The 144179-nt window shown below is 34.0% G+C and overlaps 2 protein-coding genes and 1 non-coding gene across 5 annotated transcripts in view; 2 read left to right on the top strand and 1 right to left on the bottom strand.

Annotated features, from left to right (window-relative positions):
- Window positions 1-21522, top strand: part of LOC124364963 (breast cancer anti-estrogen resistance protein 3 homolog) — a 209257-nt gene extending 187735 nt beyond the window's left edge. The window contains 7 exon segments of the mRNA XM_046820816.1: window positions 4527-4772; window positions 4941-6355; window positions 6463-6631; window positions 10531-10602; window positions 10604-10728; window positions 12507-12672; window positions 16587-21522. Of these exon segments, the coding sequence (XP_046676772.1) occupies window positions 4527-4772; window positions 4941-6355; window positions 6463-6631; window positions 10531-10602; window positions 10604-10728; window positions 12507-12672; window positions 16587-16796 (2403 nt within the window). The 3' untranslated portion in view covers window positions 16797-21522.
- Window positions 21523-26443: 4921 nt separating this feature from the next.
- On the bottom strand, window positions 26444-132430 carry LOC124364961 (proteoglycan 4). 3 transcript variants are annotated; one of them, XM_046820813.1, is made up of 8 exons: window positions 132246-132430; window positions 66534-69038; window positions 64919-65054; window positions 60298-60413; window positions 31025-31162; window positions 29485-29686; window positions 29141-29347; window positions 26444-26619 (listed from the first exon to the last, which is right to left on the bottom strand). In XM_046820813.1, the coding sequence occupies exons 1-8, from the start codon at window positions 132372-132374 to the stop codon at window positions 26531-26533; spliced, it is 3522 nt and encodes a 1173-aa protein (XP_046676769.1). In that variant the 5' UTR covers window positions 132375-132430; the 3' UTR covers window positions 26444-26530. The 3 variants fall into 3 exon arrangements, with proteins under 3 accessions (XP_046676769.1, XP_046676770.1, XP_046676771.1); XM_046820814.1 differs by having other exon boundaries at window positions 66537-69038; XM_046820815.1 differs by lacking the exons at window positions 26444-26619; window positions 29141-29347; window positions 29485-29686 and having other exon boundaries at window positions 31031-31162; window positions 60298-60414.
- On the top strand, window positions 62021-62093 carry Trnam-cau. Its single transcript has one exon. It is a non-coding gene; the product is annotated as a tRNA-Met (tRNA).
- Window positions 132431-144179: the final 11749 nt, after the last annotated feature.

Raw genomic sequence — 144179 nt, 5'->3', positions numbered from 1 at the left:
TATATTTGTGAATATTTAATAAGTTTTAAGTTCATACAGTGGGGTATAATACGATTATGGGACGGTTACTAAAAAATTATACAATTGCAATGTGGAGGCTTCCTCTGTTGATGCCAAGTAGAAATGTTGGCTAATTTCGAGGAAAGCGATGACGGTGAAAGTCAGTGAATTTCAGACAAAGGCCATCGTGAGTGGAGGAAGACTTGGAGCACGAATCGAGCACATGATGCAGCAGCACAGAAATTAGTAGAGAAAATTATGAAATCACCTTAGCTGATGTAAATTTTGGCTGGTGTGGAGTGTTCATTAACACGTGACGAAAGATATTAGAAGCTCTATCAGTGAATAAAAAGCTGTCTATATTCTGATAATTGAAAAAGAGTACCAGGATAGAGTAAGACAAGCAAAATCGACTTAGTATTAAGAATGTTGCCATAAGGTGGTGGAACTTTTACAAAGCACGAATTTTTTAGAAAGGTTTGGAGATATATTTTCTCTGGGGATACACAGCTCTATATATTCTGGTCTAATTGAAAAAGAGTCAGAATAGGCTAAAGCAAATCAAAACAACTCAGATTAAGGATCTTGTTATAGGGTGGTGGAACCCTCTAAGCGTAAAATCGAGTTTATTATCAGAAATAATGTGATCTGCTAGTCATCACTAGAGGAATTCTATTGGACACTTATTCATCTATTCATTTTAAATGTATTCCAAGACAAGAAGTAAGATGCATTTATAATTTTGGATCTAGCATCTTCTTTGTAATTTACAGCTTACGCAGTCATATAATTTAACTTGGAATTACACCTTATTCATATAACTATTAAGTATAATAACCAGAAATGCAGGAATTACGCTAATATACATTTTGCAAGTTAATGTGGTGAGCACGGTGCTTAGCCTTTCCTCTTCCTGTACTATTTTATCATCTTATCTTCTTCTGTCTTCCTAGAAACATATTACCTCAAAATTAACTATCAGTTACCCGCGACTTCGCACGCAAATTCATAGGGTTTTGCACCTGTAATGAGCACTTCTCGTTCGAGTGAATTAGATTTCCAACGGCAATGTTCAGTTTGGCTTCTTGCCACGATCATGAAAATACGTTACAAATCGTATATTTACGGCTAATGTAATTTACTCCGATATTAGTATCTTTTGTTCCATAGTCCATTTTGATTTTTCCCAATCAAGAAAATATACATACATAAACAGCTCTGAGAAGCCTACTTCTGTCAAAACACAACTAAGATCGGTTTGTAACAGTCCTTAAATGTATAGTATTACTAGGATGTTATAACTTGACACCATTTAATTTATTTATAAAATCGAAGTAATGAACTGTCTTATATCTAGGGAACAGTAGGAAGCAATATCAAGAACAAAATAACTGAAGTGAAGTCAGAGCGGGTACAGTAACTGTTCTTGGACACGTCATTAATTTTCGAATCGCATTTTTTAGTTGAATTATGATCAGTAATACGGCTGCGTCGTTACCGATGTTTATAGTTATACTTCTCGTTTTACAACAGAGCTTGACCATTTAACACGAAGTGAACATTAAAATAATTTTATTACAGGACACCATTTAGTACAAACTTTCCTAAACTGGTTCTGGGTACACCGTGTGACCTTTGCTTAGAGACCTCCTTCTTCCATCTAATACGCAGATCAATTTTGGGAGAGGCAGACCAATCAATGCTGCACGACCTGTGATTTCGTGCGCTAAGAAATGTTCACGCCACATTATGAGGATTGTTAGTCTCCACTATCCTATTTTCTAGTTGACCTTTAGAACTCCGTTATTCACTGCAATGGGTGAACATTAAATTAAAATAAATTATGAACCTATAATATGGGGGTTTTCGCATTTTATAATGTTTTTGCAGGCACAATTTATTCTTGTACCTGTTTTTATTGTTTTAATACTTAATGAATTAAACATCGTCTACTGTAACTAACTAATTAACTTGCTTTATATTTACGTGAATATGGATTAAAAATTAGGTTATAATATTTCCTTTGATTCGAGTAAAACAGTTTTATCGGTATTTTAAAATTTATGGAAAGGAATCATGATTTCATCTTTTTGAAGACAATATTATTAGTTTAAAGCTCTTCATAAGTAAATTTTTCCAATTTTATACACACAATTTATTTATTTATTTTTTTTACTTTTTTCAGTGATTATGTAAACCCGATTTCCGAGACTGTGGATGATGAACAGTGATATAAAAACCACGTGCAACTAACGCATTTAGATAGTTAGTAAACAAAGTTAGTTATAAAGCATAGTATAAGTATAAAGTATTATAAAGTCACCCACTTACAGCAACATTAAGTATAGAGATTTAACAGTTTGTGCGTACAAATTCTTTTTACTTTTTTCACTGATGATGTAAACCAGATCTCCGAGACTGTGGATGATGAACTGCGATTCACAACCACGTGCAACTAACGCATTTAGTTAGTTAGTAAACAAAGTTAGTTATAAAGCATAGTACAAGTATAAAGTATTATAAAGTCACCCACTTACAGCAACATGAAGTATAGAGATTTAACAGTTTGTGCGTACAAATTCTTTTTACTTTTTTCACTGATGATGTAAACCAGATCTCCAAGACTGTGGATGATGAACTGCGATTCACAACCACGTGCAACTAACGCATTTAGATAGTTAGTAAACAAAGTTAGTTATAAAGCATAGTATAAGTATAAAGTATTATAAAGTCACCCACTTACAGCAACATGAAGTATAGAGATTTAACAGTTTGTGCGTACAAATTCTTTTTACTTTTTTCACTGATGATGTAAACCAGATCTCCAAGACTGTGGATGATGAACTGCGATTCACAACCACGTGCAACTAACGCATTTAGATAGTTAGTAAACGGTTACTTATAAAGTATTTATGCTAAAGAGTCGTTACCATGAATAAAAATCTATTCTGTCAAATTATATCAATTACTTCCGAAAGAGCCGCTTACAGCTACATTAAGTAGCAAGGGTTTCAACTCTGTCGAGCAGAACCCCTTATCTGTTGCCAATAAGGGTGCATGAGGGTATCTACATGATCCTCCCTATCGTCTGCAAGAAGTGCTTGTTCGGCTTGGTCGGATATTTTGAATATTCAGGTACAGGGTTGAATAAAGCCGGAAGTCAAGGGCCATTATACATCCCCCCTTCACAAGTTTCGCTTCCCATAATTTCTCGTGTGGTGATGTTCAACACGACCTCTGCCTTGCCGCCTCCGCCACCGCCCTGTACAAGTTTGTCGGTTCTGTCTCTTACTGCAACTCTAGACCCTACAATGCCGTTACTCTCATACGATGTTAAAACATCAGTCCTCTTGTTGTCGTGCTTGTTTTGTTTGCGCTGATGTACAATAATTTAAATGCTCGGATCTAAATTTGTAAGGTCCTCGCCACCTTCTTAGTAAACTGCACTAAATTATGTGTCTGCGATGGGTTACATTCCCTGTTATTCATACCTTTCCTGAATTTGCACATATTTAGGGTAGTGTAGAACATTTTAAAATTTAGCATTGTTGCAAGTTGTTGATGGAATACATCGATGTTCTTAAGGTTAGTTGTTTTTCAAAATAAATAAATAAAATTCGAGGCTAAAAATTGTCAATTTATAGATTTTAATGTTCGAATATCCACAAAGATTAAGCGCGTCTCTGTGATGCAGGCGGTGATTCAAATAACTAGTGTCCATGGGAACATCTCCTGCACCATTTGACTAAATGTGTTTCTTCTTCGTTGTCATCCGTTTTATATCAACAATTAAAAACAGTTTTTGAAGATAAATAAATTTCAATCAAGCATCTGTTTGAAAAGTTCTCAAGTATTTTTAATTGATATATGTTTCAAATAACATATGTTTCAAAGAATAACTAAATAATGTTTAAATGTTGCATTAGCGTCTTACTGGATTGTTTTGATATACGATACTAAACTGCTTATTAAAATTAGAAGAAATGCAAATATATAAAATGTACGCGTATGTTTGTTATGTGCAACATTTGAAGAAAACCATTAAATGGATCGTTGTACAAACTAGTTCTATAATATCGATAAGGTACCAAAACCTACTTTCTCCCCCGCTACTTCAAATATCAACCTTAATAATGCCGCAACAACAAAGTTTTTGAACTGTTCATTAAAATTATTATTGAAACCTAACTTAATCCCAAGAATCTTCATTAATTTACAAATCCTAATAATCTAAGTGGTATAAGTCACCTACGGTGTAATATGGGACACATTTTAAATTAACATTTAAGATATACTTAACCATCAGGTACTTAACTGATAACATATTTTGAAGAATTGGTGTAGATTGTCCGAGGAGTTTTAATTTGGGGTTGCATTTTAAAGCACGTTCAGAGAACATTGAGTAGGATTTCAATGGTTTGCTTGCCTGCTTTGAAAATTTTCCCAGTAGTTAAACAGAAATAGTCCAAAATGTTCTATCTTTTAGACTGTTCAGTATTTTCAAGACTGGTGTTGTGTGTCCGCAGGAGGCGACGCCCGACCCCACGGCAGACCCGGCTCAGCTGCGGAAAGCCTTGGAGTGGGAGTTGAGCTTGGACACGCGGGACCTGAGGTCGCATGCCTGGTATCATGGTGCCATACCGAGGTCTCGGGCCGAGGAGATCCTTCAGGACAATGGAGACTTCTTGGTAAGGGACTGTGCCTCCCAGCCGGGCAACTATGTCCTCAGCTGCCGCAGCAAGACTCAGGGTCTTCACTTTGTCATCAACAAGGTAAACTGAATATATAGGAGTTTCCTAAATCCAGCAATTAAAACAACCACATTAATAAAATAGTGTTCTTTCCATATATTAGATAGGATTGTTCACATAAAATAAAATTCCCATTCATATAATCATAATGTGTAAACTATGGAATAGTCAACAGTTCTTTCTTTTCAGGTTGTCATTCAGCCGGATACGGTGTACGAGCGGGTGCAGTACCAGTTTGAGGACGATGCCTATGACACTGTGCCGGACCTTATTACCTTCTACGTGGGCAGTGGCAAGCCCATATCCACGGCTTCTGGAGCCAGGATAACGACCCCTCGTAACCGCCTCTACCCTCTCACTTTTTACGCATCCAAGTACGGGCTTCAGCAACAGATGGGTGGGGGAACACCTGCGATATCCCCCATCGCCTCGTCCCCCCTGGCGGCCGGAGGGACCCTGAGGTTCAATACTTATAACAGTTACCGGAGTCCGGTGCACTCGCCACCTCGCACAAAACGAGAAATTCCTCCGAGATTACCGAGCAAGAAGCAACGAAGTCACTCACTGACTCCATCAGAGATGAACGGAAAAGGGTTGTCTTTGAGCACCCACGGGTCCATTGACGAGAGGAGTAACAGTGCTGATGGAGTAATTTTAGATTCCCCGATGACGAGGTCTTGCCAAGAACCTTCTACAAATGGTAATAAGTTTTCAACACACTCTTTACCTAGAAGTGCAGGAGTAAATTCGCCAAAAGGTCCTTTAGTTGCCCACTCAGGTACATCGACCGTGCCGAGAAATTCTAAAATCGTTAGAGTTACCAGTGACCCGGCTCTCAGCCCTTGTCTGGAGAGGAGAAGGTTTGAATGTTCTACTGACGCAAAGCATGAAGAATGTGAAACAGAAACGCTCGAACAACCTCCTCCAAAACCAAGCAGGCTTCCTTCGCTGTTACGAACCGATAGTAATGTTCCCGACAACGATATCATAGACGACACGAGGCCGGGCAGTGCCTCTCTTACAGATATACCTTATCCCAACCACGGGACTTTCCAGAGGGTCGTCTCTTACCACGCTTCTGGAAGCGATTCTGGGAACGGCTCTGGAGATTCTGCTCAAAGCTCGGCAGCTGGAGATGCTTCAGAATCGACAACCCCTTGCTCAACTCTTCCACAGAGACCTAGTGGTGTGATCATAAAGAATCCCCGGTACATTCACACTCAGTGTCTCTCGTCATCCTGTTCCTCGACCACGTTGAAAGCTTATGACTACGATTCTGCCCTGGAAGACTCGATGTTGATGGACGCTGCACTTAGTGTCGAATTCCCGACGTTCTTCGACTTAGAAAACTTCCAAACTCTTCTTCTACCCACCTCAGAAAATAAACCTCTTGATGCCACAGCTCTAAAAGGTATTCAAATGATGCTACAAGAGACTGGTTCTCGGATCCTTGCCAATCATCTGACTAGAATAGACCTGGAACTGACTGTCGGCACCGACTCTTGCAGACCCTGGGAAAATGAACCTGGAGTGGGGGTAAAGTCTGGGATAGAGATGGCTGCTTTGCCGATGGGAAGTCAAATCAGGATGGATCTAATTGAAAGGTACATTATACAGTAATTTAACTTAGTAGAGAACTGTAATTTGTTGGAAATTCATTAAAACGCTCTGTAACTTTCAACTCTGCCATTTCACACATCATTGTTTGCAGAACGCAATGCCTGAAACTGCTGGTGGCTGTCACCATCCTGACTTGTGCCACTGAAGGGGAAAGAGCTGAGACACTCAACAAGTGGATCCAAGTTGCCATCGACACCAAAACAGCCCTTGGAAACCTGTTTGGTTTTGCAAGCATAATGTTGGGACTGTGCATGCCGCAGGTAGAGTCAATATTCAAAGCCTTTCTATATTCTCGAATATATGATCTCAACATTAGTTCGTAGTTAAACTTTTTAGTGAGAAACCGTTAAAAATTGTATTGGAATTTTTACATAAGAGTATTAACACCAAATCACATTTACAATGGTTGTTTGATTTACACTTTGATATCTTCCTACTTTTTCAGACCTATTGTTACAGAAAATACACCAAATATTTAACAATAACCTACTTGGTGTAAAATAATCACCTTTAATTTGGGACGAATATGAATAATATTACCATTTAAAGGTATATATAGTAACCCATACCATCCGTCCCTTTAAAAGCCTTATGAAAGACTAATTTATTAAATTTAAAATGGTTCATTCCATATCATTCCCCAAAAACTCTGTTAAATTTGTATTTGTCTACAAGGTGTTCCAAAAATATAGTGTAATGACTTTGATTTTAAAACATTTTTTTAATAGAAAAATAGTCATGTCGAACAGACATATCCAGGTTTATAAGAAAATATTTTAAAAAGACAAAATTTGGCTTTCTTTATCTGTTCCAAAATGACAGTTAAAAATGTCCGGATGTAAGGTCTTAAGTTTTTGTTTACGCAAAAATATTCTGGCATGTTGATTAAATACGATATACTGATCCATTAATTTTGATTCATTAAGACACAAGTCACCCAGTTACAAATATGCCAACATGAGGCAGATTGTAACATATGAGTTAGTTATAACTATGGTCTATGTTTGATACTGTACAGTTAATTAAATTCATTGTTATTTTGTAACTTATTGTTGGCATTCCTTTCTATGTATTTATTTCCAAGGGTGCGAATAACCACTACGGTACTTCAACAGGTTTAGAACAATTTACCACTCAACCATTTTTTATTTACAAACAGTAGATTCTATTCCTTTTTATCACAAAGGGTTTTATTCCTATTGGGATCACAATAAACTCTAATCACTAAACATTTATAAATTTGAGATAAGGTATGCTGGACATCAAATGATAGTTATTAAGAAATTAACAATTTTTGTGTGTTTATATCGCAACTTTTATGTTTGTTGCAATTTTTGGCCGCTGTTTCAAAACAGGTGAATAAAACTCAATATTATCCTTTCTAATATTTGTATAAAGATAGATGTATTAATATTTTCAAAATTAAGTATAGAAAGAAATTCATACTTACAAGTATAACCTGACATATGTTCTGTAAGGGATCTGGTAGCTTATGTAGGTTACATGATAGCTTGTGTAGGTTAAGTGAAAGGTCAGAATAAATGATCTTGTATAATACTGGATCATTCATTTATATGCAGAATATAAAGTTTCTAACTGTAATGAAGCTTCAACTTTTTATGAAGAAGATTCAGGTCAATTAAAACTCAATTATTGCAAAGCAGTAAACTTAGTAAACGCCATCTTCTTCACTTGAGTCTGTCAACACAACTAGAGCAGGTGATTTAAACATTTGCTCTCGAGTCTGAAGAGGTGTTGCTATGGAAACGGTCAATTTTTATTGAGGTCAATTACGATCTCTTGGCAACGAATAGTAGTGTATTGGCAAGAAGTGTATTTGTTAGACAATGTTATGCAGACTACTGTCCAACCAATGACAGTAGAGGGGTATTTAATTGGGCTTTATTAAACCAACTGGAGTTGCTTGTCATCTTGACATTGACTTTGTGACTCTGTATGAGTGGCACATTCTCTTGATATTGACTTAGAGTGTATCTTACTGATAAGGATTATAGCATTAATTTCTTTTGGAAGTAAGATTTAAGCTTAACAATATTCTGCAAACACAAATGAACGAGCGGTAAATACACAGTGTTCCTTAAATTATCCTTGCAAACTTTTGGATATACTCAAGTGGAAAGAAGAAGGAAAAAAATACAACTGGGGCCAACTAGATATCCTGATTGTCTGTATATCCATCTGTGTTTTACATATTCTAATTCATAATTTATTAATGGTTAAGTTATAGTATTACAAATTTGTATGGATGTTTTAATGTCTTATTACAGTCTGACTGAGTATGAGCGTAAAACGCACTAATCATTTGTTATGGTCTACAAATGGTGACCTTTGTAAAACTGTTCAAATTTCCAAGATAGTGATTTTTTTACTTTTTTAAGAAACAATTCAAGGATCATACAATATGCCTAAAATAAGACAAACCATTTGGTGAATTATAAACATTTTAACAAAAGTAACTAATATATACAATTAATCACATTTATTCACCTTTGAGTTGTAAAAATATTATATTTATATTGCAGCAGTAAAAATACACTACCTAAGTCACTTTATGTATGGGTTCAATAAATGAGTCGCTATGTTGTCTTATTTTGGTTAATACTTTGTTTTTCAGAATACTTTCCTGTTTTAAGTTTTTATGACATTATTTGGTTATGCAGATTCTGAATTGTACATAGTTCATAGATCCTGAAATAAGACATATGTACAAAATTACTATTCACCAAATGCAGCAACTTGTGTTATGAATTTTGAAATGAACAAAATATGACTTCACTAATATAAAACCCAGTTACGTATTTACCCTAATTGTATTAAGTTTTTGTACTATTTTTATCTGAAGGAAAGTACTTAAAAAGTTACCAAGGAAAATTCTGAAGCATCATGTACAAGTGAATAGCTATGAATTGTACTCTCTGCCCTTTTCAACAATTCTTAAAAATTCAAACCCACCTTTACTATACTAGTAGTTTCAAGACAATTTAGTAACATTTAAATGTGATATGTATAAAAATATCAACATGTCAGTTTTTCTCTTTTTATAAACTTTCAAGAATTAACTGCTCCCCAGAGTATTATCTGGATATTGAATCGTCTTTTGTCCAGTATCCTACAAGAAAACATATAATCTGAGAGCTGAGGTTCGGGGAGTCACTAGGACCGGTGAGATATGTGAAGTGGAACATATTTGATGTGATGGGCCCTGTAAGCGGCCCTTTTTGGCTGAGTTCCACCCTTTACTGCCTGTCTGGGGCTCCCTTGTGTAACTAATGCTCTTCCTTCCTCCAACTCAGTTTTATTGTTCTTCTGATTTCTAATATTATTTTGTTCCGTAGAGTGTATATATACTTGCAACAAAATAATTGTAAATTTTAGAATAGTGACTAACAGTAAAAAGTTACAGTAGTCGATTATACAGGGTGTAACAAAATGGTTGGCTGGTTATGCATTTTCAGATTCTATGTGTGATTCTAATCTAAAAATGAAAAATAATTTTTTCCAATTACCATTATGTTTAGCAGCTAAGATACGCCTTTTTTAATAAAACAAATTTTATCTTTATTGTTAACTATACAATTGTTACAAAACTTGGTAAAAGGGTCCATTTTAGAAATTATTAAATAAAAACGTATTTAAAAACATTTTCAAGATGATGGCCATTTAATTTTTTGTTTTATCAAAATATTTAATAATCCACTGTTTTTATCAAAATTTTGACACAAAAAAGTTTTTAAATACCTTTTCCTTTCCAAGGATACCTCATTTGTAAAAACCAGTTTAGAAATAACTGTTTTATTGAAAGTTTCGTATTACACGTGGAAACCTAATGACCCATAATTTGACAGTATTTCAACAGTTGTTATTTCAATCAGCTTTTAATGCAATCAAAATGCAACACTGAAACTGACTATTGAATGTTTAACATCTAATAAATAGTTATTTTTTCATAATTCTACCAATTGCAAACTAATCTTACAAACATGTAAATTTGGTTATGTTTACATATCTTAGACGTTAAAGGTTCAATAATCAGTTTCAGAGTTGCATTTTAATTGCAGTATATATGATAGAGAATAAAACATGAATATTATAAATGTGTACAGTTTCTATAATAAAGCTTGAACTCGCTTTTTCGCAGATCCAGAGGTTGACTGTGACATGGCATGTGTTGAGGCAGAAGTTTACGGACTCGGCATTCAACTTTGAGGCGAAAACTGCGACCCACGCTGAAGAGCATGAACGAGTGCACGAACCCTCAGGCTCCCAATACCACCATCCCCCACTTACTACCCTGTGTGCTGCTCCAGGAGAGGACCATAGAGGAGATCATGGGTAAGCTCGTAGGAAATGCTATTATTGTTTACGGTCAACAGTAAATAAAAAAGGACAGTAGAGAAAAGATTAGTCTAATAATTATTTAGTTGATCAATTTATATATTTTTCTACATCTACAAAATAATAATTGCAATAATGGCAGGCCATTGGCAGCTTTTGCAATAACATCCACATGTGTATCCATTTTGACAGGGTCATATGTAAACTTGGGCTGTGGTGATCATTTAACATCATTTAAATCGTCTCAAATTTACAGGGATCCTATTACCTTTCAAAGTCAATATCAATTATGGGTAATTATATAGAAAGCTAGAAAAATTGTTCAGAAATAGTGGCGAGAAAAGATGGATCAAACAGGACTCGAAGCTTTGAAATATTAGAAAACATGATTCATGAACTTAAAATCTAATTGTACTGACTGCTATCTTGATTCTTCTTCCATAAGGATAATCCTCTATGTTTAGCAAGATGTCTTGATTGAAAGACTTATTTTATGTACCACACTTCATTTTAAGGTATCTTGATATTATTATTAGTTATTCGACAAAAACACTCACTAGTTTTTTTAGCAAAACATTGTGTTATGAAAAGCTGTATATTATACTCACAACATACTCTATGAATGATGAGACATAACATATCTACGAATTACTTTTTTGAAATATATTGACACACAAAGGAATAATTATTTTTACTATTTTAATAATTATTGTAAACTTACAAATTTTTTTTCTGATTTTTTGTATTTGAAATTCTTTTTTACTAAGGTAATTTTTTAAAGGGCACATTTTTCTTACATATAGTGCACTTATTTTGTAGTTACTGTTTTTCAAAAAAACTAAATTTCAAGTTTGAACCCCAATCTGTTCATCCATTAGTGAATAGACTCATAGACACACAGACAGATGTCGACTTTTCTGAACAACCTATGAGGGAGCAATTATGGTGGGAAGGGTTTGATTCAATTTGAGTGTTGAGTTTAGCTCCAATTCACCTTCCGCTTAGGTAAATCTGACACTGTCACAGCTTAACTCTTGGACCTGGAGTCATGTACATATGAAGAGATCCAGAAAAAGTCAGTTTCAAAGAAGCTCAAAGTAAACTCTGCATGCATTGTTTTGACATCAGAGACACCTAGACTGCTACAAAGTCAGGTGAAATCTAGGTGAAGAGGTGTTCTCAATGTCTCATCAAGGTGTGCAATTCGAATTCACTACAGTGTTTCAGACACGATCTCAAAGCATGGTGGAGCAACCAAGTTTTCAGGAGTCAAGTGCAGATTCCAGGGATAAAGTCTGTGACAGCATCAGATTTACCTAAGCGGAAGGTGAACTGGAGCAAAACTCCAACACCCAACCTGTACAAATTCACAGGCTTACACTCAGCCAGCAAAATTGATAAGGGTGGGCTGAAATTGGCCATACCTGTCATGTCCTCATCCTATACTGGCTTTTCCTTATGTGGTTTGATACGTTTCCAATGCAGATCTACAGCTTTTGAAGATTGGGTTGTTAAGGCTTAAACAGGAACGAACAGCTTTTTGTTTAAAAAAAGTTTACCAACAACTTATGACAAAATGTGTTTGTGATGCTTCACAATGGTTCTTGTGATATATAAATAATGGTCAACATGTCTAAAATACCAGTGGTAATGGAAGGAATGTACTTATTCTAGTGATCAGCAACCATTATTAACTCTTTAAGTGGAAATAATTGATATTTTTGTGTGATTACTTTATACATTTTAAGAGTACGCTTTCTTGTTGTTAGGTCAAAACAGCAGGCCTCTCTCAAGTCTGGAAGTGAGTTGCCTCAGTTCCTGGGAGTCATCCACCTCTGACTTTGGCCTTGGTACTCTCTTTGCTCATCTAGAGGCCTCGCGGAAGTTTGGCGAGTCGTTGACATCACTTAGGCGCAACGCAGAAATTGTTTTGAGTGACTCAAAGGTTTGTGCTAAATTATTGTTATAATTTAGAAATCCATAGGGTAGAGAAGGTGATGAAATTCTTTAAAGAAAGTTGCAATAACTGGACATAATTTAATACTACATAGTCTGAATTTTATAGCAATTATTATCAACAATATTCTTTGGCTGTTTCTTTTGCTCGATGGTCTTTCACAAAGCAGAATTTGGAGGATCTCAAATTGATCTCTTACAAGTAATCACTTTTATCTCGTGTTAATTCTTGTGGTGTTTAAAGCGGCTGCTTGAATCTCCAACTACCAGAACCATTAGGTCTCTTAGAACCTAATCTCTCTCAGCCCATACTAAATCTTTGAAGCCCTGATTAACTGGAGCATATAATATTTTGAATACAGTAAAATACCTCTGGGACACTTAATTACCTCTTGATTATATTATATCAAAATAAATTTCATACTGACACATTAGAATCTGTAATGAGCATCTTCGATACAACCCATACATGACTAGTGCAGTTATGTTTAACATTATTTATACCTAAAACTCCACCTCTTAGGCGTCTTAGTAATTAACAAATTTCAGGAGGATTCAAATTTGTAGGTAGAATTGTTAACATGCAGAGTTGTTACGAACTATTGTTAACATGCATTAGGCGCTTCTGTAAGATGTTCATGTCATCTATGATCAAAATTTACTTGCCTAAAGTAAAGTAAGCATTTGTCTACGCCAATTTTGGTTAAAACCCATGGATACCTAAGATATTCATGGTAATTATACAGATAACAGTTTTAGTCATTTGGGCCTCACCTATTGGTTTCAATGTACTTAAAAAATATGGTAATTTACAATGATATATGCTATAGAATGTTCTCCTTAATCTTTGCCCAAATCTATATCTTTGCAGTATAAATCATCTGGGATAGTACTAATAGATCTGTTGTTCTATAATATGTTCATGCCAATTTCAGTTAAGAACTATTTGGATATCCATAAGACATACATAGTAACTACCATTGTGCAGCATAGATTTTTGGCTTTGAAATTTTGCTTCCTTATCTAAAATTATGTTCAGTAACTGCCTGAGTTAGGTTAACCTTTGTTCTCTAGAACGCCCATGTCAATTTTAAATTGCTTAAAATCCATGTATCCATTCAAAAAGGTGCAAGTTAATTCTGTAGAAAACTGTTTTTGCTTTAGTATTCTGTTCTGGCTCAGATTGGCCTCAGCAAGGAACCTAAACTTGTAATTTTCTTGAAGAATGTTCATGCCAGTATTCATAGACATTCAGGAGTATTTTTAACATTAATAGTTATTAATTGATAGATAATAAAGGTTGGCTCCTTCCCAATTGTCTTTGAGGTAAAAATGCCTGCAATATATCTGTGTGCCCGAACCAACTTATCTAGTAAACTGAAGGGTGCTAAAATAAATCCTATCTAACACTCATGCTGCGCTGATCTCTCTTAGCAGCTGCACCTTTATGCCCAGAGTGGTCTGGGACTGTCTATTATTATTAAAAGCTCTCGCTTCCGGCAACAAAGTCACTCTGATGTGGTACCGGGACATGAGAGGGATTGCAGGAAATGAGATGGTGAACAGGTTGGCAATAGTTGGAGCAATATCTCGACTTGTACGTCCAGAACAAAATTGTGGCTTGGCTAAGTGTTAAGTGAGGAATGTCACCACAAAATGGGTGGCTGAGGAGACTTTCTCCACTGAGTAACTCTTCCAGGCCTGAGACAAGCAAAAGCTGTCACCCCCAAATCGATAGACAGCAAAGCTATTCTTGAACTCAACAAATCAGAATAGTGCTTTAGTCTGATGACTGGATATTATCCAATTAACACATTCGCTGCGGCAAAAAGCATAATTAGGGTTACCGGATGCTGAAAAATTTTTAGGTAGAAAAAAATTTACTTTGTACGGTGGAAAGGCAGGATTGAAGGTCTAAATTTACGTTTCCGGCCGAGTTTCCTGGAACTATGGCGGCACAAGTTTCGGCCCCTACTGGGGCCGGCTGCATATTATGCTGGTTTCGTACTGTCGAAAGTTGTTGTTACGAGCGCTCTGCTGCTGATATCACTTACTTGTTTCATTGAAAGTCCAGGATGATTGTCCAAATGATATTTTCCGTTGGTTTTTCTTTAACCATTGACGTTACAAGCTCGGCCCCAATTTCGGCCTGCCGCATATTATAGCCTTATCACTATTCTTATTAGTTATAAACACTATATATACACCACCTCCACCTGTCCAGTCTTTTACTGCAGAGAGTCATGGTAAGCTTCAAAGCACTGACCCATGCACATGCCAGGCTTTTCAGGGCAAGTTACACAATGATAAGCAGTTTTGTCATTTCGTTTGCCATGTTTCGTGCACTGCCTGCACTTCTCATTTTGTCGTTGAAGTAACCTACAATTAACTCAATTTTTTCTATGGAGTTTGCAGTACCGGGGTCAAGAGCATTGTCGTTTGTTTTGCAAAAATGCAAACAACGCATAATGGACAAGAACCTGTCCCTTGACATAAAATTACTAAAACACTTGAAATTAAATAAATAATCTGTTTTCCAATAGTCTTGGATTCGATTCATTTTTATTGTGCCTGTGTGCAATGAAACACCTAAAATTTCTTCAGATCGAGTACAGTGATGTCTTTCCACGCATTGATTCTTGATTCTTTCAGAACAAGCAGATGAATTGTATAAGGAAGAGTCGTCAACAACTCTTTGTATGAAATCCACAGAACCATCACTGTCGTAGTATTGTTCATTGCTAGAGTGAAAGTTAGTCTCACCAGAGGTACCTGGCACTGCAGGACCATTTTTATAAAAAAAAAACACAAATAATGTAGAGAAAAAATTACAGAGTTGATATACACAGAAACAACAAACTAAACACTCATAGATTACAACGGCCTCCTATTGAAAAAGAACCGTAACGGGTAAACGTGAACGAAACCGATCACAATAAAGAGTTGGTCATAAACTAAAATGCGGCAGAGAATCAACAGTCTACAACAAATATCTAAATTACACAAAGGCTTTGTGTGTAGAGCGGCAAGGCGGCCCCATTTGGGGACGTCTGTAGTGCGCGCGCAGGTCTGCCGCCCCCATGTGGGGCCAGCCGCACTGAATGTGTTAACAACCTCATGGGTATTCCTGAGTCTGAGACTTGTCGTTTCTGCAGGGAGTCCAGGGGGACTGTTATAAACATCATTTAGCGATTTGCCATGATCGGGTGGAGACACCTGCATAGGACTGAAGCTCAGCTAAAACTCGCTGAGATGGGAATTTTAGCTCCTAGGTTTTAGTCTTGAGGTCTATAAAGATCCTAAAGATGACTACTTGTTGTGTAGACTTCAGGGTTAATAGATCCTGAGGGTCTTGGTGATGGAGGTATTATTTTTCCCTTTACAACACTTCAGTATCATATTTTATTAACTGATAATACATCCATATGTATTTGTGTAAATGAAAAAAGTGCCTTTTTGCAGACTTTGAATCTTTTTTTTTTCCCTTGGGGCGGCCTAATACCATGCACTTAAGCCTCAAGGGCTGTTTGCGTACCCCGGAAACACACCATGAGGCCCACCAGTCTACAACTTCAGCAGTTCAACAAACCGCCGAAAACAACCTATCAAGTCCTCCTGGGAAAATTCACCACCCCCTGTCCAAACTACCAAAGATGGCATACCGCTCTCTTGCTATTGCAGGGCAATCAAAGAGCAGGTGCTCAGCTTCCTAAAATATTATTTCAATCATAGAAAGAGAGATTGAGTTATATGTTTAGATGATACAAAATTGGAACATTTTTATAATACCATTTGTTTATTGACAAAGGGAGCTATTTTATGAAAACAATTGTCCAGATAACTACTATTTCTGAAAGTAGAACCAACTCCTCAACAATATTCTGACCTTTGATTTTTCCACAGGTTGATGATCTTCTACTGGACATGTTTCGGACAGAGTTTCACCTCAAGTTCCTGTGGGGCTCACGCGGGGCTACTGTCTCAGCAGCAGATCGGCACTCCAAGTTTGAGCAGGTGCTGACTGTGATGAGTGACAAGTGCGAGCCCCCTGAGCCTCCTGCCCCCACACAGCCTTCTCAAGCATACAGCCCTGCCATTGGCACCAGTGTATAAGTTTTGAATGAACAACCATAATGAAGTCATTCTTCTTTTTCTTTATTTCTTCAAAAAACAATATTCAAACATTGTTATAACAAACTATGAAATACGCTTACACCAGTGGCAGATCCAGGGAGGGACCATGGGGGCCATGGCCCCCCCATCAGAGATTTTGAAAAGAGAAATTTTTATAAATCAAATTTAATTACTCCTGTATTGTAACCATAACAAATAATTTAACTTATTGAAGTAATCTTCAAATGATTAAATTTCTATCTCAATATTTTACTTTTTGTTGTATCTAAATGTAAAATCACCGGTTACAGTAAAGATAATTGTAAACTAAAACCAAGATGGCTTCCTCCGAAAATCCTTGTTGGATCCGCCCTTGGCTTACACAACATTAAATACATAAGTAATTAGCGTATATGTCAAATATTAATATGTCCTAAACTAAAATAAGATCAAAAAATAAGATAAAATTCTAAGATGTTATTTGGATTTTTATTTATTATATTTGGATTATTAGTGTTGTAATACGAATTCTCTATGAGAATAAGGAGAATGATTTTCATCCTGGTGTTTGAATGGAAACAATATAAAATGAAGCCAACGTAATTTAAGCAATGTAAATTAACGTCTTTAAAAAAATTAATTATTTAATAATATGTTGTACCAAATATTTCATTGTTAAAAAATGCCATTGTAATGTTAAAAGTTTAAAATTGAATAAGCACTATTTAAATTAAATTACTTGTTTGTAATGTTTCCATTCACTGATTAAAAAATGTTACCCAGAAAGGTGCAATTCGAATACAGTCTTAAGCATATGGTTGACTTTTTATTTGATGATTTAGTTTTATTTGATTTATTTGTGATATTTTAGTTTTAGTCTGCAGTATTAATTATATTAAATTTTAACCATTACTGAAATGAAATTTGTGTAAAATAAAATGATACGTGACGTTTTGTTGACTATTTTTAGTTGTACATTTTAAAGTTTTGTTTGTTTTGTTTTTAATTAAACCTTGGTTTCTAATCTTGTAGATTACTTTGATACTGAAGCTATTTAAAAAGTGGCTCATGTTGTTGAAAAAGACGAACGATTCCCTAGATATATATTGTAAAGATATTAATAAGACTGACCACGAACTATGTACGTTACATTATTAACCGTGATGTGTAGATTAGTATGTACATTCCTTATGGTTGTAAATTACCTGTGTACAAATAGGATACGGCATTGTATATAGATCGGTGAAGCCGACAAGACGTACTTAACTGTTGTGAGATGGCAGCTGTCTTATTTATTTATTAAATATTTGTAACATTTCTGAATGTTGATTCTTAGTTCAGTAAGTGGAAGGTAAGATTACACCGAGTTAAACTGTGAAGTTGTAGAGGAAGTACCCGTGAGTATAAGTTGTTGTTGTTGTTCTCGTTTTTGTAATGTTTTACATGGAACTATTTTGCTAAATTTACATTGATACTTTGTATATGTATGAGGGAAAATGTTCAAGATGTATAGGTGGTCTACATTAATCGTCGCGGCACAAAAATATGCTTTATCAATTTTGTTAAAATTTTGTGTTACCATTTTTACGGAAGCTAGGTCATAATTTCACAGTATCTGTTACATTTAAAAAAATTAAAACTAGACATTTTTATTAAAATTACCTTACAACTTTATTTTTGTGTCTTCACTAAAATTGAAGTGAACAACTTCCACTTGAGTATTTTCATTAAAATATTGCACATGTGCTTGATCACTTTTTTCCTATCAGTGTCACTATCCTTTTCTTTCAGTCCAAAACTCGTACTGCATTTAACGTAAAAAATAAATCTGTAAATCTCTCAACTAATGGATTGAAAATGTTCCGAATTCCCCCTCCTCCATTTTACACTGCACAGCTGATTCGCATAGGATGAGTGCTGTAAAATTCATTTTACAGTTTATATGCCCTGATCTGGTTATTTAAATACATTGTGAAACCAACGATGCATGCTGTTTATTGATTCCATTTTATTGATTCGTTTAAAAATATTGGTCTCCATCGGTAGATTCACCTACCAAAATATGAGGAGCCTGAATTACATCATCATATTGATTCTTACCAATACCTCTTTTTATGAGCTAGTTGCACTGGTGCCATCTTGATTTTACCCCAATAAGAGCAATGTTAAACTCCTTAGACCCTTTAAAGTCCTTATTTTTTGTCATAGAATAATTGGAATGTTTAATTTTAAGCATGTGCTTAATATGCATCTAGACCCTTATTAGGGCTTTTAAAATGTTCTTTTTCAGAAAAAAATATAAAAGTTCCCTGTACTTTATATTGTGTGAACACTCAAAAAACTATACTCTTTCAAGGAAAACTAAAAAGCGTTGGGTTGTGCATCAATGACATCTTTAACCCTGAAAGCGTCAACTGACCTATTTGGTATCAATCGCGTAACTTCCAAAGTGTGACTGATACCGAAAGTGTTGATTCGTATTTTAGCATTAAAAGCACTATTAACAATCAAAGATCTTTAAATTATACATCAATCAAAAGTCTAAGAGTTATTTTTAATGTTTAGATGTCTTTGATTTTCTTTTATCCTGTTTCTAGATCACAATCTGTGTGGTTTTGATGTTAATCTCAGTGAATTTTTATCTCTGTGAAATTTTTGTTTTTTTAAGCAAACCATTTTGTTTTTTGTTCAGATATTTTTTTATTCAAATTGATCAAAGCTTTATCATACACTGTTGATCATAATACTTAAAATGGGTGATCCTTGTAGATCAAGTGATGATATTCATGGCATTCTAATGGAATGTGATGTGACTGAGTTTGTTGAGTCTGAAGTAGAAGTGTTGTATATTTTTTATGTTTTTGTTAATTTTTAAATAATATACTGGACTTATTCACTGTTCTAAATCAGGTAACTTCATAAGAATAAAAATAAACATATTAATTTGCATAATTTTATTATGGTTATTTCATTGTGTTGCTTAGTAACTGAAAATGGCTAAACATTGACCACTTAGCTCTTTTCTCTGTAAATATAAAAATTATTTCCATTTTTATTTCTGAACCCCATAACACTCTTGAGTTCAAACTATATTTCTTACAATTTGGCTATTTCAGATTTTTGAAACATCTTATATTTTATTATAATGTGGATACTTTTATTTAATATATTTTTTCACATGTCAAATATTAAATATAATATATGCTTTAAAAATATTTATTTTTGTATTTTTACCTAAAAATTGTGTAGCTTTATTCTCAGATTCTTACTAAAAATAAAGTTTTTTAATGAAATTTACAAAGGAACCCTGCAAACCTACAAACGTCAGTGCACACTTTAGAATTTCTGATCAACGTTTCCAGAGTTAAATTGAGACCCTGCAATATCCTCCTGTCCAAAAATAAGGATGTAAAACTGTTTAAAGTTTAAGCCTGTTCTTACGGGGTAAAACTCAAAATTGTTTCACTACAGCTTGCTCTTAACTTAACAGTATCGGTTGTTTGTCAAAACTATCATATCCCAAAATCTGTGAAGAGCCGATCTTTCATCTGTTCCCTCATATTTTATGAGTCCAGTAGTTATAATCAAATCCCTCATAATACATGCTTTGATAATATTGAAGAAAAACATTCAAATCAAGTAATGTAGCTGAATTTTTCAGTTTCGTGATCTTTCAATGCTTTTGTTTAACAGCAGTATTTTAATGAGTAGTGGAGGAGTGGTCTAACTATGTTTATTAAATCTTGCCAAAAGAATGTAAAACCCTTCTTCCATAAACGTAAGGCCAAACCGCACTGGCAAGGCTATGGGATCAAGTTGCATATTTTTGTGCCAGGTAGTTGGTAGCGTAGCATCGCACTCTAGTTTACTACATTCCAATGTCTATTGGTGTATTATATCGTGTATGCCTATTTATTACCTAAGCTATGCTATCTATTCATACTTAGACAAATACAGTGCAATAGACTCATACTCATGGTGGTTTCTTATACGTCAGTATTTTCCTAGTAAAGAGTAATGTAACGTTTTATAATCACTGCCAAATTTGTATGAGCTCATTTTTGGCTTGGCTTCATTTCGATTTGGAGCGTTAACTACTTTAAAACGTACGTCGTATCCAAGTAATGGTTTTTAACATGTTTTTCTTTTAAACACTGATACAACTAGAACTGTTAAAATTATGGTAGTGTAAACTTTTTTTGGTACTTGGTATCGTAACGCTTTTACTGCAAGATATTTACTGAGAACATTTTTGTAATACGGCAGCTTTTAAGAACGTTTTTCTAAAACATTTCAAAAGTGACCAATTAGTTTATAATATTCAACTATTTTTATTTATAATATTTTAAAATTAACAATATAAACTGTAATAAATTAAATTACTTTGCACGTATAACCTGGTCATTTTAATAACATAATTTTGCTTCAATGATTGAATTTGCAAAGTTCTACTCTTAAAACTTGAATTTCCTATTTTATTTGTATAGGTACTTACATTTTTTCTTAAAGCTGTTTTGAGTGCATAAGTGACTAAAATTGTTTAATTTCTACAGAAATTTACAAATTAATGTTAAATTAGTACAGAGTAGACATTACTTCCATGGTAATAGAATTGTCATTAATTAACACAAGAAATGTAACACATTAACGCAAGTCCACTGCCGCTGCTAGTGACTTAACACAGCCTCTACAGTTCAATGAAATAAACGGAAATGTTCAAATTAAATTGTTGTTATTTATCTATCCCTTGAATAAAACTCCCCTAAATATATACTCTAGAGGTTGACTTAGGTCCTTCTCGAATCATGAAGAAGTGACAGCTCTCTTGGCATATAGTACATAAGCATATTGAGTTCCAGCAGCATACTCTTCGTACACACCGAATTCTCAAGAGATGTCAATGCTCATCTGTACAGCAAAAATAAAACTACTGTAGAACGCATTGTCGATTCAAACTGCTGTGGGTATTTATATGTGTTGGAAATGTAAAACTAGTTAACCCTTTACTTTATATATGATATGATAAATCAAATAAAAGCCCTCAGTAACACTGACACAGCTAGATTCGCCTATTTCTCCTTTTTTGATTGAAACCCATGTAAGATATGGCCTTGGGTTGGTACAACAGGAACAAATCTAAAAAGGGTTCTGATCACCCAGAAAAAATGTATCAAAATCCTAGCAGGTCTACATTACATGGAACATTGCAGAGATGCTTCAAAATCCTTGAAAATTATGACAGTAGTTGCTCTAGACATTATAGAAGTTATGATGTATGCTGGTGAAAAATATCTGCTGAGAGGGAAACTGGATTTTTCCGGACATTTGCCATCGTTCAGTGAAACAATAAATCAGTAACACTACCTTTCAAGATCTGCAATCTGATCTCTTCTTCAGGTAATAACTAACCTAATACACAATTACAAACTAGGTTAAAATAAACAAATCATACCAAAGCATTGTGGCACACCTGTCAGGAATCACAACCACCATGTTGTTTGTCAACTTCGCTAACTTTAAAAACATGCACTTAATAAAAACACTGTACACAATACTAATCATTAAAACTGAACTACAGAATACAGGTCACAGTACCTCTGCATTCGTCTACCATCAACCTATGACTGACCAGAGGCCACTAGCCTATGATTTACCAAAATAACCTTCAAACAAAGAATCTGCTAAGAAACAGAAATATCCACCATTACAATACTAGAAGTGGTGAATTGTGCAACCTTCCAGTACACCATCTGAAAGTGTATGAATTTAAACAATCCTAAATTGGCAGGAAATTTACAATACACTACCACAAGTACAGCAACACAAGAGAGAGTACTCACTAAAAGCATCACTAAAAGAATGGCTCCTGGATCGACCTTTTAACTTTCTTAATGAATTTCTCCAAGGACTTTCAAAAACTCCATAGATATATGCATTATATCTGATTAAAGAAACAAAGTAACCATGGTATACCATCAGGGCAGTTTTTTGTCAGTTACCTCTGCAACGGTTTTAATAGCAAAAATGAATTCAATTTTTGTTTTACAAAAGAAAGTGATTAGATACATGTTTAAATTAAACTATAGAGAATCATGTAAAGAAGTATTTAAAAAAAATAACATTTTGACAATTCCTGCTTTTTATATTTTGGAAGTTCTAAAATTTGTAAAAAAGAATCTACTAATACGGTATTTACATTATCAATCATAAATCATAATTATAACACGAGATATAGAACTAATTATAAATACCCAATCCATAAACTTACTATGTTAGAAAAGAGTCCCTATTACATGGGAATTAAAATGTTTAATATTATACCTGATGGGATGAAAAAAGAAAATAACTTATTACGTTTTGTTTCTTCTCTGACTGCAATATTAATAACAGCATGTCCATATAAGATTGAAGATTTTAATTCAGAACTGTTTAAAAAAGCATGAATAAGGCATGATGAAAAGATTTTTTTATTTCCTATTGCATGTAATTATATCATATATTTTATTAATAGTAGACTAAGTAGCTTTTAGAAAAATTGACATGTCATACATTACAGGAGCTATGCTCCAACATTATGTAATAATTATATGACAAATAAATGATTGATTGATTGAAACTGACCTGGGTCCACCATAAAAATTAAAACTTAATACTATTTGTAATCTTGTCACATACTGTCAATAAAAGAGTTTATACTTGTCTTATAACTAGATTAAAAAATATGAGTTATTAAACATACCTAGGCTTAAACATACCATCATCGCTTTTTGAAGAAATGTCCGTCTCTGAACCCTTTCTTGATCTTCTCATTTTACAGTATTGGTTCGGAGACTTATCTATCAAATGAGACCTTCATCTGAAATGAAACTGGATGAGTCCCCACATAACCGAGTATTAGTAAAATAAATTCTCTATGTCCAAATCCTAAATTTTCTCACTCTTATGACTAATTAATCTCACAGCATCAGATTACCATTATATTAAATAAGAACTTCATCAGAAATTATATAACCTTGACAGCGAGATAACCCTGATCTCCGTGAAGCTCTTGAGAAGAAATTGTATAAATACATAACTTAAGACCAAGAAATGGAAATTAAACCTACAAAGTCTTGAAAATAAATGTGAATATCAAAGTCATATAGTGCTTCTTTAGGAAACAACTGTACTAAGATTCCCAAACTACTATATTCTTGTGTCCTACACCTCGCATAAAGTTATTATAATAAAAACTGCTAATTTTGTGAAAAAAAAAAACTGTACTGAGATATAATGAACTCAACAATTCAATCTATCAGAATATTCTGTTTATGATCCAACTTACCTTAACAAACATTATCACAAATCTTGTATAACGGTTTGTGGCTAGACAGAGAATGACATGTACTTATGTAGACAACAGGCACATGAGTAAAGATATTTAATTCTCTGTCCCTCATTTTGTTTGTTGGTTCACTGAAATGTTTTGTTCCTAAAGAGGGTGAAAAGAAACTAATTCTAAGGAAATTTTAAACCACTTATAAAGAAATTTTAATTTATCATTTCCTGTGACATTCTTAATGTTTAATGTGGGACAACAATAAAAATTCTTGATTCTTGGGGATATGTATACCTTATAACATCTTTGCTATTTTACATTAAATATAAGTTTTTTTTTTTTATTAAAAAAAAACTTTTATAAAGCTGTGGTGTTGTACCAGGTGTTTGAATCAATACCCAATTTTGTGTAAGCTGTATACAATCAGTCAAAATTGAACTGACAACGTATAAGTTCTGAACTGACTCCATGCTAATTTTCTTTTTCTTGTGGGGTTGGGCCAAAGAAGTGTAAAAAACTAAGCCAAAAGTTTACCAAATTTCTAAAACAGAGCCGAATTATTAACTACTGAAATATGTGTTGAACAATTTGAGTAGTAGTTGAATAATTTATAGCAAAGGAACCTCATGAATTGAGCTTTCCTCTTATGCCAATCACAATATTTTTACCATAGAAAATAAAATATTTTAAATAAAATTTGTTTTAAACAAGATGGGTATTGATTTATCAAACATCCTGTAATTTACCACTTAAAGAAATAATTTACTTGACTTTCTAATTTCAATTTGCACAGTTTTTAAGGAATTATATTATCTGTCCCTGAACAGAACTGACACCTGTTGGCGTCTGCTTGAATTACCGCCCTGAGTTCCCGCTGAAAGAGGTCTGAATGGTAAACTATTCTACCACTGCTCCAATTGAACTGTATGGGTTGTGTGAACAGATTTAAATGATATCAACCTCTAGATGGGAATCTGAATTCTTAGGCTTATGCACCAGTGTCAGGACTATGGTCCTGGCTTTCCGGTTCACAGCCCGTTAAAAAATATCTTACACAATTTAAATATTGTAGTATTTTGGATTGACCCTGAATTATGGAATACAGAGTCTGACTGAGGGAAGCAAGCTTCAGCCAATAAGTTAGGACAAAACTCTTTCTCTATAGACTCGATAGCCATATTGTGTTGGAGCCTGGCTGCTTGCTGCGTGGATGGGTGACCATTGAGCGATCCTATCCTGGCAAACAGCCCAACTGCCTGGCCATTGGTGTTGGTTCGGAAAGTCACCTTTAAGCCGTTGGTTTCTCAGGTTAAGTGTTAGAGTGGGCTTCTTAGCCCTAACTTTGACTGGTAAAATAAGTAATCTTTACTGGTAATCTTAGCTTTCTCTTTTTTCATCTCTCAATAAGATGGCTTATCCAGGCTGCCTAGAGATGCAGGGCTTTGATGGCTTAAGTAAGAAAGTATGATAATCTAGGCAATTTACCAATTGCAATGTGGTCTAGAATCTATAAAAAATTATTTTATGCGAGATTCAGTTATTCAAGTAATATAAGTATTAATTAGCAATTCCTTATAGGAATTGGTTGTTTTATATATCATTACACACTATGTAAAACACACTCGTTTTACACCTCTTGTAGAAAATGCTTAGGAAAAATCTATCCTAATAACAATTATTTAGCATAAAGACAACATAACATATATTAAACAGAAATGAGATTTAAATTTGGTATGTTGAATTTGTATAATTTTTTAGTTACAGTATATTTCAATGTCCAATTTTGTCATTCTATTTATGTAAAAATGGAGGTTTGTCTGTATGCCCTTTATTGAATCGTAAAGTATTTGACTGATCATTATGACAATCTTTTTATGTATTTTTCTACGGAGAAGATTGATATGCTATGCCCATTGATGTAACTCGCCACCAGGCAACGCTGCAAAAGGTACAATTTTTCTAAGTGCCTGCACATTATATACTGCAATTACAAGACAGTTACGTTTATGCAGTAGCCAAACACTATTTGAAGGCGCTAAGTTATTATGTATATTTGTCTTTAATATAAATTTCTGGTTCAACTTAAATCTTGAGTGTTAATCCACTTTATAATGAAGTACATGTATGTGTACAATGGCTATAAATGTACAGAGATTTTCTTGATCGTGGCAACAAGGCAAACTCTACATCGGCGTTGGAAATATAATTCACTTGAACCAGAAATGCATATATATGAGCTGGTGTACTTATAAATAATAATAAATTTACAAGGCAAATATATTTACTACTTATCTTAAGAATAGTGGAAACGGTGAAATGAGGACACTAATATTAAAAAATTATTTATTAACTAACAGAAATAACATTAGGTATTTACACATGTACAGGAGAAGGGTAGGTTAGGTGGTATGACGTGTTACAGGAGCGAGTCTATGGCATGGATGACACCGTTTGTAGCTGGGATGTTCCTAGATAAAACGTTTGCAGAATTCACCTTTATTCGTCCTGAAACAAATAAAATACAACTTGAAAAATATGATCCTGCAAAATTCGAATATGATAATCTATTAGAAGATAACCTATGATTTTAAATACATGTGATCACATGAGAAATCTTAAAACCAATTTTAAGGTAGAGGTAAGTAATTATTACTTTATTCTTTTATCGAGTATATTTAAGTTCTGTGGTTCATTTACAAATCTATTAGTTATTATCTTGCGAAAGTTCAAAATAGGTATGGATGAATGAGATGCTCTATAACTCCAACTCACTACTACATGCTAATAAACACTTATACACAACATGAAAATCCACAGTCACTATAGGTTAGTTGGAAGTGTACCTAGGAAAAGATAAGTTTAAGTGTTATGGAACAAGTAATGGGAAAAGCACTTTTATGAGAAACAAACAGAATGAATCAAGTGTCTATATTCAAAAAGATTTAAATTAGAAATATGGTTTCCAATGGCTACAAGTGTGATATGACGTTTTTAGTAAGCACTGAAGAATTAGAAAAATATAATCAGTTAGAGCTGGTATTGATGTCAGCCACAAAGGTATCAAGGTAAACAAGGTGATGGATTTTCTTGACAGATCTGTAATCTCGAGTTGATGCCTCTTAGTTTCAGGAAGATAATTGTGAAGAAGTGAAGAGGTAATCTGAAGCCTCATTGAGACAGAACTCAAAGAAACTGATACAAATTAGACTTTTGAAGAGAATCTTCACAGGACCAGAGCCTTTTCGAAAACACAGGAGAACAGAACTTAGTGTCAGGTATTTAGAAGGGCAGTGTCTAAAAATTTGTAGATGTAGATTTGAATTAGATAATGGATAGGGAGATTTAGGGGAGTTCTTGATTATGAAACCTTGCTTAGTCAAGGATGGAATTCTCCAGCTAGCTCAAGTGTGCAGAAGTGTATTGGAAATATTTTCCTGAGCTTTCAGATGTGACAGAGACAGCCCACAGAAAGTTACTCATCTTTTATAGTCTACATCTTAATGGGCACTTTTATTTATGGAAGCACAAAATCCTCCTGGTCTTTCTAGGAGCTACAAACCCTCCTCTGGAAGAGAAGTCAAGATGTCTCGAAAATCACCCTATTTAATAATTAACATTAACATATTTTCAGCTCATTATTCCTCAATCTACTTCCTACTACAGCTAACCTGTAGTAGGAAGTAAAAACCTACTTCCTAATAGTTCATTTAACTATTTTTAACGGTTTTCTATTTTTCATGTAATATTTTTTATGATTATATGAAAAGGCCTCTTCTGCCTAAATATAGGTCTTCCTCCAATCTCATTCCTACTATAATCTTCTTATATACATTTTCTTTCTAACCTATAATTCCACACAGTCATCTTTCGTTATCCAGGTATTCTTTCAATTATGTCATCTGTAATTGTTTGTAATGTCTGCAACTAAACTTCTTGGATAATCTATGATTGGCACCAGAAAATTGAATTTTAGATTTTTTGGCAACAAATTTATCATCAAAATCTGCTTCCAGATTCTGCTACAGTATTCTATTGGCTATTCTTGAACCATATTTACTCGATTATTAAATGTTCTAAATATGGCTGGCATTTTAAAAATTTTCACATAGATCCATTCACGTCAACTTCTTTCAGCACCTATTTTACAGCCATGGGCCTACTGCATCATAATTTGATGTCATCAGCAACCTGTTACAAATCTACCCATTATAAGGAAAAGAATTAATTGGAAGAAAGCTACCTTTATACTCCACAGTCTAACCATGTTTACCAATGTACAACTGTTAGTACTTTTCCAGCACTTTCACTTTAAATATTGCAAACAGCCTGTCTCATATGTCGACAGTGATCTTCTTTTTCAAATTCTTCAAACAATATACTCTATTACATAAGTTTCTCTAATCCACCTCATTGTTATCCATGTCTTAGTTCTTCAACCAGCTAATATCAGCTATCCGGAGAGTAAGTGTCTTGACAGCTGTCTCACTCTACATCTGCGAGACCATCTGTTTCACAATAGCTCAGAAACCTGACCAGCTAGGTGACACACACAGCTATGACACCAGAAACGCCTGTGACTATGCCCTCCCCACACACCACCTGACCCTATTTGAAAAGAAACCTACATACATGGGGAGAAAACTTTTCAATCATCTTCCAGAGGACCTCAAGAGATGCAGAGATGAGAAGTACTTCAAGACAGCACTCAAGGCCTGGCTGCTGCAGAAACCATATTACACCCTAGAAGAATTTTTAAATACCTGATTGTACAACTAAATTATATTGACACAATTCTGTACTCCATGTATACGAATAAAGATTTCTGTATTCTGTATTCTTTCCTTTGACTTGTATGTATTTCATTTCTGTTTAAAAATTTTTCTGATATGAATCCTAAATATCACTGTTTGATCCCTGACTCTTCATATCTACATCTTTAACTGTTCCCAATGTATACTATGTGAACCGTTTCCCTACACAGTATATAATTTATAATTAGAGTTATCTATGTATGCTACCCACGTACCCGCCTCCTTGAGTATAGTCAGCTGCCGCGTCTTGTCGAGACTCTCCCGCTGCTGGTAGTACTGCAGCCCTGCGCTGTAGAGAGTCCCCATTGTTATATGCCTCAGTACGAGGCTTCTTGCTTGAGCCCTGTTCTCGTCCAGCCGTTTCACATCTGCCTCCGTAAACGCACTATCCACTGGTGCAAACACCGTTAGGATTTTGGATCCTGTTAGATAAAAAACAAACAAGGATAATGAAATGTATGATTTTAGTTTTTGGAGAGATTTGAGCTTGAACAGTGTGGAAGGCTGATTAATTGATCTAAGATGAAATTGATCATGTTGGTCTGACACAACGATTTACCTGATAGCATGGAGGTCAGGCCTGAATCCTGCACCAAGTGAAGGAAGTGGGTGAAGCGATTTTCTCTATCCGACTGGAGTGTTTGCACAATGTCGCCAACAGGTAAGGGGAACATTACTCTGTCTATAGCATGAGCCACTCCCTGGGGAATGACCATGTCCTTCTTGTCAGGCAGGACTACGGCACCATTAATCGTCAGAACCTGCAAGTAAATATGGGCAGTGTAAATAAATTCAATGCAAGTAAATTACATTCAATGGTCAGAGCAATATTTACTACAAGAGTCAGGTTTGAGTTTCAGTCAGGATCAATTTAATTTCACCAAGACAAAATTTTCTTCAGCCGAGATTAATAGCTTTGAATTTAGATAGTAATTGTGTTACTAGTCAATTAAGAAACATTAATACCAAAGACGAGTATATCAAATCATTGCATTGTTAACAACTAAACTAGATTTTGAGAATGATTCATGATGCATTTAAAAATTACAAGAGAGGTCTAAGTGGTAATCATTTATAATAGGTAGTGCTCTTATATTCAAAATGGACACAACTATGAGTAGATAGAATATAGTGTCTGAACTTATTGGAGACCATAGTTTAGTGTTCAGCAGCTGTGACAAAGTCAAGCATTTTTAATTATCCTGAAGTCGAGAGCCAATTTTCGTTATAAAGCACACAACATAGTTTTTCTTAAAATCAATAGAGAAATATTTGAAAGGATAACAAGATTTTGGACATTTGCCATTGTTATAGGTTACAAAAGGTATAACTCAACATTTCGAGGATTGGAATCTATCCTCTTCATCAGGTGGGGGTGGTATTAATATATACAAAAATAAAGAACAGGAAGAAGTAAAGAAGAGAAAGAAAAGTGTTGAAACATACTCAAAAACTGCTCGGAGTCCAGTCCAGGTGTTGTCATTACACAGGATGCAAGTCTCGAGCACAAATTATAAGTACAAGGATCTCAATCGCACATCACACTAGCACAGGCTAATACCTCCCCCACCTGATGAAGAGGATAGATTCCAATCATCGAAACATTGTGTTTTACCTTTTATAATGTATAACAATGGCAAATGTCTGAAATCCTGTTATCCTTTCAAAACTTCCATTGTCAATAACAACCTTTAATAAAAAAATATAAATATTTCATAAGGAGAAAATTCAATCGTAAGCCACACCATTTTTGTAGGGGTCAAAATGGAAGGACATTGAAAAGTTTGAAATTATCAATCAATATTTTTTTCACATATCATATTTTTTAGCTGACACGCTTAAGAAACTGTCAGGCATGTAAATAAATATTAGTGATAATTGATTTCATTTTTGGGAGACAGTTTATACACACTGTTGCACTCTAAATCTGTAAGTAATTCTTGGACAACTGAGTTTCTTAATACCAGTCAACCTTCTCTAACAAGTGTGTACAGCAAACTTTCTATGGTTCCAAGGATATCGTATTGGGTCTGGATTCAATAAATCAACCGATTGCGAAGTGATGAACTGCATCTAAAGATCTGTGTGGAGGAACTCACCTTGATGTCGTTCCATTGCTCATCCTGGGTAGTGTAAGAGTTGACCCTGAGCTGAGTGCCAGCCAGACTGACTCCGGTCATCTCATCCTGGAGCGTGCCGAGTGGGAAGGCGCCAGGGATCACATGGTGTAGAAGCAACTGAAACATATGACCATCACTTGAGTTAAAAAGGAAGACAGTAATCGAAACAATAAAGGAACTAAGGTTAAAAATAAAGAGAACTGGCAAAAGTCTGCTCAACAAAAACTATGAAACTGTAGCAGAAACAGTTTTATGGTTCTGATAGCTAAGTGCAGAGCGTCTCAGAAGAACTCGGGTCGGGTTCAATTCCTGGTTTGGGTTAGCTGATTTTCGCTCGCTAACAAATAATCGTGTGAGCCTGAAGTGATGTGATGAAAAATGTCCCTTGCTTTGATTTGATTTGATTTGATTTGCTAAAACTTAAGATCATTCATAAAAAAAAATATATCAGTATTACAAATAAACAAAAGGAAAATAAAATTGAAGGATTTAAAGTAATTACTGTTTGCTGATTATCCACAGGTTTTTATAAAAACTCCTAGGTTAATGGAAGAAATTGACGAATAGTGAATTAATCACTCATTAAATTAGTTGGCCAAGCTTTAGCGAAGTCTATCACTCATGGGGCTGGAACAATTTGATTTCTGTCCACACTATATCTTGAAAATGAACTGACCTATAGACTCGTGCATAATGCTTTATTTATATATGAGGAACACTGAGTTAGATGATGGTGCATGCCATTCAATGGGATTCAGCTGAGCGAATAATTTTACGTTAGATTTATGGGTAACCATGATGCCAATGAGAAAATAGGATAATAAATAAATTGGTAAATAAACTCAATAAGAGATTCAAACATGTGACTTATAAACATATGTATCTTAACTATCCCAAAGTACAACATGACTTGGAGGGTAACATAAAGTAAAAGATAATAATGTAGACTTTTATTATTTAAACACTGCTATGAAACCTAACTTAATCTATTGTATGGCAAGATAACTCAGGAAATATTTCATCTGTAGGTGTTTGCATGAAACCTCATTTCTATGTGGACAAGAATGACTTATATAATGGTTAAAAGCCAACTATGGAATTTAGTTGGGTGTCTAACCAAAGAGCCAACTATTCCCCTTAGTAAACCTATCACACAATAGGCTGACTCAGTTTATTTTTGTCTGCCCTTGTCAACTTTGTTTATTGTATGTGTGATATCTGTGGTATATTATATGGTGCAGGACTATATCTATTCTTACAGTGTATGTAATATGTTGGCAATAGATATCGTATGAATAAATCCTATTGGCCAAGGGATGACGCTCCCCCCTCCTTGTCCTACCACCACCTCTAAATACCTCAGTCATGTATGAACCGTAACCTCGAGACTCCGGTCCAGTGTGTTATTCCCACGGCCGTTATTATATACTAAAAGTAGTTTCATTCACCCAGTTCCCGTTGAGTAGTACAAGATAGTACAGTATGATTGACTGTATGTCATCTACAGAATAAAGTAAGCTATACACCTGAAGTTTTTCATGCAACCTAGCAAAGCTTGTTAGCAACTGTTGATGTGGCGTATTCATGCCTTGTCAATTTTACGACAGATATAATTAAGGTCACCCACGCTGCACGAAGCAAGTTAAGTAGCTATATTTTATAACATCATTTCCGGTGCTTATCTCTGCTTGTTCTATAAGTGTAAGAAACGACTATGCAGCCATAACTTCATCTGAGAATAAAGTTAATTTTCACTTAATTTTATTGTGGCTAATATTCGCCTATTGAACGATCTTTTTGAAGCATGGTGCACAATTTTTAGCCCACATACTCTAGACCACACTTGTTTTGATTTGCATATGGCTGTAAGAATTTATTTTTCTCTTGATTGGATGTACCTACTCTTGAATATACACGAAGACCAATTCGTAATCAGTGCTACCGCCGCTGTTAGAGTCAGCCAATTGTTGATATCCTCACGGAAACCCAGATTCAAACTTCGAGACCGGAAGAGTTATCAGTCTTTCCTAGTACTAACAATAAACGAGGCACTTATAGCATTGCAACAGTCTCGGCTGTTTGGATTGGGTGATGTACATACATCAAGACATACACCAGGTTCAGTTTGGAACTGTTTCTTCTCTGTAGGAGTTATTTTGTAAGAAGATGACAAACAAAGACGATTAGAAAGACTATTATTATCACAAATTCAACACTCGTAGTGAATTTGCTTATTTTTATACTAAAACGAGTAACATAGTCTGCTATGAGTTCAATACTATTTTCAAATTTGGAAATCTCAGCAGTGAACCTGAAACATGGCTGACGTTATTGCAATCATGTAAACCTGATTTCAATTACATTATATTGCAAAAACTCAAAGTTATAACTATATTATTTTCCTATGCAATATACCTATTACAATTCCCTTCCAAAAAAAGACGAGACTATTACCTTACTGTCACTTAGAATTGTTCAAAACATTGTCTCTATATCACACCTTCAATGTCGGAGCATTGCCATTCTGTATACTCGTAGAAACTACTTTTTTTCTAGTTCTTTTTCTGCCTTTTTATGATCTACACTCACAATGTAGGCTATCTTTAACCAATCGCCAGATCTATAGTCATCTAAAATCGTAGTTAAATCAAAGATTAAGGCGTTCCACTACAGCAGAGCTCTAAACGAACACCTCCCTTCCACCAACACCACCACATTAACATTTACTACACCATTAATGTGAGCAGTAGACATTAACGACTTGCTGTAAACCCACCGCCCGTATGTTGCTATACTGCTACAGTCCGACAGGAGAGAGGAGGTTATACAACTGTTTTACAGCACCAATAAACCATTAGCTATCCTTTCCTTCGACTTGTTGGAGTTATTCGAAGATTAAATTGTCCATAACCTACGCTGCGGTTAGAATGCATAGTGTTTTGTACTTCAGCGGAAGCTATTTAAACACAAGTAGGCCTAGTCGGTTAAAAAAGAATCATTCAAGTTTCTTGTCGCGAAAGATAAATCAGTTTTTTTTTGTTTTTTTTTTATTTATTTTTTTTATAATTTTTTTTAAGCCTCAGCTTCTGCTATGTAGGCTGCGATGTTCACTGGTTTATTATTATTTTTCAAAGTACACTGTTTCGTGTCTATACATGATTGGCCCTCCCCGGGATTTGAACCCGTGATCTCTCGGTTAGAGAGCCGAGACTATAACCATTAGTCTACGGAGGAGGACAAATCAGTTTTATGTAAGTGTAGAAGGTCTAAAATCCAATAAATTTACTGATAAAATTACATCCTCTTAGGTTCACAGCAAAGACAGCACATTTAACTTATCCAAACAAAGTAGTACTAAAGTGATTCTTCTTAGCAAGTTCGTTCTCTAGCCTCTGTGGTCTAACCAGAGTTTTTGGTTGATAACTCTTTACTGCGCAGATGCAGTAAAGTATTGCTTTATGCTCAGTATGTTTTGAGTGTGTCACACGACAGACCATAGCCAGAGTCAGAGTCAATTGCGCTAGCTAGTTTAAGAACAAAGTTACTGCATGCGTAAGATAACTCATACTGCAATAATTGCTACAAAAACTTCATCACAGAAGTTGAGTTTCAAAATGGTCTTCACCATAGCTCAAAGGTAAGGCTGTAGCGCTTTAATCGGAAGTCACAAGTCCAAGATCCGGGAAAGTCAATAAACATTTCAAGTTCGTTTGGAATGTTCTTAAAATTCTTATAATTATAATGTTTTAAATGGTCTTGATAGATCCCTCTCTCGAAATTGCTGAGATGTCACAGCACAAACTATGTCGTCGCTCCGGCTTGATACTCGATTTGATAAATACAACTTTTAAGAGTAAAATTAACAATCCGCTTCAAAACACAAGGAACACCAACAATATTGAAAATGCATTCACGCGTACAGCAAACATAAACAGCAGGCCGACCAGTGAAAGTACACATTATCCAGTTTACATAATATCTTGCACCACCAGTTGTTTTTCTTAACGGGTTGTACAGGAAGATGCAAGCATCATCACGCATGTGTTCCCATTGCAGTAATTGGCATGGCATTAGCAGAATTGCAGACGATCTTGGTGCTGCAGACAAAACGGTGTGGAATTTTCGCTCATACCCCATATATTGTAAAGCTATTGTTAAGAAGGGTTGAAGATGAGAGGATGATTTCTTAATAAGATCTCGTCTTTCTGTGAGCCTTTCTTTGCCACCTATCAAATTGAATACGGCTGTCTCACAGACCCTACAGTCCTTCCGATACTTCATTAGTCTTAATCATAATAGGTAATACTGTTTAGCTCAATTTATTTAGCTTATCAGGACAGTAGGAACTAATAATGGCGTGTGTGACGAGTTTCGGTGTTACAAAATGACAAGTTACGAGTAGCTATGTTTACTGAATTATATCTTAAAGCTTTATTACTTTCTGAATTCTATTTAAATTGAGCAAAATCTTTTCTTGAACTCCATCGTAAGGAGACCACTTTTTCCTGTACCTGAAAATGTTAAGCTATGAACTTTTTTGTCCGAAACTATATAAGATTTCATAATAATTGTATAATACTGGTATTTTAAACTGACATTTTTAGTTAATTTTTTGTAAAAAATGCGAGCTTTTCGATACAAATAAATATATAGATGTAAATATGTGTTTGTGTAAGTCAATTTTTTAAAATTAGGTTTTTACTTTTATTTTTAAATTTATATATTTTATTTTATAAATCATAAACCAGTAACAATAATTTGTATATTTATTTACCGTACATGTTTGTAGGCTATTGATATAAGTATGTACAACAAATGTTTTATATTTCACTCTTTTATACTTTTAGAGAAAAAGAAACATAAGTATTAAAAAAAGTAACTTTTGGTAAAGAAGAAAGTCTACAAACTATCTAACTTTATCTTTTTACGTTTTCAACATGTACCAGAAGAATATGAGGGTTATTGACTCTTTTCCATTTTAAGATCGTTTTCTAGTCTTCTTTTTAAAGATTTGTAAGTTTCCTAATGTTTGCCCTAATTTTAATTCAGGCTTATCATCTTCTTTCATGAGCCTTTGATCAAGTTCTTTCAATCCATTTATTAAACATCATCCAGGTCTTAACCCAGTTTCCTTGAACATCACACACTGTCCATCATGTACATCAACGTATCCATCATATAAAGATGTTACAACGGCACCATACGGTTCAAATTTCGATGTATTTAGCTCAACAAAGCTTTTCTTTGGTACGTAGCTCCTAACCATGTTGTTCAGGAATTCATTTTTATTCAGAGTTTGGTTGAATACATTTCTTAAACAGTTCTAGCTTTGGTTAGTTCCTAAAATATCGGTTTTATAAAATACATTATATTTTAATGTAGATGAAAATGTAATAACCTATTAGTAATAAAAACTTGAGTGCGCTATTTGACCAATTTTGATTTGCAGGTCATAAATGTTCTGGTGACTTGATAAAGAAATATTTTATTTATTACTCTTCCCGTTTTAGGATTACGGTAAAAAATTATAATTTAAATATACATTGTATAGTATAATAAACGACATTAAAACAATTTTGATAATTTTTCGGATTATCACTAAACGGGTTCACTTAAGTGAGAGCCATTGCGTCCTAGATTACTTAAAGTGGGAACCATTATTTCTTGAATTCCATCTGAAAGAGAGTGCCATTATTTCTTTAATTCCACTGACATTGTTTCCCAAATTCTATTATTGTTCTTGTCTCATTATTTCATGACGGTTTAGTGATTCCTGTTTTTTTTCTTTTCAATTATGTTGTATTTAAGATAACTGAAAGTGTTTTTAGTGCTTAATCACCTCTTTAAAATGTGTTTAAAATTCGTTTTATTTAGCCTCTAATTCTAATTGAAATATTTTCAAGCATTATGCTACTGATGAGTTGCAACATAAATCACTGGTTTTAATTACCTACTTTACCATTATGCATTTATGGCATTTTTTACAAGAATGCACGGAATATGATTTCGACTTTTGACTAGGCAGAATTTAGTAATTCTCAAGCAAAAATAATAAATCAAAGTAGATTTGAAATAAAATTAAAAGATAATAACATTAGAATAAACAAACTATGATAAAATAAGTCACAAGTCAGTAAGTTAATATCGTTTCATTAACAGGGATGTATATACTGCATTTTTAAGAAAACAAGTATAAGTCACTGTTTTATTTATATTGAACTAAAAATATTTATAATACAATAAGAAAAAATGCCTATTTCTAATACAAACGCATGTATTTGAAATTCATCTTTGTAATCCGTTGTCTTATTACATAATATTTTACTGATTGTGTGTACTTTACTATAGATGGTCGTTAGCGCTGCCAAGCAGACATTACTACAACTAGCTCATGTTGTTAGCATCACTAGCGCAGCACTGCGAGTAAAGATAAAACTATGATCGTAGCCACGATAAACACAGATCGCTTGTATCAGTTTTATTGATTTTTTGTTAGTGTTTAAAAACAGTATAATATGTATGTGTATTATTTGATTTACCAAGAAACAATAGTTGCTTGGTTATTAGCTCGGTTAACAATTGACCAATTAAGATAAAACAATTTTTAAATAAGAAATAAATGAAGTTACATAAAACTGGAGGATCGCAACGGGAATTTTACCTAAATCAATTGCAGAAACTTTCATTTCCAAATATAGATTTAGATTATTAAAAAAATTTCTACTGTATCAAAGTTTGTTCAACGGTTAAAAATAAGACTATACCTTCACTCCTACCCCCACAGTTTTCAAAGGTCTAGTACATTCTGCAATATCATTGCCTGAGCGTTAGCGAAGTGTATCACTAGAGGGATTGTAAAATCTGTATTTCTGTATGTCTGTACGCTCGATATCTCTGAAAGCGAAATTACCTATAGACTTGAAATTTTGCATGACACTTCATTTCGATATAGGCAACACAGCATTCGATAATGGTTCATATCACTCTTTGAGATTTCGCTAAGCGTTAGTGAACATTTTTACATTGGTTTAATTTTAACTATAATGGCAACGAGAAAATTGCAGAACAAGTACATTTGTAAACAAACTGCGTACATTCATATAACATTATGTACGCATTATTCATATAACATATAGTAACACATGTTTTATGTACTTAAAACTCTGCATGCAACCTCCAGCGAAGCCTTTCACCTGTTACGTGGAGTGGTTTACTCCTACCTTGTTTATTAAGAAAGTCTATAAGGAATGTCAAGCAATTCACTGAATGAAATTCACAGAACTATCCTATCACTAGACTGACTACCATTAACTTCATACTGCGCATCACAAATAAATTCTATTCACTAGTTGTAGTACTAGGCTCACTGAGACGTCTAGATCTGGATTGTCTTTGTTGCGGTCCTTCTTGATAGTTCGTTCCATAGCCTCCAGGATTAAACCTCCATAGTTTTCGATACTTAGATCATCCCAATATCTTCCATCGTCTGGCGATTAACCCTTGTACCGTCTGGGCCCTTCGGGGCTTTCTGTTGCATAGTACCTTGCGTCCGAGTGCCCAGCTTCTGACACACGACCCTCATATAACAGGCGTCTGAACCTGTTGGGTTTTCCACGCAACTCAATGAAAGCCCTTGTAGTAATATTTTGATAATATGTTTTTTAAGTCGATAGGCTTGTGTAACATTTGCCTAATTTATATACTATCGAAAATAAATTCATTGGTCACCAGCATTCCATTGTGTTCGAAATCTTTCCTGTTATTAGTTCCAAAACCTAAATGGATTTATGACATCCGTGACAAAATTTTATCGGCATTTCAATTCGTTAAATATTCTTTCAATTTAGTTTTCAATTTTAGCTCGTGTTGGTTTAAAAATGAATTTATGTTAATGGTTCACCTCCATTAAGGTAAAGTGTTTTGAAAATCGATAGCAGCATTTTTGGGTTATCAGATTTTGAAGTCACAAGGATGTTTGTAGACCAATCAACTAAAAACATGGGAGATAAATAAATAAGGAATGATTTAGGAAATATTAGGTCTTGTATATTTGAATTTCCACTTTTCATTATTCCTATGGTTGAGAGGTGGAATCTAATTGGAGGGTAAATCTAAAATGTTGATCTTAGTATGAAATCAATATAAGTTACAACGAGAATATAGGGGTGATTGAGGATCTTGATTTTGGAAAACAATTTGAATGAGTTTTAAATGTAAAATATCAGAAAAATTATAAGCTTCTAAGAGAATTACCTTCAGAAAGAATAATATTGATGAAAACCGCTTTAGTGACTAAATGTCGATGTGTGACTTACTCACTTTTCACTAGAATAATGCGATAGCTTTTTTACAAAAATAACACAATTTGGATATTAAATTTTATTTTAAACAGCAATTTGTTGAGGAGTTTTGTCTTTTTAAGATTGCAAGACATTTATCAGTTGTTCGTTGAAACTCAAATTTTTACAACCTATGGCCACATTATCACATAGGATAGTGATTTAATGCCTGATTGAAAACTCGTAATTACTTGGCAGTCCGTAGATCACGCCATTTTATAGTCTGCTTGTGTTGACTTATCTCTCACGCCAACTAGAATATCCGACGTTTATTTACGTAACTGGACGTAATACGAGTTAGACATAACGTAAAGACTCGCCTTGTGCAATAGCAGGAGAACTTTTCTATAGACAAACTCATTACTCCATACAAAGACCACCGAGGAGAGATAGCATCACCATCGCCAGCGGTGTGCGAGCATGGGAACACCCACGGGTGAAAGTACCACATCCACGTGGGTCTGGTCAGACGACTGACCTCTGAACTTACTGGACGACTGATAATGAGAGAGTATCAGCTTGTTTGTGGTAGAGTATCCACAATGTGGAAATTACTATAAACAACTCTCAGTAAGTGCAGTCGTCCTCAACTTTGTTGTCCTGAAACTGTGAGGTTTTTGACATTTTGGGATAAGTTGATTTAGAAAACAATCCTTTGAACTTACTGGACGACTGATAATGAGAGAGTATCAGCTTGTTTGTGGTAGAGTATCCACAATGTGGAAATTACGATAAACAACTCTCAGTAAGTGCAGTCGTCCTCAACTTTGTTGTCCTGAAACTGTGAGGTTTTTGACATTTTGGGATAAGTTGATTTAGAAAACAATCCATTTGAACTTACTGGACGACTGATAATGAGAGAGTATCAGCTTGTTTGTGGTAGAGTATCCACAATGTGGAAATTACTATAAACAACTCTCAGTAAGTGCAGTCGTCCTCAACTTTGTTGTCCTGAAACTGTGAGGTTTTTGACATTTTGGGATAAGTTGATTTAGAAAACAATCCTTTGAACTTACTGGACGACTGATAATGAGAGAGTATCAGCTTGTTTGTGGTAGAGTATCCACAATGTGGAAATTACTATAAACAACTCTCAGTAAGTGCAGTCGTCCTCAACTTTGTTGTCCTGAAACTGTGAGGTTTTTGACATTTTGGGATAAGTTGATTTAGAAAACAATCCATTGAACTTACTGGACGACTGATAATGAGAGAGTATCAGCTTGTTTGTGGTAGAGTATCCACAATGTGGAAATTACTATAAACAACTCTCAGTAAGTGCAGTCGTCCTCAACTTTGTTGTCCTGAAACTGTGAGGTTTTTGACATTTTGGGATAAGTTGATTTAGAAAACAATCCTTTGAACTTACTGGACGACTGATGATGAGAGAGTATCAGCTTGTTTGTGGTAGAGTATCCACAATGTGGAAATTACTATAAACAACTCTCAGTAAGTGCAGTCGTCCTCAACTTTGTTGTCCTGAAACTGTGAGGTTTTTGACAATTTTGGGATAAGTTGATTTAGAAAACAATCCTTTGAACTTACTGGACGACTGATAATGAGAGAGTATCAGCTTGTTTGTGGTAGAGTATCCACAATCTGGAAATTACGATAAACAACTCTCAGTAAGTGCAGTCGTCCTCAACTTTGTTGTCCTGAAACTGTGAGGTTTTTGACATTTTGGGATAAGTTGATTTAGAAAACAATCCTTTGAACTTACTGGACGACTGATAATGAGAGAGTATCAGCTTGTTTGTGGTAGAGTATCCACAATGTGGAAATTACGATAAACAACTCTCAGTAAGTGCAGTCGTCCTCAACTTTGTTGTCCTGAAACTGTGAGGTTTTTGACATTTTGGGATAAGTTGATTTAGAAAACAATCCTTTGAACTTACTGGACGACTGATAATGAGAGAGTATCAGCTTGTTTGTGGTAGAGTATCCACAATGTGGAAATTACTATAAACAACTCTCAGTAAGTGCAGTCGTCCTCAACTTTGTTGTCCTGAAACTGTGAGGTTTTTGACATTTTGGGATAAGTTGATTTAGAAAACAATCCTTTGAACTTACTGGACGACTGATAATGAGAGAGTATCAGCTTGTTTGTGGTAGAGTATCCACAATGTGGAAATTACTATAAACAACTCTCAGTAAGTGCAGTCGTCCTCAACTTTGTTGTCCTGAAACTGTGAGGTTTTTGACATTTTGGGATAAGTTGATTTAGAAAACAATCCTTTGAACTTACTGGACGACTGATAATGAGAGAGTATCAGCTTGTTTGTGGTAGAGTATCCACAATGTGGAAATTACGATAAACAACTCTCAGTAAGTGCAGTCGTCCTCAACTTTGTTGTCCTGAAAAACTGTGAGGTTTTTGACATTTTGGGATAAGTTGATTTAGAAAACAATCCATTGAACGATAGCCACACAGGTGGAAATTACGATAAACAACTCTCAGGACGGGTTTTTGACATAATGAGAGAGTATCAGCTTGTTTGTGGTAGAGTATCCACAATGTGGAAATTACTATAAACAAACTCTCAGTAAGTGCAGGTCGTCCTCAACTTTGTTGTCCTGAAACTGTGAGGTTTTTGACATTTTGGGATAAATTGATTTAGAAAACAATCCTTTGAACTTACTGGACGACTGATGATGAGAAAGTTTCAGCTTGTTTGTGGTAGAGTATCCACAATGTGGAAAATTACTATAAACAACTCTCAGTAAGTGCAGTCGTCCTCAACTTTGTTGTCCTGAAACTGTGAGGTTTTTGACATTTTGGGATAAGTTGATTTAGAAAACAATCCTTTGAACTTACTGGACGAACTGATAATGAGAGAGTATCAGCTTGTTTGTGGTTAGAGTATCCCACAATGTGGAAATTACGATAAACATCTCTCAGTAAGTGCAGTCGTCCTCAACTTTTGTTGTCCTGAAACTGTGATGTTTTTGACATTTTGGGATAAGTTGATTTAGAAAACAATCCTTTGAACTTACTGGACGGCTGATAATGAGAGAGTATCAGCTCGTTTGTGGTAGAGTACCCACAATCTGGAAATTACGATAAACAACTCTCAGTAAGTGCAGTCGTCCTCAATTTTGTTGTCCTGAAACTGTGAAGTTTTTGACATTTTGGGATAAGTTGATTTAGGAAAACAATCCATTGAACTTACTGGGACGGCTGATAATGAGAGAGTATCAGCTTGTTTGTGGTAGAGTACCCACAATCTGGAAATTTACGATAAACAACTCTCAGTAAGTTGCAGTCGTCCTCAACTTTGTTGTCCTGAAACTGTGAGGTTTTTTGACATTTTGGGATAAGTTTGATTTAGAAAACAATCCTTTGAACTTTACTGGACGACTGATAATGAGAGAGTATCAGCTTGTTTGTGGTAGAGAGTATCCACAATGTGGAAATTACTATAAAACAACTCTCAGTAAGTGCAGTCGTCCTCAACTTTGTTGTCCTGAAACTGTGAGGTTTTTGACATTTTGGGATAAGTTGATTTAGAAAACAATCCATTTGAACTTACTGGACGACTCTGATAATGAGGAGAGTTTTCAGCTTGTTTGTGGTAGAGTATCCACAATGGTGGGGAAATTACTATAAACAACTCTCAGTAAGTGGCAGTCGTCCTCAACTTTGTTGTCCTGAAACTGTGAGGTTTTTGACATTTTGGGATAAATTGATTTAGAAAACAATCCTTTGAACTTACTGGACGACTGATGATGAGAAAGTTTCAGCTTGTTTGTGGTAGAGTATCCACAATGTGGAAATTACGATAAACAACTCTCAGTAAGTGCAGTCGTCCTCAACTTTGTTGTCCTGAAACTGTGAGGTTTTTGACATTTTGGGATAAGTTGATTTAGAAAACAATCCATTGAAACTTACTGGACGGACTGATAATGAGAGAGTATCAGCTTGTTTGTGGTAGAGTATCCACAATGTGGAAATTACGATAAAACAACTCTCAGTAAGTTGCAGTCGTCCTCAACTTTGTTGTCCTGAAACTGTGAGGTTTTTGACATTTGGGATAAGTTGATTTAGAAAACAATCCATTTGAACTTACTGGACGACTGATAATGTGAGGAGTATCAGCTTGTTTGTGGTAGGAGTATCCACAATGTGGAAATTACTATAAAACAACTCTCAGTAAGTGCAGTCGTCCTCAACTTTGTTGTCCTGAAACTGTGAGGTTTTTGACATTTGGGATAAATTGATTTAGAAAACAATCCTTTGAACTTACTGGACGACTGATGATGAGAGAGTTTCAGCTTGTTTGTGGTAGAGTATCCACAATGTGGAAATTACGATAAACAACTCTCAGTAAGTGCAGTCGTCCTCAACTTTGTTGTCCTGAAATTATGAGGTTTTTGACATTTTGGGACAGTTGATTTAGAAAACAATCCTTTGAACTTACTGGACGACTGATGATGAGAGAGTATCAAGCTTGTTTGTGGTTAGAGTATCCACAATGTGGAAATTACGATAAACAACTCTCAGTAAGTGCAGTCGTCCTCAACTTTGTTGTCCCTGAAACTGTGAGGTTTTTGACATTTTGGGATAAGTTGATTTAGAAAAAAATCCTTTGAACTTACTGGACGACTGATAATGAGAGAGTATCAGCTTGTTTGTGGTTAGAGTATCCCACAATGTGGAAATTACGATAAACATCTCTCAGTAAGTGCAGTCGTCCTCAACTTTTGTTGTCCTGAAACTGTGATGTTTTTGACATTTTGGGATAAGTTGATTTAGAAAAAAATCCTTTGAACTTACTGGGACGACTGATAATGAGAGAGTATCAGCTTGTTTGTGGTAGAGTACCCTACAATCTGGAAAATTACGATAAACAACTCTCAGTAAGTGCAGTCGTCCTCAATTTTGTTGTCCTGAAAACTGTGAAGTTTTTGACATTTTGGGATAAGTTGATTTAGAAAAACAATCCTTTGAACTTACTGGACGACTGATAATGAGAGAGTATCAGCTTGTTTGTGGTTAGAGTATCTACAATCTGTAAAATTTACGATAAACAACTCTTAGTAAGTGCAGTCGTCCTCAACTTTGTTGTCCTGAAACTGTGATGTTTTTGACATTTTGGGATAAGTTTGATTTAGAAAACAATCCTTTGAACTTACTGGACGACTGATAATGAGAGAGTATCAGCTTCGTTTGTGGTAGAGTACCCACAATCTGGAAATTACGATAAACAACTCTCAGTAAGTGCAGTCGTCCTCAATTTTGTTGTCCTGAAACTGTGAAGTTTTTGACATTTTTGGGATAAGTTGATTTAGAAAACAATCCATTGAACTTACTGGACGACTGATAATGAGAGAGTATCAGCTTGTTTGTGGTAGAGTACCCACAATCTGGAAATTACCGATAAACAACTCTCAGTAAGTGCAGTCGTCCTCAACTTTGTTGTCCTGAAACTGTGAGGTTTTTTGACATTTTGGGACAAGTTGATTTAGAAAACAATCCTTTGAACTTACTGGACGACTGATAATGAGAGAGTATCAGCTTGTTTGTGGTAGAGTACCCCACAATCTGGAAATTACGATAAACAACTCTCAGTAAGTGCAGTCGTCCTCAATTTTGTTGTCCTGAAACTGTGTAGTTTTTGACATTTTGGGATAAGTTGATTTAGAAAACAATCCATTGAACTTACTGGACGACTGATAATGAGAGAGTATCAGCTTGTTTGTGGTAGAGTACCCACAATCTGGAAAATTACTATAAACAACTCTCAGTAAGTGCAGTCGTCCTCAACTTTGTTGTCCTGAAACTGTGAGGTTTTTGACATTTTGGGATAAGTTGATTTAGAAAACAATCCTTTGAACTTACTGGACGACTGATAATGAGAGAGTATCAGCTTGTTTGTGGTAGAGTATCCACAATGTGGAAATTACTATAAACAACTCTCAGTAAGTGCAGTCGTCCTCAACTTTGTTGTCCTGAAACTGTGAGGTTTTTGACATTTTGGGATAAATTGATTTAGAAAACAATCCTTTGAACTTACTGGACGACTGATGATGAGAAAGTTTCAGCTTGTTTGTGGTAGAGTATCCACAATGTGGAAATTACGATAAACAACTCTCAGTTAAGTGCAGTCGTCCTCAACTTTGTTGTCCTGAAATTATGAGGTTTTTGACATTTTGGGACAAGTTGATTTAGAAAACAATCCTTTGAACTTACTGGACGACTGATGATGAGAGAGTATCAGCTTGTTTGTGGTAGAGTATCCACAATGTGGAAATTACTATAAACAACTCTCAGTAAGTGCAGTCGTCCTCAACTTTGTTGTCCTGAAACTGTGAGGTTTTTGACATTTTGGGATAAGTTGATTTAGGGAAACAATCCATTGAACTTACTGGACGACTGATAATGAGAGAGTATCAGCTTGTTTGTGGTAGAGTATCCACAATGTGGAAATTACTATAAACAACTCTCAGTAAAGTGCAGTCGTCCTCAACTTTGTTGTCCTGAAACTGTGAGGTTTTTGACATTTTGGGATAAATTGATTTAGAAAACAATCCTTTGAACTTACTGGACGACTGATGATGAGAAAGTTTCAGCTTGTTTGTGGTAGAGTATCCACAATGTGGAAATTACGATAAACAACTCTCAGTAAGTGCAGTCGTCCTCAACTTTGTTGTCCTGAAATTATGAGGTTTTTGACATTTTGGGGACAAGTTGATTTAGAAAACAATCCTTTGAACTTACTGGACGACTGATGATGAGAGAGTATCAGCTTGTTTGTGGTAGAGTATCCACAATGTGGAAATTACTATAAACAACTCTCAGTAAGTGCAGTCGTCCTCAACTTTGTTGTCCTGAAACTGTGAGGTTTTTGACATTTTGGGATAAGTTGATTTAGAAAACAATCCTTTGAACTTACTGGACGAACTGATAATGAGAGAGTATCAGCTTGTTTGTGGTAGAGTATCTACAATCTGTAAAATATACTAAAAAACAACTCTTAGTAAGTGCAGTCATTCTCAACTTTGTTTACCTGGAACTGTGAGGTTTTTGACATTTTGGGATAAGTTGATTTAGAAAACAATCCTTTGAACTTACTGGACGACTGATAATGAGAGAGTATCAGCTTGTTTGTGGTAGAGTATCCACAATCTGGAAATTACGATAAACAACTCTCAGTAAGTGCAGTCGTCCTCAACTTTGTTGTCCTGAAACTGTGAGGTTTTTGACATTTTGGGATAAGTTGATTTAGAAAACAATCCTTTGAACTTACTGGACGACTGATGATGAGAGAGTATCAGCTTGTTTGTGGTAGAGTATCCACAATGTGGAAATTACTATAAACAACTCTCAGTAAGTGCAGTCGTCCTCAACTTTGTTGTCCTGAAACTGTGAGGTTTTTGACATTTTGGGATAAGTTGTTTTTGAAAACAATCATTTGGACAAAAAATAAAGAGTGGAAGGGAGTTAAACTTTTCGTTTTTAGTAGGGTAGAGTATTGAAAGTCTGGAAAAATATATTAAACGTCTCTTGGTAAATACATCAATAATACTCAACGGTTACCTTGTTTCTCTAGAATTATGATGGTTTTAAGACAAGAGGATTTGGAAATCATAAAGAGATAACTGCGTCTAATCATCAGATTACCAAGATATTGTGATGGTCCTGTTTGAGTATTTGTTGACCTTATTACACTGTATCAATAAAACAATACATGACGGGTAATGTACGGAACTACCACATACGTGACTTGTGTGAATAGACTATTCCAGTCTAATATTAATTTTGTAGCACCTAAAACAATACGCACAGTTGCCTTAGAGGATCCTAATGTCGATATTGGATAAGAGAGAACACTAGCGTTAATATTGGAGCTCAAGAATGAGTTTACCTTAAAGACAGGTTATTCCGAAACTTTGATACCATCGCTGTAGTGCAAACTCAGAAACGCTTGGACTATACTCACTATATCAGAGTCAATGGGTATGATATATATTACAGCCATTGCCTTTCAGTGCACCATATCTGATAATGTCGTTCCTCATCAGGCTTAAGAACTGATCTTATGCCACAATTCAGCTTAGGTTGATGACCTTCTCCGTAGCGAAGTGGTAAGGCTGAGGTTTTCCAACCGAGAGATCGCGGGTTCGATTCCCGGAGAGTTCAATAACAAATTTGTAAGTTGGTTTACACGGCTTTCTCATGAAAAATTCAGTGTGATCAATTAAAATGCTATTGGCGTAGAAAGAAAATAAAAAGTCTTAGAAAAAGTCATCACTACAACCGTGCCGCTTATAACACTGTGCCAGGGTTCTTTTGCAACTTGTATTTGTAAAAACAATCTCCAATACATGGAAACCTCCTTGGAATTAAACCTGTGCTAAATTAACTTTTATTTTATATTTATATAGGAATAAAACTTGTTTTCAACTACCACGTGCATAAACATAGTGGATAATCACGTACAAACTTTCTACTGACGCTGTACTATGCTTGTTTAGTCATAGTCGTTTCATCGAGAATGCTAGTCTAAACAATACGGTCTCTATATAGTTTGTGGGTGTTTTCTATATCTTAATCCAAATTTTTTCTGAAAGATGCGCGCCCATCATCAATTCGCAGGCGGAAGACACGTTCTTTCACCATGAGGATCCATCCATCCTCTCTAGGTTGCGCTCTTGAATGGCTATTTTAACGGTCTAGCCTTCCAAGCCCACAGCACCCTATGTTTCATTGTACTCAATATTACCTAGAAAAAGAGTTAGGGAATCCTTTGTCATATACCTTGCGGGGAAGTCGACATCACAAATCAATTTAAATGTAATTTTTTTGTCCAACCAACTAATCCTACAAAATTAATTCACATCAAATGTATCCTTAATTGCCTGGGAGATTTCACCTGATTATGTTGAGTACTATATAAACAATAGTATTTTAAGTTTGTTTGCTATCTTGCTCAATCAGATAGTAAATGTGATGTTGTGATTTCTCGCCCAAAACTGAGTAATAAGAATTTTCTGGGATTTCCGAGGTTCAAAAACCCTATTTTAAAAATTTAGGCCACCTCCTTTTTCTGGATTTTCAACTCCGTTTTGTAGCTCATGTACTACGTGTGTTCGGACAATCCAACCAATCCCACGTTCCTCAGTTCAAAGCAGAATCCAATACTCCTGTAGATATGAGTTTCTCTAAGAAATCCTAGGTTTCGATCCGACCTCAGATTTTCCCGCTGGTATCGGGCCCTCAATTTGTTCTATCAATCCCGTATCCCCAAATTGGTTTTTTAGTCTTGCCCAATTAATCCTCCGAACGGATCTTAGATTCTGCAAGCGGTTTTGAGTACCCAAACAGTACTAAAACCACTCCGGAAGCACGGACTGTATTCTGAAAGTCCCAACAGATCTCACGCATCTGAACCGACTTCTGAGTATACACGCAATATCTCCTCTGAACTCTCAAAACAGACATTTGGGAAAAACAGTGAATCTTTTGCATTCATGAAGCAATTGTTTAAAAATTGATCTTTATCACCGTCACGACGAAGGGAAAGTACAAACATTAGTGAGGCGAAGTAGCAGTCTATTCGCGCTCACGCTCGGGATCCTACAGATACTAAACTCGTCCGTTACGAATTAATTACTCTGTGCGTGCCAGGATTTTCAAGCCTTGCAGATAAGTGTAGTGTTCTCGCATTTTAACTGGAAATCAAGTCTCTTTCGGTAATTATAGAATACATATTGTATTCCCGAAGAAGTCCTTTACACCCGAATTAACATAGTTACACCCTAAAATGGTATTTTCAATAACTAAAAATTAATAAAACTGCTCTCTGAATTCATATTCAATATTCAGAATCCTAAAACTCATCAGGATTATTTCAGGAGTGTTTTGTATGCAATTTAAAAAATATATACCTTTCGTGTTTTAGTTGTTCAGCTGGAAATTGCTTGCTGCTTCACTAATTCTAACTATAATTTTGTTTAAATACAGGGTGGCGCATATGTCAGTTTCCCCATAAATTGGGATATTTTGTTTCGATAGGTTGGTAACAATGTTAAGTTGGCAGCAACACGGAGTAAGTTTATTGTTGTCTGTTTCAGTGGCTAGTGTAAAGTGACGCTCTTTGCATCTTTTATTTGTCTGTGTGTGTTTTTAAAATGTTTAAAACCCAACAACGAGTTTATATCCTTCAGTTGAGGTGGAAGCATAATAAAAATACTGCTATAATAATTGAAGAATTTAGTGGTAAATATCCAGGTGTCGCGATACCCGCTCTACAGTATATGCGGAAATTAAATAAGAAATTTGAAAACACAGGAAGCGATTTAAATGCCCGGAAGTGTGGTCGTCCACAATCAATTTGCAACGAAGAAAACCTGCAGACAATTGTTCAAGCTTTTGTAGGCAGTCCCGGTAAATAGACTCGTAAGTTATCTGCTGAACTAGAAATATAAAAAAAGAAGCGTGCAAAGAGTTAAAGCAATTAAAATTCAAGCCGTACCACCCATCTTTACTCCAAGGGCTTCACGAGGATGATTCCGATAGACGATTGAAATTCTGTGAGACAATAATTAACCGCTCACAGGCTAATCCGAATTTCTTGCGATCAATTTTGTGGTATGATGAGGCTAAATGGACTTGTTAATCGACATAACCGTGTACTGGTCGGATGTAAATACTCATAGCGTAATCCATGGAGAACTCAATGTGTCTGGTATTATGGTGGATGTATTTCGAGTACTGCACTGATTGGTCATTATTTTTTTTTCTTCAAGGAAATGTTGACTCAGAAAGGTTACTTACGGTTGCTGCAAGAAGTAGTAGTTCCCGCGTCAGAAAGAATCCTGTTTTGAATATTAAATACAATAAACACACTAAATGCAGTCATATGACATTTTAGTATGTAAAATAGTAACATAATATGCTGTCCTAATGAAATGAGCAATAGTCTTGAAAGTGTACATACAAACTCAGTGAAGCCTGTTCCGAGACACGTGGTGGTGTGGCGTACTCCTACCTTGTATTATAGTATTCAGTGAAGATAAACTGCGAATACATTTTTATGGGATGTGCAACAAGTACGTATGTATATAATAATGATATGTCCCTTGCACAGCAGTGTGTAGCCAACCTGTCATGACTTGACACTTGAATTGTGTCAAATGCAGATGTTACGAGAGGAACGGTCAACACAAACAAGACAAGTCCTTGATGATGAGTCAGCATCACTGCACGACGCGACGCCGAGAACATAGTCATTCCAAAGACATCAAGTTCTTCCCATTCATCAGGAACATCAAGTATCTTTGTTTATCTAATCATATATCTTGGAAGATGAACAATAAATGCCAATCAGAAACTCTTAGCAACACGATCAGCATTACTTTCGAAATCTTCATAGCACTGATTACTTCTTCTGTTGGGATGTTGGATTTTAATTTTGTACAAAATTAAGTAGTATTTTTGTATTTAGCTACTTTTGTATTAATTACGTAATGAACACAACATTATCATCAAATTCAATATATTTCGATGAAGACTTTAAAATTGTATTCGAATAGGTTATATGGATATTCTGAATCTGACGGCTAAGCTTTAAGTCCTGACGAAAAACCTTTACTGGACTTAGTTAAGAAACAACTGTGGTATAGATTTTTTTTTTTTAATTTTATCTGTTCTACATGATTTTAATATGAATAATGGATATAGCATCAAATACACAAACAAATTCTTTCCGATCTGGCTCCAGTTTTATTTTAGTTACACTTAAACGATCTCCAATCCCTTTGCTGACCACACTACATTAACAGTTTTAAATTCAAAAATTAGACCAACTCAAAAACGTATTGGCTCTAACTTCAGATGAAGAAAACGTTTGGTTTTATTAAAGTGGGAGATTCATGCAACAGTTTGTGAAATATAATATTAGACATAAGCAGACATTATATCCATTCCTGATGGAAAAGATATTATGTTGGAATTTTAAGAATATGACATACGTCTGTTTGAAAAGTTAACAACACCAAATTTAATAAAATGCATCTCTTACTTTCATCAACGGTGTTGAGAGTGAAGGAGGCTCTTTGTCTGTATTTCTGTTAGCCGATCGGATAAGAGCTCACCAAATACAGTAAATTTTTGATCCCTAATTGGTTAAAAAAACTATTTTCATGTTAATCATTGGGTAAATGCAACATTTCTTTTCTTGTTTCTTGTTGGTATTTTAAAAGTGGTCATAGCGAACTTCCATTTTCTTTATCCCTTTCAAACGGAGTCCACAAACATGATTTCCGACTGTCATTTATAGAAAAATCTTTCCTTCCATTTATTATCCGATCGTCGTTGTTGTAGAAATGTTGTAATTAATTACATACTTTACAATCAATACACTTGCAGCTGTAACTAATTGTAGTCAAAGTTGGTTTAATAACTAAAATCAGCGTCTTATTATCATCCTTTTTAGAAGTTTTGAATTTTCTCTGGGTTATCTTTTGGATTAATCATTTCAGAGGGCGTGGGAAGAGGAATTATTATGATGTCACAACGAAACTTCCTGAATGACCGGTCCGTACAGCTGAAGGCGGCCGATGGACACGGACATGTACCACTGAGGTCAAATGTCACCTGATAATCTTAGTGCCCAATATCTCTCCACTTTCTCTAGAAGCGACCTCTGTCACCACCCAAAGTGAGAGGCCCGTGTGAATAAACTAGCCGTAGTTGGTTTAAATTGTGTGAGAATTACTTATTTTAGTAATTATTGATTGTTTCATGTTGATAAACAATTTAAAAGATTGGTCTTTCGTTATGACCATCGCCATAAACGTCAAACTAGAATTTATATCGCATGTTGGGTAATTATGGAACTTCATGTACAATAAAAAGAGAAACTGATCCCCTTTCAAGTCTTATTTTGCCCGTCCTCACGGGTCACTAGCCTGTGCGAGAATCAAGCAGAATAAGGAGGAGCGTCGATACAGTACAAGGTCGATGGTACTGATAAAAAGTGCAAAGGTCACAGACAGGATTTGAACCTGCTCTATCTCTAGCTCAGATCCAAAGTCCTACATCAGACCGCTTGGCCATCGGCAATCCCTTTTAAGGCAATGTTCGGGAGGGGAGGGGTGTTAATTTCAGTCGCAATGAAGGGTTTACTAAGCAATTCGGCACTAAACAAAGGAATTTCACTGTACAACACTACAGAATAATTTCCTGCCGGTCTTCAATTTCCTAAAGAGGTAAAGCGAGACCATGTAAGTGTAACACCAGAGCAAATCAACGTTGCGCAACTCCACAGCACCCAATGGCCCGAAACACGCTATCTAGGAATCCAATCAGCTTCCAATCTCGATCCAGTTTTCTAACAATACACTTTTCCCATCATAAGTGTCATGAGCAGGAAATAATCGGGTGGTGAATGGGTTCCACAGTTGTTTGCGCATTACGGGCCTCACGTCCGCGACGTGCGATGGCTGGCCGGGGAAAGCCGTCAGGGCCTCCCACAATCAGATGTGATGTAGCGGCAGTAGGATAAGCAGCGCTCTCAATATCTAGACTGGCACTTGCTAATACAGGGGAAATGGGGGCGAAAATACTAGATTCCAGATGAAAGTTGAATTTCCTGTTGACTTTCTTCTTTTTGCCTACACTTCGAAGTGAAATGATGCAATCGTTACCATCGCTTGGGGTATAACGGTATTAACATGGAGGATGGAGGTGTATTTGAAATTAAAGTTCTAGCGCTTTCTTCCAGAGGAAAGGCTGAAACCAACTACTCATAACCTGTTACTTACCGCAAAGAGGTTTTCCTCCTACTAGATGTTGTATAATAATGTAAATGATGAGGTTGACAATCTTCCTTCACGCTGACAACCCTGGGTCCTTTAGAGAGAAAAAGTTTCATTGGTTTCAATGTTGAACTGTGGTTAGCTTTTAATATAAGAAGTGCTAATCATAAAATGCCTGAGCTAACGGTCGTCATACAATCCCTCCCACAGCGTCCTGATGTGTTATGTTTCAAGAGACATGGACTGATAGTGACAGTGCGCTATTTTTAATACTTTCACGGGTTATAAGCCTGTATCTATATATTTACGCATACAACAACGTGCGGGTGGCACTATAATATTGATAAGAAACGAACTTCAATGTAAAAGTATTCCTTTACCGAGTCATGTGAGCTGTTCAGAAGGCAGTTTCGAGTTCTCTGCAATTGAAGTAAGTCATATTGGTGACTTATACTATATCGTGTCTCTTCACTGAAATTCAAGTAGTTCAATAGACGATTTGTTTACTTGAAGAAATGCTTACATTTTTTCAGCCAAAACTAATAAATAAAGATTCTATTGAGTTTAAGAATTGAATTATATATATTGGGCTAAGTATGAGTTTTACTGAAGCCAATAGAGTAAAGAAACAATCTTCAACTGGAATTGATAACATAGTAACTAATTTGCTCCAGCCCAGACATATACCCTTGAACCCAGTTTATCAGATCGCAAAATGACATTTCTTTCATGTACCGTTTCAGGATTGAGGCAAACCCTTCTGTAACAAAACTCATTACAAGAGACTTTTTAACAAAGAACATGTTAGAATATTTATATCTCAACTTAATTTCAAATTAAATAGTTATGCTGGTTCCCTCAATAACTTTAATTTGTTTATACTTTGCTTGAGTCTTTTCCCTCTGAAACCGCTACGAAAGAAAAATAAGCTAAACACAGTCTCTTGGATGACTGTGGGAATTTAAGTATCAGTGAACGAATCAGGCTTTTATTTAAAACCCAGAGAGCAGTCGACTTCCGGGGTACAAGTCTGTCCACTCAGTATAAGAAATATTGTAAGATATTAAAAAAAGTAATCACTACCGATAAAAGGACGGTTAACGACAGGCACATCTCCGGTGAGATAAATAAATCTAAGAGTGTGTCGGTAGTGGTTCAACATGAAACAGACAAACTTGTCAGTAAACACCAGGAAAATTTAAAACGGGGAAAATATAGTTTAATCTAGTGAAACTACAAACTTCTTCAACACATTTTTTGTATGTGTTGCCAAAAATTAAAAAGAATTTTAAAGATGATTTAATCCCTGCAATAAACCTTTAGAGACAAACTAAAAGTCGTATCCAACAATGTTTTCCCAACTCTCCTGGAGGAATCTCATCGAATTATAATGAGACTTAAAAGTATAAAATCGGTTGGGTGGGGTACCATCCCAACCTCTGTCATTGAACAGTCTGCCATGGAGATTTCTGCTCCATTGGCAGGCGTAATGCATCTTTTCAGACAGAGGTTTTTCCAGAAGAACTAAAACTTTCTATAGAAAACCTACTCTTTAAAAAGAAAGGGTTAAAAGAGAGATATGTCCAACTATAGACAATATCGCTTTATCGATTTTTTCAAACCCTCCAAAAATCCTATGTTTGTATCTTTGAAAAAGTAATGATGAATCGTATTTTTAAACATTTAGAAAAATATAAAATTTGGTTTCATTAAAAAATTTCCACAGTGATTGCTGTTTGCATTTTATTGGAGTCAGTCTTAAATTCCATTGACAAAAAGCATTAAAACGCTTCTATTGTATGTGACTTGACTAAAAGCATTCGATTGCGATGAACATAATTTGCTCTTACTAAAACTTGGTTGTTATAGCTTACGTGTAAAATGTTTACGACAGGATAAGTACGATAGCTCTTATTTGTCTAAAAGAAAACAGAGTCTCATACAAAGCTCAATCAACGAAAACACACATTTCAACAGGGGAAACCATTACACGTGGAGTTCCCCAAGGGTCAGTATTGGGCTATATATACTGTTTTTAATTTGTATTAATGACCTTCCACATAACCTTGTCCGTCCATTACATTATTTGCAGATGACACAACTGAAACAGTAACAGTAGATAATTTGGCGGAGTGTGAAAATGCCTTGTAAACGTCCTTATGTGAAACAAGTAATTGGTTTAACGTTAACGGTCAGATGCTCAACAAGAAAAAATCCAAATAATTCAGCTCATGTCTTTTTAAACCAGCTTCCAGAAGTAAATTTTCATTATTGAAGTTGTTCACTCTCAAAAACTCGTTGAGGTAGTAGTAGTAGACATACACCTTAAACGAAATGAACACGTAGAGCAAATAATAATATATTTAAATACAGCTTGTTTTGCTTAGAGAAAACGTAACTTTGTAACAAATCTTGATATTATTAAGTCTGTCGACTACGCATATGTTTTATCGCACCTGAGATATGGGATGGTATTTTAGGGAAATTCGTTAAACTTAAAAAATGTGTTTCAAATTGCAAAAACGCATTATAAAAATTATGTTTAAGCTCCGATCTCGATAGTCATTTAATGTAAACCATTTGTCATAAATACAAAAATTTTGACCCTACCATTTCTGTATATTTTTGGAGTTTTAGTTTTTACAAATCTAATGTGTAAACAGTTCCATATAAAACAAGTATTAAACCCTTACAATACAAGGAATGAGATACTACATATCCTGATCTTCAGGTACAACTTTAAAGTAGAGAGTGTATTATTCTGCATTGAAACTTTTAGTATAAATTGCCCGATTCTTTAAAAAATTAATATTTAATTCAATTTAAAAAATTCTACAAAATGCTATCTCATAAACCGGACGTATCAGTTTATTGAAGAGTACTTAAGTTTTTAATTTATCTATTTATATTTGTTACACGCCTTAGATAATTGTGTTGAGCCTTTTATTTATACTTTTAATTACTCATTTTATTTATTTGTTGGTTTGACTCTGACAATTCACATGTCTGTATTAGCTCTGCTAAAGAATGTAAACGCGATGTAAAAACCTTTATTGAATTGAATAAATGAATGAACAAATTTTTAATGAATAAATAAATGATTCTGTTTAATTTTATCTAGAAGTTTTTTAGTTTATTTGATCAGAACTTATATTTTGATTTAGTATTTATTGATTTATGTTGTTATACAAATTTTGACTATAATTTATTTCATAATGAAATAATTTATTTTTGAGTGAAGCAGACTTGTGATTATAAAACTTTATTTGTGACAAACCCGAACATAGTTTTTTAGTACTTGGTTGTGTAGTAAATTTTGCAACAAAATAACAAAAATTGTTAAATCATTAATAACTGATATTTGCTATTTCATTAAAAAAATGTATGTATCTTTTATTTAATTTTTATCAACATTTCTTTTCCAAACAGTTCGAATGATGAAAGGTCCTAAATTACTTGTTGAGGGCAAACCACCCAAAAATAAAAGTTAAATGGGGTAGATAAGGCCAAAATATGCTGACTGCCTTTAAGACTTTAAAAGAACAACATTTTGCTAAGTTACGAAAGGCATGTGCATACGATTTTGTAACATATGATGTCTACTTGGTCTACTTGCCATCAAGATGTATTCCAAGGAGTTTTGTGAAATCAAGGTCATTAACCATCATAACATTGTTGCAGCATACTGTTTCTACCCAGAAGTAAAATGTTATTGCTATAGTTTTAAAACTATTTGCTTTAAAATTGCAATGTGTTGAATACTGCACATAAGTTTAGCTCAAATAAATTCTTCTCATTAATTGCTAATTAATTAATACGGAGAGTTGTTTCGTTCCCATATTGAATAAAATAGCTATATTTTGCTATCTGTACATTTAGATTTTTGATATACCCAGAAATTATACGAAACCCTGTGTAACACTGTAAGTAAATTTGTTTTGTAATTAAAGGAATGTTTCCAGTCTAAACACTCTGTACCCTACTCTGTGTTTAGATTTGAAGATATGGCAGACCTCACTATATTCCTTTAAATGATGCAGTAGAGTCTAATAATGTCAATAATCAAAGCCCGTAGAGAGGTATAAAGATATGTAGAGCCTCTTCAGTCTATCGATAATGACATGATGATTTGGGCAACTGCATCAAAAGTTGGTTTTGCTTCCTGAGACCTCTCTGTTCCGGACTTAGAACTATGAAGCTTTAGAAATAGTCCATTAGTCTTTGCAAGAAGTTGCTTAAAGAAGATTTTGCTTATTACGGCATGTTATGTTGAAATACGTGAGTAATTATTTGAAACTATCTACTTACCTGACCGTAAACAATTACACTATAGTTTTATGTTTAAACCCAGAATTAGTTTATTGTTAATAGATTACAGAATAATAACACTACAGTCGATATAAAATAAATCAGCCATTTGATTATACAATACAATATTTGTCAAGGTAAGATATGCTGATATGTTGATATGCTGAATGTATTCACAGTGTCAATAGGAAATAATTGTATTACAGTCAACTGTTTGTATTGATGGGTTATTAAAATAACAAATTATTTAATAACTTTTTAGGGATTGCAAGCAAAAAATGTAAATCAACTTAGCAGTAAATTTCATCACGAAAGACTTAGTTTCATGACTGTATAAATGTTTACACAGCGATAACGAAACCCTTTACTTGTATCGTGTAATTGGGACTCTTTGTTAGCCATTCTATGAGCCGACTGTCCTGAATAAAGTCATTATAAACCGCCTAACAATGCCACTTTACGTTGTTGTTCACATTATAAAAGATGATACAGACACGTTATTCAGTTCAGAGCTGTTACCCAACTCTGGGCACAAATTGGCTCACGTCTAGTGACCCAGGGTCATTGCTGACCAAGGGACCGTGGGTTTTACACATATAATCTCCTCCACCCTTAAAATTTCTATTTCTTCAACACTCCCAACAATAATTCTTAAAGCCCCTATCCATACCCACAACTCTCTTCCATGTCTTATCTACCCTACCAAACTAACTTTTAGCCTTTCAAAATTTCTTTGATTGAATCTCTTCAACAAGTAACTATTAGGCTTATGAAGCCGATGCTACGACTGTCTTTTCTGTTGTCTGGTTTGCGTTGCGTCAAAACATTTCTTCTAAGACAAGGAGTTAGATATATGTATTGCACTCAGATTAAGAAATCTTAGGCGCAGCTCCATAGTGACATGATACTCAGGATGGATAGTGGTTGAGGATTACTATTACTACTAGTAGGGCCACGTCATGCTGAGATTCTCATACTACGTGCACGATAAGGGGAATGGATAGTAGTAAGCAGTAGAAGGTCTCAGCCATGCCCCTTTGGAAGAACAAAGGGATGTTATCTCTCTTCCAGCCCTTAACGTCGGTAGCCTATTCCCTTTCTCGTTTCGGCTTGCTTCAGCCTTTTAAAACCAGATCCACTCCATCCGAGGTTCTTCGCAGTAATTTTTCAGCACATGGACAATTTCTGGTATGGATGCGCCACTCGTAGACAATCATTAGGTTGTCAAGTTTTAAGTGTCAACTTAAGGGTTTGCTGTACCAAAATAGTGGACCCTCCTGGTGAACGTCGAAACATTGCTAACTTAGTTAAAATCTCTAGATTTGTCGATCTCGCTGTAGAGAGGTCCCATCAATCGAGAGGTGTTTAACAAACGTATCTGAAGTTTAGCAGTGATGATATTAACCTTAGTCAAAAATATCTCAATATATTATTGTATTAGCAATATTTTGAGGAGATCCTCTTAAAATCTTTAAAATTCTTCTCTGAACCCTAATCCAATCCACATTACAAAATTTCTCAAATGAAAACATTGAAGGGAGTTTTGGCTCTGGAAGTTACATATTTTTGAACAATCATACACCAAATTTCCGTTTTCTTCCAAAACTATTCATTTTTAACGTCCACACACCTATAATTTTGATATCCATTCCATAAGAAGTATCAGTTATCGATTGAAAAAATGGTCCTTACTTTCCGAATGAATGAATTAGGAGCAGACAGATATTCAGAAAAATTTATACTCTCCATACGGTATGCGGTTTTTAGGAGTAGGCAGAATGAATACTCATTTTCAGTTTACTCCTCTCCTCACCAAACAATGTCTGATTTGGGTTTCCACTGTTGCATCATCAGCAATTAACATCCTGCTACTCCAGACATGTTACATCACGCTTTTATAGCGGTCAGCGGTTCAAGTTATGGTCGCGGTTTACACGTAATACCGGTTTGCTTTAATCTAAATCTGCGGCATTATGTTTAATATCGTGGATGGACCGCTTACATCTGCAATAAGCGGTTTACTGTGTGTGAGTCCAGTGCTGTAGTGTTTCGTAAAGTCTATTAGCTGCTACAAGCAATTAAGTTAATTGCGCTATTAAGCGTATGAAACAATTGGGTGAATCTACGTAAAGTAATTAGACCGCCTTTCTTGATCGGCACGTTATTACATCGTGTTAAAACGAAAACCAACAAGAGAGGTCACGGGTTCGATTGTCGGGTCAGTAACAATTATTAGTTTAGAACTTTTTCACTTCATTACGTTTAGAGTAATGAATTAAAATTCCGTTGGCATGACAACTCTCCGTAATACAAGAAAACACCTAATAAAAGTGTATAGACAATAGGCATTTTCCGAAAGTTTGAGAAAACTAATATTACTTGATTGCTCTGTACATTTTCCTGTGCAATGGATGCCAGATGATAGCTTATAGACTTTTCCCACGCTATTGTACGTGAAGTAAGTTTCCTCTCCCTAGCTTTCATCATCCTTGGTCTAATCTCTGATAGGCTGAAAAACTTGAATGTATAACTAAGTTAACAAACCCGGTGGTAGTATAAGTACAGTAGTGTCCCTTTCTGAGACAATCGAGAAGCGTATTGCGAATATCTTTATCTCTCAACTTTAAGACGTCAAATCAATTATAAAAAATAAAATCAATTGTAAAAAAAAACAAATTACATAAACTATTCAACATAGGTTTATATGAAATACTTAAAATCAACAAAATAATTTGTTTAAATGATGTATGTATTAAACTGAATAGTTTCTCAGTTTTTTTTCTGTAGCCGTTTTAATTACATGAACCTGCTCTAATGTGTATCAGAAGTTCTGAAGTTGGTACTTACACCACTCAGAAGGCGCGGGTTTTCCTGGAACTTCTCCTCAGCCTTGTCGGGTCCCCCCAACTGCACCAGAAGGGCGCGGAAGGCTCGGTCCGTCGGCACGAATACGGTGTACGGACCCTGTAACGGAGTTATGGAATATATAAGTAATACATGAATAATTTAAAGTATATGTATAAAGTACATTGTCTTTACCCAAAAATGCCATCCCTACCCCCTGCCCAAATATATTTTAAAGAAGCAAAGAAATAGAGCTGCTACGAAACTCAAAATCCAGTCGTGGTTTAACGATGCGTGAACTTAAGTCTGTCTGGTAATAGGCTGTCAAACTATTTCAATACATTTCTATATTATCACGATCAAATCTGCATTCATCACACAAAATTACAGTATTATCCACTGTAAAAGTAGTCTATCTATAAAAATACTAAGAAAAGAAATATGGCTAACTGTGACATTTTTTTCCGTATTCCATTACATTCTCCTACGTAATACAAATTTAATTATATTAAAAAGTATCTGTTAATTCATTCTAAAATAATTGAATTCACATTCTAAAGCCTGAGTAATAACCATTTAAAAATCAAATTTCTCTTTTTGGTCATGGTACGATATTTTATGTTCACAGTAGAGCAGTAAAATTATTTCATACTTCCTACTCTTACGCAAGCGATATATCAATAACTTCTCGCACAGCTATTAAAATAAAACATGATCACTTAATGTTTCTTCTAGAGTCGAAGAAATGCATTGTAGCAAACACATGTGTTAGTTTAAAGAATCTGTCGAAATGTAGTCAACTATTCATTGTAAATATTATAATATGATAACACAATAATATATTTAATTAATTAAAGTGCTATATTAAATTTCTTTATATATGTAGCCTAAAAGCATAGAGTAAGCGTAAAAGTAACATCACTTCTTATTTAAACATTTTCTGTAGTCACTGTGGTGTAGAGAGGTTTTTCCAGGTAGTAAAATTGGAAGTTTTAGTAAAAATACTCTTTTAACTGAAAGTTTTAGTACATACTAAAAGAATTTCGTACCTATGTACGGAGATTGTAGGTATCTAAAACTACTAAGTTATTTTATATCCATATTTGGTATCAATCGTAAGCTCTTGCAATCTAGATTACTGATCGCGAGAGAAAAGAAGAGACCTGGATTCTGGCCTATCTGAAATTTGCAGGCGCTACTACTAGTATGTTGCCGCGCCTTGTTTCGTAATTCCATTATTGTTTCACTGTTCCATTGCTATGATAAACAATTCGCAGGGTTGGCTGTGGGGCGAAGCGCCTGAAATTACCGCGCGGCAACACACTAGTACACAGCTGTGCGCCGGCACGGGCCAGGTCTCTTCTTTTCTCTCGCCATCAGTACTTTTGTGGATTTCAATATTACTAACGACTATAGTGCTACAGTAGGCCTAAACAGCTGGTTACTGAAATAAACGTGTTGCTACAGCGAACACAAACAATTTAGGCCAGTCGACACAAAAAGCTAAGTAGGCCTAGTGAAAAACGATAAGTGAACAGATGTTTTAAAAACGGAAACCTGACATTGACCGAGTACATATTGTGTAATACTATGATGAATGATAGGCTGAAAAGTTTCTAAGCTTGACCTTGACCCCAGTTCTATTTGGGTATACAGTACTGTTACATAATGATGTAATATGACATTGTACTACTCTAATATAATTTATTTGGCCGAGAGTTCTCAAGCCTCCGTAGCGCAGTAGGCAGCGCGTAAGTCTCATAATCTTAAGGTCGTGAGTTCGATCCTCACCGGGGGCATTACCTTTTGCAACTTCCTACACTATATTTGTACATGGACTTTATGTACTATATGAGTATTATGATTAAATATACACTTTTTACCATATTTAATTATCCCTCCATTAGAAATTGAGCAAATTTTCTTAACCTGTATCACAAATTGTTAAGATACATTAATTAAAGGTACCGTATGCATACTTCGATATATCTCAAGTTCGTAAAGTAAAACAGCTGTTTAATGTTATTATAATCAGAACGTTGCAAAAAGTCTATTTCTATTATACGGCCTCAAATAATTAATTTTAATACTTAAGTTTGTATAAGTGTTTGTTTTTCGTTACCTTAAACAAGGATATGAAAAATCAGCTGGAGCACAATTTATAGTGCTATTTATTTACACTATACTTATAACTACAGTATACTTATAACCTCTAGATGCTGATTTTACCATTTATAAATATTATCATTCTTATAATTGATTAAAGTTTACTTGCTGTTACTGTCATACACTTCTGTTTCAACCAAACATTTTTTTTGTAAGACGCATACAAAATTAGATGCTTACTAAAACGTGCATTATAATTGACCTAACTAGCCTATAAAATAAAGTAATGAACCCTTCGTTGGTGAACTTCTTTGGATATGAAATAACATATTTAATTTATTTTATGACATATTTTAATCAAATGTTGACAAAAACTGTAAGTCCATAATCAAAGTAAAGAAATATCGTGGTCATTTAAATAATATCTGGTTTGAAGTTTTAAATTTTTTGATGTTTTATATTACACACTAAAACATGTTTTGTTTGCAACAATTTCAGGAAAAATAAAAATAAATAAAAATAATAAAATAAAAATTGGTCATAATTTTCTAGGTTTCCAACAGCAACATTGAAGCCTCTGGTATGGTCAAACTGTACTCCAGCAATAAGTGTTATGTTCAAAACTTCTTTAACTTATAAACTATTAATTGCGGTGGACCTTTGATATGTAAAATATAAGAAACCTGAAGTTCTCGTCTGTTAATTTCTAATTTTCTGATTAAAAAACGTTGGCTATAAAAATGAATGATTTGTCTTTCAACATCTCTTTCATTGAACATTTTATTCCAGTTTTCATGTTGCAACGTATCTCGATACGTTTCGTACTAAAAATTATTAGTTTCAATTGTTCAGCTTCAACGTACATGCTTCTAAGAAACTGCTAAATAAAAGCCAAATTTGTTTCGTTAAAGATTAACAAAAATATTGTCTATGCCGTGCCTCCCCTGTCAGATCTCAGGTTGATGTCGGTAATAGATTTTCTAAAACTGTAACTCAACAGAATTTCTATATGGCAATAGATTCCTTGTTATCACTAGTATGATGACATTAAAATGACCAAAAAAACGAAATAGATTTATCTTTCGGTCGATTTATATTCGTGTACGTTCATTGACTATGGCGATAGTTACTAATCGATCGCTATAATCGCATGCACAAAGTGTGTGTTTCTGTCACACTTTGTGCATGAAAACCCAAAATTACACAACCAAAGTAACGAAATATCGTCCTTTGTAAATGATATTCAACTTGAAGTTCATATTTTGTATGTCTATATTTCTTCATCGCCGAGCGTTTGCTGAGTCTGTGCGCAATGCACGTAGTGAATGACAACCGCTCAGCCGCGGTAATAATGCGGTAAAACACACATTTAATAATTTAATGTCTCAAAATTTGTGTATTTGTATACAAAGTAAATAAATGATCTATAAAAATACATGTCAATTTATATCCCAATAGTTTGTATTAGGGATGACATAGTATGAAATAAAAAAAAACATTTAAATTTTAAATATGTATTATTTAAGTAATACAAATACACTCCCATGTTATCAAGTAAAATATATGTAATATATATGTAAAAGAATAATAATATGCTCTCGGACAGCTGTCAAACTTACAATTTTTAATATTATAGCATGCAACATATTTCGGGTGGAGGGGGGCTCCCGTGCCCCACCTTGCCTGGCAGGTACGGAACATTTCCGGTGGTAACTTAACCCCCTTTAGGACAATCCTAGATACGCGTATGCTAAAAAGAATTATAAATAAACCCAAGTACTCTACAACAAACATGGAAATATATCTCAGCTTCCAAAAACTAAATTTGAAACTTGTTTTAGTATTGAAATACTTTGGTTACTCTACGATAAAAAGTACAGATCCCGAGTTTGAACGTTAACCACAAACTAAAGAGTATACAATAACAGAAGTTACGTTAAAATATCTCTATTTGGACATGTAAAAGTAATTAAAGAGTAAGTAGTATAAATATAAAAAAAGAAAGAATTGAAATTTATTTTTCTTAGTTATTGTCTATCTGGTCGTAACAAAAAAATTATAAGTCCATTTTGTTATTTGAACAATTTTTTATCAATAATTTTGTTTACTTGTAATACATTACATTTTTATAGAAGTGTTGGATTACTGCTTCAAAAAGGTTCGTCTGTTTATAAGAGATGAATTTTTATGTCAAAGCAGAAACTTACAGACAGGTGTTAAAAGGAGTATGATAGGACATAACTTTACTTTAAGTTCATAAATTCTTTTGTAAATTTTCGAATCTTACTTAACAGATCTTTAGTTGGACTCTCGGTTTTTCAGTTGACTTGTTGTACCAGCACTGCCTCATCCAATTCTGGCAGTGGATCTATCTGCGCTCCTGGTATTTACGGAACAAATGGACCAAACAAGTTCTCATAATCGTTTACTATTTTTCGTTTACAAATGTTGAATGAAAATCCTAAATCGTTTCAGAATGGAGAATGACAATGAGTGTTACAGGAAGCACCACACTTACCGGTAGCATTCAAGATGGTGTCCAACCCGGATTGTCTGAGGAACTTGGACATGGCGTACAACCCTTGACTCCGCAGCACGTCCACCAAGGCCGGCTGTCCGGTAGCAGCGGGAGATGGAGCGGCCTCGTGGTTCACCTGGGCACGAAAATACACATCACAGTCGGAAACGTTACAAGATACTTCGAGGAAACAAAAGTAAATAATTTAATCCTTATGTAAACATTAGTCTGGGACTAAATAACCGGTTAAGGGTTTTTTTTCTTTTTCTTTGTTTAATCTCATTTAAACCTCAGCGTCAGCTATGCCGGCTTCGAAGTGCACTGGTTTTTTTTTTTTTTTTTTTATTATTATTACATGATTGGACCTCCCCGGGATTTGAACCCGTGATCTCTCGGTTAGAGAGCCGAGACTATAACCACTAGTCTACGGAGGAGGACTAAGGTTAAGGGGTTGATTACTAAATGTGTTCCTTCTGATAATCGAAAGTCGAAATGACACAAATTTTAATTCAACTTACGGTTTTAGACGTACTGAGAATGTACTGAACCATTCAGAATGTTGTTTGGTTGAGCGCATTTTACGTAACTAACTCATTAATGGGTGCAGTAAAAAGGTACATTTTTCACTAAATGGTCACTAGAATACAGTATCGAAAGGTACACGAGTTAAAACACAGTCACTTTACATAAACGAAACGTTTTCCCCTATTTTAAAACTAAATAACATCAATTAGTTTGAAATGGTCTGAACGGAATTATAAAAAAAGAACTCTTACAACTACTTTTTTTTTCATTCCAAGTTTTGCACATCTTATGTACGCGTGTGTGCGGGTACGGTTCACAATCTTGCCATATTCAAGTTTTCAATTATCATTCCCCTCAAGGTATTCCAAACCAAATGACACATTTGCTTTGAATAGGATAGTTAATTTTACTTCGGCTCTTTTAGCTATGAATTTCCAGAAAATTTCACTGTAATAGACATAACTTAAGTATGTCAACAACTTTGGCCCGTAAAATACCAATCATTTTGTTATTTTAATAAAAGTAATCATGAGTACTGTATAAGGAGGATAAAATAGAGAGACTTTGTTAAAGAAAATCCACGAGTTTTATGGCCTTTTTACAAATGGCTCGTATACCAATGAGGCAGACACTGGTTAAAATGTAAATAGTCAGCAGCGATCGTCCGTCAAAAACGTCATTTCGATTGGTAATTTGATGTTAATAATCTATAGACAACTTTTATGCCTACGTTATGAGTACACTTATAACGAATAAAATGTGGAAGCAAAGATTAATGATTTAGCATTACAATAGAATGAAGAGAAAATCCTAATTAATATTTGTCATTACAAGATTAATGTAATTTATTAACAAGGGAATACAGAATTGCTTGAACTCTCATTGAAATAAAGGCCTATATACAGATCACGTTGTTTATTAGTGAATGAATAGTAAATTGGTCATAATTAATTATCTATCTAAAATTGTACATTAACAGCTAATGCCCCACAGTTTATCGGTATCCACAGAATATTCTGGTTGTAATCGTCAACTTTGGTCCATTATTAATAAATACTTATTTATTACGTTTTAAAGTACAATTCACCACTACCTGCTGGATAGGCAGAGGCTCCGACGTGGTGTAGGCAACGTCAGCCTGTTGATTGACAGATTCAGGTTGGTACTCCTGCTCATCATTACTGAAGGGAATCTCGGGAAGGTCCTGATTGAACTGTTTGTTCGATTGGTAAACGTTGTTTAGTTGAGCGTTCGAGTTTTGTTGGTAGATCTGCTTGTACAGCTGGTCGTCGTAAGAGTTCTGAGGGGAGATGTTCACTTGACTGTATTGAGAAGTTGTCGACACAGAAGGAGGAGGGGGGAAGGTCGTTGTGTCATGGGTTGGCACTACAGTATTTGTTGAGTACGATCCATCTCCGAAGTCTGATGGCACTGTTGGGAGGAATGAAGCGGATTTTGATGGGGCTCTTGGAGTAGTCGCATGATATTCAGGACTGATTGAGTTTCCAGGAGAGGATGGGTAAGAGAAGACAGGCCCGGCATGGGTGTTAGGTGATGTATTGAAGGTCGGTAGAGTTGGATCTGGTGTTCTGGCCGATTGGAAGAATGGTGCGCTGGTGGTTGTTTTCGTTGATCTGAAATTGAAGTTGTAATTCGGCTTCGTTGAAGATTCAAAGAAATTCGGAGATGGAGTTGGTTGGAACGTGTTGAATTTTGTAACTGGTTTTCCCGAGTGCTTTACGTATGACGGAGATTCAACGGATTCCTCTGGTGTGGCATTAGCTAGAGAGTTAGAATACGTCGGTTGGTCTGGGTCCACTTTGGTTGACTTTGGTAACTTTATTTCTCCCTTTTCAATTTTCTTTATGATGGAGTCTACGTCTCCGTTACCTTCTTTTGGGTTGTTCTCATTCCCTCTGACCCCTTGCACTTTTAGGGTGCCATCCGCCTGTTCCTCCAAAATCACAAAAGTAACTTTCTTCTGTGGCAGTTCCTGTGGGACATTACCCAGCTCTTCCAGTCCACCATCCTGTGTCTGTCTGATTATCTCAAAATCCCCTGGCAAACCCCTTGTCAACTCTTTCAACAACAATTCAGGAGGTTTTACTGTTGTAGTCGTTGTTGTAGAGGTCGGCTGGTTTATCACGATAGTTTTAATTTGTGGAGTTGGTTTCTTTGACGAAGGGTCTATTTTACTTGGAACTTGTATAATTTTAATATTTTGGCCATTAGGTAAGTAGATGGGAGAAGAGGAGTTTGCGCTTGATAAGAAATCTAGATTTGGTAGAGCATCAATCTGATCTGATGTGGCGGGTATTGTTCCTTTGATTTCATCTAGGAGTCCTTGTTTTTGGAGTTGCTGTCGTATGTGTTTCTGTAACTCATCTTCACTTTCAAACTCCAAGACTTTATGCCTAGGTGTCACATTTGGCGGTGACGGAGGCGTTGACGCTTGCTTTTGCTGAGCCTCAATCAGTTGTTGGAAAAGCTTCTGTCTATCAGGTTTGATAAACAACTGTGTCGGTCTTATCGATACTTGCGGCTTTGGGCTCTCAGTAGTGGTTTTATATTTGTATCTTAACCTATACGGTATATTAAAAGTTGTTGTTGCTGGAGTAGTAGTTGTTGTCAAAGCTGCTTTCTTCTTTTTCAGATAATTATACGTAGTTCTCCTAGTAGTCGGTTGTGTAGGCAAGAAAGTTGGATCATTCTCAAACTTGTATGGAGGTTTGGTCGGTGCTGGTTCAAACTTGTAGTTTGGTTTAGATGAAGAGGTTTCAAATTTATAAGTAGGTTTTGGAGGAGCGGATTCAAATTTGTAAGTTGGCTTTGAAGGCACAGGTTCGAATTTATAGGTAGGTTTCGGTGGAGCTGGTTCGAACTTGTAAGTCGGTTTGGGTGGGTCTGGTTCAAATTTATAGGTTGGTTTAGCCGGAGCTGGTTCAAATTTAAAGTTAATTTTAGTAGGATTCGTTGGCGGCGCCGGTTCGAATTCGTATGTCTGCTGATGTTGTGGAGCGTTTTGAGGTGGGAAGAAGACAGGAATTTCTTCATTTAAGTTTTGATTGTAAAGCTGGTTCGCAAACTGCTGGGAAGACAGCAACCTGTTGTATTCCTGTTGAAATTGATTTCTTAGGTTCACGTTGGTCTGCGTGTGACTCCCTGGTTGTTGGAACACAGGGTTGCTCTGCTGACCTTGCTGTTGGAAGGCGACAGGCGGACTGCTGGCAGCAGAAAGTGTGCTAGAAGGCGGCCTCTGCTGGGGTACTGATTGCTGGTTGAACTGTTGTTGCCGTTGCTGTTGCTGCTGCTGTTGCTGGTGTTGCTGTTGTTGTTGCTGCTGTTGCCTGATCTGCGCTAGGTACTGAGCGTTCGTCAGAAATGGCTGCTGCCCGAGACCTAATGACTGCTCGATGGCTGGAGGATGACTCTCCTGAGGTGGTTGATTGAAAGAAGCAACATTCTGCTGCAGATTTTGCAGATGCCTCTGCGCCGATGTCAGTTGAAACCTGTGCTGTTGAACATCATTCAGGATCTGGCTCTGTTGCTGAGGTGATAAACTCTGTCTCGTCAATTGTTGATTGTAAGGTTGGAACTGAAACAAAATTGGAATGTATAAATATTATGCAATTTGAATGAAATAACATGATACATCAAACCTTAAGAAAATACTAAGTACAATCAAAATATAAGAAATAGTTTTCTTCAATGCGACAATCATTTAAACAAGAAGTAGAAATATTGATCTTTTTAAGTGAGAAATTCACTTCGGAATCTCGTTGGAATGTTTGAGGTGTAAAGCGGTCACGAGATACTCAAGGGCATTTCCTCAGAAACGGCGAATTTCCTCTCTCTACTTTCCCTGCATTGTTGGTTTCTCCCACAGAGTCGTCTGCTGACCTTCCCGCGCTTTCCCCTCCCTCTCCCGCCAACGTGCGCTAACACCCGTGTTAGCGAACTTATCAGCTGGTCGATTTAGTCCTTAAAAGCTCTCGATAATGGTCAGATTTAGCGGTAGTTTGGCAGAAATCGACGTTATCATCTACAGAACGACTATGGGTTTAATATCATATTAGGTCACTCTGTTTTTAAACGATTCAATCTGGGAACGTATAAATACTTATATAGGCCTACACACATTTTACGCAAAAATACAAATGCATATTTTTTACAAAGATCTAAAGTATAATTTGATAGGACGCATTGAGTATTTAGTTTCAGTACTAAAGGATTTTCAGGAAGCTTGAGCATGCTTTTTGGATATTCTGTTATTTTTAAAAAAAAAATAGACTGTGGTGACTTGATGGGGATTGGGTTGTTTGTAAACGTTCAGAGAGACTATATAGTTTTTAAAATTTAAGTTCTAATCGTAGACACCCCATAGCAAGGAAGTATACGGTTATATTCCGGTATCTAGTTTTTGATTAAGAGTTGAATTTATTAAATAGTGCGACATTTCTTTATTCTCTGTAATGTACTTTTTGAAAATTCATTATTTTTGTAGTAATGTTGTAAGTTTTAGATAAAAGCTAAAGCTGATCACACTTTTTATAAAATTTGTAATTATTTTATTCTTAACCTTTTTAGCAACACCAATACTAAACAAAACTTCCAAATTTTCAAGATCCTACAGTTTTTTATTCCAATACAATTTTAAATGGATTAGTTAATTACCAATTATAATGTAAGTACTATGACATTACTACACAAAATATCGGATTATAACAAGTAATTACGTTATATTAAATTAACATTTTTTGACAAAACAATCAAAAGAAAACAACCATTTATATCTCTGGAAAAACGATGTGAACGGGGAATGCTCACATCTCTAAATGGGAAGAAAGTATGAAATTCCTGGTTAGTAGAGCCAAGGCTCCCAACAATGCTATCAGGTGATCTGTTGTCACTGCCACGTCTTGCGCAATTATTGCCCATTGTGCAACCGTCACTGGAGAGTACACGGTACAATACTCTGGAGGCGACACTTCACCGATAGTGGAGCTTTCCCTACAATTTGTTGCCAACGGCCGCCTTCCGGCTGAAGACGATCCGATCTGTTGTGCAACAGGACTACCCGCCTCTGGCCGGAGGATGTGGTGATGGTTAGGCAGGAAGAATCAACAACAATTAGACCACCAGGAGAGATCCTCAAAAAATCTATTCTTTCAGGAATTAATACCATCGTTCTTAAAGAACTGTTCAAAAACACAAGTTCAACCAAGTGATGATATTATTTAGAACATCGCTCTTGCACAGGCTTCAAGACCTTCGAGAGTGAAAAATTCGTAACCATTGAAAATAAACAAGAGGTTTCAAGATATTTAATATAAATAGCATTCACCTGGCCCATTATAAGTCCCCAATATCCTAGAATACGAGTTTTTTTTCAGAATATCACCGTACTAAGAGTGAAAGTGAGAATGGTACTTAATTCGTTTAAGTACTATTATAAACTACCAATGTTTTCCTATGAAGTAAATTGTAAAGTGTTATTGAATTGCTTCTTAAAAGGCCTAGAAATTATTTAGTAAACTACAATGTATTTAACAAATTTATTTTAAAATAAACGTACCTATTTTTTCAACGAATGGTAAATCGATAAATATTTATAAAATTATCAGCGAGTTCACTGAAGAACGCCAAAGCTTAAAACTGATTAGGACCAACCTTAAAAAATAACAAAAGTAAACCCAACTATGAAAATATTTTAAAAGAATATCGGCCCCTCTCTTGTATTATGCAGTGTTTTCAGGTATTATCTTATCAATCCATATTAAAAGAAAAGGTGAGAAGTATATTGTAAACAGTACTGTTAATTGTCAAAAGTGGTTATGCTAAATAGATTTTCAATTTCGTCTCACCAACTCAAGTTATTATTTTTTTAATGAGAAGCTTGTCCCATTGTGCCTTTTTTACCCCTCCGCCGTTTTACCTGTGCCAGGATCTTATCAAATAGAATAAGGCTGAGAGTCGTTATATTACAGCCACTCGCTATCTTTAACTACTGATCAAAGTCCAATGCTTATGGCTGTGCAGCAACTGTATCTCCAAGAATTCCTGTATTCCTAATAATTCATCTCATATATGACCTTCAAATCATTGACTCAGCTGGATGTTGTAAGGTTTTAAGGATTTGTTGGAAGGATAATTCTAAATAGTGTCATATATATCTGCTAGAATATTTGGGGTTTGATGAAGAGAATTTAAAGTTTATCCCTCTATACTAATACCTAACAGTATTTGCAAGTTTAAACTTTTCGAGGGTAACTGTAATTTGAACTGCTCTTTTAAAAGTTCAGTAAAATCAAAACAAAAACTACTCAAAATAAAAAATTATTTTAAAGCCACCGAATCCAGTGTAATTTAAATTATATATTTACGTCATAGCGTGGTCGAGTTCTGTAACATGTAAAATAAAACAGACCCTTCCCGGAAGTAAGCCGAAAAACAGACTTCGTGGGAAAAGAGATGTGCTGCAAATTATCAGTCATCACCCGTCACCATAGTGTAATCAGAAAGATTGTGGTTGCATCACTCCACACAACATGTCTTCACTTTCGTCCACTGCCGTGACCTTGACCTCCCTCCCGACCTTCCGGTTCACAGGTCAAGGCTCGCTCTCTCTCGGCCGGCCCATCCTTGCGTTCCTCGATCGAGGAAAGCCGTCCTGCAGCTTTTACCGACCAAGGTGTGGTAGCGTAACTTTTGCGGAGCAAGTCCCATATTTGAACGTGCCCATCCTGAAATTGGTTCTTCACGGTGGAAACTCTTCAGCACGTTCAAACATCACGTCTCAACAGCTTCGAGGACTATCAATGAGTTGTTAGAAAAGGCTTATTCAAATATGGGCCCCACCTGAGTGAGCCTCCAAGAGAAACCAGCTCCTCTCAGAAGAGATGGAGTGTGCAGGGATGTGGCTGAAGTTTGGAGAATAACTGAAGATAGGGGTTCCAGAAAATTTTGACTGTTATTAGAAGATCGATTAAAATTTTAGTAAAAAAAACTCACATTCTTTTATGGCAATATGTACTAAATAAGTATACATTTCCTCACACACTGTGCCCCTATTACTACATCGATATTTTTCTAAGAAATCGTTTATTCTTGGGTGAGATTATATAAAAGTTAACATGTTCCGAGTTTAAAAAATATTAATAATTAAAATACTGCTAAAGACCGAATGTATGACATATTGTTTTGATTCTTTAGTTTATTAGGTTCAAGTTTACAACTATCCTATAGATAGTTTTAAAGTCACGTTTTAGAAAAGTCTATTATATATTTTTATGAATTGTTAAATTCAAAGAATTGTATCCTCTTATCAAAATGTTAAGTGGCCTAAAGTTAGCTTGCTAATAAGAAAAACTTTCTTGTTTTGTTAAATTGCTATATCGTGGAATTAATTAATTATTGCAGAAATTCAATCTTATATCGTAAAAATTTATCAATTACGGTCGGTATTTAACTATGGGAAAATAATAAATTAGTTTAAACTATTTCCATTAAATACTTAAACCTACTCGTAAGTGTGGTGTTTGCAATACACTTTTTGTTAATTGTCAAAATAAGAGATGTATTATAATTATTCTATATACAAAGCGGTGGGCCACACAGAAAAATTATTCCAGTTCAGAGCTAAAAATAAAAAAAACATTCCTATAAAAGCAGTTACAATTTAATGTATATGTTTATAGTTCTTTTAGATTAAAGTTAAATTTTTGTGAAAAAATTATTTGGTCCATTTTTTTTGTACTAAACACTCTCTAGTAATCAGTTCCTCACTCTTTACTGCGCAGACCAATTTGTTAAAAAGGTTACAGAACATTAATACCCGATTAAAACATATGAAAACCACTTAAATAAACCAATATTTATTATTACCAACAATACTTTTAAATTTGTTTAGTTGTAGTGAATTAACAGAATGTTTGATATATTTTTGGATATATATTTTTTCATGGCTCATCAACATGAAACTGAATGATAGAGGGTATACATACATTCTTGCATAATACTAGATTGCTACTTATTAATGATAGTTAAAACGTTTTTTACTTATAAAAAGAATAAACAAAACAGTGAAATGCATTTATAAAACAGATTAGAATATATAGACCATTCATAAAGAGTGAATATGTAACCAAGTAATGCGGTATGTTACTGATTGTAAAATTGAGATATAAATTAAAAGTAACTCATAGGCTATACAGTAAAAAAAGACAATGACTTGAGCTGACCCTCCAAACGTCTATAATTACGATTGAGCTGTGGCTCTAATGACTATTATTATTACCTCCAATAATTGCGGTAAGCAAGATACTCGTACCTTTTGTTTTATGACCTATTCTTAATTTCAAATTGAACTCATTCACCAGCCGTGCACAATTTTTCTATTGTGTTCTGTTGTAGCAGTCGTCGTTAGTCTTCCTTTATAGTATGTCTTTCAGCCATTGTTTCATATTTTTTAATTATTTTTTGTATAGTTTTAAAGCAAAGTTTTCTTAAGTCTGAACTTGCACCACATTTTTGTTTATTTTTCTGTTATTTACGGTTGCCTATTCTTAATGTTACTTATTTATTAATGCTTTACTTTAATTGTATTTTATTGCTATTACAATTATTAATTGATATTTGTTACTAAATCAGTTATTTATGTATATATTTAATATTGTTATTTAATGTATTCTTTATTTATCTCACATTCTTAACTATTTATATGGCACTACTTATAAATATAAATGTAAGTGATGTTGCCATCATGTATATGAGTTATTGTAAATTGGATTTTTACTATTGGAATGTAAATAAATTAAAGGCAAGTAGCAGTGTTTCAAGGTTGCAGATAAATTGACAGAGTTGTTATAACCGATTGAGTTGTTAAAATACCGATTGGGTTTTAAATTTTAAAATACCAAGACACTCGTAATAAATTTATTGATGGCACCAACTACTTTATATTATTTTATGCAGTATCCACGGTACTAGTTTTTTCAATATAAATTTTATATATATATATATATATATAGGTTAATTTTTTCATCTCAATTTTTCAGATATAGGTACTTATGAAGTTGATTACTGTTTTGTATTTTGTGTTAATAATTCCATAAATTAACATTTTTTATGTAGAGTGTTATATGTTTCTGTAAAATAAAGTGACCATTCCTATTCTATAAACTCGCGAAATTAGTTACAGTTAGATTTACTACACTTATCGTTTACGTAACAGAAAGTAATTCTAATTTTAGAAATACGTAAGTGCCTTTTTGTTTATTTTACGTATAAACTATTCTACTGATTATACTGAAATTTTACATGAACATTCTTAGGGTACCTAGATGGATAGAGGCCTATTATTAAGTTGAAAATTTCTTCTGGATACACCCCACTGGTCTCTAAAGCAGTTAAAAATCCAAGCCTCTAAAGTTGCGAAATATTAATTGAAGGAGCCTGTTTAATCTAATCAACTGTTCTGTGTAAACATTGTAATATAACAGCACGACCATATGTTTAATTAATTAAACCACTATTTTCAATTTGTTTATATTGTTTAAATTCTCTACGGGGTAACCATTAACTTTCAAACCGTTTTTAGAGCTCAGCGATTAGGTAAGTACTCATCTTCCGTAAAAAATGTCCTAAAACATAAGATGGCAACAATTTGACTCCTTTTGAAGCAGTCGGCAAAAACTATGCTAGATGAAAGTTAGCTTGACCGTGTTTTTGAATTAATATACCAATTACAATTCTAAACGTTCTAAAATATTAAAAATGTTTTTCAATTTATAAAGTAACAACACGTAAATAGTGTCATTGTTAACGAACTTTTAACTGTATATGTTTAGCAGATATTAATATTAGATACGAGTAAAGAAGACAAACTTACTATCTCAATTTTACTCGCATAAATTTAAAGGATGTTATTATACCACCCTAGTCGTCTTTTAACAAAAGTAGTCTTCTCTGATCTGCGTATGTATATACATTTTCTTGATAGGGAAACAAGGAAAAATTAACTATGGACAAAAATTATAGACCGGAGTTAACTACAGTGGCTATAAATATATTTTTTTAACATATTTTCCTGATTGTGGCAAGAAAGCAAACTCAGTGGCGACAGAAATATAATTCACTCGAACCAAGAGAGACTTGAACAGGTGAAAATCTACGAAATTGCGTGCGTAATCGCGGTTAACTACCAGTAGTTATAAATAACATCTAAATAATCAAATAAAATACTTTAATTTATGAAAAAAACATGATTTTCAAGAAGGACGATTTTCAAAACTTATGCTTGAACTGAAAGAACAGAGGAAATTATCATGTTGCATACCAAAATGAACTTATTGAGTTTATCGTGAAAGTAAATATGAAAATTAAAACTTATTATCTTTACAACTGCATTTATTATAATGTAATATAATCTTGCATTTTACCGATTTTTGGCTGTCATTTTAAAATGAAAAAAATATTAAGTTTTATTTCCACTTTTGGCTTACTAAGATGTACAGCATTATATGTTTTTACATTTGAAAAACGCGAGAACCATATGATTTTTGCAAATTTAGTACTTAAAAATTCACGAAAACACTTTTACTTTAAGGATTAATTTTGAGGAGAAACTGTTTCAGTTACTCTTCTACAATAATCCATTCTTTCAAGTGACTTGAGACATCTTACATAAAACATCCTATATTTGTAAGTCTATAAATTATGGCTGATATTATATAGATGTATATCATCTATAAAGACATTTGGAGTCGATTCGGTTGTTGATTTCAAGTTAGACACATCTGTCGAGTTGTTGTTGCTAAGTTGAATTCTAAATCTATATTTAGACTGTTGAAAACAGTCTTACCTGAAAATGCTAAATTAGATACAGTCCTACAATAAATCAGTAACACTACGTTTCGAGATCTGCGATCTGATCTCTTCTTCAGGTAAAGAACTAACCTAATACATAATATTACAAACTAGGTTAAAATAAACAAATCTTACCAAAGCGTTGTGGCACGCCTAAGTCGTAGGTTAGTAGACGAATGAAGACGTATTGTGACCTGTATTCCGTAGTTCTGTTTTAATGATTAGTGTTTTGCATAGTTTTTTTATTAAGTGCATGTTTATAGAGTTAGTTGACAAACAACATGTAGGTTGTGATTCCTGACTTAGGCGTGCCACAACGCTTTGGTAAGATTTGTTTATTTTAACCTAGTTTGTAATATTATGTATTAGGTTAGTTCTTTACCTGAAGAAGAGATCAGATCGCAGATCTCGAAACGTAGTGTTACTGATTTATTGTTTCACTGAACGATGGCAAATGTCCGGAAAAATCCTGTTTCCTTCACAATCCTCCATCGTCAAAAATAACCTTCAAACAAAGAAGGAGATACAGTCCGATCTAAAATTTCTCCATTAATTCATTACGCTTTACCTATTTTTGGTGAAAGTTTGATTGTGAAAAATACACTCTTACAAGGATCCAGAACAGTCGTATAAGATTCGTTTATAACCTCGAAATATATGACCGCTTTAGCGAATATCGTACAATTGCTCAAAGTTCGGTTCAGTAAGGATTATTGTCTTAATATTTCTCGACTTTAAGTTATAGTTAGTTAATTATAAATACTATACTCTTGACACAAATTCTACATTAATCGTAAGCTAATTCATAGAAGTCACAAGAGTGAGCGCGGTGCACGACAAAATGAAGGGAAATGGCTTCAAAACATCTAAGACCAAAATAAAAGTTTGGTTACTTCATAAACCTAAATGCATTTTAAAATGTTCTTATTTCTTGTAAGTGTGTATGTAACTCTTATAAATATATGTATGGATAAGTTATAAGTAAAATTGACCTAAGTTGTTTTGTAAACCATAGTTTATACTTTGAAAAACACTTGGAAATAAAGGCATTAATATTATTATTATATATACCAATTGAACGATGCTCTTGACGAATTTCAGAGTTTATGAACTATTATTCCCTATTGATAAAGTTCCTGTTTTATAATTTTTATATAGCATAGTCTTAACATTAAACGATGTTTACCATTATTTATTTAGTTTAAAATATAATATAGATAACATTGGCATCGTTACCCACGGTTATTAAGTTTTATAGATGTTCTCAATTCTACATTCTTCGTTTTGGAACAATAAACGTTTCTTTAATGTTGTGTAATGCTTTTTTCTATTACCATGAGATATAAAACACAAATAAAGAGATTAAAACACTATCTAAACATTTCCGTCAGTTCAGCATAAAATAAAAATTAATAGAAATGATTTTTACTTAACCCTATGTATTGCGTTTTTGCACTTGAAAAAGAGCATAGATAACAATCCTCGAAACGGTGTTCTATTCTTGTAACACGTAACGATGGCAAAATCCGTAAGTCCTGTTTTCTTTCCAAATCAACAGTTATAAATATTTTTTTAAATATATCAATAATTAATAAATATCATGTTAATAAATAATGCAGTAAATAAAAAATTAATCCAAATGGTACTTCTAACCTTCTAGGGATTGCAATGTCCAATGTGAAACGCGAGTAGGAATATAATGGATTTCCAAATGCTGCTCAAAAGTATTAAGAAATTCCTCTGAAACCGATCTTTTCTCACGCATTTTAAACGATTTCAAAATAGAAATTCCAAACAAGAACCAGGCACCATGTCTAAAACATGTCACCTGCATGTCACTGACTATTGACGTCACGGTGTGGTGTGAGCATTTATGGCAGGTCATTACCATATCTGGCACCGTGCCACGTTTTGGTACGCTCGTGCCATTCTACTACGGGGTCAGGCTTTGTCCTTCCTATCTGTTGTGAAAACTGTGTGCAACATTCTCTAGCAGCTTGTTTCCTGAGTAAACACACTCGGCACATTATACGAGTGCATATACAATCCGGTTAAAACGCCTTGCGCGTGATATTTTTAGCGGTTAGATTTCCGAGAAACTCCATACTTGCACATACTGAAAACTATATTTTTATGTAATCAGCAACTATTTATCACTTCAAATGGTTTAGAGAACGATTCAAACGATATGTTTAAAGAACATACAACAATAAATGAATATCAGTTAACCAGTGGTAATGCAATATGTACAAGAGGTACAATATTCATTGGGTAGGGTACGATAAGCGGACCCGGTTTTTTATATCGAAACTGGCAAACGATATTACTTAATCATAACCATCGATATAATAAATCGATACTGATTAATTATTTTGAACAATTAACATCATCTACATCAACAGCTGTAAACACTTTCAAATAATACTCGTAATGTAATATTTCAATTATTTATAAGTAACATTTGATTATTAAAAATGACAGTAAATTTTAGAAAACTAAACGACACTGCTTTGAAAGATGATAAAAGACATGTTTTTTGTGACTTCAACATGTTGGACTCGTACCGAAAAAACCCATTGTGTGAAATTTGTGGGTAAGAAACAACTGTAACTGTGAGAGGAGCAAATATGGTCGTCTTCAGTTTTCCTAATTTTGGTTATAATAATTTGTTTGATCACTGTAAATATTAAATTCATATTTTAATTTAAAACATATTATTGTTATTGAGGACTATAGATACTTTTATATCGATTGATAGTCTAGGATTTGAGATGCGAATATTAGGTATCGATGATTACATTCTTCGATATAAAAAACCGGGTCCGCTTATCGTGCCCTACCCTATCCATTTTCGTTTCCATTCTAATGACATGCTATTTTAGTTTCCAAGCTTTTGACTGTGATATCCAAAGAGTCGTTGGTCAGTCATCCGCTGGGCCTACCTCAGGTACTTTCCCTCGCCTAATAGACTCGTAATTGACTAATGTTGTTAGGACAAACGAAGTGAAAGTTGGAAAAAAAACAATGAAAAACACTGATTTCCACTGTGATCAAATCAATACTTGTAGCCCACTAAAGTCAATCACAAATCATCCCCCCCCCCCCTCTTTTAAGCCTTATTCTTTCCGTCCTCATGGACGGCTTGAGCGAGGATCCTTTCAAACGTAATAAGGGAATCGTTACAGTAGTACATTGTTGATGGTACCGATAAAATTGTTATGGTCAATGATAGTATTTGAAACTGCATTATCTCTAGCTTAGATCCAAAGCTAACGTGTTAGACCGCTCGGTCATCGGCACTCCCATCGGCATTCGTGGCGTATTCCTGTAAAGAGCCTCGTGGAATACAGGGATTTGGAATTTTTATAAGAATAAGTATGACGAGTCATTCTCGCGTTGTCTGTATTGTCTGCATGCCGTTCTCAATCAACGTGTAGACTAGAGAAGTCTGGTACATCCAAGTTGACTAATATAAGGGACTTCTAGCCAACTTGGAGATTGAGTGTTGGCTTCGTTCATGAGCCAATATAACCAGATCAACTAAATAACCAAGTATCTACTTAAATACTGGTTTTGAGTCCACTGCAGGACTTTTAACTATTACACAATGATCCTTTCTAATGATCTGTTAACCTCAGTTATTACATACATCAATCATCTTATATATCTAGTGCGACATGTAATAAGCAAAAAATAATCAAAAGCTTTTAAATTAACAAGCAATTAAACTGTCAAGATTATCCGGTTTAATGGTAAACTATGTTGATGTATAATTAGTAATAAATACAAACGTAACGTACATTTACACCTTACCACTAAAATAAAGATACAATTCCTAGCCTGGTATAGGGATGGGAAATAGGAAACTCTTCCAAACCCTTGCTCTTTATGTATATTAGTGGAGACCACATGCTAATGATATTATAAATGGGATCAGGACTTTGTTTGTTTGATTTGCGTTCACGCGTTAACTATTCAACCGATTATACTAAAATTTTATATGTACCTTAAGAACCCTGGTATAAATTTAGGCTTATTTCGAAAAATCACTCTGGGCAACACCTCACTGGTGTCTAAAGAAACAAAAAATCCCATCTTGGTCTCGAAAGTTGTGAAATAATAAGTAAAGAGCTTGCCAAATGTAATGACTGTTCTGTGTAAACTTTGTTTTCCAAGAAACCATAGAGTAAGATTGATAGTAAGAACACTTTTTATTTCCACCTTTTCTGCACAGTCGTTCAGCATAGGGTAATAAGATATCAGGATAAGAAAATTAAAAGCATTAGTAAAAATATACATTTTTAGCTGTACATTTTTAGCAAATATTAAGTATTACATATAAAATACAAAGTTACCACCTAACTTTTACTATAAATTAAAAGAATGTTATAAAACTCATCTTAGTTGCCTTTTGCCAGAAGTAGGCTTCTCATATCTGTGTATGTATATACGTTTTTTTGATCGGGAAATTGTAAGAAAATATGAAACGGTATGTTATTATGAAACGGTTTTGGAAGAATATAGCTCTCTATAAGTTACAATTATAGTATAGTCTGTTGAACGTTTCTCTTTTACAACTAAGGGAATGAATAAGTTTTGACTAAATTTTCAAACAACGAGTTAATTTTTTTCCAAGGCTTCAAAAAAGAAATTAAAAAAAAAACTTTTAATGTGTTTTTATAATATATAGTTATGTGAATGTATCACAATATTTTTTTCAAGTATAACAGACTAGAGTGTAATTAGCGATTGACCATTTTTTATTGTGACAAATATCATAAGAGATATACAATATGTTGCTAGTCACCATCAGTGTCAAAACACAGCAGTAAATGAGACAGCGAAAGCGCTAAGGATCTAATGAATATATGCAACAATATGCAAACAACCAGCTGGGAACAATTAAGTCAACTCAGTTAATAACGATCTCCTAATAGTCTTGTAGTGGTTCTGGTTCTGGTTCTGGTCCCACCAATCGTAAAGAAAGTGTTGGCAGTTCTGGTTGTGGTTGTGTTTGGTGTCGTTAGCTGACTTGTTTCTACAATATATATTCCACTTAGAAACATAGTGTGTCATTTCAAACTCTTTCAATGCTAGACTACTTTATTAAGTATTTTATTCAATGTGTCCAATATATGTTTTGAGAAGTTGTCCAAAAATATCATACCATTTATAGCTATTCTGCTATAACTATGAAAAAATATATAACTTTTTTATTCATTGCCCAATGTTTGTACAACTGTTATGCAACAATGTTTATATTAACATTATACATACTTAAAAATTTCTTAAAATATAAGAAAAATAAAATAGTAACAAAATTAAAATCTTACCTAGAATTTGTGTTTGACATTAAAAAAATAACGCTCAAAGAACTGATAAAAAATTTTCTCACTCAATGACACAGAAACTAAAAAATATCATTTTCAACATGTTTTCCCAATTTTTATTAATAATTTTTCCATGTATAAAAATATAGACGTTTATTGACCCAAGGCCATATTGATTTCGGGTTGTAGAGACCTCTAATGATTGGTTAGCTGTGTATGTACGGACATATCACGTTAAATTAAACCCTTATTTTTATTGCAAATTGATATAAAATGCTCGCAAAAAAGAAAATGTTGTACTTTTTGGAAATTTTGTCAAGACGTCCGAGAAGAAACAATGTTATTTACGCATGTTTTAGCTGAAAGGGTTAAAAGAATGTTTTACTTCAGTCTTAAATAAAGTCGGTTTAAAAAATTAGAAACCTTGAGGGGAAGTTTAGTTCGTATACTTATATCTCACGCTACTGCCATTTTGCTTGACATTTTCATTATAAATTGTATTTAAGGCACAGTTTTGATGGGTTTTAGGAAGATAATATTTAGCATTCTGATAGAATTAGCCTTTGGATCAGTCTTGACAATTTTTTTTTTTTTTTCAGAAAAAAAATATTAAGAAAACTTTTTAACGACGAAAAACCAAAAAAAAGCTACAGGCCATATGAAAGTCAGGTTAAATATAATTATAAATAGTTAATTTTGTAAGAAAATGTAATACAATACTATTATATAGGAAACGGAATTTGTGGCATATAGCTCTGTAAAAGGTACAAGTATGGTATATTTGATGTATAATAATCATTCTTTACAATTGCTGTAACTAGGTAACTAGGTAAGGTACTAAGAAAGATATTAGCTAAGATTTTTGTAAGCTAGTAGGCTTATCTTTTATTAAATTAAATCAAATACAGTCATAGGCGTACCCAGCGAGTTAAGTAACTTTCGAAAGAATCGAAATTAGTTAGGGACACGGCGAATAACTAGTTGTTTTCCAAACTCAATTGGTGTTATTATTATATAACCTTTTCTTAAATTGTTGGTTTCATTACTCTTTTAATTTACAAAATGTTACAACCTGAACGATCGTAGCTTCTCTCCGCTGTAGTTTTGATTCTGTACGACTATTCGTGAAGAATGCCACTGCATTTTGTTAATACAAAGGGATTATCACTCGATGTTTGGAATGGAATTTGTACGACTCTACATTGTACACGATGCTTTGCATGCCTTTTATTGTTGAAACGTGTATTAATGTTTTGGCAACAATCAGCATACTCGTACAATCTGTGAGGCATTGTTCGGTCTGTTTCAATCTTCTCCAAAATCGAGATGTAAGGTGGTTCTAAATCTCCTTTGAAATGTATATAATCTTTTGCCTTATTTAGAATAGGCTCTTACACACTTTTACCATTTCCAAAAATAAACACTGTATCATTCTCCATTCACCCTACACATTTCAAAGGTCAGCTGAGTAAAATGCCCGAATATTGCATCATCAGCTAAAATGGCTTTCTGGACCAGCAAACTGTAACAAAAACTTTACTGTCCTTCTCGGTGTAGAATCGCTTGAAGCGAGAAAGTAACCCAGTTGTCTTCCCACAAAAAAGATAAGAAGACATACAGACCTTATGCAACACGACTCCACAGGCCACAAAGGGTTGACAAACACAGGCTGTTGTAAAAGCGTGGAGGATGGCTAGGAGCATGACAAAGGGAGGTCGGGGCCCGATGTTTTGTAGCGATGCCCCCTGTAATGGAGGGGTCACGGTTCGTTGGCGGCGGCACGCGTCTGGACTACTACAGGACACGTGAGGAGCACGGAGCATCCTGTCTGCTCCTGGGAGTCATCCTTCTCTGCCAGATACCACTCTAAACCTCTCTTAAGGGGGTTCGGTACAGCTTATCCTTTAAATGCTAATTTATGAAAATTCGTGTATCTTTTTCTCAGCAACCTCTTGGCTTATCATAATTAAACTTTAGGGCAATATTATAATATGTGCATTCCTTGACAGTTAGAACGGAAAAAAACTAAATATGTTTTTTTATTATTTATACTTATATTTTAAATTTATAATATATTTTTTACAAAATCATCTAATATTTTAGTTGTTTACAAAAATGTGTTATATTTTAAAGGCTTACGCTCAAAATGTGTGAACTATTTACTAATTTAAAGTAAAAATGTAATTTTCCATCTTAAAATGAAGAGTAGTTCCAGAGAAAAAGGTGAATGTGTGGGAAAAAAATTAAATTTCGGGAAATCGCAGTTAAAGACCATGCACAGGCTTATAAGTGAGTTCACTAACCTGTAACATAACTTAAATTAAAATGTTCCCGACATCGGATTTTAATAACTTTTGCAACAAACTCTTCAGAAAATACCCAGGAATATTCAAATGTAAAAAAGTAAATTGAAATTTTTTATATTTTGCAGTACTGAACCCCCTTAAAGAACTACTGGATACATGCTAACATTTCCTACTCATACATATTGCAAATTACTACAAAAACCTACTCTCACCATTAAGATTTTTGAAAAGCAATTCCAGACTGCTAATTTAAAATAATCTAATATAACGTTTACAAATAGTATCCATAGTTGATATCCCCCTGTCAAGAGAGAGGGGTATAAACAATCTAAAACAAATTGTATATACATGATCTAATCTACAGGAAAAAGTTAAGTATTACCATATATTTGTAAAAACCACAAATAACATTTATTGCACTTACACATTTTTGTCAATTAAACTTTAAACTACATTCTTTTTGCTCATTACGATAGAATTAATTTATATTGACCAAGTTTTATGCATTCACAGACAGACACACGATCAATCGGTTAGTTTAAGGTGATGTGATCAATATTCGGTTTTGTTAATTTTCTAAAATTGTTTGGTCACAATTTTTTAAAAACATTTTTGTTATTATTCCATCAGAAACTGTACGCATCTATACTAGTATGTGGGGATATCTTGTTATTAGGCCTACAGTGAAATAAGAATATCCAATTTCTCACCATTTATATGAAAGATGACTAAAATATATTTCATTTTCAAGTGAGCGCCGTAGGAAAAGTTCTAATATTGGTAAATTTTAGTAACAATACATAAGCATATACATCGCTTTAAGTTACATTAAGAATGTTAACATTTTATGTGCGAGAATATTTAAGCGCTATGTGTTATAATAAGAAATCCTTTTATTGCATTACATCCATAATATACATTGTATCGCAATCATCGTAAAATTCCATAATTCATTAGTAGGCCCTCGTCGAGATGTTCACACACATTCAGACTTCCAATTAAACCACCACAGTCATACCGACTTCATGAATTCATCAACAGAGTAGAACGCATCGGACACCAAAAGGCGTTTGAGACGAGTATAAAATTGAATTCGGTTTTCATAATGATGTACACTTTCGGGAAGTTTATCGATTAGTCTGAAACCAACTTGTTGCGTTTGGTGTCCAGATAACGTTGGTGAGTTTTAAAATTGTCCCAGCCTCTGGTTCCATATTGACGAACGTCAACGGCGTGAATCAAAGCGCATCTAAATCTGCAATGCATAATCCACCTCAAGAATATAGAAGCCAAGGCTTCTATATTCTTGAGGTGGAATATATTTCCCATATATTTCCCATATATTTCCCAACTCCCTGAAAGCTTCGCTCTACGACTATCTGTAATTTATTTTGCCATTTATCCAAACAGCCTTTACAATCTAAAGACTCGCTCCATTTTGTTTTTAGCACTTTGTCAACTATAAATACCTATTAGAGGAACTGAGTCAATACATTATTGTAATAACTTGCATTTATTTCGTAGCAGTCTGTTTTGGATGTGTAATATAGGCTACTAAACAGGAAAACATATATTTATTCTCTTTGTAAATATTAGTATATTAAAGTGTTAAAAACCAATAAATAAATTGACAGAAATAGAAGAAGCCCTTCCTTCGAAGTTTAAACTTTAATTAATTTTTGTGATTTTAAATTTAGCGATATGTACATGATCAAAGCCATGCATGTCACGTAAAATAGTTCTAGATATTTTATGAAGATTTAGTTGTGTTTATCGTAAAATGATACTTTTTCAAAGCAAACATCTGCGTTATTATCACTTGTACAGCTTTATACTGATTCCAATTATAAATAATTTGAATTTCAGGCATTTTGGAGTGACCTATAATTCCGACACCAAACACAAGGTATATTGAATTTTTAGTTTTTATGTGTTTTGAAATAGTATAATATAACGTGGAATGTATGTGAAATTTAATGAAATTGCTAATTTTAAAGAAAACTTACATAATTAGATAGCTTTTTACAAACTCTAGACACCTTGCCGAACTTTGAATACTAAGACTTACATTTCAAGAATTAGAGCCATTTTATTATTACGTATAATAAAGGATAATCAATTATTTTTTAATTAAATATAATAACTGTTTCTTCAAAAACTTTCATGTCTTGAAAGGAGTTTCACGACGAAACAAATCTTTGTTGCAACACTGGCGTTGTGAAGAACTGCAGGCTATTGTAACTCTTATAAATGATATATTCAATTACTAATACATATTTTGTGCTATATTATAATATTAAAACTGATAAAATGTTTTAAATAATTGTATAAATAATTCGTTACCTTCCAAAGACTAAAACGACGTCACAAAAATGTCTTCGCTGCAAATGCTTGTAAATTTTGCATACTAATAGTATTGTCTTGGATCCTTGTAACATTTTCTTGTACTATTCCATCGGAAATATAAATTGAATAACATTAAAGCCCATGTGATAACGTCTATAATTTATATAAATAACGAATATTCAGTTTCAGCTTCGAGGAAATTACCTACTTGCTAATAATTTATTTTATATGCGATTACCTGGTAAACTGTTTCATTTTTAGAAGAAAGTCGTAATGCTGAAATTTTACTGTTCATTATCAATTTTATTTCAACAGTAAAATATGAAATTACTTACAAAATATACAATGAAAATTATAATGCTATTTCAAAAAACTTTCCTATCAAAGGGATGTCCTTCAATTCCTAGACCAACCTATATCTAGACCAATTCCTAGATATTACAAGTTTTCGTTCATTGATTCAGTAATTGCGAATTGGTAATGCAAATGTGTCACAAACATTGAAACAGAAAACATTATATACGAAGTAAGGCACACAACATTTGGAAATTACAAGTTATCGTAAACGTACAACTATACGAAACATCTGTTTTCTCATTCTGATCTCAAATTAGTGTCTATGCTTAAAACTTTGCAAGCAATCAATATTGTTGATGAAGAATGAAAGAAATTTAAATAGCTTCTATAAAAATTTATAAATGTTTGTTCACGGTGCTTGTAAAATTACAAGGCTAAATAATCACCTGAGACTGTACATGTAAAATGTCCCCTGTAGAACCCCAATCACTGCAAGTTCTAAGCAAGTTGGTTAGTATGGAATAACGTGGAGTTTAGGGATAAATAAATATTTTGATTGTATATCAGGCCAAGCTGCTATAAATGTAGAGAACTTATGACTTGCCTTTGATATCCGTCTGTCAGAATTTCATAGACCAGCAATTCACAAACATAGAAAACATTAAATTAAATAATCTCATTATGATTTTCAAATAACACTGAATTTATAATTGTATGCATTTAATATGTAATGGCCATTTTCTAACGTGGAAACAGGTGAAGTTTAAATAAAATGAATCCGTTTAACACGATCGTCATGTTTAAAACTCGATAAGTTTATTTAAAGCCCTATAGATTAATATAACTATCGCTAACGCGTTGATATCTAAGATAAGATGGTTTCACGTCGAGGGTTGATGTTTATGGCATAAAACGTAACAATTTAAGAAAGTTAAGTAACAGTATGTCACTGAAAAGCAATCTACTCCCTGCGGTGTCGCAGTCAGATGCAAGACGACAGGTCAGGGGCTAATGTCGAGTATGCAAGGAAGCTATGAGTTCATAGATTGCTTCGTGAGTGAAATTGATTTGAAGCATGATCAGATGCTGATTTCGTCATACGTTTCCGTCTAGAGAGACTGAAAGGAACATATCATTATATACGAGCAGATTATACGTATAGTTACATGAGCAAAGTCCAGAACCATGGGGATTAAAATAAATTAATCACCGCTTGATTGAACAAGACTTATATACAATTCAAGGAAAAGCATGATATAAAGATTTTACTTTTTGTATGCTTAATACGACTTTTGAAACCATTTCGTGTTCTCTTTTTGGTATTTTTATCTTCTGACTTAGATCAGTTTGACTTCGTTAATTAATCTTTAAAATGTCTGTACTAGACAGTGCAGATCTACGCTAACATGTTCTAAAAAAACACACAAAAACCAGATAAAAAATACGCAACATATTTTGATTTAAAACTTTTTCAGCATACAATTAAAAACATTCTGCAGTATTGCAATAACACAATCTGCCTTCTATTTATTAACATACCGGTAATCTACCTTTACAATACTGATATGACTGCAAATGCTCAAATTTCTCTGGGAGGGTTCACTCACTTCTGGCTCGTTTATATCTGCCAGTAGAATCTGTACTGGGTACTGCAAAAGCTTATATGCACTATGGGATGTTCAGGTGGGGCACGTTACTAAGTTGATGTTAAATTACAGATGTTGATATATTGTCGTAAAATCGTGAATGGGTAGGTCTGGTTTACTAAGATAATGCCTGTTGGAGTGAACGCGCTCCCTTAACTTTAAACGTTTTTTTAAGCCTAAACGTAAAGGAGAATTGACTCTTCTTTGTCTGACTGGAAGGGGCTCCTTTATCCATGGTGACGTGACTGAAATAGAGCCCTTTACCCTTCCTCGTAGAAATCGACAAGAGGTGGCCCCTACCCTCAAACTTACCCCCATCCTGAAAACCTGGTCACTCCGGAAGTAATGCAAAGATCCTTTTAGGTCTAAGTGTATAAGGGATTTCCTCACCTTATCGTAAGTAAAAAGAACTGAACAGAAATACTCACTGCGATCCCTTTTGTTAAGAAAGATATATTAGTAATAAAAAAAGACTTTATACTTACTTTAAGGATGTCTGTAAAACAAATGCAACCTATCACAGATCGCGATTATTAAGCAATAAATTATTTCGAATTTAGATTAATTAAATACAATAATCAAAAATGCGTATCTCAGTTCTTGGACGAAATTAAACTCTTTTCTTCATAACTCTGCCAAGATCTTCTGGATAATATTCAGAAGCAGGAAAACAGGAACAGGGCAGAGAAAAGTTCAGAGTTCACTTTCAAATCGGCAAGGGCAAAAGGAATAAAATAAAATTGTCGGAGGAACCGGTTTGTGAGTGAACTTTCACAAGTTTGACCCGGGCAATCACCGAAACATAGGAGCATTGGGTGCTAATAGGGTACCTGCGCCCGAGAGTACGGACTCAGGGATTTATTAGCTTCTGGAGGCTTTCTGGCTTTCTCCAAGGTTATTTGATCAAAGATCACCTGGAGAGAGTTTTGTAAGTAAGTTGTTCAAAAGCAGAAACGTTTTGCCAAAACGGTGGTTAACGAGATAACATGGTACTAAGTATTACACACAAATATGGTAAACTACTAACTTCAAATAATATTTAATATTCAAATAATCGTACAATATAGTATATCAACGTCATCAACAAACCAAAATAATATTTAATATTCTGAAATACCTCGTATTAGTGACACATATAATGTTTATTACAACATTAAGTTTTATTAAAGAAACTATTACACAAAACTCTTTAATCACGATGGAATCCATCAGGTTTGGACACTAATAAAGGTTCATAACCAAAGGAGGCCTACTTTGTATTTGGCCAGGAAGCTTCGACGATTACTGTAATTTACTTTCAACACTTCAAAATAAATTCATAGTTACATCACGGCCTCCTCGAGAGCATCTACATAACCCCCGTGGAATGGGAGTAAGCATTTCTCAGCTGAAAGCGAAAGTCCGATGTGCTGCCATGTGCAATTGAAGCTCCACATGAGAGGTAGCGCGCCCGCGGGAAGAAAGTGAGGTTATGTTCGGTCAGCTGTTCAGTCAGACACTAACTATCTGGTGACAGACAGTCAGCGACACGGTCACGAGTCCTCTCTCATTGCGTATAAACACGCCACATAGAACGGTGATTACATCTTTCAACTGTCGGCGAAGAAGAATGGTCAGAATCAAGTGTTTTGACGTTTTCTACTTAGTTTCTTACTGGAGAAATATGACCGTATTAAAAATGCCCTGAGTGACTATTGTTCAATAGTACTCCAACTCCATCGAGCATTTTAAGGTGAGTACATCACAATAACCAGAGTTTCGCGCCTTTCGCTCCTTGTTTGGAAGATACTGCTTGAGTGGTTTAACGATATGGCTTGTTGGCAATGTAATAGGTTTTTAATTTTCTGATTTCTTATTTACAACGGTTTACTTCAACCCTGTGTGAGAAATATACTCGCTCCCTCGATAAATTGGATTTTTATTATATCAAGTTATTTTAACTATTTAAATTTTAAACCTGAAAATATATTTTAAAAACTATAGTACGGGCAATTGACATATATATCAATAAAGTTCTTGATAAATATTAAACAAATTTTAACTTTCAATAACAACTTAGAAATAAAACGTGGTAATATCAATGATTTTTTAGTAAATATAACAAAATAACAATAATAATGATGACTAACGCCATAATAAAACAAATAACAGAATATTGGTAAAATTATACACAGAAAATACAAAATTCGATCGAATATAGATATTGTACATGAAATTTTATTTACGTACATGTTTTAAAATAAAAAATTTCTGTATTTTGATTAGAGCATTTTTTAAAGACGAAAATCAGTGTGTATATTTCATCACGCACTTTAATACAACTTCAAGAATACATGAACTTTTTATTTTCAAGACCTCAATCGGACGGTAATATAATACATAAACCCCCATTTTTATGCTGGATTTGGCCTTTGAGAACAGTTTATCGTTCATAAATAAAACTAAACTTAGGAAACAACACATACAAACATTGCAAAGAATTAAGCAAATAACAAACATTGGACCAAGAACTAAACCCTGTGGAATACAATTTAATATTGTGAAATATTCATCTGATAAGTGTTAAAAAATGTACAAATAGACCAGTAGCAGTGAATGTCTGCACGAATCCAGAAGCAGAACCCGACATTATTTGCATATCAATCTGAAATGTATCACAAATTGTATCCCCCACTTTCACCTAGCCATTCCCATGTCGGCAGTTTGATGGTGGGACAGGAGCCTGCTCTAATGTCTATATAATAACACTATGCCAGAAAACAACACCGCTATTAGCCACGGGGCAGCAGAAGTGTGCGTCCTGCGGGTCCGCAGTGTTACGCAAGCAGAATTATTACTTCTGTAATTTGTTAAAAGTGATCGCAGATACTTTCGTGACCGGAAGGGGCGTATTTTGGCATTCACGATGTGAAAGAAGTCGTGACGTGTCTTCCTCTCATTGTGGCCGCAGGTGAACAACTGTTAGGTAGAAATATTGTATGCAAATTGGTAACAAGTAACTGTTTATAATATTAATATTAATCACGTTTCTGCTTTCTTATGGAATACCTTTTCCTTATTTATTTGATGATGATAATCTGCTTTTAGGTAAATTTTGTATTCTTAATTTCTTAACTAAATGTCTTTATGATAGCATTAACGGAAAATGTATACGCCATTTCACCTACCATGACCTCAGAGTCCAAAGTCACCCCCAGTTGCAATGTTTATATATTCCGTAATCAAATAAAACTTCCAATACGACGATCGCTAAAAACACTCACAACTTTATTATTTATGGACCTAGAGAAAATTATAAAAAATGTTGATGATATTTCTGAAACAATCCAAATTAATATTTCAGTTGCCACAAAATGTACATCTTTTGATTGAGGAGGAAGAGCTATTTTTCTGTCAATTAGCTGTTATGTGGGAACAATCACAAAACACACGCGCGACCGCCCGTTTGTGTACATATAATACATATAAACATCAGCCCTAAATATTACTAGAAAATCAAAATTATTCCTCTTTCGAGAGGCTTTAAAACATTTTTTAACTATATATTGCACATAATTAACAACAGTTATATAATATATCTTGGATGAGTTGGATAACCAGTTTCGATTTATTTTTATCAAATTTATTTTTATCTAATTCTTCAATAGACATACACATACAAATTGGCCAATTTTAATGGCGGCCCATTCATAAAACTTTTTCCACCTACGTCTCAATTTGAAGCTAGCGTAACAAGTTCTCAAAAATACTTGATTCATATATAGAGATAACGAAAAATGTGTAACTTCTACTGACAAATGAAAAAATTTAGGAAATTATATATTTATTTTAGAGATCTTTCTCTCTCATTGAAGAATGGTAAGACTTAGTTCAAAATATGCCCATGGAATCTACGACAAAATTTTTATGTATAAGCAGTGGAAAATCTGTATTATTATTTCATATTATTTCATTAAAGACTCTTATAAGTAGATTTATGATTTGGTTTTGTAATATTTGTAATAACAAAGAATGGAATAAAATGGAGGATCTCCGGGTTTAAATTTCAAACCGGTTCATACAATCAGAAGCAGTTCGTTCCCAATCCAGATCAAGACTTCAATTCCGGACCATTTGCCTACTTGATGGTGAACCGGTAATTTACTTGGACGTCAGGCCCACACGCCCCCTGCCGTGGAGCAGGCAATTACATGCCTGGGGAGTAGATGATCGCCACTCCTGCTGTTAGTGATTAGCTGCAAATCGCGCTGGAGAGCTTATCTCAAAGTCACTGATTGTTAAGACCCACTGCTCTATACCTTGTATTTAACTTTTCTTTACTCTTAAGGTATTTTTGGTGGGAGTAATATACGAGATGGGTACGTAATTAACCAAATGAAAACATTTAAGTCGTCTCATGGAAATTAGTTATATATTATTATTAATACTTTTAGTAGTCCTACTTATCAGTATTGTACATTCCTATGAGGGATAGTGAAGTTCTATAAACCTATTTGCACCATGCAGTATAATTCATATAGTTAGGAATTTTGATATAAAATATGTTTTAGTACGTTCAGTGTTTATTATTTATGTTCATTGAACATTAAAAACTGCAATATGAGTGTTGTGTTTGGCACCAGTTCTTATTTTTAAGTTCCCCTTCCTCCTACATTGTAGTGCAGCGTCTGAATTCTGACGCTGTCACAGACTTGACTCCTGGACTCTAGAGTCATGTTCGTCTGAAGAGATCCAAAAATGTTGGCAAAGATAAGCTCAAAATGAACTCTACATAGTTTCGACATCAGAGACACCCAGACTACAAAATATAGTGTAGTGTGTGTGGTGAAAATATCTCTTCACCGACATTACTCTATATTACACCAAATTCCAGGAGTCAAGTCCTTTAGAGCGTCAGATTTCAGATGCTGCACTAAGACGAAAGTGAATTAGAGCTAAACTCGACATTCTCATTGATTCAACCCTTACCACAGTAGAAAACAGTTCTACATAATGTGTAAAAACTGTGGCGTCAAACATTTATTGCAAACTGAAGCTTTTTTAAAGCTACACTGATTTATTTTTTTAATTAAAACTTAAATGAAATGAAAATGATGGGATCGAAATAATGGGATTTAATTTTAGATTAGATTGTGAAAAGTCAGGGTAAAAACGATACATGTAATCCTTTGGCAAGTTAGTACTGGTAGCTTTAAATTATTAGGAAGGCAGGTTGACTGCCTTGAATTGATTAGAACTTGTCTTGTTGCGACTATTGTTCTCCTTTTTTGATACAGCTGAACCAATGAGGGAACACCGCGGATGTCCTGCAAAGTTGATTGGAAAGGGAAGTATTTAAGCGCCCGCTCATAATTCTCGCCCTGTTTTTGGTTGAAGTTGATTACAGTGCGCCGTGTTTCTTAAATTTTTTCCGCAAGGATTTTGAGGTAAGCACCAAAGTTATTGTACGTTTTATTGAAATAGTCTTCCAGATCTGATATTAAATTAATTTTGTTGTCTTTTTGTAGGAAAAAATTAAATTCATAGAAACTACGGAGCAATCTGCATAATTAATTCTCGATTAACAATAGAGCATAATAGAATCATTCAAGTTACATTTGGTTCATACTTGCAAGAAAAATGAATTAAAATTGAACTTTGTTAATAACTTTAATTGAGATCTGGATAGGTAGTAACTTATTAATATTTAATTGGAACTGTTTTATTGTGAATTATTAATTGGAAATTAATTGTACATTAATAATTGTTTGAGAGAGTTGTAATCTGAATTTCAGAGACTTGAAAGTTAAGGTTCAACTAGTGGAAAGAGAAGTTTAAATTTTTATTTTGAATTTTGAGTTAACTTAGAATTGAACATTTTTATTTTAGTTATTTCCAAGTGGTATTTGATTTTTATTTTAAAACTTTATTTTTTTAATTTAGAAGAGAGCTCTGATTTCAGTTTGATATATTTATACTTCATATTTTTATTTCTTGCCAAAGGAACTTTTAAATTTACTAAACGGTTTGTCAATTGTTTGTGAAAAATAGAGTGATGAAATTCTGAAACGTTGAACTTATTAATTTGCCAGTTTAAAATAAATCCATTATTTTTATTTAGAAGTGTGATTTTTATTTTAGACAAACCAGATAATATTTAATAGTTAACAATTTAGTAATAAATTGTACTGAATATTCACTCGGAGCTTATTAATAAAAAAATATTTTATATCGTCTTGGATGTCTCATTGATAATTTAAATATTAATATTCTTGAATATTAATATCTACAATCCAAGTCATACAGACAAATAACTACTCTGTTCCTGAAAGATCTAATATGATTAAACAAAACGATATGGAAAAAGTTAACATGTCTTATTATACAATATAACTTTGTTTCAATGGAAAGATTTTGTTAAAGACTTTTTTGTAAAATTCTGTAGAATGAGGGCGAGTGTCCTTAGCAGAATTGCTATTATCTGGCCCCCCTATAAAGGCTGCTTGCCTTTAGAAAGGGCGATTTGATAAGAATCTAATGATCAGAGAAACCATGGTTCTTGGTTCAGCGTGGGATGCGAACCATCCACATTTTGATCTGGCTGTACTGGCTAATTGTACACCGGATTTATTCACGATGTATTAACTTACTCAGGAGGATTCCTTAGGATAGCGTCCTTTTAGAACGAAAGTTGAACAGTGAATTAAACCAGTTTCGATTAAAAACAATCATAAAATAATCAGCACAAACTTAGCAAATCAAACAGAACTGGTTTTCTTTAAGGTACTAAATAAGGAGCTCTATTGAAGTTAATTACCATCCGTTATAGATAGCCACTGCCAACTCGATATATGGTTGAGCATTAGCAACGAAAGTAGGCCTATACCGGTCTACTCCTTTTCTCAGGAACGTGACTAGATATTTAGAGGCCCTGGAAGTATCTAACCGTGTCTAAGATCAAATTTTAATTTATTTTTCTTATTAGTAGACATATATTTGCTAATTTTCTTCCAGATAGTTCATACTTGTTGAATTAAAATAATTTGGCTTTCATTTAGTATCTAACAAATTGGAATAATAAATCTATCTAAAATTGAAATGTTATTCTTTATAAATTTTGGACCACAAGTTTGTTAGTGATATGGATTGTATAAATTCATTTAGGATGTTTAGAGGCTGAACGTTTGAGATATAATCAAAATAAATTGTGTTTAAGAGCGCTTCGTTTTCTCGAAAATGTTTAGGCAAAAGAGTTTTTAAATTACAAATTGCAAAACCTCTATTAAAATCGACTAGTCCTCACTAGTAGCTCACTTCACCGATTAATTGTAATTGAATTCGTTGAGCACTAACATTTTACCATTTTTACTTACTATATTTGGATTTATCTCACAAGATTATCTGTAAGTAAATATATTTAGCACATTCCCTGCCAACGTCGAACATCTGGGTGCTAGTGCCCCATTTGTCAGCCAGTAGATACGGCCCTGCCGCTTCTCCAACTTGATATAGATATCTCAGGAGCTAACCAACACCTGCAGAAAGTGTGTCTCTTGGTCACTACCATCCGGTCATAAATTCTGGTAACCCTTCCATTATAGATTCCGATGCCTAATCATAAACTATTAAATGCCGTCCACCTAGTTGAACTGAACCGGTTTGCCAGTCCTATTAATTACATGAAAATCGCTCTATAAAAATATTAAAAGTGATAAAATACTAAATTAGATTTGTGTTATAATAACCGTAATTCCTCTTTCCTCTCTTGGCAACCACTAACTTCCTGAATTAAATCTGTGCTGTATGCAATAGGCGATATACTCTAACGCCTATAATTTCTCAAGAAACTGTAAGAAGGTTGCTTATAATTGAGTAAGATCTGTTACGACATACAAGAAATATCAAATTGTTAATTGACTCATAAATATCGAAAACCTTGTAATAGCATAATTTGCAAAGGAAATGGGTCAATTAATAAAAAAACAATCATCTTTCCTACATTTTAGTAGTAACATATAGTATTGTGTATAAATTTAAGTTCAGCCGTTAATATTTGTATGGATTTCGATTGTTTTAAACCTGAAGGTACCTGGTATGTCCACATTGTGTTATATTTTGATTATAATTGGAAAGTTTAGGCTAATGTCAAACCCTTCCACTTCCCCACTACATTTATTTTAAATTCCAAAAGGCAAACCGTATCTAATGAGACCTCATTTTACAGCTTGTGCGAAAATATCCAAATTAATACACATTTTAGACGAAAAAAGTATTATTGGAAAATAAACAATCCTGAAGTTTAGTAAGATTTGTGAACAGTAAACAAATGGAATCAGAATGAATCGGTGAGAACTGTAAATTACTCAATTCCAAGTTAGTTTTGTAGTATTGACAACTAAAACTTAAATGATTTAAATTAAATACATTTCTAAAATATCCATATCAATTCAATTAATAAAAAAACAATCATCTTTCCTACATTTTAGTAGTAACATATAGTATTGTGTATAAATTTAAGTTCAGCCGTTAATATTTGTATGGATTTCGATTGTTTTAAACCTGAAGGTACCTGGTATGTCCACATTGTGTTATATTTTGATTATTATTGGAAAGTTTAGGCTAATGTCAAACCCTTCCACTTCCCCACTACATTTATTTTAAATTCCAAAAGGCAAACCGTATCTAATGAGACCTCATTTTACAGCTTGTGCGAAAATATCCAAATTAATACACATTTTAGACGAAAAAAGTATTATTGGAAAATAAACAATCCTGAAGTTTAGTAAGATTTGTGAACAGTAAACAAATGGAATCAGAATGAATCGGTGAGAGAACTGTAAATTAATCAATTCCAAGTTAGTTTTGTAGTATTGACAACTAAAACTTAAATGATTTAAATTAAATACATTTCTAAAATATCCATATCAATTCAATTAATAAAAAAAAACCATCATCTTTCCTACATTTTAGTAGTAACATATAGTATTGTGTATAAATTTAAGTTCAGCCGTTAATATTTGAATGGATTTCGATTGTTTTAAACCTGAAGGTACCTGGTATGTCCACATTGTGTTATATTTTGATTATTATTGGAAAGTTTAGGCTAATGTCAAACCCTTCCACTTCCCCACTACATTTATTTTAAATTCCAAAAGGCAAACCGTATCTAATGAGACCTCATTTTACAGCTTGTGCGAAAATATCCAAATTAATACACATTTTAGACGAAAAAAAGTATTATTGGAAAATAAACAATCCTGAAGTTTAGTAAGATTTGTGAACAGTAAACAAATGGAATCAGAATGAATCGGTGAGAACTGTAAATTAATCAATTCCAAGTTAGTTTTGTAGTATTGACAACTAAAACTTAAATGATTTAAATTAAATACATTTCTAAAATATCCATATTTTCTGTATTATTTTTCGTTTGTGTTGATTTAATTGAACAACTTTTAAACTTTGTGTTTGTTTATTATTAGCCTATTTTACATTATTATCTTCGGAATTAAATTGTCTAAAAGTTTTGTTTCAAAGGTTTACGTGTTTATTACGCATTTAATGAAGTTGATGTACTTAAAATCTAAAAAAGCGTGATTTTCTAGACTGAATTTTGAATATTTCGTCTGATATCTCAGAAATGGGTGGTCTTTCAGGTCTAGGACGTATTTTATTCAATTTTTCAGTTCGTTTTATGTGAAATCTAATAAATTCCACAACTATTTTTACGCCATAAATCATCAGTTTCGATTTATTTCCGTCCTTTACTAGAAATTGAGCGAAATATTTCACTAGCCGTACGTAACTCGCTATCAAAGCGTTTCGGACATATGGTTATATGAACTTTTTTAATTCTTTTGATGAGAGGAAACCGTCTGAGAAGTATGTCGGGTTACTCGTGGAACACCCTGTAGTTGTATAGTCACTAAACCTTTTATACTATACGGAAGGCGGATAAAAGAAACACTATAGTCTATAATGTTGAGGCTATGTAACAATACTATTACATTTCCTCAACAAAGAGTAATACTAATTCAGAATTCTGAAAGGTAATTAATCAACATGCACATCCTTGTAAGACCTCTCACTTTCTTTTCAGCTGGGAGTTTATGTTCACCGCCGGATTTGGCAAGATTCTGCCTGCCCACACAGTGTTATAGCCCGTATAAGTCTGCGCTAGTTTATATCCAGAGATAAAACCGGAATTGCACGCTTCACTCCCGGCAGTAAACCGAGGGCTCGGTGCATCGTCACTGTTTTACATAATGTGAGTTATCTACACCAGAGGCGGCGGTGGTGCACAGACCATTCTCTTTGGCGATATATTGCAACACTTCCCCTAGCCGGCTCCACTTGTTATGTTTATGCAACGGTCTGACCGTTTGTTTGTACATTTGTTAGCGCCAGGCTCCAGCTAGAGTTCGTTTTGGTCCAGTTCCAGCGTTCAAGGTGACCAGACTGTGTCGTTCCCCCCGTCGCCTCGGATTGTTTCCTCATTCCTAAGTGCGATTTATCTTTTCATTGCCAGCCAAACAGATCAGCAAATACTTTATCTTGTCAAATTGAATTTTTAGGGAGATTCTGTATACAAAATCGCACTACTTCAATTGTTCTCGTGGTTGCACCTACCAAAATTTCCTGCATTCCTTGATCGAACATGATCCCCACAATCTGAAACCACCTTCAGTTCCAAAATTTAAATAATATGCTATGTACCGCGGCTTATAAAAACGTCGACTGTCCGAAAAAAGCCTAGAAAGGTTCGTACTTGATACAAAAATAGGCTGATTTTTATGAAATCTACCCAATTGAGCTTATAAGTATCCCGGACACCCGCGCCCATCTTTCCCACTAAAAAATACAATTCCATTTGTTATGGATACAGAGAAAAAATAAAAACTGTTCTGGAATAAACATAACTTTTTATGACAATAACTTTTTTTTCCTATCTCGAACACTTTCAGAGACATTGATATAATGTAAATCTCATACGAATGTTTCGATCCTCCAGAACTGGCAAACTAAATGCTGAAATATTTTCCAAACTTCGAAGAATAAAAGTTTCTTAAGGTCTAAAATATTACTTGAAGGACACTAAAGAGTCAAGCAAATAAGACGGTAATAATCTACATCTATGGCTTATCTGTCTTAAAACAATTTGAGGATTTTCAGGATCCTTATCACTTTCGACACCACTTGGAAGAGTTTTACGTTATAATTCTCCAATTTATCAGAACAAACTGACATACTTATACATGCTCTACACTATAATTAAATGTGAGCTATATGACGTTGTCATTGAAAGTATGATAACAACGAGCAAGCGTTTCAAGGTCAACCGCTCATTCTTCCGTTAGTTCGACACTGTTATCAACGTATATCGTTGGGTTGAAAGTCTTTTCTTACCATTTACAATGTTATCTAGATTTAACTTTTAATAAGAAGATATTATTTCCAGATAAACTCTCAAGCCTATTATATACCTCATTCGATGCTAAGTATGATCATTCAAAGAAGATAACGGGATGTAGAGAACTCGGACTAATCAATTAGAAGTGTATCCGTAACCTTGACCTTTTAATCTTTCCATTCATTACTGACAGTGATTAGGTGCACTAACCATGGCCTAGAGAGAACAAACCAACGTCTATCTAAGATTCATTTCAATATTTACATTAATAAAAACATTTATTTACATTTTTACATTCAATGTTTTATATATATATATATATATATATATATATATATATATATATATACATTTTACATTATAACGAACAATTTGAAGTAAAGGTTTAGTAAGTATGATAAGGACCTTCATTGAGATTAGAAAATAAAAAGCGATTTCGATCGCCTTTGAAATATTTGTAAGACAATCACATCATGTAAATATCAATCAGTTCACTTGCATAAATGAACGTTAATATATACATTATAATTGTCTGTTTGCCAGCGAATCATAAACTAATTCATAAAAACAGTAAATAACTGCTATGTGTTATTTACTGTGTTATATATACATCTCACTCGACAAGCGAGAGATCCGGGTTCGAATCTCTGAGGAACAAGTTCTTTTTCTGATTCAATCTTTATTGAAATTAAATTAGACTATTGTCGTTTATACCAATTTAACGAGTGTTTAAAGTCGTTAGATACGTATTGGGACTTCCAATCATGTATTAGTTTGGTTATTTAAACACATATATGGTAGGAACGGTCAAATACAAAATAATTGAATCGTAAAATTAGGACTCTTTGGTGGGTGTATTGGTAGCACGCTCACCCGGCAAGTGAGAGATCCGGGTTCGAGTCCCGGCGGAGCAAGAACTTCAACTCGGTTGGTAACTTCCACATTATAGCATGCATTAGATCCAGACATCTGTTTTTACTGTCAATATATTGGTTAAACTTTTGAACGGAGGAGGACAACCCAGAAAATCCATCTTCGAAGAAAGAATTTGAATTACTTTTGTCTAGGCAATTGATTCATCATTTTTCATTCTACTCTGGAATCTAGCAATTATGAATCTGCAAATGCTAGAGTGTGGCTTTATATAGCTGATTTTAATCTTGCACAACATTTAAAGTAACATAACTTCTGCATAACAATATCGTGTAACGAACAACTTGAGGAAAACTAAGTAAGAGTTCTGTTATTGTAAACTGGCGGTCGTCTTTAATCTTCTCATAGACTTTAGAGACAAATTCATCGGTTGCAATGCTTGGCCACCAAGCACTTCACGTTTGTTCGTCGTTCGTCGCCCATATTAGTTCTGCCATTTTCAAACTTAATTAATCTTCTTTATTTACAGTAAATTTAATAGTCGAGATATTTAAAGTCTCATCCATGAATGTTTGCGAAACAATGGTTTTATATTGAGAGTTTTGTTTACAATTAGTATTAATCAAAATTTCTTAATTCCTTGCATATATCCAGTAATTATTTACAAATAATTCATTGCACATCTCCAGATTACCTTAAATTGATCCTAGCAGGAAGAATATATAAGGAAATACAGATTTCTACCCCAACTTGTCCTGACTAACTATTCCAAGGTCGTCACTAGCGTTAGTGAAGTAACATTCCCTTCTTCTATCCAAATCTCATTTGCCTTGGAAGGTAAAAAGGGAAGCGCGTGTTGAGGTAATGATTGCGACTCGCTCATTAGCTTTCACTGCTCGCAGAAGAAATCGGATTTCAGGGAAGTGCTATTAAGCTTTTCTTCGGACTAATTGTAAATAATGGTCATGAAACTGGTCCTAAGCGATTCTTTCAGATTCAGTCCGGAAAGGCGATGTAGCTCTAGAATACAAGAATAGATGAAACGTTGCTCTATAAAAACGTGTCAATGTTTTATACCGGTGTCTGGAGAATTTTTAATTTACTGTTTGAAAATTCAACTTATGTAAGCTATCGTTGACTCGTCACTTTCATAGGAACATTGTGAAACCGACTGTAAACTTTAAATGTAAGCACAGGGAAGATGTCTATAAATTTAAAAAATTAAGAGGGCAATCATACGTTCAAAATTAAATTGGAAAGGATCCAATATATGATATATAGTGGTAATATGATTTGATAGACAGGAGATTATGGTGATGTGGGAAAATGTAAGAAATATATAAATACAAGAGCGGAACTTCGTACTTACAAAATCTACAGGGTCTGTAATTACAACCTCAGGAAAATCACCAATTTGATCTAGCATTTCTGCTGAAAAACATTATATTAAATATTTGTAACTGGAACATATGTACACTTGCCACCTTTAAGAAATTGTAATATTTCTGAATTTATTTATTATTGTAATATAATTATTGAAATCTTATATTATTGTATCTGACGCGTTTATGATATGAGGAATTACTGTTCAAAAACTCTGGGAAATGGTGCGAAATAAAAAATACTTCGAAAAGAACCAGTTTCATGAGGCATATATTGCAAAGAATTTTATTAAGTATTATAACAGTTGAGAAAGAAGCTCTACAATTTACATGGTAGATATAATACATAGAATACATTTGCTTAAAGAATTTATAAAACTCTATTTTTAATAGGTTTGTTGTTTGTATATGGTGTTGTATAATATTGTTTGAATTTTCTTTCATTGATAGGCCACAAGATGGTGGCTTCAATTTTAAAGTTTAATTTCATCCTACTTCCAAATTTAGGGAAAAGTGTAGAAATCACAATTCAAAACACATATTAAATTAATCTACGTAAACATCTTTAGTTTTTGTTCAGCATTAAGAAAGTTAAAGAGAAAAAGGTGCCCTTAATTTTTTATGCTTGAGATGAAATATATGGAAAGTTACCCGGCTTAGTATAATGTTACAACCTAAATCTAGCGGCAATGAAGATACGACACTGGTGAAGCCTTACTCGGTCTTACCCTATTGGATGACACTTGTGCGAGGCCAGCCCGCTTATTTTGAACTAAGAAGCCAGATCACACTCAGCAGTATTGAAATGGTATAAACCTTTTCTACACATGAAATTCTCTATAGATACCCGCACGAAAATAGTCCGATGACGTTTGATGCGGTGTTGCCATATCGCTACTGACCACCAGCTATGACGAGGTTATAGTCACGTACTGTCTGCTTGATTTACGTGTTGACTGCAAAACCATTTAATTAAAATAAATGTGCGTATATTTGCGTTTAGTATAAGCTAATTACATTTATTATTGCAACAAATCAGTAATTTTCCATTTTATTAAAATTGGCAACGGCGTTGGGCTCGGGATATAGAGCGATTCAGACTCAACATCGGACTATTTTCGTGTGCGCTTTTCTAGTATGTAATATTCTAGAATCGGAAGTGGGTATTTCACTCTTTACTTATATTAGGCCACTAGTAAGTACTTTAGCAGTCCATATCCGGACCGATTGCGACATGTGCGGGTACAATTATGTACTTTAATTTTCCACTCCGATGGAACCGTCCCAATGAGAAAGTTTATTTTGAACTAAGAAGCCAAATCACACTCAGCAGTGTTAAAATGGTAAACCTTTTCTACACATGCAATTCTCTTTAGATACCCGCACGAAAATAGTCCGATGAAATTTGATGCGGTGTTGCCATATCTCTACTGACCACCCTATATGACGACGTTATGGGCACATACCGTCTTGCTTGCTGCGTGTTGACTGCAAAACAAGTTAATTAAAACAAATGTGAGTATATTTGCGTTTAGTAAAAGTTGATGATATTTTCCATTTTATTAAAATTGGGCTCAGGGTATACTGTGCGCTTTTCTAGTATTTAATATTTTGGAATCTATACTAATGGTCGGGAGTAGGTATTTCAGTCTTTACTTATATCGGGCCAGTAATACGTACTTAGTAGTCCATATCCGTACCGATTGCGACATGTGCGGATACAATAATGTACTTTAATTTTCCACTCCGATGGAACCGTCCCAATGAGAAAGTTTGTGGCGCTGACGTTGGCGGTGGCGAAGACGCGAGAGCTGAAGTGTGGCCTGCTGCGAGAACTATATAATCTGTAGTGGCAGAGGGAAATGCAACCTGCTGTACTAGTGATGTCTGAATCACTGTTATTCGATCTTTAGAGAGTGCAGTGCATTGATTGCTGAAGTGGTAGTAACAGTGACTTCCAGTCAGTAGCAGTCAGTGAACTAATTCATACAAGCACCGTGATTACAGGGTATGCCAACATTGGTGTTTTCATTGAATGAAATGAAATGAATGCGGGGTATCTGGTGAATATAGAAGCAAATGAGAACTCTTTAGAACTGGTTGTAAGGGCGATCATTTTGACAATAGTGCCATAAGATGAAAACGCTTTGGTCGTAGAAACACAGATGTCATATTTTAAACTTATGATGTGATACGCATAGATTTATTTCGATATTTTTATTCGTGATTCAGAAAAACAATTCAAATTTGTTTTTTTTTTTAACTTTTATAGTTTCAAAAAGTGTTAGACTTAAAAAACTAAAATGCAATAGGATCTCTCATAATTCTACGACCTATAAAGACGTAAAAATGTTAGAAATTAAACTTGGTTTTATGGGATAATAAGAACTCGAGGTAATTTTCTAAAACAGGCTCATAAATTGTTATTTCGTTTAAGGTCTACACATACGATCATATTACATTTCACTCCTTTCTGAGTTGTCTCAATATATAACAATATTTAGACTTGCAAGCATAAGATATACATCAGTGAAACAAAACTCTTCACAGAATTAAATCCATCTTCCGGAAGGCAATAAATATTGATAATTGCATCACTGTCAACCAAAGCGTTAATACCAGAAACAAACTTTGTGCCTATTTCAAAATTGTCGTTGGAAATTTAAAGAGACATTATCCTCCAAAATTGTTAATTGTTAATTTGGTGCATCATTAGAACACGCTCAAAGATATAAACTAGTTAAAGAAACATTTACCATAGATTTATCAGTGAATTTCCTTTGGAAACATGGTCTAACTTTAAGTCTCATACTAAAAATTGAAACAAAAAAAAATAAAAAGGTACACTGATCTTAACCTTTAAAATGTATTATATTTTTGCGCGAACGGAGAAAATTCGTATTTGACAATTATTTATAGCATAACTTATTGAATTTAAAATTTAAAAATAAACTGTTGATATTATAAGACTACAAATCATTAAATTTTGTAAAAGATCAAACAAAATCTCACGACAAATGAAATTTTGTTACCTCTCAGTCATTCTGAGCAGTATTCATATTACATAAACTCGGATCAAAAAGTATACAGTTTGAAGATTAACCACAAACGAACTAGTAGAGCTACGATAACGGGTATTACATTAAAACTTAGCTTGTTTATCATTCTGCGTATTATACATGTTAAGCAAATATTTTATGAAATAAAACTTCCAATTTTTATGTCGACGTGCGGTGTACCACGTCAATCTGGTGGTTTGTGCTTCAAACTAGAAGATTGCGGCTGCGGCAAATTAACAAATCCTGCTTAGTTCAATGCGTGCTAAAAATTAAAAGCTTAAAACAACAGTTTAAAAAATTATGCGCCTAATATAATGATTTGAAGACTCTATAACGTGATTGTGGGCAAATTAATTTTTTGGGCGAACTAAGAAAGTTCGCATGTTACCTCCTAGACGCTTACTAATAAACAGTTTCGCTTTCCAACCACAGCATTTCAACTACTGGACTTTACATTCAGTTTGAAGATACATCCAAGATATCACAACGGTTATCACATATCTCAGAAGTACCTGGGATGCTTCCCTTGTTATGCTGCTGGGAAATGTATACAAAGCAATCTGTATAGTTGACTTCAATCTCGCCCATGTTAAATTAAACTACTTTGAATTAAACCTTTTCTCAGAAACTACTACACATTAAATACTACTACAGGTTTTCAGAATGTTTTTATTTTTGCAGCAAGTCTCATTTAACCACTACGCTTTTTGTTCTTCCTAAAAGTTTTTCTCAACAGAATGAGTTTTAAAGCTCTAAAAATAACTGCCAATTTATTATACAAAAACCTAGGCCAACAATAAAAAGCTTAGTAGACTACCTAACTTTACTAAGCAACTAGTACATACTTCAAAAGTCCTAGTTTCAAAAATTACTGAGGTAAGGTACATTGTGTATAAACATTTTAAACTTTTGGAAAACGAGGACTTTTTAATACAATTACATTTATTCGCCAGTGGAGTGGCATTTTCGGAAAAAACATTATAGTATATTCAACTTACTGAAAAAGCGTATATCATACGTAATTTTAAACCGAAAAGAAACATACGAGTATATTTACAAATCAATATAACACAAAATCTATTTTTTTATTATTTGGATTAAGCAATTTTCTTGATAAATTCTGCCATTCACGCATGATCTTAAGGGATGCGAGACGATTTATTTTAAAAGAACAAATTTCAATGTTTTAGTTACAAAAGTTTACTAATATTAAATTACGCTTCGTTTCTTCATTTAATGACTGCAAAGATTGTAAATCCCGACGCTTTTACCTTTGACTTAAAAAAGCTTTGACTCTTACAAGCTTTTTAAATTTCCCCCTTTGTGTTTATTAAATTATATGAGTATGAAGCGTGTAACATTTCCAAACACATTAATAATATCATTTAACGAAATAGGTTTGTAACACAAACCACGTACAAAACTTTCTCAAGCCATTTTGACTTGCACTTTAAGTTGTCGAATATGAATAATGGAAAATATGATAACCGAGAAAACAATAAAAATATCTACATGTAAATATTAATCCCAGCTAGCTCAACAACAGGGTTCTAAAACTAAAAAGATAAAGAAAACAAGCACATCAAAGCACTTTCTCGCACTGGTATAGTTGCTGACATTGGAAGAGAGTAGTTAAATGCTAATAAGTGTCAGTAAAGCGCGCATGCGTGTAGTATCGACGGCGCACGACCAGGCTGCGCAGTTTATTGCCATTTCGCCGACCTTCATTAATCCCATCGCCGGGTTCCCGCCTCGAGAGGCGAATTTGAAATTGAAATTTACAAATTATCATCGCTTTCACTACAGGAGCATTGTAAAGCGTTGCACCAGCATAAGATAATGCATTGATTATTTTAATTACTGTTGTTAATTAAGCTCAAAAATTCTGTGCTATGAGTTTATTGTTATTTTTTAGTTTCTTTATTTTAACGTTTTGAAGTAGGTTTATTTATATTTTGAAAGTTTTCTTATTTGTTTTAGTTTTTGGTGACTAATTTTGGGTTCCCTGTCCTAATTAGTATTAATAAAGATTAAGATATTCATGGACCAGAACCTAAAATTTAGGGAAATTAGTAGATACGTTAGTTTGTAAGAGAAAGTGACACATCTTAGTGGGACATTCATTTCACCAAGGCAATGCACCTTAAGTTATTCCTTACATTTGTTTCTTGTTATGTTAAACAGTCTCTAATGGATATGCACTTAATACTCTGACAAAGCGAATAACTTCCCATGCCGTGCCTGAGATTTGAGGTCATTTGAGAAATTGCACTGTCCCTGCGCTCCATGAAATATATTCCACACGTACTACAACTAAGATGCCATATCATAATATTATATACTGTATGTATACAAGTACTTTATACTTTCTCACTCTTCTACACTGGATTTGCCTTAAATACACATTACAAACCAATACAAGTGAAATATTTCTTGGCAGCCCTGAACGAAGTTATAGTAATAGCTAGAGAAATACATCTTGGTAATATATTCACATTGCTGCTCTACGTCATGTTTCAAATGGCTCAAAGAAGAATCCTGATATAAGTAAAAACATTCCCCAGGTGTTTTACGGTACCTAGTTTAAAACAGTTACTTTTAGGCCTCTCTTCTATTTTAGTCACATAGGAAAGATTTCATTAGTATAAACAATGTTACATTTCCTAGCGTCTGTGAGGTAAATAGTTGGAAGACGCAACAACTTATTCTGTCTCATTGCTCCATGTCATGGTTCAAAGAAATCCTACAGGGGCGTTATCTGGAGTCCTGATGTAGGCTGGAAAGCTTTCTACAGCAGCTATGACGTAAAATAATCATTTTAAAAATTCGAATCTCTCCAATAAATTATGTGACGTTACGCCTTGTTGGATGTTTTCGTCTCTAGACTCATTATAATAAAAAGATATATGTTTACTGGCATCTGTAAGGTAACTTATGTCATTGGAAGAAAATTACATTTCGGCATCTTATTCCGTCTTGCTGCTCTATGTCGTACTTCAAAGGACTCCTACAGGAGCGATTTCTGGAACCCTGATGTAGACTGTGAACCTTCCCATAACAACTGCAAGGTAATACTAGTGTAGTCTTCACACAATAATTGTGAGGTAACTTGGAAGTGCTTTGGAAAATTTCAATATCCGCAAGAAACCCTGTCCCATTACTTCATGATAGTTTTTATAATATATTGCCTCTAATAACAATGTCTTTCTGAAGCCAAACAGGAAGAAAAGTTATTTTTCCTAGCAATTCTGAACCGTCGTAGTAATAGTAATAAAACCGCATCTCCACAACTTAATTTGTATTGCTTCGAAATAAAACGTCCAACGTAGTTACCTGTTTATATACTTTTCCGATCATTAAAAAACTAAAGTGAGACAAATCTGAGGTAGTGACTCGTTTGAAAACAGTTTTATCCAATTTGGTTCAGTAGTTTTGAAAAAGTCTGTGTGCATACGTAAATAAAAGAACGTAGAAACATCTCGAATTGTATAACATTCTCCTTCTTGAAATAGGTTACAAATTTGCAACAGGGTTAGCAATAAGTTGATGAATGTTAAAGATGAAGTAATCAATAATTTATTTATAATAACAATAAAAATATATTTATGAATATGAATATAGAGTGTATATAAAATAACTTTTAAAATCTGCAGATTAATAAACATGATTTTTTTCGGTCAAAATCATAATGGAAAGAGAAGGCCAGATTGAAGATTTAGCTATCGAAAGGACCTTTCAACAGGCTGACCGCTTCAATTATTGCTGGAAAGTTGAACTAAACCAATCCTTAGTTGAAAGCAGAAGATTTCCCATTAGCTTAATCGTAGAAGTGTTATTAATCTTATGGTAACTTACTGAAATCAGTTTGTATGACTTGTGTTCTCCGGTACCACAAGAATTTGAGTAGCCTTTTAAAGGTAATGTACCAAAGAATATATCTGAGATGAAGAATGAAAAATATGTCCCCTGTATGGACCTAAATCTGTAACGATCATCAGAGACAGCTTGCCAACAAACCAGTCCTGCCACACCCACTTTGCACAGCAAGCAGGTCGACCACTGAGAGTTTATAACTTGCCGGAACTCTGATTAGTGGAAAGTGACCTGGCAGGTGCTGCGGTGCTGTCTGCAATCCCGGGATCGCGCTGGAGGCAGAAGTGTGACGTCCTTGGCACGTGTTGACTAACCTCCTCTCTGGGTGACTGCACTCCACATCAGACTTCTAAACGATCAAAGTCAAATGTTGAGGAGAGCTCATACTCTCGAAGCAGGTGCCTGTGTCGCGTAAGACCGGTAACGGAAGTAGAGCTTTACCGCGACCGGCTGTTCACTGAAAGTGAAGGTGTGCTAGAGAATGTCGATGTGAGAGGCCCGTCAGCCCCCGCATCGTACTTGTCGGTGAAACCAGACAGCTGTGATGTGACTCAATGGTTCTGATGCTCTAGGAGAAGAGATTCTTTATCGAAGAATATAATGTCGTATACTAAGTGGTTCACTCGGTTGATTTGGCCAGTCAACAGACCCTGTGTTCTTCACTCTGTGTTACAAGCCAATTGCAAAATTTAGAGATCATGGTTGGAAAACACGTCAAAATTCCATTTTGGGCCTACTACTCTTTATACATAACAATAATCTAAGAAAAAAAATCTTAAGGGAAATTTAATCATTTATTGAATGTAAGATCAATATTAAAGGTAGGACAGACAAGCACTTGTAGGACAGAATATGGCGACCCTCACATTCTAAATTTGGAATTGTTTCTCATATTAAGAATCAAAATATGGATTTGAATGAGAATGTTTCTTCCATTTTCTTATACTGTGATTCCTTGTAGAGGTTCTTGTGAGTCCAGGTAGGCAAATACCAACTATTGCGAAATTCTACATGTTTTAAGGGATATTGAGGATAACATTGGATACGGACAGAGTTATTTATAGAACTGAATTACGCGATGTTCTTTCGTTATTATCTTGAGGTTGTGTGTTAAGGTTTATGAAGTTAGCAATTATACTGTAGCTCCACTTATTTCGTAGAATGCTCAGGATCATTACTGCTTTCTGGTAAGTCTGAGGTTGTAGACTTTAACAATTTATATGATAACTACTATGCTCGATGATACTTGTTAGGTTGCGAAAATATCTTACTTGAACACGAAATTGAACTGAGATTCTAATCACTTTACTACCAAGATCTGGTAGGATCATTACTACTGAAGAGGACACCGCATATCATGATTTCTTTAACGTTTCTTTAAGAACATTAAAAACACGTCAAAGCAAATTTATAGGGTTATCTGCACATACTGCCTCACAAACAAGTCTTAGCTTCTTCCTCAAGGTGGCTTCCTTCCGTGATACTGAAGCTCTAAGACGGAATGTCTGACAGTGATCAAGTATTCCAGGAATATCGATTACTTTCACTTGGAGCTGCACAAAGATAGCCCGGAAGACAGTAGCAGGAATTTCACTGCCGTTTTCAATTACCAATTAGTCTCCTAGCACGAAGACCCGGCCTACCCGGCGACACTTTCACAGACCCCTATTGGATGAACCATGGTTCGCTCTTGCCTCACCTGACTTCCGTGCCCTCTTCTGTGGCGGCGCGGCGTCCGTTGTTGGATAATGCTTCTGCAGTCTGTGGTTTCCCTTATTATGCTGACGATGGTTACCTCTGTGGTGAAGATGGCTGTGAGGCAACACCAGGATGACTAATTGGAAGGAAGCGCTTTTTAGGAAGTCTAGTGCATTCAGAATTAGAAATAGGGCTGGAAAGAAAAGGAGAAGAGTCATCTTGTGGGGTATGACCTCAATGAGAGAATAGCGTGGGGGAGTCACACGGCTTTTGGTAACACTAAGTAATAGGAATAGTATGAAAAATATTTTTAAAATATGTACGTGATGGACTATATCAAGAGGAATGTGTTATTTATGGAGCTTTTTATTCCAATAATAAAATTGTTAATTTCAATTCGGAAATTAACCTCTTGGTTTCCCCCTATGAATAACTCTTGCTATCCATGACATTTACATACTATCTAGATGATAATCAGACTCCAGTTGCCAAGAAAGGTTGAAAGCTCACACTGAAGCTCAGGCCTACTGTTTTAAGGTGGTGGATCCTGTGTCCGGTGGGATTAATTTTTTAAACGTTTTGAAAGTTCTTTGATCAGAGCTCTTCAAATTAACTTTTTTATGGAAAAATGTATTTATTTATTCCACGAGGAATAGGCTTATAATATAGCAAGTGCTGAAAATAAATATATGCATTTGTACAGTGTGTATATGAAATATGTCTGAATGATTGATATGTTTTATATTTACAAAACAGTTTAAGTAAAGGTCAATCATGTGTGGCAATATATGAATCTAAAAATGCAGTTGTAGTGTTAGGAGTAATTTGTATAAAGCTTTTACTAGGACAACTCTTGTAATAGCTGACATTGAAAATATATTTTCATTGTTGTATATAAGATTGTAAACCACCATCTACCATCTTTAAACCTTAAATTCACATTATACACTCGTACTTAACTGGATTTTAAAAATATATAAAAGTCATTCTTTCTCTGTATGGGCCAATACGCTAGATAAAGTAAATATTTTTTATTATTTAATTGAATAACTCATATTGTAATATAAATAAAATCCCTAGTTTCTAAAAGTGCTAAGGTTTTATAAAATTTGCATATAGATATGTATTGCTATTGAACATTTTTGTATGGTTTGGAGAGGAGAGGAATAATGTAAAGTTTTCACTCTATGTTTTATGGTACATTGTGCTAGTGGTTCTGGTCAGTTAGATGACGCGTGTGGTTTGTAAAATTAGTAACAAAAATGTATTTGTTCAAACTTTTATCGGTACACGCTGATTTTCTGGTACAAATGTGTATTTTCCTTTATGGTTCCATGGGTTGTAGCCGGGTTTAGATTAATCACGCTGTTACTACACATGAAGTAATAATTCGATCAGACGATGGGAAATACATCGGATTTAAGAATATTTCAACACACAAAACAGATTACAGCACTCGTAGCGATACCGTTTCTCATGATTGCGCGCAATCCTATGGACGTTAAGATCTGCTAGTAACGGTAGGAAATAATATAATACATGTAATGTGAATACTTTTACAATTTACGGCAAATTATCGTAATACCTACAAAGACCAAACAAATAAAGTGTAAAACTAAAACGTTGGCTAAAATGTTAGGCGAGCACCTGTATAACAAAAATAGACCGGAATAGATCAATTTTTTATCCAGGATGTGATCATAATTTTCTGTCTCAACATCAGGGTGAACATAATAAAGCATTAAATACATGAACAAGTACATACTTTACTGCAAGCAACCTCTCGACATCGTGATATCACATATGAATCAAATTCTACCCATCCAGGAAACAATAAAAGAACGTTACAAAAATAAAACTTTGTTAAAGCGTTAAAATAGCGATTCCAAGGCCGTCTCAGTACACCAGGAACGCTCCCACTTGGTGGAGACTTACAATCTGAACTTAATAAAACACACAACAAAACTATCACTTTGTATGGGAACAAATGTTTTGTAGAGATCGTGAAAGTTCTTATTCAGAGACGTTCAGCTCAACTACCGAAGTAAACATGGTCTTGTAAACAGTACCGAAGTAAATATTCTTCAAAGGTCGAACATAAAGCACACGAGTACACATGCGGGAATACATGCTCTCACGTTTATTTTTCTTTTCCTGTTTTTAAATATTAGGTACATGACTCGACATAATTCGAGTGGTTTTTTAATCTCATATTTGATTTTCACCAAGTCAGTGCTATGAAAACGATGTTATTTTCTTAATTAAATATTACGGTGCCTTCAACAGAACTGCAAAATGTGAAGTGACTGAAGGCATATATCGTATAATGCCAGTGTTTACTGTAGCTTTCTAAGTATTTATTACTATTCTATTTCATGAAGTGAAGAGTTTTCTATTCTGCTCTGAAATTCTATGATACACCAAATCACAGTCGAGATCAAAGAGCCGAAATTGGAAAGAATGCTTCAATATCGGCACTTGCAGCTATCACTTTGGACGGGGACCGCCCCAAACACCGGTTCTCAATACCCGCTGCAGGCACCGATCGGGGATAAGACTTCCAGAAGGAAATACTCTGTGATTTACCATTTTCGGTGAACGGTGAACGGCTCACAGTGCAGAGTCCTGATAAAACCAGAGAGCAGCGAGAGGTGCAGTTGGCTTGGACGTGGCGTCCCGCTGAGTCCGCTCCGAATCATCTCAGAGCAAAGCCGTTCTTTAAATGTTTGCATGTGAAAGCGGTCACGGTCAATCCTGACGGATCAACCTTTCCCTACTTTCTTCGATTCCAAAGCGGGCTCAGCCGGCCCACATCTCCCCTTGAACGTGAACGTGACGGATCCCGATAGCATCCAAATATTGCACCATCACTTGTTCAGTGGCCGGTGAAAAGACGGGTGTTGTGACTGGAGCCGAGAGTCAACAATGAGGCGTCTTTGTTACCACGGTGAGGGCAGGGGGGACAATCACATGTTTTATTGTTGTGTCTGCATCTCCCCTACACCTGATGGGAGATAGTGTCTTACTGGAGTGGTTCGCACGGATTCACTTTCTTCCACTAATTAAAGACAGTCGAAATGAGCGACACAGGAGAGCCACTTCCACTAGTTAGTGAGTGGTTAGTGTCTAATGCAGCTTTGGTGGAAGTGGACTTGCTAACTATCGGTCCTTACATAATTGGCCGTAATGATAGTTCGAATCCCAGTAATCCACCTACTCGCAATTAGGCAGTTAATCGTCCTCTAAAGTGTCTTCACCTAATTATCTTATTCCCATTATTATTTATTGCGTACAGCCAATTTAGGGTTTTCTCACTTCTTTCACCAATTGATTTTTTGTTATAGTTGTGGTTCAACCTTTTCTCTTATCTTAAATCTTCAGTTCTATTCCTATTCTTAAATCATATTATACAATCTTGTTTTGATTCAGTATATTATTTTATGATCTTTAAACGAATCATCATATGGGTAGCAACATGCATTAAAAGTCGGTTTGCCATTGTATCAAAGACTTTCCATCTTGATATCAATAACACATAAAAATACCTTTGAACATTTTATAGCTTTGATATAAGTTACTTCACTCACAATTTCATTCATCAACTATAGTTAGTTCATAGCTGTACGGCACAATTTCGGTCACGTGCCATTGCTATATGTTACAAAAATAAAACACCATGTTTCGAGGATTGTTTCTATAATCTTCTTTTGGTATGAAAAAAATTACGGTATAAGGTTAAGCAAGTTAAAAAATAATTCAAATATGGTAAAAGTATACATAAACTCATTAAAGTTGAACAACAGAAACAGTTTTACATAAAAAATATCAATTATGTACCTGTATAACCAGAAACACCATAAACACCATTGTTGTTTGTGTTCTTTTGTTTAGCTAAAGTGCCACAGGAGTTAAGGTATTGAGTTTCCTCAGACACTCAACTGCTGTTGAGCATGCAGCACTTGCGTACAGCGCTCTTGTTTCATTCATATATATGTTTTCTTCTATAACTGGCCAATCTTAATATACATGTATTGTACTTGGTTTTAGACACCTGAAGACGATTGTAGACTCCAACCCCCGAAACGTAGTACTATATCTCTAATATATAAGGATGGTTAATGTCCGAAATCCTACTTTACAATTATTCATCCTTAATAACAAACTTTAAGCAAAAACTTTCTTATTACAACCGTTTCAATTGACTTAAAACATGTTTTAAATGTAAGATCTGTTATGTTTAACATTCCTTACGAGACAGAATGAGCTTGACCGATCTATTACGACTTGGACAATAACAGAGAGCGAAACTACCTATCAGAGTTGTTAATTAGAAATCAATATCTACAACCGATTGCTTTCATTGCTCTATCACGATCTGAATCGAATCGATAAATGGATGCCAACCGATGTGTTGGTTCCCATACAATAGCTGGATTCCTAAGGCAATCATGCAACCTGTAATAAAAACACTTTCACCTGATAAGGACGTAACTTTTAACACTATTATTGTTAGACTTATATACGTCTCAAAGCTCTTATAAATCAAGTTATATCAATCCAGGTTGCATCATTCAAATAGCACTACCCGAGTTGGAGACTAGTGAGTAGAATGGTATTACAGTCACCTTCTTCCAAGGTGGCTTCGGACCTTCTCTCATTAAACAGATCAATGTCTTCTAAGGTCATTGGTCTCATTACGGGAAATGGTCACCTGAGGAAGCATCTACACAGAGTTGGCATCCTTCAGGAGGATCCGCTCTGTGGAAGGTGTAATGAGCAGGAGGAGACTGCTGAGCACCTGCTCTTTGATTGCCCTGCAATAGCAAGAGAGCGGTATGCCATCTTTGGTAGCATGGACAGGGGTGGTGAATTTTCCCAGGAGGACCTGATAGGTTGTTTTCGGCGGTTTGTTGAACTGCTGAAGTTGTAGACTGGTAGGCCTCATGGTGTTTCCGGGGTGCGCAAAAAGCCCTTGAGGCTTAAGTGCATGGCAGTAGGCCGCCCCAAGACAAAAAAAAGAAAAAAAAGTCAGTAATAATACAAAAGCATACTCCCTGGAACATTATTCAGTTGTTCAAGAGATAAAAGCAGTCTACAAATAATATACACTAATATGAACAATTATCGAAGGATATATTTTATGAATGCAGCTAAATTAGTGTTTTAAAGGGTAACACCCCATTTTAAACTAAGATTACAATCTTTATCATCTATAAATTGTTTCACTTCACTCAGGTTTAAGGCATTTCAAATTACTACACGGCTTGTTAATTTATGGCTAGCGTTATTAATATTACGTGTGAATCTGCTTCTACAATTTAATTAGATTCATACATGTAATTAAATCACATGTAATCTCCCAATATAATAATCTATATTTTACTTTTGAGACATTAACGGTGATGAAGTGAACATTTCTTGTTTAACTTGAATAAATATGTCGAAACAACAATGCAATTTAGAGATACTAACCATACTGCATGAATGTTCTTTTTTTCAGTTTCCTCATTACCACACTGTTCTGTATTGCATGAGTGACGTTAAGGACTGACTTAAATCACTATGAAGGAAGGAATCTCCAAATAATCGTAACAATACTTTGAAAATAAATTTTATAAATATTTAAACGAACACTAACCTGTACAGATCCTTCACTAACAGTAACAATGGTGTTTACGGTATTTTGGTGTTCAAAGGTACTGGCGTACGTTCTATTTGTTAATGCTAATACCCTTAAAAAATCATGGTATAAGTAACCGAAATTTAATTTAAAAAAATGTTGTCATTTTTCATTTTCCACATTCTTTTCTTGTTAGAAACTGAATTACTGTACATTCAAATGCATAATTTCCTAAACTCTACAGAGGAAAATGTTCTCACAATCTACGCAATTATTTAAACCCATACGGTTTGTTATATTTAAATCAACATGGCATTAAAATTATTCTTTTAATTACTATACTTATTTCCTCAACCAGTTTCTTCACTTATCTCTCGACGTATAATATACATCATATATTTTTACGAGGAATGATTTTACACACTAAACATATCTACAAACAATCTACTAATCTAAAACTACCAAGAGGCTTAAATTAATACCAGTACAGTCACTAAACAAATAACCATTGCTGTCTAACGATTTATTTTGTTTCTTCGCATCTTTCACAACAGTGATTTTCACGGAATATTTTTCGGCAGTTTTTGTCGCTCCTTTGAATTAGTTAAGTGGCGGCAAATTAAATTAGTCACGGGTGTCCGCATTTTGCGATCACGTGGAACGTTGCCACCGCGCAGGTACCGTCTTTCGGACAGGAAATTCGTTCAGAATAAAGCTGAATTTTCGCTTCTGTGTTCTGAATAATTATACATAATTACAATCTTAGCTTTTTTTAAGTTTTGAAGCGGGTTTGAACTAATTGAACTAGTAACTAATTGTTGAGCGTTAGCGAAGTCTATCGCACCAGAGAATTTGATTTATATTTCAACTTTTGAGAAATTGGCCATAATACATTTGAAATTTTGCACAAAAATTCATTTTTATTTATGCAACATTGAGTTCCTTGACAGTGAATGTTATTTCTTGGGACTTTGCTGAGCGTTAGCGAACAGTTTTATACTTATATTGTGGGTAACTATGATGTCTACGAAAACATCGTAAAACCTTGAATATACAATCTTGTTAACTGAAATATTGTAAACTGAATATTGGTATTTGAGAATTGACATGTGGCATAGTAACACGTGTAATCAAGATGCTTGGTTCGATAGGTTGGTATGACTTTATTTACCTTCTGTCGGGTCCTTCAATTCTCCGTTATATCGGTTTATTTGTATAGATACAAGATAGAGTTCAATGATAATGAATGAACATCCATGCAATTAAGCTGAACGTTATCAAAGCATTTGACTTAGGGTGATATCTCAACATTGAATTGTGCTATAAACTTCATATTTTGTAAATTGTGTTTAGCCCTTACTAAGGAATTCCTCACCTATACAGTCGACTCTCGATAACTCGAATTTCAAGGGAACGGCTGTTTTATTCGAGTTACGTATAGTTCGACTTAAAAATAGTTCGAGTTATAGAGGTAATATTTCACTAAATTCGATTTACAGAGGTAATTCGACTTACAGAGGTAAACAAAATAAAATTCGAGTTATAGAGGTACAAATAAACTATGTTTTTTATTCCCTACATCCTTTACAAAACTAATGTATGTACTGTAACTACATACAGCATTTGTACTTACTCTCCCACTGCAATGTATGCCTCATATTCATACGTACATACAATACAAAATTTCGAGTTGTAGAGGTAATGTATTTAAAGACTTCGACTTATCTACTGAACTTCGAGTTATAGAGGTAAAATTCGGGTGCAAAATTAATTCGAGTTACGCATGGTTTTTTTTTCGACTTAGGCAGGTTTTCTCAAGGGAACGGAAAAAAATTCGAGTTATCAAAGAATTCGACTTATTGAGGTTAGAGTTATCGAGAGTCGACTGTATATCTTCTTGTATATCTTATGAATAAATTGATCTATGGTCTTGAAGTTTTACATGTAACTTCATTAAAAGATTTGGCTGAGTTTGCGCAGGATATTTCGAGGAAACTTTATTCCATCTATAGATTTACAATTTTATATAAAACATCATTTCTATATACGCAAGAATGAGATTGATGATGGTACATGTATATTCATATGATATTGAGGCGCCATTATAAATGATTATGCGTCATTGAAGCCTATCACTCAGTACGCTGGATAAATATCTCTTCTATCTGCCTGAAGGATGAAACATTTTTTTTTCTTTGTGATTGATTGTCTGTCTGTTTATCCACAGGTTATATGTAGAATTATAATATCTGTGGACTTCCTTGCAATTTTACCGTGGCCCGTCAAGTGAGACCTGGTCTTACGTGCTCCTATCCTGATAATATAAGGATCCAGTGCGAACAATTTACTTCTCTCATGGACGGAAGGTGAACAGATATTTCTTGTTCGGTCATCCTCGCCAACATGTTACGTGACAGGGAAGATGTAGAATGGGCAGTTATGTGACGAGTTGACGAACCGTGGCGTGACGAGATGACAAGTCGAGCATGACGAGTGGGCTTTGCCGAGAGACGTGTTTGCAAAGAATAATAAGGCAATAAGGATTTTTAATTAATACCTTAACCATTACGTCATTTTCAAGTAACCCCTTGAGGATTTAAAGGCACCAATAAAGAGTGGTAAACTAGAATACAAAAGTTTAATAGCTTATAGGCTGAGCGTTAGCGAAGCCTGTTACTTAGAGGGATGACAAAAATTTCCTTTTGTCTGTCTGTCCGATTATATCTCGAGAATTTAAGTATTGAGTATTGAATTGAATTGAGCTATTAACTTCAAATTCTACATGGACATTTATCTGCATAGGTCTTTATGGATATATAGGCCAGATCTAGTTGCATGATGACCTGTTACGTCAATGAGTTGTGGCTGAGCGTTAACAAAGAATATCTCGTGAAGGAACTCACAAGGATATCTCGCGAACAAATTCAGATTTTAATTACTTTTAACTTCAATTCTACTCAGGAAAGTTTGCCTCAATGTTGGTACATGCATCCCTCTTGTGATTTCGTTCATCTGGACAGGGTGCCGTCAAGGATATGGACATAACCTCCAACGAGAGGGGACAAAGAAGAAGTCCTGGCATGATTAGAGTAACGTTTGGTCCTTTTTGGTGGTAATTAGGTATAGACAGTTTTCCATATTCCTACCTTGCAATTATAATTAAAACAATTGAATTAATCTCTTCATTTACATTACTGTTGCAGGAACATGAACTTTAAATCATTATGTTGCGATATTTAAGTATTTAATTTTATTGTTGGGAATTGGAACCCCTTGAGTTTCTTTTCCAATTTGTGATTTAGTAAAACGTATCAACACAAAATTTGTTTTTTAATCGTCCTCCTCATGAGACTAATCGTTTTAAAATAATCCTTGAGGTCTAGTTTAAGAAATTGGCCGTTACGATATTTTATAAGAAAATTCAAGTACAAACTGAACGTACTTTATTTATTAAAGGCGGTGTACTCTTCAGTCCCGGTTTATATGAAATGTTCAATTAATTAATACATACCAGGAAGTAATTACAAATAAAAATTGTTTGGAAAGAAAATTGCTATGAAGTAAAGATCGAAACGAGAGTAAATACATTAGTATAAATGTGTTAGCAAGAAAGTGAAACTAAAGCGTCAAGCAATGTTACGATGGGTTATCAAATCATCATCATAGGTGAATTCCTCCACCGCGCCGCGCAGGTGGTGAGCTAATGGCAATGTAATCCTGATGCAAACCTAGCACTGTCGCGCCAAGCCTGGTTTAATGGGAAAGGGCGGAAAGCGTGGAGGAACGACCACCAACGACCGCCGCGACGACCAGTTGTCAACCAGGTTTAACCGTCTGTTCAGAACCACAGGCCGTGAAGGTTGTGGGAGAGTTGTGACATTTGACAGCTACTGTCAGGTTTTGGTTGACAATCCGACATCATTGCGGTCTACATCTGATTCTAGATTTGATAGAGCATCTACTTACTTTCGTAACGTGCATTTACATCACTTTCTTGACGTCTCAGTGAACAGTGAATTCCATTGCATGTCAAGTTTGAAAGACGAAAGAGTAGGAGAGTCCTTTAATTAAAAAAATGATATTTTGATGTGAAGTTGTAAGTTAAGTTCAGAACAAAAGATACATGTTACTATTGTATTACGTTTTAAGCGTGATAGCATAAAAATAAAATAACAGTTTAAATTGAAAATCCTAAGGAGTGCTGATTGCTGCGAATGACGCACGATTAAACTATAGAAAATTTAAAAGGGGACAGGCCGAAGATCAGTCTCATAACTGGCAAGTAACCAGTCAAATGATCGCCTACATTATAAAAAATTGTGAGTTAGATAGAAAGTGTTCCATAGGCCTGTCGTTAGATTTGATTTTGTGGCGACACATCGTGTCTTACACACGTGATAGTAATATTTGAGTTTACCTTTTTAAATCTGAATATACCTTAGTTGTTATTTCCTGTATTTTACATCACGGCATACAATATATGCACAGGGATATAGAGTAGTTTTCTAATCATTCATAGACCATATTTTTTACTTTCAACTTAAAGGGTGTTTACTACAAATCGATCATTATGTATAGAAAAAACTCCATAATTTGGGAGTATCAAGAGATCCAAGGTATAGGGGTCAACTATACATTTCTTAATGTAATGTACATTACATATTATTTATGTTAGTTATTCTATTTCTCCTATTTTCTAGTGAATAAATAACTGTTATAGGATATCTGCCATTTTGCCTAGTTGGTTACTAAGGCTTATAACGGCTTGAGGTTAATGTTGTCTATGAAAAGCATAAAGAATGTCTATTGCAATCGTTAATAATACCTCAAGTTATTCTCAAAAGTCGTACGGTTCTTAAGTAGAGACTTTTGCTGGAAAAATAACAATTTGTCTAAATTTAAAGGAATGCGATATCACATTTTCTTCAAGAACAGCAGAACCGACCTCCTCAAAGAAGTTTCAAAGACTTATTGCGTCCAAAGAGTAGGCTACATCTGGCTTGAAACACCATACATCAAAGGTATCTCTTGGCTGGAGATGACCTGGATGGCGGTGTTCGACAAGGATGTCAATCATCGCCCAAAATTGGCTGAGAGAAATCCACTCGAGTACCCTCAGATATTTCGGTATCGACGCCATTACCTCGCAAATTGTTGGAGCTTTCACACTTTCAGTGTTTAGGAGACGCCCCTTAGCACGTCGGTAACCAGTTTAGTGTCTCTTGGGTAAAAAATGTCTTTACCCAAAGTCCTTACTGAAAGTCTTTTCAGTAAAGAATTGTTGATCCATTACTTTCATCATTCCACAAAAGTATTTTGCAAAACGTTGTAAATTAAAGTGGTTTCTGAATTTGTAAAGAATGATATTCTTATATGAAGTATATGTTTGTTAAATAATTTAGCTCTGTATATTTTTGGAAATCTCTTATTACACGCAGTCCTTAGAGAAAGTACTCCCATATATGTAGGTTTTTAAAGACATTTGACACTAAGGGAGTCCCATCCATTGAAACAAATCTTAGCTAGACCTATCGATCAACCTTTTACCTCAATATTCCGGAAAATGATATGCCGCTCACGGGTATCCGATGTAAGTGACAGATCGGTTTTTATTGTACTCGGTGTAGGGTCAATTAGCAGGTAATTTACTGAGCTGAACGAACAATCACCAGAATGAACCATCCTAAGATTTCTATTTCCATAGCTTGTGAATTTCTTTACAAGCTTTATTCTATTTCATAAACCTATTCTGGTGTATTTTATATGTGGTGTTTGGAAGGCTTGATTGACTTAGCCGATTAGGTTTCATAAAACTTTTCAGTATTATCTTAAGTTAAATTAATTCACTCTCAAACATAATATTAGACATTTTGCCATTTTTTTCCAATACGAATATTTAACTAAATTTATATGTATAATATGTAAATTGCTTTTAATACATTGTAGTGGCCCAATTTTTTACTTAATCTTGGGAGAGTGCTAGAGTGTTTCTTAAATGATCGAAATCAGCTGAATATTCTGGGGCAATCAAAGAGTTCACTGTCTCTGAGGTGACGAAGTCTCATCAACTCTGCACATACGTCATCTCTATGTGGTAGTTGCTCAAATATTTTATTTCTTTGTAGAATATTTGAGGATAAGGTTTTATGAATCTGTCAGCTTATGATCATGTTATCCGTATAGCTGCTTATAAATTATTATGCCCTAAAAATAATTGCTACCAACCAAAAAGGCTTTGTTCTCAGCAACATTTATGAAATCTGTAATATCAAGGTTAGAGTTTATTACTTAGAGTTCATAATTTGCCTATGATAAAATATAACTGATTGACAAATTAAGAGTTGTAGAATAACTAAGAAATCTTTTTCGTGATTTGATAATTATCGTATATTAATACGATTGATAGTCAGTATTTATATGTTCTCAGAAAATGGTCGAGAACATTTCCAAAAGAATGCTAAGCTATTAATACTACTATATCGAGTAATATTACGTAATGACAGAATATTGTAACGATGGACTAGAAATACGGACATTTTTATTTTAATGGAATTTACATATATTTTGAGTTATTTTTAAATATTATTCATTAACGCTTCTTATTGGATGTCTCTTATTCAACAAAATCCAAACGAGAAGACTTTCTCGTAGTTTAACTTACAGCATACCATCCATCCATTCATTACGCCTATTCAATTTTTACACACCTTTTTGTGTATCTCTTTGTTCTCCACAGGTGATGCTTTAGTATCGGTAAAACTTCTTCGTCTACGCCAATTTGTGGCTTTTCCTTTGTGAAAGAGAAGTTGTAGTCAACTTTTATGACCAACAATTGCTATCCAATGAGTTCGGTTTTGTTAGTCTCATTCAATACTGCGGGAATTTTAGGGATTTTAAAGAAAAATGTTAATATATAATCAGAACAGGAGTCGTGAACTTTTAATTATTGATAGGTGCAAAGCTCCAATTAATAATGAAACAATTATACAATATTTATTTATATATAAAATAATAAACATTTATTTTTGGATTTTTGTACACAATAAAGCACAAAATTATTCTAAATATGAGTGAATGTGGAATTACATGTTTTATTTTTTCCAACTTTTATTGAATCTAGTGCTATCAAATACGCTGTTCTAATGCAGTCTATAGACTGTGGTCAAATTGCTCTAAAATTATTCTAGCATTGAAATACGAAATCCTAATACCAAAGTTTCGTATTTTCGGTCTCACGGTCTCTATACGTACCCAAAACATTTTTTGTTTAAAGTATGTTATTGGCGATGGGGGGTTTGAAAGATGCTAGGATTTCGGATATTTGACATCGCTATACGTTACAGAATGTATAGCACAACGTTTCGAGGGTTGAAATCCAGCCCCTTTGTCAGGTAAGAATATCATTCTTGAGTTATCTCTCTGCTAACATTCAACCAAATATCATGGATCGATGTTCCTTATAGAGGTGACATTTTATGTAAAATTTCAATTCTAGTCAATTTCAACAAGGTCAATTAATTTTTGAGATACCGTTCAGACAAACAGACAGAAATGCCATTTTGTAATAGGCTGACCGTGAGTGAAGTTCATTGCAGTTTGTATCAGTGTAATTAAATGCAACAATACAAATATTATGAACGAAATATTATGAAGTGATCATCCAAGTAAACACATAATTGGATTAGTTACGTGATGTGTACAATTGGACACGCCATCTTGTTTGGCGTTGGGGACAACGCCAACACTCATGATGAGATGAATGGCCTTATTTACTTTGAAAGTACTTTTAATTTTCCAACAATATCTATTTTTCAGAGGATTTTGATAGTCCTCTGCTATCTTTCTCTGAGTTATAACTGGCCAATGCTACAGCGGCAAGGCATAGACAGTCTGACGTAATAACACTTACTGACTGACCACAACTTTGTACGGTGAATCTCCACCTCCAACGCTCTCTAATTACCGAACGCTGCAGAGGTTAGGTAATACGTACGTCAGGGACTCCAGTAACCAAAGTGCGGATAAACAACAGACTTGCGGTCTCCGTATCTTCCGGTCCGCCTTTCCCCACCGGGTCGTGTGAAATTTCACCGTCATTCCACAATTAGCATAATTATGCCTGTGAAACTCTTAAACCATCTCGAAACTCCCATCCTTAGTGGAGGAGGCATTTTGCAATATTTATAGAACAAACATATATCAGGTACATTTAGCAGTATGCCTTTGCAAAATTTATCTCAAAATATTGACTTAAAATTTCTATAATTTAAAAATCACAGGAATTGTTCGGTATTAGGACAATCGTCCACTGATCATGTTTCGTTCAATTAAATCGATTCCTATGTGCATAGTTACCATCCAATGAAAAATACATTACGCACAACAAACTATGTTTTATACACTCTTTCTTATCAATATCTTTTTCATGCCGCTTGAGGTAGTTTGAAATGATCACAGTGAATTCGGCTTGAAAAGTTTAAAATTTCTTTGATCACTAATTTAGAAATAGAAAACTGAATCGAAGCTATGACATACAAATATAAACGATGACTAACCCAAATTTCAAATCTAAATCTTTATACTATCGGCTCATCACACTCTTTCATCCATCTCTCCCTCTCATCTCTTTCGACCATTTCGTGTTTCCTTCGATGCTTTAATAAACGAATAGCTTAGTCCTATTCCATTCCTTAAAAAAGTGATTTTGGTACTTCATCTTCATGGTTATAAAATCCCAAAATTTTAAGAAAGTAGAGTACAATTAATTTCAATAAACATTTAATTTATGCATAAGGACTATGTGAGATAGGGTTCATTTTAATTTTTTTTTGTTTATTAATTTTAAGCCATTAGAGTTTGAATTGAAAAGTGTTAGTTTATTTTGTATTTTAATTAATAAACTCTATTCTTTTCAACGAATGAATTTATATTTTTATTAATTAGCAATTAATAAGATCCACAAATCCTTAAGTAATAAAATCATCTGCAACCCTCTATGCATATTTTATGCTAAGGAATCTGCCACGTGCAGTGCTATTTCAGATAGTCTAATGACCGCTAGCAGATTGGTGTTAATGGTGGCTTGTAAACATGGACTCCGTAGACTAGCTTGCCTATGTTACCTAATGGTGCTAATGAATTGAAAGCACAACGGTAAGCCACCAGAGACCCGTAATGGCCCAGTAACACTTACAGGGGACTCAGGTTGCAACTGAGGTACCTGAGACTTGAACTATCAACAGAACATAGAAGAGAAATCAGTTTTAAAAAGAAAACTCCATAGATTTATATAATATTACAATAGCATAGTTACAAACCGCTTTATAATCCAAAACAACGAATTGAACAAGGAAAAATACTACAACCAACTGCTTAGGAGACATAACGGAAAAAACCGATTAAAGTGGGAAGAAACCAAAAGACGATGGTCCTTGATGACGAATGGGGAAGTTAACTGTGTTAAAAATATAACAGAAAGATTAAAATAATCAGTTGTTAAAAATACATAGGATGCAAAGAGACCAGTAAAAAGTATCGCTTAAAGTACTTTGATTCCAGTAATTATTAAGATTAAATGTCTAAAAGAATGCATGCAGCCCTCAGACACAAGAAAGAAATGAACTGTGAAAATCCACATTCAAAGACTGAAAGATATCTCTTTTGAGGCTGAGTTGATTTCAAACTGGAAATATCAAGAAAGAAGAGTAGACCATGAAGATAAAATCTGATTGACACAGATGTAAAAACTTTTAAAGACTAATTATGACAAGAAATCTGTTTCCTGATAACCACGTGGAAAGGTGTTATTTTATTAAATTATTTATTACATTTCACAAATACCAAAATTTATATAATATCCATCTAAATTTTCTGGGTAGAACTGGAGACGCCCCAAAAAGGTGACTCACAACTTGCCCGAAGAACCTGCAAGATATTCATTAAGGCTAATTTTCCATACAGTAAGTACAGAGCTTTAAAATTCTATCCGTAATAAAATTCATAGAAACTACATCCTTAGAATACCTTTCAAGACAATTTAACATATTTGATCTTGCCAAAAAAGGTTCATCTTTATTCAGCAGAAAATTTTAAAGCTTCATCGACGTATTGATAAGTGAATAAAAACCTAACTGTTTCATGTGCGCATTAAGAAAAATAATCCTTTTGCTCTAAATACATCTTTCACAATCATATAATATTGAATAATTCCATCAACTCGTCAGTAAATACTGTAAAATAAGAATATCCTGTAAATTTTGAACATTAAATGTGTAAGTTTTGCTAGATTTTGAAATTATTTTCAAAATAGCCATATGGTTTACATGAGATAAAATATTTATAATTTTAGTCAGGGTAGTACGAAAGAAACTTTTGCATTGTTGACTCAAATACCTTTTATATAGTACACAATGTTATTCTTTAATGAATTAAAAATGGAATTTTCAATAGTAAATATTTCCTCGAAATTAGCATTGTTAAGAAATCCTAGCAATAAAAAGCTCAATGTTTTATAACAAGTGAAAATTACGATACATAAACATTTAAATGTTTAAGAACTTTTATCTTATTATATTCGTTCGAGAATTTATTGTATTTACCTGAAACAAATTTCAAGGTTTCGATTTTTGTATGTGCATATGATCACAAATAATCATCCGAAACTTCAAAAAGTAACTGTTTTCAATGATTTAATGCAATGATTATTTTTACAAATTATATTTCTAACCAACAATTCATCTGTAACATTTACCATTTATGAGGGTGGTCTGAGTCATGTACTTCGAATATAGAAACTTGGTTTAACAAACCATTGTGTGCCATAACGAACTCTAAGAATGACTTTAATAGTTGCACTTTTATTAGGGACAATGGAATTGCAGGGACTCAATGAGGAATCGCCGACACACGCACGCGTGACGTGCCCTGAGAAAATGTTGAATACCCTACACGTCCTCTAATTATAGGTTAGCCGAGTCCCATAGTTTCACTTTCTGTAGCAATTAGTCACAACAGTTTTGCATCTGTTTATTCTCTCTTCTTCGGGATTGAAAGAAAACCCTGTTTGCCTTTTTAATATTATTACAAATTAATTGAACATTACAGTCATTCAGCTCTAAATAATATGTGGAAATTTTAAAGTGCAATACAAAGTGCAATGGTACGTGGACATTTTAGATATCCAACCACGAACCTTGGATACCTTGGATGTTAAAGTATTTAAGGGATGATTAAATAGTTCTAATTCCCTCAATGTAAATTTTAATGGATGAAAAATTTACTCCTTCAGAAAATGTAAGTGTTGTCGTTTGATATGGTCTTCAAAATTACCAATTGTCACCTCAAAAGGTAGATATTTTATTTATTTTTAGGGAACTAATTAAGAAATGGGGAACTCATAACTAATCGCACACAAAGTCAGGAATTAACATCAAGCTGCCAAAATAAGGGTTCCTCGGTGTAAATACATGTTTTCGCTGCACCTTAAATAAATTATAACCCCTACAAAGAGTTGAGTCAGATATAACCTAGATATTTAGTTTTTTGAAATGTATTAATCTTTTAGATCAACATTGTAAAAATACCACTGTATAAATACAGCGACATTTGTTTATAACAGTTTAAATTATCATAACTTCAATGTTCAATTAATAAGGGCTTTTCAACTGGAAACTAATGACTGATGTGATCTCAAATTATTTTGTAATTTGTTGAAAATAGATTCTAATAATATTAAACTTAAGTAAATATTATTATAGGGAAAATATTTATTTTTTTAGGGGAAATATTCATAGTCAGTTCAAAATACGTTTGGGAACAAACGAAAAAATGAACATAATTAATTCTGTCCTGTGGTTAACCACGATAATGAGATTAATATAAATTGCGAAAGAAGTGATTTTCACAAAAAGAAATCTCATCCTTGACTGAGGTTATTTTTTGTTTTTTTTTTTTGTCAAATCTCGATTGTTTTAGAGACTCACGCCTAGATATTTTTGGGGAAAATATAGCTTTAAGAGGCGGCTGTACTGGTGGCTATCTTAATTTTAGTCCCATAAAACAATGTTAAACCTTATGCACTTGTACTATAATTATGGGGGACGTTTAATTTTAGAGAAATAATTAATAAGCATCCAAACTTTTTCTATTTTTACAATTTTACAGATTATTCTGAAAAATCTCAAAATTTTTGTAATTTATTGTTGAAATATTAAAGTTATGCACTTCTCAAAAGAAACTAAAGAAATTTTGGATGCGAATTAGTCGTATTTTTAAAATGAGGCATCTCCCATAACGTTACAATCAAAATAAGGGCGTTTAAGTGCATTAGGTCTAAGATTATATTCGTATGGGAGAAAATCAAGGTCATTTTACTACAGCTCATTGAGTCGCATAACCACCACAGTTATAGAGGGTGTGTCTATCTCAACTTCTTTTTTCTTTTTACAATACTATTTTCCATTTTTACTGCTGACAAATTACATACAGTTAGACATAACATTAGAGAAATATAAAATTTAAGATTTTTATACATTTTATTAAGGAACCGTGGTAATAAAACAGGACAATAAATGTGGACAAGATAGCATCTTTATATATATCTAAACAGATCGTTAATATTTTTACTATCGTGCGGAATTAATTTATTATTAATTAGTAATTAACAGTTTGCCAAAGAGTTGCTTCACGTTAATCTGTACTAATAACTGAAACAATTTCACTTACATGGGTAGATCACAAATTTTAATGTCTTACAATATATAGTAACTCCAATGGAAATATTAAAGTTATTACATAATCGATATAATTTATTGGAAGTCGTGGAGTCCCTCCGCAATTTGAGAATAAAGTATGGAAGGTGAGTTTATTTTGGCCGGAAGAGTACCACACTACAAAGCAGTAAATATACGGTTATACGGGGAGTAAAAAGTGACAATGAATAAAATATTACAAGATAAATCAAAACATATGCAAAGTCTTAAATACTGGGCATTGATGGAGCGATAGGATGAAAGTAATGGCATCTCATGCTACAACGGAAATGGTTAAATGGCAAGTCATCTGCGGTGTTAATGGGGAAGCGTATTCCGTTGTAGGTCTTAATGAACCATTGTCTAAAGGCGATGAATGGTGCTGGAATGGTGGTTAATTGAGAATTACTGCCTACCACTGCTTGTGTACGTTGTTTTTACTTATTTGGATTTCCGCCTTAGTGAAATAGACAACTACGACTTTGGCATCAGTGTGCATGTGTGTAGTCACTAATTGATGCCCTGGCAACTTTTTTATGGTATCGTTTCTTACGGAGTTTCTATTGGCTGAGCGTTAGCAAAGCCTATCACTCGAAGGGGCTGTCTGTGTGTATATCTTTGTCTGTCCGAGAACGATAACTTGATATCTCGAGAAAAAAGTAATCAACTAGTAAACAACTACGAATGGAAATGTTGTATGAAGCTTCATTTTTGTATGAGCTACATCGCGTTCGATGATAGCGCGTGTAAATCTAAGGGGTTTGGCTGATCGTAATAATTTTTTATGCCCATCCACAACGCAACAAAGTAAAAAAATCCTAAAAATATTTTCGGTAAGTACATATTATAAAAAAAAGTTATTGTAAATATTTGTATGTCCTTTTATATTTTATTTTATAGTATATATAACATATTTAGGAAGCTAATTAACACTTAAACTAATAAATTTGCTTCATAATAAATTTTTTATGGGTTTTCTAGTAAAACGCGACAAAATTAACTAAAGAGCCTAGGATTTTTGGGTATGTCATTAGTAAAAATACTTGGGATTTTTGGAACAAATTAAAAAAAAATGTCTGGGATGGAAAGGGTTAAGACCAAGACAAATTTACATTAGTTTCATGGATCACTATGATGGCAATGATGAATTTCTCAGTAAATAAATTTGTAAACAAACTGATTACAACCAGTTTCTAACATGTGACATTGTAGCTCATATAGCCCGCTGAAATGAGATATAAATAGAGTTGAAATTTGCATACAAATTTGCGGCACTTAGTGTGGCGGTCTTCTACCTTGTATTAATAATCTGTATTTTATTATTGAAATTTATTAACTCTGCTGTAATAATGATGAAATTTTTCCGTTTTAAATAACCTATAAATGCAACTTTAGATTTCTCTCAATATCTTCTATCTAATGTGGCATATGTCAATTTACGATTAAAAATCATAAATAAGCAACCAACGGTAGAATTTTATTGAAAATTTAAACAAATTGGAAAGTTTTGTTAAATTATTCTTTGTCTGCAAGATTTGTAATACTGATTAGACTTACACATTTCTTTAGAAATACATTTCTCGCGTGCATCTGAAATATGAAAACAATCTATGTTTGTTTATACTCTACGTCACTGTTCAAACTTAAAATTTTCTTTCCATCTTACTTATTTAAAAATCATATAAATCAACATTTAAATTTTTTTTATTAACATCGTAATAAAAATAAAGAATGCAGCTTTTTACTAGAGACCAGAAATGTGTTGATAAAGTAAGATTTTGAAGCTTGTAGTTGATCTAGTTCTATTTCACACGGTCCTAAACTACAAGGAAAATTTATAAATTGTCCACTTTCTGAGTTTTACAGTACTTATGGAGACAAAATGTTCCGCATGTATTTCTTACGGAAAAATTTCAACACAAAATATATGATCTACCCCCGTGATATGTGTATATAGATAACGAAAGGACATCCCATCCTTCAGTTCGGGCTTGTTAAGTAAAAACTTATTGCATCGGGAGCCAAAAGATTAAAATTTAATATTTTTCTAATATCGCACCAGTACATTTAAGACAAATTAACACATGTCTACATATAACATGTTAACTCAAATGTCTTCTCAACCATAATCTGAATATATTTTTGTAATTTGAATAATGGCAATTGGTGTTTAAGGGGTTGGTAAAAGAAACAAATGTTCCTACGTCTTATGTAAAATGTTAATGATTTGAAACGTACTCGAATGAAGTTAACAAATTTGTATTTATAAATTATATTGATAATTAAAAAGTTACAATTAAGATTTTATAATTTCTGTGGGAAATGGGATTCTAAAAAAGAAAACTATATTCACTAATTTTCAAAAACTTTAAATGACCTAGTATACTTTGTATACTTAACTTAAGTTGGCCACCACATGATAAACTAATGTTTATTCCAGTATGTGCTTATGAACTAAGACTTGAAAAAATGTCATTTCTCATGGAATACAGAAATTGGATAAAAAAAGGGTAAGTTGTGTCCATCAAGCCAAAAACATGTAATAAAATTTTTAACTAAAATTCTCGAAACCTGTAGATTGTAGAAAATCATAACAATTTACCCAGTATGACACATGGTAAGTTTGCATATTTTCTGGTTAAAATGTACAAAAACAAGAGAAAAAACATCGACCTGGATTAGGCCAACTGAGAAGGACATAATAATGTACATGTTTTGGGGACCCAAGAATGAATGTGCAAAAACAAGCGAGCGCACCGAACCATAGTCGTCATGCACGCAGAAGTCTCCCTTAGTTTGAATATAACAGTTAAATTATAAATCCATTAAACTGTATAAACCTTGTTACAATTAAAACGTAGCACTAATTCAAATTATAATTTACTTAATTTCTAATTGAAATTGAGATTACTTTGTGTGTACTAATTATCAAGTAAGTATGTTTACTTATTAATAAATTTGAAGTGTATTTAAAGAAAATAAAAACTATATATTTTAACACCCACGCGTTAATTTTTTAATTGTTGGTTTTATTCTTTAAAATGGTCTTATATCCACGCGTTTTTGTTTTTAAATATTTTATTTTATTTTATAAAATAGTCTTCTATCCAAGCGTTATTGTTTTTAATTATTTTATTTTATAAACTAGTCTTCTATCCAAGCGTTAATGTTTTTAATTATTTTATTTTATTCTTTAAAATGGTCTTCTATTATTGATAATTTATGGGAATTATTTTTGAAATGTCGTTCACGATGAGGCATTTAATAAGATATTCCCTAATCAATTCAGTTTATTTAATTACATTTTTATCTAATTTTTGTCCTGAATTTTTTAAATAAATAAATATTAGTTATAAATAATAATTCTGCACCTGTGGTACGTCGGTGAACTCTGCACTCTCCGAGTCCTGGTTGGTGATCGCGACCGCGAGGTTAGCGAGGAGACACGCCGTCACACACCGACACAGGACACTCATCCTTACTGATCCTGGTCCTGGCATCCTGCGCTCAGGACTGGCCGATCCTGACTGCCACTCGGTGGCGGAGGGTGGCGCGTCTCACATTCACTTTCCTCTCCCCGCACCGCCGCGCCGCCGCCACTGGTCAGGTGAAGTAACATCTCCTCTCACAACATAACGTCAAATTGCGGCTGATGAGATGTTTATTTCTGTTCCATACTCATCGGCTGTAGACCTTTAATCACAGAAACAAATTAGCAATGCATTTCGAGCCCTTTTTACGTCACACGTTTTCAATTTTAAAACCGATAATGTATAAATCTGTAGTATATCACGATAAGAATGTTTTATGTAAAATATACTTTATTCGTATTATATTTGATTTAAAATTGTTGAATTGTTTTAATTTGTGTATTAATCTATTTTTATTTTAAGTTTATTGTTATATGCTAAAAAAATATTAGTTTAATGAATTTTTATTATTTTATTAAATAAATCAGTGGAATATTCTGATTCTAATCCAATGTTTTATACTACAAGGGAATGTAAAATATATTTTTATTAATGAATTTTTATTATTTTATTAAATAAATCAATGGAATATTCTGATTCAAATCCAATGTTTTATACTCCGGTCCTAGTATTTTTGTTGTACCAAAATATAACTTTCCTTTTTTCCACGATTAAGAAACCTACTTCTGTCATAAAGGCCTACTTTCAACCATTGCAATTTACTTCCAGCTAAGATACTTCTAGTCCCACAAAAGTTAGACAGTAATTTTGTTTTTGATATCTGCATCACATTACTGGCCAAGCAAGCACTGCATATACATGATATTTGCTGAAATGTACATTTAAAATATATTTTTACTAAAACTTTTATTTTTTATAAACGGATGTATTAATATTTTTTTGCGCAACAGCGGTTGCAGAAAAGGCTGAAATAAGTGTTGTAACTATCGAGCTTACTCAATGTTTTCAAGACTATAAATGTAACAAATTGAATATAGTGGGTAAAGTAATTTGAACACTTGGTTGTGCTGTCATAAAACAATGTTTAAAAAGATTAATTGATTGCGTTTTTTTTACTATAACGTAATTCTTACGGGATTTTTCACATCTTTAGAGACTATTGTGAATGTTGAGTTTACAGTAGTTCCAGTTCACCTTCCTTTTAGCGTAGCGTATGGATGTGCCGCTGTCACAGTCGTGAGTCCTGAAATCTGGGCCATGTTCGTCTGAAGAGATCTAAAAGAATCGGCCACGAAAAGTTCAAAATGAATTATTTACATCATCTTATGTGATGACTCTGCATACTGGCAACATTCAAACAACTAGAAATATTAAATATTCTGTATATTTTTCTTCCATGTGAAGAGACATTCTAGCCCATCGGTTATCAGGATACCATGTGATAAATACCAGCATACATACAAATCTGCTTGCTTGGGATTTTCAAAACAAAACAAAACACTTGGTCAACATATACATACAAATACTATATATGTGTACACTGTGTATGCTTACACGAATCCTAAAATTCTTCTGAACCCAATAGTTCTGGGATAGTGGTCGATTTTAATGGATCTCAGCAGTTAACTTTACCTCGTATATATTTGGTGTAAATTCTTGAAAATTGGAGTAGTCACTTATAAAACAAGCAATATATAGACAAAATAAATTCCATTTTATAATAAAGAACAGCCCAGATTTCCATCTGTGATGCCACGGTTATAAGTAATAAGCGGAAAATCCCACAGGAGTACTTACTTTTGGGAGTTACCATTTTTGGATTATTATTCAAACTCACGGGAGGAGTAAATAATGTTAGAATGTCATCACTATGTTCATCCAAACGAATTTGTTATTACCAATAAATACTGTTGAATCTATACTTCTTGCACTGTGCTTACAATTTTCTTGCAAATTACTATAGGCCTATGTTTGTTGATTTGGAAAATATTAGCTCGGATGATTATTCCAGTTCAGTATTCCATGTAAATATTCAACATTCTAGCTACGACTACACTATCAAGATTCCTTAGTCCTATAGGTCAATGGTTATCAGTATACCAGATGAAGAAACATTCCAGTTCATACGATGATTGGAATTTCATTCACAGAGAAATTCTAGATGAGACGATTATCAGGATGTGATAAGACGTACTAACTCATACGATTATCAGGATTCTATGTGAAGGGACATTCAGCTCCACATTTTTCAGGAATCTATACTAAAGCAATATCCTAGCTTAGACGGTTATCAGGATACCATTTGATAAAACAGAAACACAAAAAGAAAGGCTTCATTTTATCAATTAGTGACTCTGCAAACTGTGTACAAATTCAAACAACTAGAAATATTCAATAATCTATATTTTTCCAACGGTTATATTATCAGGATATCATGTTGTAAAACAGACATACAATCAGAAAACTTTCGTTTCAACAATTAATGACTCTCCGTACTAGTAACATTCGAACAACTAGAAATATTCAATATTCACTCGTCTTAAAAGGATTGGAACCGTCTTCTCAATTATTCGGTACGTCATCAGACAGTAAGATCAAGTCATCCACCGCTAAACTCTCTTCTCCCATCCCACATGTAACAAAGCCGTAACTCCCTCTCTCTCGCACCAGTGTATCGCTCATACCCTCTCTCCCATTACCCCACGCCACGCCACTCTCCTAATGATCTGCTATAGTCAACGGTTAACTACTTCTCGGCAGCTTCAGACTAGGAGCAATCAGGCATTACATGCCTTTCTAACACCATTCATGTAGGTCTTCCTATGATTGGTAGGCTGGATGAAAAGGAAGAGGATTTAAAAGTCTTATTACCGTACGCTTTAAGTGTCTTAATGTTAGAAAATTATACAAAGAGAGCCATTTTTATAAAAAAACCAAAGAATGTTTTAATACGAAGGCCTATTTATTTTAAAATTTGTACATACTTTTTATATTTTTAAACCGACTTGAAAAAAGAGGAGGTTGTACAATACGGCCTTTTTACGTCCCTTTTTTATGTATATCCATCGTTTTTTTTTTTTTTTCAGAAACTACTGAACTGATTTTGATTAATCTTTTTCAAACGAAATAGGGTTACCTCATAATGGTCCCTCATAGACTTTTTAAGGACAAGTATATGACCAAGGAATTAATTTGGTTACGGTACATGTAAAACAAATGTGGAGAAGCCAGACAAAGCAAATTGCCGTTTTCGTACAATTATTACAATTCACTTCAGAAATGCAAGAGAACATCACTTTTAGGGTTTTGCTTCGGAGTGGGTCCCTATTGGAAGGAACACAACATCCGTCCTAGAGCAAAGGGACAGGATTGAGTGCGGATGTTGGCATTATCCAAATCACTCTAGGATTAAGATTCCACAATTGCTGTGGGAAATTTCCTTGTCTACACCAAGGTTTCAAAAATGGCTCCTGTATGAGTCCTTAAAAACAAGGTATAGAGAAAAAAGACGGAACAAGATTTAGTTTTTCTAATTACTATAACTTACCTCACAGATGCTTGGGAACATATATCTGTTTACGATAATGGTCTGAGTAATGTACCTATTTTAGGGGGAAGATCAAAATCCATTCCTAGCAACGGCACAAAATTAAATGCGGGGATTTTCTCAAATAATAAAATCTAAATTAATCAATCTATAATTAATAATTAAATCATCCATCTAGTCAAAATTAATATTTCAGAAAACTCTTATGTAGGAGTCCTTTGAAACACGACATATAGCAACAAGAATTAGATGCCGAGATGTTGTTTTCGTCCAATGACATTAATTACCTCACAGACGCTAGCAAATATATATATATATATTTATGTATATATATATATATATTTATGTGTATATATATATTTATGTATATATATATATATATATATATATATATATATATATATCTGTTCATTACAGTTCTAATGATGAAATTGTTCATCAGGGAATTAAGGTACAAAATTAAGTTGGGAGATTGGAATTTTTAATAACTATTAGGTTCTAGTTTCTGAATATTTTTAATCTGCATAACTAATTATTTGGATCGAATACCCAAATGGAAATAATAATACAAATTTTAAAATTAATTGAACCACCTTCATAAAGTTAAAATAAATTCAATGAACTACAAACTAAAAAACGTTTTTATTTTAGAAAACGAAAGAAACTCAAAGCCTATAGCACACAATGTTTTAAGGCGACATTTTATAGACTAAAAAGTATAATGCCAAAAACAAACATTAGATGCGATTTAAGATAAAGCGTGGTTGTATAAAACTATTTTAAAAATAATATGTTTCTTACAACAAAGTGCTATGAATTAAACACTGTCATTGAATTACTTTTCTGGACAAGCGGAATTAATACCCGTTTTATGATGCATACTTTCATTGAGGGTACAATCTCTTATATACATAAACCATAGTATAGTAGTAAATGTAATTGTACATTGTAAATTGTTCATAACGTCAGTGTACCTATCGCTATTCAACAATCAAATGCGTATTTGCTGTGATGTAAAGTACTAAACCTTGTGCGTGTTTCCATTTGTTGTTTATGACACATTATGTTTAGAAGAACTGCAATAATGGCCAAATATATTCATAATGTATAACTTTGGAATTAAGTGCATAATACATGATTCTTAAAGTTGGACATTAGCTTCAAAAATTTTGTGATACAGAGTTGAGTATATTTCGTTTTCTGAAATAAATATTATTTCTGGTCTTTTACTTCCTTGATTTTATTTTAGTGTTATGAAATCGTTTTATTTTTATAAAACATGTAGGCAACTATCTGTTTTAAACAAAAACAAAGTTTTGAAAACCATCTCCAAAGCAATGTATTGCTTACTCTGACTTCTCTTATCTTTTCATATCTCCATCATCGGAGAAGGGTTTCTCTACAAGATGATTTATCTGGGTGTTATGCTTTTGGTGTAATTATCTCAGCAATTTTTGAACTAATTATAAGATGTGCATTTACCAAAATAAATCATATGTTCATGATTGCTATTTCTTTGTGTTTAGTAATTATTCGTGTATCAGTAGGAAATGGTCGTTAATTTTAATATGGAAAATAATTAATTTATAATTTAAATGATACCTTATGAGCTGCTCAGTGGAGAGGGAGAAGAAAGACGTACGCTCGTCTAGTACAAAATCCCAGTCAAAGCGTTATATTTAATTGTATTTAATTATTTATTGTAATATCATTGTATATAATCATTTAGGTTTACTACAACATTAACATCTTTTGATATCATTGTTTTCAGCGTGTTTCCAAATTCATGATTTTGAATTAAGTAAGTACAGTTTATTGTCAACCTGGGATATAATAAACCATGTTTTTATCGGTAAAATAAAAAAAATTCTATACACAAAGGTTTGAATATATACCCATACAATTTAATATTGCTTAATAATTTCTAAATACATGTGAAAAAATAATATATGAAAGTTATACTTTATCTTCCAACTTTAGTACAACGTACGGAAGTTACAGGAGATTAAAAAGTTATGTTAAGGGGAGTTTACAATAAGAAGAGTAGGTTACACCTCATGTAGCGTAACAGGCTTCGTTGAAGTTGCAAGGAAACTTTCAAGGCTATACCACATTTTATTCTCAAGATGTCTTGTGTTAATACAAAAATAAAACTTTCTACACCTCTCTCGGCAGACAAAAAAACATTATCAGCCTCCTGAGTTTATATTGTATTAGAAAAATTTCATGGTTTGACATACAGCAATATAGAACTCATTGTTGTCTATGTAGAGATTAGGATTCATAAAAACGTTAAGTGTTTCAGGTGATGTTTTTGTCCAGATATCTTGCCACATGGTACATTTTTATTCATTAGGTTAGGTTCCTACCAGTGTTAAAATTATAAAAGTGTTGATGAGATGCGATGGGTACTGCAACGCTGAAATTGAATCTTGTCATCTTCAACATTGACTTTCACTGTAATACATGTTTTATTTAAGTAAGAGTAATGGACATGTGTTCATATATCTCATATTAAAAAAGATTTTTTTACCTTGTCTACACATTTTATATTCAGGTATTTTCTCAATGTCATCATGGTTACCAACTTATTTAATATATTAATACATATATTATTATATTAATAATATATAAATATATTTATAATATAATTATTATTATAAATATATTGATAAAATATTTAAAATATAAAAAATAATAATATTAATAATAAAATTTATAATATAAAATATTAATAAAATTATTAAATATATAATTATTTAATATATTAATAAAATATTAATACAACTGGTTACCAACAGCAATAAGATCAATGGAAAAATACTTGCTAACGCTCATTAACCACAAGTTGTTACATGACATTACAATAATCCAACTCAGTGTTTTTAATATATATATATATATATATATATATATATATATATATATATAAGCTTCATGCAAAACTTTAGATATGTAAGTCACTTCCTTTTCGAGATATCGCGAGGGCATGGAAATGGAATTTTCCACCCCGACGAGTGATGGGCTTCGCTGACGCTCAGCCAAAAGATTTTTTTTCTGTGTATCTCATAATTTGAAATAATAAAAAAAATATTCAAGGTATATTTTCATATTTGGCAGTTTATGCAACGAAAATTGTAATGAAATCATCCCTTTGCAAGTGTTTAGAGAGTTGCTACGAAAAATTTATTATTTTAAGGCATGATTTTATAAATAATAAATTGACAAATGGGCCTTAATATATGCCTTATTTTACAATTCATATTCTCTTAAATGAACAAAATAAGTTTCATTGTTTCGCGAAACGTGCAACTACCACATACTGCTACGACCTTTGACTCGATAAGTCGCCGAGTGCAATGATTACGGATATTGAGGACCGAACCGTAATCTCTCTGACATACTTTTGTTTGTTGTTTGTACGTCCTCTATAATTTTGTTTGTTTGTATCAAAAGCTCTCACCAAGCCTCGTTCAAGAATTTCACGATAAGATGGAGAGAAATTCTGCTTATCAACTTAGGGTAATCGAGAATGTTTAGCAAATAAGAAAAGTTGCAGTCCTCGGCTTAAGGGGAAATTATAGATTTAGGTACATTTGCATTGATTATTATATTTGACCTTTACGGTACTTTCGCTTAATATGAATCCTATAAATAATATGCAACCTCCTAAAGTAAAAAGAACATGTTTTACTAAGATTACTGATTTGATTCAAAGACATCACACAATTCCACCCACCTTAAAGTTATTCTGGATAAATTCACGAGCCAGAACGACCCTTAATACAACTTTTAAAAGCAAGCAACAATTATTTCAAAAGTGTAATTGTCGCTCTAATTTATAATCTCAGACGTAACGGAGATTATAAATTAGAGGCAACGGAGAACGTTATTGCATCCAATTATTACAGATAGGAATTTTCTTTTACTTAAAGCCCTTGTCTGTTACCAACCTAGGCCCGTTACTTTACTATATTTTCAGTTCTACTGTACTGGGAGCTAGGTTTATGTATTTATGTATGTGCGTGTGTGTGTTAAGTACGCTATATATCTGAGTTATATACTTGATTAAAACTTATCAGCAATGTGGGTCGACCTATCTTTTCAACGACTCGTGCCCACGCACAGGCTTGCCTATGTGGGTACTTTTTTCCTATATTTAAAAAATGTTTATGTTTTAATCATATTTTAAAAATTACTATGGTATATATTATGGAATTTTAATTTCTTTATTTGGAAATAAATAAGGTTTTGAATTGAATTGAATTGTAACGACTGTAAAATTCACAAAAGATCCTATGATTGAATACATATTCTATACTAGTATGATCTAGCAACATTCCACGTAATTAAATACTATTTTTATAAACACAAAATTGTAAATTATTCCAATTTTAAGTAACTATGGTTTTGTAGCGGGAGCGCAAAACGAAAAACACAAATAATATTTTTACAGTCTATTTATGGTTTGCCTGACATAACATTTTTTAAATTCTGATAGAAAATATTTAGGAGTCAGTTACTTTAAAGGTTAACACATAAAGTAATTATCTTCTCTAATCTACTCTCTCCGATACCTTGTCTCCGTGTTATCTGTGCTTCGTGGTCACGTGGGTGGAGCCCTCTGCAGTTAATCTTGTTTAACACATCTTCCGGAGCGGTGTCCCTTTCTCTCGAGATGGTGTGCAATACCTCGCGCGTATATCTTTTGTGAGGAAGTCACTTTATCTTTCAACCATGAACTTGTAAAAAGTAAATTAATAGATACGGAAATATCTTTCTGCAACTAATTGGCATCGCATTGTACAATTTTTTTAGTCTAGGAATCAAGATCATTTTTTTTTTTTTAATGTAAAGGCACGCAAACTGGTTTTATTTCAAACCGAGAGAGGAATTTTTGATATGAAAGATCGGCAGCTGCACTAATTTTGCAGAAGTTCGGAATGGAAGGGTTTCAAAAGCCGGTACGATAATATTTTTTCAGATTATATTTTTCCTTGTATAATATACTTAAACGTAGACTTCCAGATAAAAATAGAAGTTGTATTTACAACTAGATAGAGGCTGAATGTTATTACTTCAAAGGCCTGTATATGGTTAGATGACTACAATTCAATATTTATTTACGCCTTTTACAGTTGGGTTTACTTAAAACTACTTGTGTGATGGTAATTACAATTATTTCCTGATATTTTTAACTCTTTTGGGGTAATTTTGAACTCTTTCTCTTTATCTCTTTATCTAGTCGTATGATGGTGACATAGTTATCATTTGTGTATCTGACCTTCAGTTGTAGCCTATGAAGCTAGAAAAAATATATTCCGAGAAAAAATTAATGTTCCATATGTTTAACTCTCGATAACTCCTATTTCGACCTCCAGCTGGCGATAAATTTCATTCTTAAGTAAATGTTTCCTTGGATTTCAATAAAACCACCAGATTTTGAGCTTATACAATACGAATTGGTTTTCGGCACCTGGCGTGTGGTGTTAATTAATCAGCTCCAAATTAATATTACTACCTTTTCGGTATTTCAATTTTTCAAAACTATTAAATTTAGGGTCCTGCTATTGCAAGGCACTTTTTTCTTGGTTTACTAGTACAGTATAGTGATAATTAATTGATTGAGGGCCTAGAACAGCTACAAAGAACCCTCTCTCTTCCACCGAAAGAGAAGTTACGGCTTTTACGTCTGTACTATCGTTCTAGGTAGTAATTTCCCTACCGAAGTAATAAATAACTAATTCATCACTATAATCACTACTATGTGATTAATTCTCAGATCGTGTCAAAAATACCCCCGCTAAATTAAAACCTTCTTATATGTTGCAAAAGATATTTTGTAATATAATACAGAATACTTAAGGAAAGCATTAGACAAACGTGACTTTTATACATCGAAAGAGTTTGATTTTTATCTACAGCAGAAGTGATTTAATAATGAGGAAAATCAAGATATTATTTAATATGAATCAATAGCTATTGATACGGTTTTGTTGAATAATAAACAGTTCTAATAATCTTAGTAAAAATTACTTACAATCCGCTACTTACAATCCATATAAATAGTAATAGATTTATTTAATATTGCTCGAAAATTACGAGAGAATAGTATGCCGGAAGCCAACAAGGAAAGTTCCTAGGTTTTATTAAAAACCATTCATGCGCCAAAATCTCGATATTTATTTATTTATTCACGGAATCACCATTTACAATACAGATTGATAAAATGCAATGATGGCTATTGGCCAATAATTTAAAGATAATATTGAGTTAGGCTAATACTAAAAGTAATGCTAAGTAAAAAATAAAACTATTAGATTAATGAATATTACATGCAAATCAATAATAACAAATAAATAATAACGGATAGTAATATTTTTACAATAACTCAATACAACAAGCAACACAATAACTAATAATAAATAAACATTATAAACAGGCATGTAATTGTGCTGAATAACTAGAATTAATATTACGTGATTAGAAGCAATAAACTAAATTATATAAATTAATTAAGACGATAAAATTGTTGTCACGAAAAACAGACGAAGAATAACGAACTTAAATACTTAACAGAAGCCAACCATACTAGATTAAAGGCATTCATAAGGAAAAGAAGCAACAGTAAGTCATATTAATTACATGAAGCAACACTAGACAAACAATTAATTACATAAATTCAAATTAAACTCAATAAAAAAAGAAGAACTAGAAATACTATTAATAGGTACTAATATCAATACTGACTGCTACTAAGTAATAAATTTCAGTCGTGATCAAGCACAAATCTGTATTTCCTTGAGACTTCGTCTAAAAGATGACGGGGATATGTGTGTTCCAGATGGCTGGATAAATCACGTGATGAACACGTGAAGCGGATATTCAAATCTGATACTAATGGTGACATAATTCTGCAATCAATACTGAATCTGTCTGTACTCAAACCTCTCGACATTGATGTCCTTGCTTTGTCTCCTTAGAGTACACTGACCTTCAGATTACAGGAGCCTCTCCTGGTAAATCGGTGTCATACTGCATTGAACCTCTCGTGATATTGAGAAATACACTCCTTAGAAAGGGAACATCCTGGTCCAAACAACTAGAAATTGCCATTGGCTAACCGAATTGCCAATTTCAGCAGGCAATGAGTATGCGATAGGATATTATTTCCAATACAACTGCAATGAAACGCGACAGTATTTTTGGAAGATGTCCTCATCTCTTCAACAGTTTACAGATGGTGGATGGATGTTTTTTCAGATGTTATTTATTCATGAATAATTCAATCAATTGGAATTAAAACCGATACTCATCGAAAGACCAAGGATAAATCAACTTTAAGCACCTTCATATTGCTTTAAAATCCCCTAAGGTTTGAAGATAAAACCTTTGGCCATTGTAAACCATTGTAAAATAAAATACCTTAGACATTAACCATTACAGTGGAAAATGAAAAATATTTTTCAAATATCGGTTAATTTTCACCAACTTTTATTCTAATTCGTTTTCGATGGAAACCATGTAAAATATCTCTCAATACTTCGAAAAATTTTAAGATGGCGACTATAATATGTTTTTCATTTTGAATGTAGCATAAATTGTACTAAAAGTGCACGTAACGTATAATTACCTCAAATATTATAAAATGTTTAAAGTTATTTTTTAGGTTATTTTACAATTGACACTATTTAATTAAATAGTTCAAAATTACAAACATAAATACGATAGTTGAGGTCTCACCTCCCCGTTATAAATGCCAAGGCCTTTGATAAAACTTGAGTACATGCCTTCAAGGACATAATTTTTGACATTTTGTTCAAATGCGTGATAAGTGCAATCTCCATCGATATTTGTTGTTCGTTGCCTCGTGGTGCTGCCTTCCCCCCCCCCCACCAAAGACTGATGGTCGGAAGTATTCATTATCAGTCGTTCTGAAATGATCATCTCACGTAACGGAAAAATATTCCACCCCTGATGATCACTACTCCCTCAATAACCGTCTCACAGTTATTGTTACAGTTACAGAGCAGATCGCCCAAATTACTTGTTATCTTGATTTTGCCGATAAACGTGTAATGTACCCTTGTGCTGCTTGAATGGGGTTTGTATATATTTTTGGCGAATATCAAATCGCACAATGACATGATTTAAAGATGAGAATGTAATTTTCTAGAATTACAAAGAGTTTGTTAAATTATATACGTTTTTAGGTATTGTTTATGCGATTATTTATATCTATTAAGGCTAAAATCACACAAAAATATGAAATACAAATTTAAAAACAAAAATAATAACATAAAATTCTTGTGTGCTACGTGTATTCC

The sequence above is a fragment of the Homalodisca vitripennis genome, chromosome 6 (genome assembly GCF_021130785.1).
Source record: "Homalodisca vitripennis isolate AUS2020 chromosome 6, UT_GWSS_2.1, whole genome shotgun sequence".
NCBI classification, from domain to species: Eukaryota; Metazoa; Arthropoda; class Insecta; order Hemiptera; family Cicadellidae; genus Homalodisca; species Homalodisca vitripennis.
The sequence above is the reverse complement of the archived record's forward strand: the minus strand, read 5'-3'. Positions and strand labels throughout refer to the sequence as shown.

Coding starts and splice junctions, on each gene's coding strand:
- LOC124364961 (XM_046820813.1), bottom strand. CDS start 132,374: ATGCCAGGACCAGGATCAGTAAGGATGAGTGTCCTGTGTCGGTGTGTG. Junction 65,055..66,533: donor CTCTGCCTATCCAGCAGGTA/GTGGTGAATTGT, acceptor TTTCGTGCCCAG/GTGAACCACGAGGCCGCTCC. Junction 60,414..64,918: donor CACCATCTTGAATGCTACCG/GTAAGTGTGGTG, acceptor CTCCGTTACAGG/GTCCGTACACCGTATTCGTG.